Genomic DNA, 144179 nt, shown 5'->3' on the forward strand with positions numbered 1-144179 from the left:
TATACAGTGCGTTAGACTCTATAATTTAACAAAGGTGACACACATCTGGAGAAAACATCCTAAAGATTCATGTACTTTCAGTTAAAAAACCAAATGCAAAGTCAAAGAAATAGGAAGTCCCACTGACAGGGACCAGCCTGACCATGAAATCACGGTCATCCCTGCCACCTCAGAACTCTGGCCTTGGCTGCGGGGGAGCGCCCCCCTGCCAGGTGTGTTGGGTGGTGGCCGGGACCCAGGGGAGACTCACTGGCAGCAGCTGTGGGAGCCAAGCCTCCTGGAGACCTGAGTAAATGAGACGAAGGTGAAGTTCTCACAGTTTTCCAGCTTGACCTTCTTGGCTAAGTTCGGGACAATTCCCCGAAGAGACCTCAGTCCCATCCTCTGTTCCTCGTACCACACGCTGCCCATGTCTGTGGCCTCCTTCCTGGCGGTAAGGTAGAAAGGGGACTTGGCCTCCATCTGGGTGGGTGGTCGGTGGATGTACATGTACTTGTAGAGGAGGCAGTAAGGGCACTGTTTGTGTCCCCTGGAATGCTCATGGTAGATCTTCCCGTGGCACACTCGAGTGGAACCACTCCGACTCTCCCGCTTGACACTGTCTGTCCGGGCGAAATAGGGCTGGTTCTGTGGGTCTTTGAGCAGCTCGATGTCACCATACATCAGATCAGCATGCTCCTGCAGCGTCCGCATATTCAGGTATTGGCTGTTGTACTTGACCACGGTGGACAGAAGGGTGATGGGGCTGTCATCCCCCAGACACCCTGCCTGCCACATCTCCTCCTCATCAGAGAGGGAGAAGTAGACGATGTTGCGAGAACGGGCACCTGACATCCCTGCCTTACTCAGCACCCACAGCTTCTCCTTGAGCTTCTTGGTGGAGGAGCTGAAGGTGCTGCTGGTGATGGAGAAGCCCACGCCCGCATTCTTCAGGATGCGGTCCAGGCCTCGGCGGATGGCGTGCAGCGACGTGGCCAGGAAGTCTGAGCCGTCGCTCTTCTTAACGGTGACATAAAAGTTCTCGAGCAGCTCGTTCAGCTTCACTGCAGGGATCTCAAATGAGACAAACACTGAGGTTACAAATTTGCGGACACCCAAGTAGCCAGACCCCTCCTTCCTTCTCCTGATCCTCACCAGGGGCTGTATTTTGCAGAGCCCTCTAGAGGGCTGCCTTCTTAGCATGATATAGTGGAAAAAACAGTGAATTTCACGCTGGAAGATCTAGGTTCCACACTGGGCTCCACTTAGTCCCTTTAAACCTCAGTGTTCTAAGCAAACAGGATGGGAGATAATAATCATACCTTCTCAAAGAATTATTGTAATGCTTAAATAAAGTAGTGGACGTGAAAGGGTTTGTAAATAGTAATGAACACACATACACACAACATATATATATATATATATGTAATTATTTTTATTTTTATTATTGGCCTTGTAACTTTCACTGTTCCTCTCTGGAAAGCCCTTTCGTCTCTTTTCTAGGATATCATTTCCTTCCCTCCCCTTCAATAAAATTCAGTCATCCTCTTTGAAGAATTCCTGAACTAAACTTAACGAACTCTGAATCATTCCGACATTACTTTCCCTGATCTCTGCATGTACTTGGTGCTGAAGGGAAAGATGACTCACATGTCCATTTTGCACAGCAAGTTAATGCCCCTTGATTCTTCACTTGAATTTATCTGAATAAGTCTGGAAATATTTCTGACTTAATGATCGATAGGGCTTCAATGTCAATATTTGTTCAAAAGATATGAAAGACTTAATGATTATACTGACAATTAGAGAGTGCTCCTTATTTAGGCATGGCAGGAGGAGGAAGGTTGGTGGGTAAGAAAGCTTTACTTTCAAGAGGGAGCCATAAAGATAAAACCAGACCTTGCTCATAGTCAGTTTAGGTTGAATACACATTCTAGGACAAAAGATAGTCCCAATAAGAGATGTTTTAAAAGTAGAAACTGTACAGGTAACACTCATTCTTCTAATAGCCCTTGGGTCAAAGAGGAAAATAAAAACTGAATTATAGATTAAAAATGAGGCAAACTGAAAACATTACATATCAAAATGTATAAGGTGTTGCCAAATATACTCCAATAACACCACAGTCTTAAACTCCTTTGTTAGAAACTTTATTAAAAATAAGCGAACACTATTCAACACAAAAGACTAGAACAAGTAAATCAAATTCAAAAATAGAGTGAATCAATAAAAATAAAACAAATTAATGAACTGGAAAAGATATAAATTGGTATAGATAAAAAATGAAAACATGTAATCTTTGAAAAGACGTATAAAGTTGACAAACTTCTAGCAAATATGATAGAAAGAAAGAGAGAGAAAGAAGAGGAAAGGAAATATAATATAAACAATATTAGGAATGAGAAAGACCATAACTACAGAAAATGAATAAAGAATATGAAAGAATATCATAAACTTTATGCATATTAATTTGAAAATATAAATAACCTGAACAATTTTCTAGCAAAATATAAATTACCAAAGTTGGTTCAATAAGAGGTAAGAGATCTGAAGAGCCCCAAACAAAAGAAGAGAATGAAATGACTGTCAAAGATGTATGTCACTCATAAAGAGATGGCGTTATGGAGTTGATTCAGCTTTTCTTTTGTATGTAAACAGTTTTGGAGCACAGGAAAAATAAACGTTCTTCATTTTTTTTCTAATCCAAATATAGTAGATATTATACCAAAGACGCAAGAGGGAGGAGATATGGGAACATATGTATATGTATAACTGATTCACTTTGTTATAAAGCAGAAACTAACACACCATTGTAAAGCAATTATACTCCAATAAAGATGATAAAAAAACCCCAACAAAGTATATGAATATAAATGTAAACTGCCCTAAGTAAAGTACTAGTGATTTCCACTTTGCCCAGCACCAATGTAAAACAAAATGTACACACGTTAGAACCATGCGAGCAAGGGCATGGCTCTGATATGCACAAGTAGCAGTTAACATGGTACCAGCAAAATGAGGGCTGCCTATATTATCAAATTCAGGACTGCAGGAAAGCAATCTACATCGAGACCAGTAGGGATTATCAGAGTATAAGGATGATTCAATAGTAATAAATACTTCAATATAATTGACTCATTTATATATTAAGGAGAAAAAATATGAAGCTGAAAATTACTGAAAAATTATTTGAAAGAATATGCTATCCACTTCAAATTTTCAAAATGCAAATTAAATTTAGATTGGAAGAAAAAATATCCTCTTACTATAACAAAGAGTATTTAACAGACATGAACTATAAAAATTACACTCAAGATGAATCAAAACTACAATGAGGTATCACCTCACACCAGTCAGAATGACCATCATCAAAAAATCTACAAACAATAAATGCTGGAGAGGGTGTGGAGAAAGGGGAACCCTCTTGTACTGTTGGTGGGAATGTAAATTGATACAGCCACTATGGAGAACAGTATGGAGGTTCCTTAAAGAACTAAATATAGAACTACTATATGACCCAGCAATCCCACTACTGGGCATATACCCTGAGAAAACCATAATTCAAAAAGAGTCATGTACCACAGTGTTCACTGCAGCTCTATTTACAATAGCCAGGACATGGAAGCAACCTAAGTGTCCATTGACAGATGAATGGATAAAGAAGATGTGGCACATATATACAATGGAATATTACTCAGCCATAAAAAGGAACGAAACTGAGTTATTTATAGTGAGGCGGATGGACCTAGGGTCTGTCATATACAGTGAAGTAAGTCAGAAAGAGAAAAACAAATACCATATGCTAACACATATATATGGAATCTAAAAAAAAAATGGTTCTGAAGAACCTAGGGTCAGGACGGGAATAAAGATGCAGATGTAGAGAATGGACTTGAGGACATGGGGAGGGGGAAGTGTAAGCTGGGACAAAGTGAGAGAGTGGCATGGACATATATACACTACTACCAAATATAAAATAGATAGCTAGTGGGAAGCAGCCGCATAGCACAGGGAGATCATCTCGGTGCTTTGTGTCCACCTAGAGGGGTGGGATAGGGAGGGTGGGACGGAAACACAAGCGGGAGGAGATATGGGGATATACGTATATGTATAGCTGATTCACTTTGTTATAAAGCAGAAACTAACACACCATTGTAAAGCAATTATACTCCAATAAAGATGTTAAAAAAAATTACACCAAGATGAAAACATTAGAATCTTTTTTATGAAGTCAGGAATAGGATGAGAATGATGAATATCATTGCTATTATACAACAATGCTCTGAAGATTCTGGCCAACCAAGTAAGACAAGAAAAAGAAATTACACACACACACACACACACACACACACGTATGTATGTATATATGCATATAGGAAAGGAAAAAGACAAAACATAATTGTTTTCTGATAATCTAATTGTTGGTCTAGGAAACTCCAAGAGATTCAGTCGAAAAGCCATCAGAAAGAATAAATAGGGTAGCTGCATACAAAATATAAAAAGCAATAGTTTTCTTACATACCAGTAAAAACCAGTTAACATAACTTCCCAATAATCATGACACCCAAAACTCATCTGGTTTCAGATTTTTATGCTGTCACTTGCAACTCCCTACTTGCAGGTGTTAACTTCTCTTTGTATTAGCTGGGACTTGTGTGGTTGCAAGAGAGAGACCAAACTTGAAAAAGCCTTGGCAAAGAGGGATATCAGAAATAGTGGATTTCAAGGCCATCAGGGCTCCACCTCTCACCTCTGCTTCTCTGTACAGAGCTGCTTTCTTTATGTAGCCACTTAGCACTCCCCAAGGGTTATATCTTACAGCTTCAGGTACTGGCAAGAGTCCAACTCTCACTTTCAGTAGAAAAAATGTCTAAAGGAAGGATTCTGACTGGCCCAAACAACCAACCAAAAGGTGGGCCACTGTACTAACATATGGCTTCTGCAATAACCATGGGGATTGTAGGAGAAGAATGGTTCCTTAAATAAGGGGTGCTGAGCAGAAAATCGTACTACCTTAGTGTTTAAAAACAAAACAAAACAAAACAACTAACCTCTGATAGCTTCCTTTTGCCCTTCAGATAAGTTCCAAACTGTTTACCTTGTATGCAGGCCTTTACAATCTGCTTCCACCCTATGGTAGATTGTTTGCAAAGACAGCCACAACCATCTCTCCCCTCCCTGTTCTTAACACCCCTTTGCAAGGTGACTCTGCTGCTCCTCCCATCAGGAAGTAGAATCTATTTTCCCACCCTTGGAATCGAGGCTGGCCATGAATTAATTTGGCCAATAGAATGTGGTAGAAATAACAATGTGTGAATTCCAAACCTAGGCTTCAAGGGGTTCTGTTTTCATCTTACAGGTTCTTACAGGTTTGCCTCCATTGTCGTAGTACACGATGTTGCCATGTAAGGAAGCCCAGTTAGACCTCAGGAACGTGTGACTCAGAGACAAGCTGCCTCCCATCTAATATACAGATGACTGTACCCACGTGAGTATCCCAAGTGAGACCAGTAGAAGAACCACTTCTAGCTGAGAAAGCCCCGTATCATCATGAGCAAATAAAATGAATGTTCTGTTAAGCCACTAAGTTTTGGGGTGGTTTGTTATGCAGCCACAGATAACTGATACACACCCTATTTCTCTAGCTTAATCTTTTGTTCTCTTTATACTCTGTTTTCCAGCTTCACTGAACTTCGTGACATTCGTAGGAACCACAGGGCTCTTTCATGCTTCCAAGTCTTTGCATATGCTATTTCCTCTGCCTAGAATGTTTTTTCTTCTAACCTTCTCTATTTGGAAAACCTCTATTCCTTGTTTCAGATCTAGCTCAAATTCTGCTGCCTATATAAAAGGCTTCTCCAGCTTCCCTAAGCAAAGTTACTCTCTCACCTGGGATCCCAAGGCACTTAACTTAAATTTTATTATGGCCCTCTCCATATTGCACAGCCTTTTATCTATTTATATGTCTGTCTCTCAAAGTGGACTGAAAGCTTCCTGAATGCAAGAATGACATCTCATACATGACTGGTTCTTCATGCTGAAGACCCTACCAGAAGGCCTGAAATGTATTATAGATACCCAATGAACTGATAAACATGGGTTAAAGCAATGAATTAACCCCGGAGTCAGGAGAACCAAAGCTGACTTAGGGTGCAGAACCCTAAGAATCAAGGAGAACACTTGACTATACCACAAGTTTCAAAGAAAAATCACAGCAAAAGCAATTCCTGAAGAAATGTCAAGTCACAAAATGTATATTCTTTGTACACAAGAAACCGTTCATTCTGGCCCATGTTGCCTGCCTCCTTAGCTTTCTCAGACTGAGTTTTGGTTGATAATTATTCCTCGAGGTCTTAAATTGTTATGAAGACATTGCAGGAAAGTATTTTCCTTCATGAGCCACTCTGAACATCAAATTCACCATGGATTAAAAATTGGGCTTTTTTTTTTTTTAATTGGCTGCACCAGGTCTTAGTTGTAGCACACAGGATATTTAGTTGCAGCATGCACGTGGGATCTAGTTCCCTGACCAGGGATCGAAGCTGGGCCCCCTGCATTGGGAGCGCAGAGTCTTAACCGCTGGAGCACCAGGGAAGTCCCCAAACTGGGCTTTCTTGATGTGAAAATGACCAAAGAGAAGTAAGAGGTTGTCATGGGGCAGATGACTCCAGGTGGCAAAGAGCAGTATAAGAAGACTGACTTGCTTGGCAAATCCCAAAGTTCTGGAACTATGTAGCAATCCTTGGCAACTGAAAGGATTAGACAAGTAAAACCAAGAATTACTTTGGGAATGCCTCAAACTCCCCTTTGTGATAATCTTGACTAGGGGATGAAGAAAGTGGAGAAAATGCTTGTGAACTACAAGTACTCTAATAGGAAAAAAAAATGAATCTTGAAGTAACCATTGCTGACAACAAAAATGACTTCATTTTTGCAGTTACTAAATTTCACTTTATTGAGAAAGACAGGTATTGAACTTCAAGATGCTGTATTTTCTGAGTGAGGCTAAGGAATATGTAGATCAATGAGACAGCAACTTTGAGGGAGATGTATCAGTGAGGATTAGGTCACACTTATGAAGAAAAAAATACCATGTGGAACACACATAGTACATCACAGAGTGATGAGAGTGTGAGACTGGCAGGGTACACTCTGCTAACTTAGATGACATTTTGAAGTCTGATTTGACTCTTTGCTTTCCTCCTTGAAAAAATAACTAAATTTGAGGTTTACCAACTGCCAAATAATGATAAACAGCTGTAACCTAGCTTGTTTGCTGCTAGCTATATCTATCTTTAAAGACACACTTAGACTAAAAATACCTTGCACTGAGACCAAAAAATGAGATTAAGACTATGGTCCCTGATGCCACAATTCCTTCTTTTAACAAAAATACTGGCTAATGCTCTAAGAGACTGGCCTCTTTCTTAAGAATTTAATCATTAAAAATATTTAAGTGGCCCATGTGAGACAGAGGATTGAAATATATCTTCTTCCTCATCCATCATTCCTCCAAACAACACAGGTGAAACTAGAAGTGATGATAAGGCACACCCAACTGGACAATCGAGACATTTTCACCACCTGAGATGTATATGTTACCTATGCCATGAAGGTTATGGGGAAATGGGGCTCTTTTCATGGATTCCTGCAGGGAAATGTAAAGTTTCCCAGTAACGGACAACTGTCTTCATAGTGACTTCACAAAGTCTGGAAGACAAGATCCTCTGACCTAGAAAAGGTTAAGGTTAGGGGCTGAAGACATGGTGATGAGGGTCTATGAGAATAGATGAATTTTAAAATTATTATTAATAAAGGTGAAATTGTTACATTTTAATAGATTTATTTGCTTTTTTATTGTGGTAAAATATACATAATATAAAATTTACCATCTTAACCATTTATAAGTGTACCATCCATTGTCATTAAGTATATTCACAATGTTGTGCAACCATCATCACTACTCATTTCCAGAACTTTTTCATCATTCCAAACAGAAACTGTACTCAGTATACCATAACTACATTTCTTCCCCCGTCAGCCCCTGGTAACCTCTATTATACTTTCTGTCTTGACGAACTTGCCTATTCTAGGTACCCTACATAAATGGAATCATACATATTTGCTCTTTTGTGTCTGACTTATTTTACTTAGTATAACACTTTCAAGGTTCAGCCATGCTGTAAGCATGTATCAGTACTTTGTTTCTTTTCATTGACAAATAATATTCCATTGTATGGATATGCCACATTTTGTTCATCCAAATGATGGACATTTGGGTTGTTTGTACATTTTGGCTATGGTGAATAATGCTACAACAAATATTTGTGTACAGGTTTTTGTATAGATATATGTCTTAAATTTTCTTGAGTATATGCCTATGAATGGAATTGCTGGGTGAGAGTAACCCTATGTTTAACTTTTGGGGAACTTCCAGACTTTCCAAAGCAGTTGCATCATTTTGCATTCCCACCAGAAATGTATGAGGGTTCCAATTTCTCCACATCCTCATCAACGCTTGTTATTATCTGTTTTTCTTTTTTTTATCCTAGTCTTCCTACTGAATGTGAAGTAGAATCTCATGTGATTTTGTCTTGCATTTCCCTGGGGTCTAATGAGCATCTTTTCACGTGTTTATTTTCGTCATAATAATGGTTTAATGTCCTTGTCTGCTAATTCTAAAATCTGTGTCAGTTCTGGGTTGGTTTTGATTGATTCATTCTTTAAGTGATATATTGATATTTTCTTGCTCCTTTGCATGTCTGGAAATTTTTGTTTAGTTGCCAGAGATTGTGAATTTTATTTCTTGGGTTCTGGATATTCTTATATTCCTATAAATATTCTTAAGGTTTGTTCTGGGACGTAGTTAAGTTACTTGAAAACTGTTTGACTCTTTTGGGTCTTGCTTTTTCCTAATTAAAAAAAAATTGAGATATAATTACCATATGACACTATATCAGTTTCAGGTGTATAACATAATATTTTGATATTTGTATATATTGCAAAATGATTACCACAATAAATCTAGTCAACACCCATCACCACACATAGTTAAAAATTTTTTTTCTTGTAACGAGAGCTTTTAAGATCTACTCTCTTAGCAACTTTCAAATATACAGCACCATGTTATTAACTATACTCACCATGCTGCACATTACATCCCCAGGCCTTTTGACCACCTTCACCCATTTCAACACTGCTCATTCCCAGCCTCTAGTGACCACCAATCTGTTCTTTGTAGCTAGGAGGATTTTTGTTCTTTGTTTTTAGATTCCACATATAAGTGAGATCATATGGTAATTGTCTTTCTCTGTCTGACTTATTTCATTTAGTATAATGCCCTCAAGGTCCATCCATGTTGTTGCAAACAGCAAGATTTTCTTCCTTTTTATGGCGAATCTGTATCTATACACCACATATTCTTTATCCATTCATCCATCTCTGGATACTTAGGTTGCTTCTATGTCTTGGCTATTGTAAATAATGCTGCAATGAACACAGGGGTGTACATATCCTTTTGAATTAGTGTTTTCGTTTCCTTTAGATAAAGGATCGCATGATAGTTCTATTTTTAATTTTTTGAGGAACCTCCATACTCTTTTTCTATAGTGGCTGCACCACTTTACATTTGCTCCAGTAGTGCACAACAGTTCCCTCTTCTCCACATCCTTACCAACACTAGTTAACTCTTGTCTTTTGATAACAGTCATCCTAACAGATGTGAGGTGATAGCTCCCTGCGGGTTTGATTTGCATTTCCCTGATGATTAGTGATATATAGCACCTTTCCGTGTAGCTGGGTCTTGCTTTTAAGATTTGTTGGGTAGGGTTAGAGCAAAGCTCAGTCTGTGGCTAATTATTCTCCACATTTGATGCAACACCTTTCTAAAGTCTCTACCCCACGAATCCTGAGGTTTTTCCAGTCTGACTGGTGGGAAGAGGTACTGTTTCCAGTTCTGTGTGAGCTCCAGGTACTATTACCTCTGATTCTTTCAGGCATCTTTTTTTTTTTTTTTTTTTTGGCCAGCCTCAGGTAGTTTCCTCACATGCAGATGTTGATCAGTACTCAGCTGAATATTTGAGACCGAATAGCTTCAGTTCTTTCACGTTCTCTTTCTGTGTAGCTCTCTACTTTCGAATATTCTGTTATGACAATTCTAGCCACCTGGGTCTCTCTGGACTCAGTTCCGTTTCCTCAACTCAGCAAATCTGCTGGGCTCTCCTGCATGCTCCCTCCCTGCACCACAGCCCTGTAGACTCTTTCAAGGCAGCAAGCTGGCGCACATGTAAGGCTCACCTTGTTTCCCATCTCAGAGATCACTGCCCTTCTTTGTGTATTATATAATACCTTGAAAAACATTAGTTGTATCATTTGTCTGTTTTTTGGTTGTTTCCGGCAGGAGAGTAAATCTCCTCCAAATTGGTTGGAAGTGAAAGAATTAACTGATTTTTCTCCTGGGCATGGGTTATATGTTCCCACTTCTTCCTATGTATAGTAACTGTTGATTGTATGCTAGAAATTGTGAATTTTACATTATTAAATTCTGGATTTGTCTTATCTTTTCAATGTATGCTATAACTTCTTTCTAGTTGTTCTCAAGTCCTCAGCCACCCTGAGCTCTGATTTCTGTCTCCCTTCAACTCAGCAAGATTGCCAGGCTCAGTTTGGGTTCCCCTCCCTTTAATGCAGTTTAAAAATTGTCTCCAGGCAGAAAGCCTGAGAGGTGGTCAAGCAGCCATCTTAGGGATCAAGTCCTGTGCTGCCTGTTCTGTAGGAAGAGTTATTTCATTATATATTATGCCCAGCTTTCTAGTTGTTACAGCAGGAGAGCAATTCTGGACCCTTCTATTCCCTTATGGCCACAAGTGGAAATTTCAATTTATTTTCTAATCTGTTGGATCATTTTGATTAGTATGTTGTTGCTTTTTCATTTTTATAATTCTTTTCATTCTTTCAACAAACATTTCATATATCCTTAACCTATAATCTACTATCTAAAGTCGCTGGTGTCTAAATCTGTTCTTTGTTGTTTCTATTCATTCTCATTCATGGTGATTTATTTCCTTAAGTGGATAGTGATTTTTTTTTTCTTAATGAGCACACATTTAGTTGGTCTTAATCTGTGAAAAATCTGAACACCTACATTTTGGATGTTTCCCTCCAAAGATTATTAGCATATGACTCTGCAAGGAGCCAGGGTACTGACCAAGAACTTCTTTAGACACTTTCAGGGTCTGCTCCTCAATCAAGGATTCTTCAGTTTAGCTCCCTGCCCCTTCCCTTCTTAATGATGTTATCAACATAAGCCCTGAGGAAGAGCCCTGCCTTTCATACGTGCTTACTGCTCACACTGCTCCTGTTTTGATCCTGTGGATGGCTCCCTTTCTTTCTGCAAGTACAGCAGAAAGGCCCCTCACAGTATCTAGGGCACCATGCTGCCAGAAGTAGAAACCTGGATTTCCTATTTCATCTCCTGTTGGTGCCCTAAACACATCACCCAAACCTGGAGATGTCACCTGCCCTTGCGCTTCAGTTATGACTTCTATTTGCAATATCTTTGAATCTATACTTCCAGCTTTAACATTTCCCCCATGTTTTAAGTCCCACCTTCCCAAATGCTTATTCGACATAACCATCTGGTAGACATCTCTATTATCTAAACTCAACATTTCCAAATCAAAATACATCTTTCTGTTCTGACTCTACAAGTCCAAGAAATTTCCCTTCTATTCACAACCCTCAAACATTTCAAGTTGGAAGAGATTCTAAGGGTTCATTTTACAACTGGGGAAATTGAGGACCAAGAATACTAAATACATTTTTGCTCATCACCTCCAATTAATTGCTCTATAATATTATGTTTCTTATGTTCCTTCCTGTTCAAAAAGACTCAGTGTTTCCCTTTCACCTAACCCTTAAGACATTTGCAGATCTTATGGTCAGAGTGTTTTTATTATAACGGTCCCTTCTCTGCTGCCCGCCCCCCCAATAATCCTTCAAATAAAATCTCTCCTTACAAACAAACACAAAAACAAAACAAAACAAAACTTCAATGGTTTCCCAACGTTCACAAGATTTCAGCTTGCCATTTAAGGGTTGTCAAAATCCAGTTTTATAGTCCACTACTCCCATATATGAAACCTCTGGTGCAGGCAAGTGGGTCTATCCCTCTAAATTTTACTCTTCCTTATGTGACTCAGCCTAGAAGACCGTTGTCTTCAATTCTGTTGAAACCCTACCTCTCCCTCAAAATACAGTTTAAATATCAATTCCTTTGCTAGTCTCAACAAACTGAAATTAATTTCTCCATCTGAATATTTTTGGCATTTCTGATCTATAAATTCCGAAAACACGTATTAAATTCTGTTTTGTACTGTGGACATATTTCTTTCTGTTTTATGGTCTTTCAAAGTTTCCTCAGGCAGAAAGTACCTGTTCCGTGTTCCCCACAATACTTAGCACAGTGCCTGGCACATGGAAGCTCAGTGAAGTTGACCAAAAGGAGAAGTAAACTTAAGGGTTTCTTACCTTGGTGATGTCTGTGTGATCTTTGAGCCCATTGGTCATACACCAATATCGCCACACATTCAGGGCATACCGTGTTGCTTTGGTCGTATTTGGGCTTACTGCACTGGTACACAGATCATTCAAGTCATCATTCATATTAAATACAGGAAATTTGTTGAGCTTAGTAGAATAGGCTAGAAACAAAAACAATAAAAGGCATTAAAATAATTTGCCATTCCCTCCTTCACAGAATTGTATCTTTGGATCATGTTAAATAGGAGAAAACTCCTAAGAGATATAACACGTTAAAAAATGAAATTTCTATCAAGTATACATAAATTAGAATAAATACAATAGGGAACAATGTTTATAGCATGAAATCGATATAGTAACCATGCATTTAATCCCAACAATTTTGCCATATGTATTAACTGATATACTAATGCAGGCATTACAATAATAGAAGGGAAAAAATGAATGCAGAAAAACAAAGAATGTTCTATCTAAAATTTTCACTGTAAAAAAATAGCATTTATGTTAACAACAACGACAAAAGGATAGAAAGAAAGGAAGACAAGTTATACATCCTTTCTCTTTTCCTTAGCACATGAAGAGCTGTTACTTCTCTGCAACATATAGTCTCAAATATCTTATTTGTCATCCTGGACAGTGCTGAATTAAATGGTATTAGCATATTTCTTTATTTCTTTTCACAAATTGATAAAGAGAGAGAGATTTCAACCCTGACTCCACAACCCATCAGCTAGCTTAGAGTCAGAATGGAAGGTCAAGTAGAATATCAGGGAAAGAGTGGGATACTCCAGAGAGGCTCACATTGTCTCAGAGGAGAGCAAACATTTTAAATTGCAATTGTCGCTGCAGCCTGTGGATCAAAAACCACATTCACAGAAAGACAGACAAGATGAAAAGGCAGAGGGCTATGTACCAGATGAAGGAACAAGATAAAACCCCAGAAAAACAACTAAATGAAGTGGAGATAGGCAACCTTCCAGAAAAAGAAATCAGAATAATGATAGTGAAGATGATCCAGGACCTCGGAAAAAGAATGGAGGCAAAGATGGAGAAGATGCAAGAAATGTTTAACAAAGACCTAGAAGGATTAAAGAACAAACAAACAGAGATGAACAATACAATAACTGAAATGAAAACTACACTAGAAGGAGTCAATAGCAGAATAACTGAGGCAGAAGAAAGGATAAGTGACCTGGAAGACAGAATGGTGGAATTCACTGCTGCGGAACAGAATAAAGAAAAAAGAATGAAAATAAATGAATACAGCCTAAGAGACCTCTGGGACAACCTTAAATGCAACAATATTCGCATTATAGGGGTCCCAGAAGGAGAAGAGAGAGAGAAAGGACCCGAGAAAATACTTGAAGAGATTATAGTCGAAAACTTCCCTAACATGGGAAAGAAAATAGCCACCCAAGTCCAGGAAGCACAGCGAGTCCCATACAGGATAAAAGGATAAACCCAAGGAGAAACATGCCAAGACACATAGTAATCAAACTGGCAAAAGTTACAGAGAAAGAAAAATTATTGAAAGCAGCAAGGGAAAAATGACAAATAACATACAAGGGAACTCCCATAAGGTTAACAGCTGATTTCTCAGCAGAAACTCTACAAGCCAGAAGGGAGTGGCATGATATACTTAAAGTGATGAAAGGAAAGAACCTACAACCAAGAATACTCTACCCAGCAAGGATCTCATTCAGATTCGATGGAGAAATCAAAAGCTTTACAGACAAGCAAAAGCTATGAGAGTTCAGCACCACTAAACCAGCTCTACAACAAATGCTAAAGGAACTTCTCTAAGTGGGAAACACAAGAGAAGAAAAGGACCTACAAAAACAAACCCAAAACAATTAAGAAAATGGTCATAGGAACATACATATCGATAGTTAACCTTAAATGTGAATGGATTAAATGCTCCAACCAAAAGACACAGGCTTGCTGAATGGATACAAAAACAAGACCCATATATATGCTGTTTAAAAGAGACCCACTTCAGACCTAGGGACACATACAGACTAAAAGTGAGGGGATGGAAAAAGATATTCCATGCCAATGGAAATCAAAAGAAAGCTAGAGTAGCAATACTCATATCAGATAAAATAGGCTTTAAAATAAAGAATGTTACAAGAGACAAGGAAGGACACTACATAATGATCAAGGGATCAATCCAAGAAGAAGATATAACAATTAGAAATATATATGCACCCAACATAGGAGCACCTCAATACATAAGGCAACTGCTAACAGCTCTAAAAGAGGAAATTGACAGTAACACAATAATAGTGGGGGACTTTAACACCTCACTTACACCAATGGACAGATAATCCAAAATGAAAATAAATAAGGAAATGGAAGCTTTAAATGACACAATAGACCAGATAGATTTAATTGATATTTATAGGACATTCCATCCAGAAACAGCAGATCACACTTTCTTCTCAAGTGCACATGGAACATTCTCCAGGATAGATCACATCTTGGGTCACAAATCAAGCCACAGTAAATTTAAGAAAATTGAAATCATATCAAGCATCTATTCTGACCACAATGCTATGAGATTAGAAATGAATTACAGGGAAGAAAATGTAAAAAACACAAACACATGGAGGTTAAACAATACATTACTAAATAGCCAAGAGATCACCAAAGAAATCAAAGAGGAAATCAAAAAATACCTAGAGACAAATGACAATGAAAACGCGATGATCCAAAACCTATGGGATGCAGCAAAAGCAGTTCTGAGAGGGAAGTTTATAGCTATACAAGCCTACCTCAAGAAACAAGAAAAATCTCAAATAAACAATCTAATCTTACACCTAAAGGAAATAGAGAAAGAAGAACAAACAAAACCCAAAGTCAGCAGAAGGAAAGAAATCATAAAGATCAGAGCAGAAATAAATGAAATAGAAACAAAGAAAACAATAGCAAGGATCAATAAAACTAAAAGCTGGTTCTTTGAGAAGATAAACAAAATTGATAAACCTTTTAGCCAGACTCTTCAAGAAAAAGAGGGAGAGGACTCAAATCAATAAAATTAGAAATGAAAAAGGAGAAGTTACAACAGACACCGCAGAAATACAAAGCATCCTAAGAGACTACTACAAGCAACTGTATGCCAATAAAATGGACAACCTGGAAGAAATGGACAAATTCTTAGAAAGGTATAGCTTTCCAAGACTGAACCAGGAAGAAATAGAAAATATGAACAGACCAATTACAAGTAATGAAATTGAAACTGTGATTAAAAATCTTCCAACAAACAAAAGTCCAGGACCAGATGGCTTCACAGGTGAATTCTATCAAACATTTAGAGAAGAGCTAACACCCATCCATCTCAAACTCTTCTAAAAAATTGTAGAGGAAGGAACACTCCCAAACTCATTCTACGAGGCAACCATCACCCTGATACCAAAACCAGACAAAGATACTCCAAAAAAAGAAAATTACAGACCAATATCACTGATGCATATAGATGCAAAAATCCTCAACAAAATACTAGCAAACAGAATCCAACAACACATTAAAAGGATCATACACCATGATCAAGTGGGATTTATCCCAGGGATGCAAGGATTCTTCAATATACATAAATCAATCAATGTGAAAAACCATATTAACATATTGAAGAATAAAAACCATATGATCATCTCAATAGATGTAGAAAAAGCTTTTGACAAAATTCAACACCCATTTATGATAAAAACTCTCCAGAAAGTGGGCATAGAGGGAACCTACCTCAACATAATAAAGGCCATATACGACAAACCCACAGCAAATATATCATTCTCAATGGTGAAAAACTGAAAGCATTTTCTCTAAGATCAGGAACAAGACAGGGATTTCCACTCTCACCACTATTATTCAACATAGTTTTGGAAGTCCTAGCCACGGCAATCAGAGAAGAAAAAGAAATAAAAGGAATCCAAATTGGAAAAGAGGAAGTAAAACTGTCACTGTTTGCAGATGACATGATACTATACATAGAGAATCCTAAAGATGCCACCAGAAAACTACTAGAGCTAAGCAATGAATTTGGTAGAGTAGCAGGATACAAAATTAATGCATAGAAATCTCTTGCATTCCTATACACTAAAGATGAGAAATCTGCAAGAGAAATTAAGGAAACACTCCCATTTACCACTGCAACAAAAAGAATAAAATACCTAGGAATAAACCTACCTAGGGAGACAAAAGACCTGTATGCAGAAAACTCTAAGACACTGATGAAAGAAATTAAAGATGATACCTACCAACAGATGGAGAGATATACCATGTTCTTGGACTGGAAGAATCAATATTGTGAAAATGACTATACTACCAAAAGCAATCTACAGATTCAATGCAATCCCTATCAAATTACCACTGGCATTTTTTACAGAACTAGAACAAAAAATCTTAAAATTTGTTTGGAGACACAAAAGACCCCAAGTAGACAAAGCAGTCTTGAGGGAAAAAAACGGAGCTGGAGGAATCAGACTCCTGGACTTCAGACTATACTACAAAGCTACAGTAATCAAGACAATATGGTACTGGCACAAAAACAGAAACATAGATCAATGGAACAAGATAGCCCAGAGATAAACCCACACACCTATGGTCAACTCACCTATGACAAAGGAGGTAAGGATATGCAATGGAGAAAAGACGGTCTCTTCAATAAGTGGTGCTGGGAAAACTGGACAGCTACCAGTTTTCATTTTAAAAGAATGAAATTAGAACACTCCCTAACACCATACACAAAAATAAACTCAAAATAGATTAGAGACCTAAATGTAAGACTGGATACTATAAAACTCTTAGAGGAAAACATAGGAAGAACACTCTTTGACATAAATCACAGCAAGATCTTTTTTGACCCAACTCCTAGAGTAATGGAAATAAAAACAAAAACAAGTGGGACCTAATGAAACTTAAAAGCTTTTGCACAGCAAAGGAAACTATAAACAAGATGAAAAGACAACCCTCAGAGTGGGAGAAAATATTTGCAAATGAATCAATGGACAAAGGATTTATCTCCAAAATATATAAACAGCTCATACTACTCAGTATCAAAAAAAAAAAAAATGCAATTCAAAAATGGAGGGAAGACCTAAATAGACATTTCTCCAAAGAAGACATACAGATGGCCAAGAGGCATGTGAAAAGCTGCTCAACACCACTAATTATTAGAGAAATGCAAATCAAAACCACAGTGAGGTGTCACCTCACACTGGTTAGAATGGGCATCATCAGAAAATCTACAAACAGTGAATGCTGGAGAGGGTGTGGAGAAAAGGGAACCCTCTTGCACTGTTGGTGGGAATGTAAATTGATACAGCCACTATGGAGAACGGTATGGAGGTTCCTTAAAAAACTAAATCTTGAATTACCATATGATCCAGCAATCCCATTACTGGGCATATACCCAGAGAAAACCATAATTCAAAAAGACACATGCACCCCAATGTTCACTGCAGCACTATTTACAATAGCCAGGTCATGGAAGCAACCTAAATGCCCATCGACAGATGAATGGATAAAGAAGATGTGGTACATATATACAATGGAATATTACTCAGCGATAAAAAGGAACGAAATTGGGTCATTTGTAGAGATGTGGATGGATCTAGAGTCTGTCATACAGAGTGAAGTAAGTCAGAAAGAGAAAAACAAATATTGTATGTTAACATACATATATGTGGATATATGTGCATATATGTGGAACCTAGAAAAACGGTACAGATGAACTGGTTTGCAGGGCAGAAATTGAGACACAGATGTAGAGAACAAACGTATGGACACCAAAGTGGGAAAGCGGTGCAGGGTGTGGGGTGTGTGTGATGAATTGGGAGATTGGGATTGACATGTATACACTGATGTGTATAAAATTGATGACTAATAAGGACCTGCTGTATAAAAAACAGATAAAATAAAATTCAAAAATTAAAAAAAAAAGGGTCTCTCCCTCCTAGGAGTAGGGTTCATGCCATGCTCCCTTGCAACCCTCCCTCCTCCCCCCTCCACCTCCTTGGTATTGATGAGGTCTGGGCTACAAAAAGAAAAAAAAATGCAATTGTCAAATTACTTCAGATGAAGACTGGTGTTCCTCAATGTGTCCACTTTAAATACTAGTCATCAGAGTAAATCCACAACCATTAGCTGGCCATGTTTCATACTCTGTAATCCACTAACACTGGGCTTAAACTGTTGAAATTGTTGTCTTTGGATAGAAAAAAAAATCAAGGTAAACCATCTCACAGTGAAAACAATGCCAACTTGTACTTTTTCTAATGGTTCTGACCCTCTCTGGAATGTTTCTGTATTCAAACCAGGCACAGAAAGGCTGAGAAATAGCAAAATGAGTTAAGGCATTACCAAGGTGATATACAAAGTGGTTTCATCTAACTCACCTCATCTTTCTCTGCTCCCACTCAGGAACTCCAAACCACCAGCCTCTTGTTGTTCTCTAGCCTCTGCCTGTGCCCAGGACACCCACATCACACCTTCCCTACCCTTAGCCTGAGAAATCCCTCCATGGTCTTTGTACCAATCAAACAGTTATCTTTTTTCAATTCCAATTCCAATTGCAAACTCACATCTATGTGATCTTTCCCCATACAAACCCAACTCCCTTATTCTCTCCTTCAGTATGAGCCCCAGATTTGCTTTATTATTCCTTGGAGCTAATAATCTAATTGTGCCCAGAAGATCTCTTCAACTGGTTTATATGCTCCTTAAGACTGTGTCTTCACCCTTTAAGTCTGCTTTGAACTGCTGAACACACAATCTGCTTTAATAAATGCTTATAGCAAGAGAGCAGTAAACAGTGCTAGAAATGCTTTCCAAAGCAACTGAGTCATGCAGGCATATTGCTCTTACCACCCTCCTAAGCTGACATAACTCACATTATTGCTGGGACTTGCTTGATATTAATGAAAGGATTCTAGTATAAAATTTACTATCATTGCCTCTAGCACTAACTGAATGCTTACTACATGCCAAGAGTTATGTAAATTATCTGTAGTCTCTAAGCAACTTTATACCTATTTTACAGGTAAGGAAACTGAACCTCACACATTTAGTAACTTCATACATCACTCATCCAATATTTACTGAGGTACTCTCTCTGTACCAGGCACTGTGCTGTCCCAAGTCATGGAGTTGGCAAGTAATAAAGCCACAGTTTGCACCTGGGTCCTGCTGACTCTATGCCCTGGTCACTACAGCAAAGGAATCAGGTACTATAGGGATAAAATGCTTAGTAAGGAATACAGTTTAGATATTAGCCACTTGTGCTTCTGAAAAATATCCTTGCCTCCCAAATTTACTCAGATTAACCTTCATAAGTCTGATTTAGTTAAACAACCACTATAGCTTTTAAAAACAACAACAACAAAATGATTTATTTGCAACACAGCCTAGTCCCCATCATTTTATTTTTTTGGCTGCTGCGGGGCTTGTGGCATCTTAGTTCCCTGAGCAGGGATGGAACCTGGGCCCTCGGAAGGGAAAGCAGGAGTCCTAACCACTGAACCACCAGGGAATTCCCCCCATTACTTTAATATGCAGAGGAATAGAAAAGAGTCACACTGCAAGATAGGATGACTAAGTTTAATTATTACATTAAATAATTAAACGACCTTAACTAATATATTTTTTTATCACAGGACAGAGACGGTACACTGAAAATGGAAACCAATGTCCTAGTATATAGAGAAACAGGGAAAGAATGCTTGTACAGTTACATAATGGGAAAGAAATTTGTGAAAATGAAATGACATATACGATTCCTTCATGATTGTATTTAAGGATTATGTTTATTTAACTGCTTTTTAAAATTTTTGAGTAAAAGTTCTAGTGTTACAGTGCTGAGGACATTTTTAGGAGAGTATATTGATGGAGAAACAAACAAAAGTAAGAACTTATAACTGAATACAGGGAAAAGAAGGGACTACTAAAGGAGGATTTGAATTTTTTTCCTCACTAGAAAACAGGCAAACTCTGAGCTGAAAGTTAGGAAGAGCAGGCCGTGGGAGTGGGAGGGGACTATGGGATCATGGCAGTGTAACCTAAGGACAGCCAGATCTGAATGATTATCCTGCTTTCTATACGTAGCTGCCACTTACATCATTTACAGGACAGTGTGTAAAGTGAGGGAATCTGCTGTGGAAGGCTACCCTCAAGGTCAGAGAGAAAAGGGGCATTGCCTCAGGTAACTCTGGGCAGCCCCATTGGACAGAGAGGGAAAAAAGGAAAGCAGCTACAAAAAGCAAGAAATCCCCAAATGTACACCATCTCTCAGGTAGCACCTTCCCTGTATCTAATCTGAGAGAGTTCCTGGCTTCCCAGCCTGTTTTCCTTTCATATACCCTGCAGGGAAGCTTATTCATGGGCTCTTCTTTGTCCACTCATTCAGCTAGGTGAAGTCCACCTGCAGAACCCTGTGCTTAACTATTACCTGCAAAAGTGAGCTCTGCCCAGGTTCAAACAGGAACCTTGAATAATGTCTAAGGAAATCCCTATAAGCTATCAATAATGATAAATCTAGACTTTCATTTTAAAATGTGAACATACAAACAAGCATCACTTGACAACTGGGGAAAACTAAAAGCATGGAAGTTACCACATTACACAAGCAGAGCAACTAATTTCACATCCCCTATCCTCCCCCTGAAAACAGACTTAATTCAGAAAACCAAAGAAAAAATTTAAAAGATAGATACATATATTTGAGAGGATAATGCATCCTTAAAACAAGAACAGCTTTCATTGTAGAAGAAGGAAGATCCTGGAAACTTTAAATGATTGAAAAAACATATTTTAAAAATTCTGAGAAGAGCTGAGTATGAGAATGAACACGGCTAAAGGACAAATTAGTGATTAGGAAGGAATTTTCCCTGAAGGGCAGGCAAAGTAATAAAAAAACTGATAATTATGTGAGTGAAGTTAAGAAGCATGGAAGACAGACTATGGAGAAACAAAATCCATCTTATAAGAATTCAAGAGAAAAGGTTATAAGAGGATAGGATAAAATAATCAAAGATATAATATATGAAAAGTTCTGTTAATCAAAGAAAGATTTTAATCTTTAGGGTGTTAAGGTTCATGAACTGTCAAAGAGACACACTGAAAAGACACATATATAAACATATCTTGGTGAAATTTCCAAAATCTAAGAACGAAAAGAAAATTCTATAATCTTTCTGGTAGGGGGGAAAAAGCCATCAGCAGAATAACAAGAATTAGATTTTTCATCTGTGATACTAAAAAACAATGACTCAGTCTCCTCAGAGCTGTGAGGGAAAAGGACCGTAAGTGAAGAATTCTAATACCTAGCTAAAGTATCATTCAAGGCAAAAGAAAGATATTTTCAGTCATGAAAGAAGTAGCATCCAAGCACCCTTTCTTAAAAAAAAAAGTTAGTCGTGGATATTTGCAAACAAAATGAAAAATGAATCAAAGAAAGGGAAAGATACTGGGTACAAGGTATAGTAAGAAGCAAAAAATTACTTCTAACACTGAGTAATGTAGCAAGTGAGCTCAACACAATTGTTAAGAAAAGACTGTGAAAAGAGATGGGGTGTGATAGAACAAAATCTTGAACTAAAATTCCCCATAATTTCAATAAAATAAGGGAAAAGGGGAGAGGAAAGATAGAAAAAATATGATTCAGATCTCCTCCTCTTTGGAAAGGATATAAAGCAAAGAGGAAAAAAGAAGGGAGAGATTACCAATGTTAATTAATTTTTATATTAAAAATATGTGTTTAAATCTGTTAAAAACAAAAGAAACAACTATTAGAATGGATATAGGATTTTCAAGTAAGAGTAAATAAAGGAGTATCAGCAGAAAAAGAGTTAGAAACAAAAATCCAACATCTGCAATCTATCAAGCAAAACTTGGGACAAGTTAACAAACAAAATAAAGAACCAAGAAAGAAAGCATGATGTAAAGAAGACGTACATATGGGCAACAGGCACATGAAAAGACTCTCAGTAACACTAATCGTCAGGGAAATGCAAATCAAAACCACAATGAGATATCACCTCACACCTGTCAGAATGGCTCTTATCAAAAAGACAAGAAATAACAAGTGTTGGTGAGGATGTGGAGAAAAGGGAACCATTGTGCACTGCTGGTGGGAATGAAAATTGGTGCAGCTACTGTGGAAAAGAATATGAAGTTTCCTCAAAAAATTAAAAATAGATCTACAGTATGATCTAGCAATTCTACTGTTAGTAGAAATTCAATCTAGTCGAAGAAAACAAAAACACTTATTTGAAAAAATATATACAACCCTATGTTCATTGCAGCACTATTTACAATAACCAAGATATGGAAATAACCTAAGTGTCCACTGATGGATGAATGGATAAAGAAGGTTTCTCTGTGTGTGTGTGTTTAATACTACTCAGCCATAAAAAAAAAAGGTAATGTTGCCATTTATGACAACATAGATGGACCTTGAGGGTATTATGCTAAGTGAAAAAAGCCTGTGAAAAACAAATACTGTATGATCTCACTTATATGTGGAACCTAAAAAGCAAAACAAACAAACAAGACAAAAACCAAAACCCAGACTCATAGATACACAGAACAGACTGGTGGTTGCCAGAGGGGAGGGAGGTAGGGGGGTTGTGAAATGGGTGAAGGGGATCAAGAAGTACAAACTTCTGGGGGACTTCCCTGGTGGCACAGTGGTTAAGAATCCGCCTGCCAATGCAGGGGACACGGGTTCGAGCCCTGGTCAGGGAAGATCCCACATGTTGCAGAGCAACTAAGTCCTTGCACTACCACTACTGAGCCTGTGCTCTAGAGCCCGTGAGCCACAACTACTGAGCCCGCGTGCCACAACTACTGAAGCCTGTGTGCCTAGAGCCTGGGCTCTGCAACAAGAGAAGCCACCGCACTGAGAAGCCTGTGCACTGCAATGAAGAGTAGCCCCCACTCGCCACAACTAGAGAAAGCCCATGTGCAGCAACGAAGACCTAACGCAGCCAAAAGTACATAAATAAATGAATAAATTCATATTAAAAAAATAAAGTACAGCATGGGGAATATAGTCAATAATATTGTATTAACTTTGTATGATGACAGATGACTGTGGTGATCATTTTGCAATGTATACAAATGTTGAATTACTATCTTGTACACCTCAAGTTAATACAAGTCAGTCTACATAAGAAACAAAACTCAGCTATATATGTTCTTTACACATAGGAATTAATAGGGTATAAAAGTTGAAAGCAAAAGAATAAAAAAAAAAAGGGTATACCATGTGAACAATAAAGAAAGGAACGCTGGTATAGCTATACAGTATCAGACAAAACAGACTTTAAGGCAAGAAGCATTCATTACCAGAAATAAAAAGAGATGTTTTAAAATTCAACAGAGAGATACAACAATCCTAAATTTGTATGGACTTAACAATACAGCCTCAAAATATAAAAAGCAAAACTTGAAAGAATTTAAAAAAGAAATAGGCAAAACTACAACTAAGGTTTTAATACATCATTTTACATACCTGACAGAACAAGCAGACAAAAAATTGTACAGATATAGAAGATATGAATGATGCAAGCAACAAACTGGATGTAATTGATATACAAAGAACAACATAACAATGGCAGAATAGACATTCTTTTCAAAGGTACATGATACTTTTTTTAAAAATTGAAATATAGTTGATGTATAATATTATGTTAGCGTCAAGTGTACTACATAGTGATTTGACAACTGCATACATTATAAAATGATCACAAAGTTATTACCACATTACTGACTATATTCTTTATGCTGTATATTACACCCCTGTGGCTTCTTTGTTTTATAACTGGGGTTTGTACCTCTTAACCTCCTTCACCTATTTCACTGCAGCCTCTATCCTCCTCCTCTCTGGAAGCTACCCATTTGCTTTCTGTATCTATGAGTGTTTTTGTTTTTTGTTTGCTTGTTTGTTTTGTTTTTAGATTCCACATGTGAGATCACACGGTATTTGTCCTTTTCTGACTTATTTCACTTAGCATAATACCCTCTAGATCCATCTATGTTGTAGCAAATGTCAAGAATTCACATAACCCTTTTACAAAAATAGAAGTGCTAGGACATAAAGCTAGTCCTCAACATTTCAAAAGATTAAGTCATTCAGAATATCAGTAGAATTTTTAAAAATCAGAGGGAATTAGGAAATACTTCAAAATGAATGATAATGACAATATAATGTGTCAAAGTTGTGGGATGTGGTTATTACAGTGCCTACAGAGAAAATGATAGCATTAAATTCAGAAGAAAGATTGAATATCAACTATACCAGGAAATTATAAAAAGAGAAACAAATACAACCCCAAAAATAAAAAGAAGGAAGCAGTACACATAAGAACAGAAATCAATGAAATAGGAAATAAACTTACAATAAAAAAAGTAACACTGGCTTCCCTGGTGGCACAGTGGTTAGGAGTCCACCTGCTAATGCAGGGGACACGGGTTCATGCCCTGGTCGGGAAGATCCCACATGCCACAAAGCAACTAAGCCCACGCGCCACAACTACTGAGCCTGTGCTCTAGAGCCCGCAAGCCACAACTACTGAGCCCGCGTGCCACAACTACTGAAGCCCGCGCGCCTAGAGCCCGTGCTCCACAACAGAAGCCACCGCAGTGAGAGGCCCGCACACTGCAACGGGGAGTGGCCCCGCTCGCCGCAGCTGGGGAGGGCCTGCGTGCAGCAATGAAGACCCAACACAGACAAAAATAAGTAAATAAATAAACTTATTTAAAAAAAAAGTAACACCAAGAGATGGATTTGAAAGACTAACAAAATTAACAAACTATTAAGAAAAAAAGAAGAGTCTGTGCAGTTCAAACCTGTGTTGTTCAAGGATCAACTATAATGCCAAACCTAAAACTTCTGCTAGAGAATAGAAAAAGAGGGAACACTATCCAATGTCTTCTATAGGGCAGCATAACTTTTCTATAAACATACGACAAGAGTAACACAATAAAATTACAAGCCAGCACAGCTCATAAACACAGACCCAAAATCCGTAACACAAAATGAGCAAATTGAATGCCTACCTCACACCTAAACAAAAAAAGCAATTCCAAACTTATTACCTAAATGTGAATGGTAAAACAATAAAGCTTCTAGAAGGAAACACAGGAGGCCATTTTTTTATTACCTTGGGGTAGGTATATACTTTTAAACAGAACATCAATACTATTACCTCAAAAGTGAAAATTTGATAAATTGGATTTCATTAAGATTAAAAAGACATTTATCAAAATGTACCATAAGGAGAGTAAACAGGCAAGTCATATATATAGTGGGAGAAAATTTTTGAAGTGCATATAATTGACAAATCAAATAGAAGGCAGATAGTCCAATTAAAAATGGACAAACTTGAATGGGCACGGCATAAAATAAGAAATATCATTTATATTTCAGGAAATATAAATTAAAATATACTCATCAATATGTCTAAAATAAAAAACAAAATATGCAAATATCTAGTGTTGATGAGGGTGTGGAACAACAGGAACACTATTACTCAGCTGGTAGGACTGTCGATTTGGACACTTTGGAAACCAACCGGCAGCAACTACTCAAGTTGAACAAACACACATTCTATGATCCAGCAATCCTACACCTAAGTATATACCACACAGAAATGTGTACGTGTGTACTAAATGGCCTGTATATATGAGTGTTCACAAAAGCATAATTAATAATAAATAGGGACTTCCCTGGTGGTGCAGTGGTTAAGACTCCATGCTCCCAACGCAGGGGGCCCAGGTTCGATCCCTGGTCAGGGAACTAGATTCCACAGGCATGCCGCAACCAAGAGTTCGCATGCCACAACTAAGGAGCCGGTGAGCTGCAACTAAGGAGCCCGTGAGCTGCAACCAAGGAGTCCGCCTGCCGCAACTAAGGAGCCCACATGTCACAACTAAGGAACCCACGTGCCACAACTAAGGAGCTGGAAAGCCACAACTAAGGAGCTGTCAAGCCTCAACTAAGACCTGGTGCAACCAAATAAATAAATATTAAATAAATAGCCCCAAACTGGAAATAACCCTATGTCCATAAATAGCAGAATGCATATGAAACTGTAAAATATTTATACAATGAGTTATTACATAATAAAGGAGGAATGGGCTACTGGAACAAATCATATGTACAAACATGGATGAATCCCACAAACACAATGTTAAGGAAAAGAAGCCAGACACAATAGAGTACATTGAAATGGTCCATTTATATAATTCAAGAACAGATGAAAATGACTCTATGGTGAAGTAATATAGTGGATACCTTAGGGAGATAACAAAGGGAGGAGGCCACACGAGGGAAACTTCTGGGGTTCTGTCTTCCTCTGGGTGGTTACAGCAATGTTTGCTTCATAAAAATTTATCAAGTTGTACACTAATGATCTGTGCACTTTTCTGTTTTAAAATTCAATAAGAAAACTTTACCCCAAATCCTTAAAATTAAAAATGTACAGGCACATCTCATATTGCAGGTTGTTTCCACAATAAAGCGAATATCGCAATAAAGGTACACAATTTGTTTGGTTTCCCAAAGTGAATATAAAAGTTATGTTTACACTACACTGTAGTCTATTAAGTGTGCAATAGCATTATGTCTAAAAGGACACATATACAAACCTTAATTTAAATGTACTTTGTTGCTAAAAAATGTCAACCAAAGTCTGAGCCTTCAGCGAGCTGTAACCTTTTGGCAATAGTGACATCAAAGATCACTGATCACAGATACCATAACAAATATAATGAAGAAAATATGTGAAATACTGCCAGAATTACCAAAAACATGACACAAAGACATGAAGAGAGCAAATGCTGTTGGAGAAATGGTGCTGATACACTTGCTTGATATCGGGTTGTCACAAACTTTCAATTTGTAAAAAAATGCAGTATCTGCAAAGCTCAATAAAGTGGACTGCAATAAAACGAGGTGTACCTGTATATACAAACTTAATAAATGAAAAGTTATACCATGTACCTGTATGGGAAGGCTCAATAATATAAAGATTTTTAACTTCTTCAAGTAATCTTTAATTCAATGTAATTCTAATTAAAATCTCCCTCTTTGTTGTTACTTGTCAGGTTGATTCTAAAATTTATCTAGAGAGTAAATGCATAAAAAAAGGAAGGCAATTTTGAAAATAATAACTGGCAGGCCCTGCCCTGAAAGATAAAAACATGTACTATAACACTGCAATAATTTAAAGTGTTAAGTTCTGGTAAACAAATGGACAAATAGATTAATGCTACTGAATAGTCCAGAAAAGGTCTGTGTAAATATGCAAACTGAATATACAGTCACCCAGGACCTGCCCCACCCTGACCCCCACAGATACCAAAATCCAAGGATGCTCAAGCCCCATATAAAATGGCCTAGTATTTGCATATAACCTATGCATACACTCCTGTATACTTTAAATCATCTCTAGGTTACTTATAATATCCAATACAATGTAAGTGCTATGTAAGTAGTTGCCTGGCAGAAAATTCAAGTTGGAACTTTCTGGGATTTTTTTTTTTTTTGATCCGAGGTTGGCTGAACCTGCAAATGTGAAACCCACAGGTACAGAAGGCCAACTGTATAATAAAGGCTCCAATTAAAATTGCTGGGGAAAACATGGACTCTTCAGTAAATGCTTTAAGAGAATAAGCTATTGAGTTGGAAAAACAAAAACAAAGCAAATAATGTAAAATAGATAGCTAGTGGGAAGCAGCCTTATAGCATAGGGAGATCAGCTCGGTGCTTTGTGTCCACCCAGAAGGGTGGGGTAGGGAGGGAGGGTGGGAGGGAGACACAAGCAGGAGGAGATATGGGGATGTATGTATACGTATAGCTGGTTCACTTCGTTATAAAACAGAAACTAACACATCATTGTAAAGCAATTATACTCCAATAAAGATGTTAAAAAATACAAAAAACAAAGCAAATTTAGATTCTTATTTCATACGACAAGCAAATAACACATTTCCAAATGGATCTATTTTCAAAAAGCTGTTTCCATAAAGAAGACAATTTTCATGATTTTGGGAATAAGGAAAGCCTTTCTCAGTCTGACACAACCTAGAGGTGTAAAAATAGATTAACAAATCAGACATAAACATTCAAAAGTTCTGCACTGAATAAATTTTAAGACAATAAATAGTCCTGGAGAAAATACCTATAACAAAGTGACAAAGTCCATATGAAAAGGTTCTCCAAATCAACTGGAAAAGACAGGCCCAGAATATGACACGCAATTATTCAAAGAAATACAAATAACAAAAAGCAATAGTAATCAGACATTATAATCAAAATAGGATGTAATTCATTTGTTAGATTGGCAAAAATACAAAAAGGTCCATATCTAAAGACTGCCCTAAGATATGGGGGAACTTGCACTAGTATAGAAAAAAATTTGCAAAAATACACATCACACTGGTTAATAATGACTTCTCTGGGATTTTTAAGTTTTACAATATTAATGTATTATTCTTGCAAATTTTAAAAATCACTAGGACTTTAGAAATGTGTATGTAGGAAAAATAAATTAAATGTTCTTTTTATTTGACCCAGGAATTCCTCTTTTAGAAATTTATCCTAAGGATTTAACCAGAGATATGTACAAAAATGTATGCTCAAGGGTGTTCTTTAAGGCAAATTTATAAAAGTGAAAAACTTGAAACAAACCCAAACCAACAAAAGAATTGTAAAATAGATTTTGGTACAACTGTGCAGTGAAAAACCATGTAACCATATAATTATCACATTTTCAAAGGCTAAATACCTTTTAAAATGTAAAAAACAGTAAAAACAATTTGACTACAATTTTTGAAGTACATTTATGCATAAAAAATTCCAAAATAAAACAGGAAAACATTAAAAGTTGTTATTTATGTGTAGTAAGATTCCTGTGATTTTTATTTCCTATTATTAGTTTTTGCCAAATTATTCACAATGAATATTTATTTATTGCCTTAACGTTTTTAAAACATTATAAATTTTAATAAAGAAAATGCTTTTTGAAAAAACAATAGTTCTGGGACTTCCCTGGTGGCACTGTGGTTAAGAATCCACCTGCCAATGTAGGGGACACGGGTTTGATCTCTGGTCTGGGAAGATCCCACATGCTGTGGAGCAACTAAGCCTGTGTGCCACAACTACTGAGCCCGCGTGCCACAACTACTGAGCCCGCGTGCCACAACTACTGAAGCCCGCGTGCCTAAAGCCTGTGCTCTGCAACAAGAGAAGCCACCACAATGAGAAGCCCGCGCACCTCAATGAAGAGTAGCCCCCACTCGCCACAACTTGAGAAAGTCCACGCACAGCAACAAAGACCCAATGCAGCCAAAAATAAACAAATAAAATAAATTAAAAATCCTTATTAAAAAAAAAGGGAGCATTATTCAATACAAAAGACTGGAGAAAGTAAATCAAATTCAAAAATAGTAGAGTGAATCAATAAAAATAAAACAAATTAATGAACTGGAAAAGATATAAATTGGGATAGATAAAAAATGAAAATATGTAATCTTTGAAAAGACCTATAAATTTGACAAACTTCTAGCAAATATGACAGAAAGAAAGAGAGAAAGAAGAGGAAAGGAATCCCACGCTCCTAGAGCCCGTGCTCCACAAGAGAAGCCACCGCAATGACAAGCCCGCGCACCGCAAGGAAGAGTAGCTCCCCACTCGCTGCAACTAGAGAAAGCCCGTGCACAGCAATGAAGACCCAACACAGCCAAAAATAAATAAATAAATAAATTTATAAAAAAAAGAAAAATAGCTCAGTCTGAAAATGTCTGCTACCAAATTCAATGTTTTTTTTTTAACACATCTTTTCGATGATATATCGCCAACGTTAAGTATTTAATACATATTAGTCATTTTTAGTCACTTAAAGTTTTCTTGGAAAAGATTATCGTTAATAAATAAAAAATAAATAAAACTTTTAAAAAAAGAAAACATTTTCTGACTTGTAGGGTGAATATTCCTCAACTTGAATTCTAATATTTTTCCCCAACTGGAAAAATAAAATTTGTTACATTTTAAATGTATAATTTGTAAACACATTTGAAGATGAGGTCCTTGTTTCTAAAGTACTAAAAATACAAACTAAGCTATAACCATTTATAAAGTAGTTTTAATACAATTTAAAGTATTATAATACAAAAATACAGTAATTATTTCTATTTGGAATATTCAGCTTTCTATGGATAAATACTTTGGGAGACTATTCACAAACATGAAAGAAATTTATTTGCATTTCTGCAAAATAATTGTGAGAGAGAACGTTATATTTTCTGGGGTTTTAATTTACTTTTCTTTATTAAATAACTTTAATGACACAACAAGGATGTCTGAAGTTAATAATTATAATCATTTTGAACAACCATTCTTATTCTGCTCAAAGAGCACTGTCAAATGTGTTAAATGCAACAAATATCACATGGAGAATTTATCTGACCGAAAAGATTTTCCTAAAAATGAGGAAGTCTGGAACCTGACATCTACTTAGCTTGGTATGACTTTACACAAATGGCTAACAGAGCTCCACAGATGGACAGAAAGACAGAGTTTGCAGTGGAGTCTTCTGCTCCACTAACAGGATTTTTAGGCCTGGGGCTCCAGGAAGCATATGATTAATTAGCTATAAATGCCTTCCGAAAGTGTCTTCCCTACCTATATGCTGTGTCTGAGCACTCACATGTAGAAATGCTTCTCATTCCATGATTTCCCCCTCCTCCGTGGTTAGGAGAAAACACCTGACATGGGATGCTTTACTCAGTATGCACTGACTATATCCTGAGGCTAATGCACTGTGACCAGGACAATTTTTTTTAAAACATGGTTTAACTTGTCTTTTAAACTGTTTGTTGCAGCTACAAAAATCAGCCAGCTTTGCAGTACCATTTATTGAATGAATGAAGACTGGTCATACCCAAATACAGACAAAATACTGTGATTAAAGCATGCTCTCATTATAGAGACATCACTGATACTCATTAGCTGATTTTATTGGATTGTTTTTCTTGTAAGTTTTAGGCTGTACCAACAAATACTGGAAACAATAGAAAAATCACACTACATTAGAGGCAAACATTATCATACAACAGAATAAGCCACTGGGACATAAAACTAGAATTTTATTTAGAGCACAGGTACACAGACAAATATGAAGCAAAAACAGTGAGCTGATAAAGATGAAAACATCTTGGTGTAAAAGATCAGTGAGCAGCAAAATAAAAACGAAACCTATAGTATATTCTTAATAACAAAAAAGTTCTATCGTATTATTACAAATATCAACTGGCAGAAGATTAATTAACCAAGAGTATCACAGTCACACATTTTAAATATTAACAGAAATTTCCCTCCATTTCAATACACCTTTCTCTTCTTTCTTTCACACATTATAATTGTAGCAGCTTAAAAAGAGAATTTTAAAAGTGAGCAAGCACACATATGCTTTTTTCATGTAAATCAGTTAAAAGCTACGTGGCCAGAAAATATATCAAATTGACTATCAAAAAGGGGGAAAGTAAATCCATCTTCAAAGAACAGTATCATATTTTTTCATAAAATTTTTCTAAGTATCGATTGTGGTGGTTATATTTCTAAACAGATGCCTAGTGTTAAATTATACTGACCAAATTGGTAAATCGACCTTTTTATTCCCAATTAACTTCCAAGTGGTAGAATAAAAGGAATTTTAAAATCATTATTATAAGAAAGATGGAAGGGAAGAACTTATTTAAGTTGTATACAGCATTCATTCTATGAAATCACCAAAGTTCCTTAACAGATCAATGAGTCTCTAAATGTGATTGTGTTGAATCCAAAATGCTTCTAGTCATTATCTACCAGTTTTCAGGCCTATGGGGTTACAAGTTATGTTTTCGGATTACAACGAAAATGTACAAACTATGAGGCTAATCTGGCAAATCTATGTCTAATTTCAGCAGTGAAAAAAAGGTTAAAGTCATGGTGGAAACAAACTCTAGAAACTAGAAACCTAATAAATATATATGTATTATTTGATTAAAAAATTGCCCTAGGCATAAAGGCCTCAGGACATACAAAAAGTACAAAAGACCCAAACAGGGTAAATAAACCCAAGAGCAGGATTCAAATAAATGTGTCCATTACTATCTAATAGAAACTGTTAATCATCATATCAGGACATATCACGCCATAATCTTTGGTGTTCAAAATATAAAAAGAATTGTAAGTACAAAGATCTTGCCTGAAAACTTCCAATGCAGGAACAAAGAAATATTTTAGTGTCACTCTGGAAGCCACTGGACAAGGGCGGAACTTCTTTAGAACATACATAATTGTATTTCCTTTTATTGCTTTGTCACCTCCATTGAGGGGCAAATGTTTAAAGCATATTCTGGAGAAAATGCTCACAGTTAAAATATGCCTTTCTTTTCCTGTAAGCAAAGATGTGGCAGGGGCCTTGAATTCATTTTAATATTCTTAGAATTAAATCAGCAATTTCAGAAGCAATGTTTCCAAATACAGCATTGGCTGCCACCATATATCTGACAGTCACACAGAAAGCCTCTATGTAACTAAGGAGACTGTCCCTTTATTAAAAGAATCTTATAATTATAAACTCACTGAACAGTCAGAATGAAACCCTGCATTACGTGAGTTTTGGAATGCTGGAAGGAAGAGCCTGCTTTTCTTAACATTTTATGATATTTCCCTTCCATTCTGAGTATACATGTATAAATAAAGTATAATGATATTTTCCCCATTTAACAAAGTATAGTAGAATTAATCCATTGAAATAATGTTCTCTCTAATGTCAGAGTTTGCTTGGAATTGCTGAGGCAAGCTGGAAACACCAGGAAGCAAACTAAAGACAGGTAGGCATGAAAAAATTCTGATGGTCATAAGGCAACCAAATATGTTAAGTAAGTCTACGCAAATGCTGAATATAAAAGTTAATATTTGGGAACTCTGAGGTTTCCATGGTCTCATAAATAAAATGGAAATACTAAATATTCTTATTAAATGCGATTTAAACAATACGCCATGATAACCAACAAAGATAATGTATGTGCCTCATAGTCTTCTGTTATTACATTGTTCAACCTAAAATATCTGGATCAAGGGAAATTATGCTGCTACATTGTCATTCTATTGAATTTCTCAAGTATCAGGGGAAAAAAAAGATTTAAGGGGGGAATATTAGGAAAGTTCAGAATTCTTGCTTTCTCTTTTTGCATATGTTTCCCTTTCAAAGAGTTGGGGAAAGTGCAGAAGGAAAGCTGACCTGGAATCATACATATGAAGCAAGATTTTGAAGTTGGCATCACTTGACAACTATAACATTTCCTTCTGTAGAGGCCACTAAGTGCTGGTTCAAAATATTAAACAGCTAAGTACATACTTTCACAAGTCACACAAATGTTGACCGGCACAGCCTCTTAGCACAGTTTTTCAGTTTAACTACAATAAGTGATAGCAGCAATGGTTAACAATTCCACATAAATACCACAAACACACATATGAAAGAGCACCTAAAACATGCAAAATCTCAACAGCGACATCACTGAATATACACAATGCATAGAAATTGTAATGGTTTTTGGCAAGATGGTGTTTTTTTTTTGTAACAAATACTTTATAAAACAAGTTCTTTTGTTATAAACGCTATTTAAAAAGTTGTAATATAATGAACTGTAGATATAAAAGTTCACTTAATCTGAGTGGATTAATACTAAGATGAACCTGCTACTTTATCCAGTATAAATAATCAATTATAAATTAATTTCTAGTGGAAGTATGTTAAGGTATTTGATTTATAAAATTTAAGAATTACAGAAAGTAAACAGGCATAAAAATCACTTAAATACAGTATGCACAATTACTGTTAGGATTCTATATTGCTGATTCTTCCTAATTCTACTTACCACAAATAAATAAACTATGCCAAAGCATTTTCAAAGCTCTTTGAAATGAGTGTATGATGGTAAAAATTTCTAATTCCAGTGTAATACAAAGAACATTAGAAGTCTAGTGAAATTCAACACTGAATTCAAGACATATAATTCCACTGTACCTTTTTAACATCCTAGAATTTCATCTTTTTTCTTCAACTATGATCTGGTAAACATAATTTATAAAATAAAAATTTGTTAGATTTAAAAAATACTTGTTTGAATTGCTTTTTAGAAGAGTAAGCTGGGTAATATAAGAATTTACAAATAGTTTGTATTTCTATGTCTTCCTGCTGTAGGTTTCTTTCTTTAGTTCTCATTTTCTTTCCCCTTCCTATCTCTAAGTAAATTCACTTCAGAAACATCCTAATTACATTGACAGAAATTTAATCCTTTTGATTGAAAATGTTCCAAACCTTCAAGATGATTTTTTATACTTTCCATAGACTAAAAAAGGGTATAGTACACTGTATTCAAAACCAATAATATAGATGCTATGTAGCTGGGTATTCAAAAGAATACCACTTTAAATAAAAAGTTACTTTTCAGTTCATAATCTATAACTGGAATTCATATACTTGAAAACTGTAGTTTGTTTCCCCTCCAGAAATGAAAACAATATAAATGGAGAAGGCTGAGACCTGTTCCTTAAAATAAAAGGTGATTACAGTTAGAGATTATCCCATCAAATCTCAAAAAGAAGTTGCTAAAAATTAAGGTGTAACATTACACAATGAAAAAAAGTTCACGTGCAAAATAGCCTATTTGGAAACTGGCAGCTTGAATCTAGTCCTTAATAGAAACTTGTTTGAGAGCTTAAAACACTATTAAAATTTTCAAAACAAGGATACCCCTTCTTACTCAGTGGGAAGGTAGGGTTGTTTTTCCTCCCTAAACCCTACCTATGGACTGGAAGTCAAGGTGCCTGGATCCTAGTTCTGGCTCTGATTCTAACAAAGTGTGTGCACCTGGGCATCCATCTAATCTCTCTGGGACTGATTCTCTCTTCTATAAAAGAAAAGGGATGGATTAGATTAGATGTTTTGAATCTTATTTTCCAGCCTGGCACACATGAAGGATGTGATAGAGGTAGTAGGTCATTCAGTCTAGTGAGTCTCAAAGTAGGAAGGTAGGGGTATAGGGAACATGAGAATTCCCGGGGGATCTGTGTTTCAGGATGTGTTCCCTTTGCGATCTCCATCCATCTCTGCCCTCCTTGCCTCCTCCCCCCAAGAAGACATGGTGACTCCTATTCTTCACAGCACTGAAAAAATCACTGGGCTAGATGATCTCTTAGGTCTTTTCCAGGTCCAGCCTCTATGATTATAATTCACTCAACAAAGATGATGGTTACTTTAATACTCTGACCTATTTTTTTTTTTTGCGGTACGCGGGCCTCTCACTGTTGTGGCCTCTCCCGTTGCGGAGCACAGGCTCCGGACGCGCAGACTCAGCTGCCATGGCTCACAGGCCTAGCCGCTCCATGGCATGTGGGATCTTCCCGGACCGGGGCACGAACCCGTGTCCCCTAAATCGGCAGGCAGACTCTCAACCACTGTGCCACCAGGGAAACCCTAATTAATATTCTGATCAAATTAGTACTCTGACCTAATTAAAACTGAGTCTAATTCAACAAAGGCATGGTTTACATAAAAACTCAATTTAAATGTATTAAAATGCTTTCTTTTAAAAAAATAATGCAATCTTCAGTACCAAATTAGGTCTTTTCTTCAGCTTTGGCAGGCCCAATTAGTCAATTTATAAACAGGATGGAGTATGAGAAATTTTGTTTATCTTTCTTTTCTCTGCTTAAAAAAGTAAAATCAGAGTTGTTGGCAGTTTACCAATATCATCCTCTCTTTTCTGTTTTTATATCAGTAGAAATACACCAACCACCACAGGATGATATATGCAGTACATTTCTTTACCCCAGTTATGTTCTATGGCAAGGATCTCTTAAAATCACTCTATCTTCATCACTTTGCCTTATGAAAACCTATGTATTCATATCATCTCGGCCGGATCCAATGGGGAGGAGAAGCAATTATTCGAATACCATGCATTAAGGGAAAAACAACAAAAAAACAATTGAGGATGCCCTTGCCAATGATGTATTTCTTAATAAGTAACTATCTACATCATATCATATGGTAGATTTGTGGAGATATATCTTGTATAAAGGAGTTCTGTTTGAGAAAAATCTTTTAAACTGATTGATACAGAACTTAATTCCTTAGATTTATAACTAGTTTTTCAAGAAGGAACCTTTTAAAAAATACCTTAATGTAATAAATTATCATACACTCCCCTTGATTTTTTCCCCTAGGCTTAGCAATTTATTTCCTTTATTACATGGTAGAGACTATTTATTTATAGATGTTAAGTATTAAAGCTTTGTTTTGGCTAGAGGAATAAAGATCAAAGTGCTCTTTTCCTGTAGATAAAGAAAACCAAACAGAAGAAGGCTGATTGAAATCAGAACTGTTTGTCTTTTAATATCTAAAACTGTAGAGATAGTCAAACTAGAAAAAATCTGAATGGCTTTAGTTGATCTCTAATACTGAGAATCATAAAGATACTATTTCCCCCCAAAAGCTTTCTGTTAAAAACAATCTTGACTGATTAAAAAACAAAATAATAACAAAATCCTCTATTAAATAATTTGCTGCCACCAATTTGCAGAGAAGACCAAACTCCCTGGCAGATCGGCAATCAATATTCATACCTGGTGGATGACTATATCAGCTTCTAGGCTTAAGAGAGGTATTTAGCTGCCCAGAACCTCCCTCTTCTCTGTCTGAATTATAAGGAACTCTTTTGAAATAGGATTTTTGGTTTATATGGGGTAAAAACAAAGGACAATCATTTGTTAAAAAAAATATAATTAGGGACTTCCCTGCTGGTCCAGTGCTTAAGTGGTTAAGATTTCATGCTTCCAATGCAGGGAGTGCAGGTTCGATCTCTGGCTGGGTAACTAAGATCCCACATGCCGTGCAGCACAGCCAAAAAAAAAAAAAAAAAACAAACCATATATATATATATATATATAATTATTTGTCCATATACACATTCACCTCCATGACAAAATTAAGAGTTCTTTAAAGAATGACACAAACTTCTGCTCTCTACTCATGGCGAAGGGGAAACAAACTTTGCTGAATGTTCCATCTCAAAATAACCACAGTTAGGGGGCCTATATAATTTTATGCTGACAAACGTGCCAGGGGATGGCACTGCTCTCAGTCAATTCAGAGTTGAAAGAATATTGATGATTTTATTATACAAGGGATTCCACTTACAATTTATCACTTCAGAGAATCTAAAGAAGCACAGTAAATCACTTTGTGAACAGGCAGCCACAGCAGAAAAGGTTAGTGCGTAATGGTAGCTGGATATAGTTTCAGATCCTGATACCCTTATGTATTAAGTAATGTAGGCAACCTATCTGACTTCTCTGGATTTCCTCATTTATAAAAGAAATAATGATACTTACCCTCACAGGACTATTGTAAGAATTAAGTGAAACAACTTACAAAAGCACTCAGTACCATGGTACGTTGTAAGTACTTAATAAGTGACACTCATTGATGACAGTCTGCACATTCTTATGCATTGTGCATCTATGTGAACACAATGGATGGTGTAGAAATGGCTTTACCTTATTACTGACTTTAAAACAGGCTCTAAAAGATCCTCCACAAAATACTCAAAGCAGTATTACGTATTCTACAGCAAACCAACATATTCAATGGCTAAATAATGGACAAACTGTGTGAGTAAAAATTTGAGAAACTATGCAAAATAGTATTGGCAGATAGTTTTTTGCTGGGCTCTCAAAAATGAAACCAAACTTCTATTACAGTATCTTTTATAAATGTTTTGAAAGCAGGAACTATTTTGTATATCTTTGTACCCCTCTTAGTGTCTAGACACTAGGTGTTCAAATATTTGTTGATAGAACTATAAATTTTCATCTCAGTGAAGTCATCTGATTTCATGGCATCTAGAACCTAAGCCATATGACTTAATTCGATGAAAGTATCAGCTAACCATGACCTAGTTGAAAAACCAGAGACCTGATCTATACTAGAAAACTTTCAGACTATTCTTTTGTAGATCAGGAAGTGATTTAACATGGGGAAAATTTAACACAGGGAAAACTAACTATAATAAAAATATTTTAAGTACCTGATATATTATAAATCATATTCAGACCACCCCTACTAACTATGATAACAGATGGACTCTTAAGAATAAGCTCTGTTGGATAAACAACCTGACTCTCTCTAACCTTTTCAAGTATTATGTTTTTTTTTTTTTAAACTGCTACCATCTATGATTTTCAATAGCCAGGCACTCCCATGAATATAGAAGAAAAACAATTATGCAGCTTATGTCATCCAAATGCTGACAGATGGGTTTGGCATTTTTGTTGTAGACAGTGCAAAACTTCCAGAGTCATGTGAGGGGCACTGTGGAATTTCTTACATGACATTACATTGACCTTAAAGCGTAACCTGCAAATACAGTTTTATTGTTTTTGTATGAACCACAGGATTGCCTGGAAAGGCAGCATGTTCAGTTATAGTGAACACCTGCCGGACTGTTGAATTTTTGCTAAAGCACATACACGATTTTGGCATCAACCACTGCCGCAGTATGGATGTAATTTTTTAAAAAGTTAAAATAGCAAATAATACATATGGTATCTGGCAGTAGTATATCCTCAGTATTGTTTGTACAAAAACACAAAATTTAGAGGTAGTTGCCACTAATTTTTCATAATTTAATTATCCCCAAGAGTTACAATAATTCAGCTAAAATTCTACCAAGCCATTCTTCGTAAAACAGTTTTCTAAATTTAAATGTCACAACGTTCCTATTTGGTTTGAGTTATCAAAGCAAAATATAAATAAATAAAAAATAATTCACATTCTCAATCTGCGTTCTTCTAAATGAAACTGCTATAGGATTAAATAAGAGAGAGATTTTCAGTTTAGTACCTCAATATACACAAACAGGAATTCAAAATTTCCCAGTTCTGCTTTCTCAGTGCATACTGACTAACCTTCTTCCCCATGACAAACTTACTTTGCTGTCAAAAACAAGAGTTTTTATGCAGAAACAAAATGCACAATCACATTTTAAATGTTTTACAGAAATCTTTTTTTTAAAATGAGAGGTAACCTATGTTAAAAAAAAAAAAACTTATTTTTAAAACAGAGTTCTTTCACAGTAGGCTGTCATGTGCACTTCTGAGCCCATTACAGGGTAAGAAGAGGAAGGTTTTGTTAAGATAATTGGAAGAATGAGGCTCTGTGGTTCAAAATGACCAGAAGAGGGGGGACGAGGGGACACTGTGTGCCTTCATGAAAGATCACTCAGCCTTCCTTTTAATCAGACAGACTTGAGAGATGGGAAGGCACCATGTCCTCATCTCCAGCTCAAATCACTGGAAACTAATTACGGGTTGGAACTCAGAAAGGTAAATAGAAAAAACTCTGGAGTCAGATGACAGTACCATCTCCTTAGCTATAACCTGCTACATCTTGATCTCAACATAAAATGGAGATAATTAATCTTCTTTTCAAAGTTGTTGAAAGGATTAAAGACCATGTATACAGAAATAAATACGTATGTATTGAAATGTCTGAAGAAATATTTACTAAAATATTAACAGTGGTTATTTTTGGCTGGCAGATTTATGAGTACATATTTTGTTTTCTTTATGCTCATCTGGATTTTCTAATTTTCATAAATTAGTATTACTTATATAAGTGGTGCATGTAAGTCACTTAGCACACACGGTGCTGGTACACAGACTGGCTCAAAAATGGTGGCTACCATCATTATTAATACAAAAAGATAAAAGCAAAGTATCCTGCTCTTTCTTCTTGTTTCTGGATGCCTCTTTTTGGAAGGAAAGTCATGAAATGAAGTAGATTGCATAACACAAAGGCCACGGCAGACTTCCCACTCCTGAGCCAAAGGAAAGGTCACAGCTTATTAGAGTAATGGGTCTTTATGTGTTTATGACTTAGTGTTGGGAAGAGCTGCCTAGCCATGGGAAAGCTCAGCTAACATGATGATTTAGCAAAGCAAATCAAAATGAAATTTGTCCTGGTCTGGTACAATAAATTAAAACATAAAATACCACCTAGCTTCCTAGCTAATGTGAATTACGAGGATGCTCTGAAGAACAAATACTTCCCAAATGAACGCCCAGATCCAACAAAGTGATTAAGATTTGGATTTTTTTTTAATGTGTTAATGATTATACAAGATAGGAACCTAGCTCATCTAAATTATTTTATTATTGAAGTATCTCAACTAATAATTCACCATAGGCTTGAAAATAAAGACCTTAGAAAAACCACCACAGAGAGTTGTTTAACCAAAATTATAATTATTATAATTGCAGGATTATCACACATAAATGCATTTGTATTTACTGTAGAAGAAACTGCACATTTTCAAGGTTTGAATTCAGCTAAATTTGGTAACAAAATGTTGTTACCTAAAATGAGTGTCAATATTCCTTTGATCTCAACTACAGAGTCAAGTAATCCCCTAGGGAAAACAGACTGAAGTTCAATGCTTATAAATAAATAATTCAGGGGATTTGAGCTTTGAAGAGTATGAGGTTTTTGTTGTCTTGACTAGTGCTTCTAGATTTTTAGTAAGACTTTTCCATTCTCTACTTTCTCTTTATGTTTGATATACAATCTAATGCTTGGGAACATTTTCAAAGCTTTGGTAGTTTTAAATTTCTTGTAAATCTGATAATCAAACTTCATTTACATTGATTTCTTAGAAAAAAAAAAAAAAATTCTCTCCAGGTTCAAGCACAACAGTAAAAATGAGCTAGTAACAGTCTTTTTTGCCATAATATTGGACTTCGCATATTATTTTAAAATTATATAGCTTCCAAAAAGAATGGCACCTTTATTCCCTCCTTCTACCCTCCTCTGCCCCCAAAAGAAGTTAGCTAAACATCTAGATTTTCATAAATTGCAAAAAATGAGGCACAGAGACTAAAATCTAATTATGCTTAAAAAAAAAAAGACTGTAAATAATTTTTCTAGCTTATACCAACATTTTCTTATTCTGGATCTGACAGTTTTGTGTAAGCAGTAAAGTTAATGTTGTCTCCTCCTGATTAATGCAGAATTTTAAAAATTAAAAAAATAATGCCATTTATTAAGTAGACTAAAAATGAGAGGTGGGGTGGGAAGGAAAAGCAGGAGTTGAGGACACAAGTGTCTAGGCTGACTTTCAGTTTCCTTTTTGATAATTTTTTTAAAAAATGGAATTCTTTCTCTACTTTGTGTTGCCTGAGAACCACTACGGTTTTGTAAAGTCTATAACAGTAATTATATTTAATCACCACGAGTACATTTGTTTTAAGCCTATGAATACTACGTTAGTAATACTAAACTATCTCCATTGGCTTATTTGTAAAAAGAAAAATATATTATATATTTATATTCTTATAAAGTTAACACTGAGGGCCGAGGAAAGGGAACGAGAAGCAGTGTTTAATCACAGTTTCTCTGGACTCAATAACCAGACTGGGGTCTTGCTCAAGCCACCTGGTCAAGCAGTGTCTGAGGAAGAGTCATAGGAGGCAGAGACGATGAAATTGCCGCTGTTGGAGTGCCCGGCCACTGACTGGGCGGCCTGCTGGCTCAGATTGTTACAGATAAGCACCAGCTGGTTGCTCTGGGCCTCGGACAAGGTGCTGCAACTCTGATACACGCTGAAGTTGGTTTTCCTGCCAGGGATGTTCCCCTTCTCACACATGGTCTTCACCATCTTGGCCAGCTTGTTCTTGCCGAGGGCCTGGCAGTTGTACCAATGCAGAGCCGCCAAGTTCACGACCGGCTTAATGGACAGGTAGAAAGGGGCATCCTCATAGCGCATAGCAGGAGGACGCCGTTGGGCATACTCCTTATAGTCTTGTATGGGGCAGGTCTGTGGAGCATGCTGGGTGGCATACACACGGGAGTCTGTCCCCCCTCTCTTGGTTTTGGCATTTAGGTCACCAGTGTCTTGACCCATCCACTCCAAGTACTCCAGCCCCGTTTCTGTTACCCGGAGCCGAATATCACCCCACTTTAAGGTAGACCCGTGGAAGCCCGTACAGTGCCCAAAAGCTTTTGTGTTGTTGAGCCAGACGAGGTTGAGCAGACCCTCAGGGTTATAGCGGCTTAGCAGTCCCCTTTTCCGCAGAATGAGCTCATCAGCAAAGGTGAGCTTCATGGACTTGTGTGGCTTATTTCCTTTTCCTTTGCAGCGGAGTTCAATTTGCTTCTGTTTCAGGGCCTCTTGGGAGCGCTTGAATTCCTTATCCCTGGTGATACTGTAGCCATACCTGTGTTCTTTTAGGTACCGTTCAAGTCCACACTGGTAATTGGCCAAGCTGTTGGGTTCATACTCGGATCCATCCTTCTGCCTGGCATCCACAAAGAAAGAGGCCAAGTAGGCATCCAACTCCTTGCAAGGGATGACATAAATCTCTCTTGTTTCAGAAGGATACTTGGAGATGAGGAACTCCCGGAAATTGCGGAGCGCGGTCTGCGTGCTCCGGATGGTTTTCTCATTCTGCTCCCTGCTGAGCTCAGCTGCTCTTTCATCCTGGTCTGCAACAAATTGGGGAGGGGAGGGATAAAGAGGGTGTTGATGAGTTCAGACAATGCACTTTCTACTCTGAAATAAAGTTTCCTTTTATAATGAAAAAGAGAAAGAAGGAATCAATTTTACAGAGATTACTAATAAATGTTATTTACATACCTGTTGCATTATAATAGCCAACTTCAGTTTCACAAATGATGTACTAGACAAGAGACGGCCCACTACAATCAAAATGAGCTTCTCATGTCATTGGCACATAGTTTAGTGCACGAAGATTTGTGGAAAGAGTGGGATTAGAGGCAGCCTTCGTTTTAGGAAAAAAGACAGAGGTGTGCTATTTACCCTAATGTAGTGCGCGAGGGCCCCATCAGAGCAACACACGTATTTTAAATCACTTCATTTGTGAAACCAGAGGTTGTACTGGTTCCATTTTATTGAATTAAACAAAAATATTCGAATCTGTTATTTAGCATTATCTCTAGAGATCTATATTTAAAAATTACTAAATAGATCATTTACAGCAGTTAACGAGACACATTCTACAGCAATTCAGGTAAACGTGGTTTATAAATATTCTATATGTAATTGCAGGGCAGTTTATAATAAGTGATAAAAATATTTTGTGTTTTGCAAAATGAAAACAGACTCATAAATACAGAGAACAAATGGGTGGCTGCCAGACAGGAAAGAGGTGGGAAGGTGGGGCAAAATAGGTGAAGGGGATTAAGAGGTACAAACTTCCAATTATATAAATAAGTCACAGGGATATAATACACAGCTTAAGGAATATGGTCATTAATACTGTAATAACTTTGTACAGGGACAGATGGTTACTAGATTTATTGTGGTGATCATTTCATAATGTATGCAAATGTCAAATAATTATGTAATACACTTGAAACTAATATAATATTGTATATCAACTATATTTCAACACAAAAAAACTTGGTGTTTTGGGAAAGTAATGAGGATAAAACTTCACAGCTATAAAGACAGGACAATGAAATTTGAGTAAGGCTATTATAATTAAGATGTAAGGAAGGGGTATGTCTCTTGGATAGTTTAACTTTATTAATTTATTATTTATATTTTGCCACCAAAGACCGGAGGTGCCTCTTTCCATTATGGATCACCCATGATTAAGTAGTGTTGCTCTGGAGTAGTGGTTCTCACATTTTAGTGAGCTTCAGAATCACTCAGGATGTTCAATCAAAATCAGATTCCTCTATGCTCAGGATGAGGTTCAAGAGAACACACTGGGAGAAAAAAGATCTAGTGCTTACGGCTTATGAAGGAAGCCCTACTCTGTTTTACTAGATTTTTTTCTTTACAATGATTAAATTCAGTGATATCATTTAAATGATTTTCTGTCAGTAACATGTAATTTAAATTTGGGATGTTAACATTAACAATAAAATCATTTTGTCAAAAATGACCACAATTATGTCAGACATGGTCTGGGTGGAACTCAAAAGAGAAATTCTAAATATGAAATTACACAATAGAAAAAACAGGCTATCCTATTGATGTTGAGAGGCCAACACTAAGGTTAATTAAAAACAACATAAAAATGTAATTTCTGATTCTAAAGTATAATATAAAATTATTTTGTTTATCCCAATTATTTTATTTAGGAAAACTTTAGATTTTTAAGGCTGCTCAGTGGGAAGTCTTTGAAATAACCACATACAATAAGAAAAATAAAATTTCGAATAAACTGAATTTTATTCACAAACACTACTTTTTGTATTACTATACACATTTATGAATGTCCATATTATTTTAAAATGACAGTTGTAAGGTATAATTGCCAAAGTTCTCATAACTTTACAAAATGAAATGAATTAAAAAATCACTAAACTAGCTAATTAGATATTTTTATAGGCATATTTTTTGAGAGCATATTTCCAAAATTCAAATACACAACAGTATATTTTATCCTTCATTAGACTTAACTTTTGGCTATGCTATCTTCTTCCAGTTGAACAATAAAGATGTGTATCTTTCCATTAGAAAGGTGAAGCCACATGTAACCTTTTACCATGCTAGCTTCCGTGACTGTTTACATGCAAAGCCAAAGGGGTCAGCACATCTGTTTACTGTGGCTACTTGTTCAAATATCTATCACAACAGTCTTCAAACTTTAAACAAAGACTTTCTAAGAAATAAACATTCAAAGACAACTTTAGGGAAAAACATTTCCAGTTCTTCAACTTTCACATGGAATCCTTTCTAAAATTTAGTTTTCTGAGATGAAGACCGAGTTTTCCATCCCAAACCTACTGTGTTACATACTCTGGGGCATTAAAGACTTTGAGGAGCCAAACAAAATTTATAAGTTATAAATCGATGATTAAATCCAAATATTGTCCACATTCTTGTCCTTCTCTGTCTTATACACATTCTGATATAGGTGAAATTTGCCATTGCAAACAGGGTATTTGGCCTGAATTAAGGTGTACTGAATTCAGGATTTTTGAAAGGGTTTTAGGTTAGTGAAGTTGATTCTTTTAATTGGAACTGGAATATTCTGCAGGACTGCCAAAATGTTCCAAATAAAGTAGAAGCTTAAAATTTTATTTAATTTTTTCATATTTAGCATGCTTTTGTTCACAAGATGCCTAACAACTATTATCAAATCATATGAAATACTGATTCTAGTTACAGTCAATCATCATTTCATAAAATATTCAATATTTTCTACCTTTTTACAAAAATAAACTGACTGAAACAGATCCACATTATTAGCACCCTGCTAACACACTCACAGTTGACCAACACCACAGCACTACTTCAACATCCTCAGCCCAGCATTTCCAAGCCTTTTTCTACTTTCTATTTGGTCTCAATCTTGGTTAAGAATCTGTGATATGGTGATTTATAAAAAAAATATATATATATATATATATATATATATATTTGGTCTTCGTCCAGGTTCTTGGCACAGAGCTCATAAAAGCCTTAGAATTTTCTGTGATGAGGGCGATCAATGTGTCTTTTGTTAATGTTCATGAGGTAACTTTTGGAAAGCACCTACGGGTAGGGGCTGGTTGTCAGTGGAGGCAAGCAGGAGATTTCTGGGGTGGAACTTTCAGTCCTAGCCTACTTCTCCACCTTTGGGGAGGGGAGAGAGGCTGGAGATTGGGTTCAAACACCAATGATTTAATCAACTGAGTTTATGTAATGAAGGCTCCATGAAACCCCAAAAGGACAGGGTTCAGAGAGCTTCCCGGCTGGTGAACATGTGGAGAGTGGTACACATTGCCCTGAGCATCTTCCATGTGGCTATTCCTGAGTTATGTTCTTTTATAATAAATTGGTAATCTAGTAAGTAAAATGTTTCTCTGAGTTCTGTGTGCTGCACTAGCAAATTAATCCCTGCCAAGGACGGGGGCCTTTGTAATCTTCTATTTATGATGGGTCAGTCTTATAGGACTGAGCCCTTAACCTGTGGAATCTGATGCTACCTCTAGGTAGGTAGTGTCAGAAGTGAACTGGATTACAGGACACCCAGCTGGTACAGGAGAATTTCTTGGTGGTGTGAAACCCCTCTACTGCCCAACATCAGAACTGGGTATATAACTGTAGAGTCATTCCATCTGTAGGAAAATAAAAGTAGAGTGTCACATTATTATATCCTTTCCTAACAGCCTGGAATTCACCACAAGAGGAGGTTGGAAGGGTAGAGAAACCCTCATTCATTTTGCATGAATAGGGGGAAGTAAATGGCTTTAAAGTCAAGTAATAGTAATACGCTTTTTGGCTAATGACAAAAATCAAATAAAACCGGGGAAGACTGATAATAAAATATAGAACTGTTAATAATTATCTTGCATTTATCTTTAGTTTTAGAAATTCTTCTGATCCACTTCCTTTTAAAAACTTTTTGTTAGGTATAACATGCATACAGTAAAGTAGACCAGTCATTAAGTGCGTGCAATTATTTTTCACAAATTGAGTCCCATGCCTAGATCAAGAAAAAGAGTATCAGGAACTTCCCTGGTGGTCCAGTGGTTAAGACTCAGCACTCCCAATGCAGGGGGCCCGGGTTTGATCCCTGGTCAGGGAACTAGATCCCGCATGACGCAACTAAGAGCCTGCATGCCGCAACTAAACGATCCCGCACGCCGCAACGAAGGTCTCACGTGCCACAACTAAGACCTGGCGCAGCTAGCTAAAAACACAACACAACATAACATAAGGAAAAGAGTATCACTAGCACCTCCGAAACCTTCCTCACGTCCCCTTCTTCCAGTTGCTCGCTCCCACCAAGAATAACAGCTATCCTGACTTGAAATAGCATACGTTTGTCTGGCCTGTTGTTACAACTTATATGAATGAGATCTTAGAGGATGAACTCTTTTGTGTCTGGCTTCTTTTGCTCAACATTATGTTTGGAAGTTTCATCCATATTGTTATGTAGTTGTAGGTAATTTATCTTCTTTACTGTGTAACATTCCATTGTGTGAATTTATCACAATTTATTCTTCCACTCTATTGAACATTTGGGTAGTTTTCAGTTTAGGGCTATTTCCAATAAAATTGTTACGAACACTCTAGTAGGTGTCTTTTGGTGAGTCACATGGATGCATTTTTTTGGGTGTATACTTAGAATCAGAACTGCTAGGTCATAGGAAATCACATGTTATGCTTTAATAAATACTAATAACCAAGTTTCCAAAGTGGTTGTACCAACTTGCTTTCTCCATGAGTGTGAGAGCTCAGATTGCTCCATACCTTCAGCAACACTAAGTAATGTTAGTCTTTTTTATTCTAGCTATTCTGTTGGATGTGTAATGCTACTGCACTGAACTTTTAAATTTTCATTTCTCTGATGACTGATGAAGCTGAACAGCTCTTCACAGGTTTATTGTACACTCAGATATTTGCTTTTGTAAAGTGCCTGTTAAAGTTATTTTCTACTGGACTGTCTGCCTTTAATGGTTTTTAAAATTTTTATTGTATTTTATTATTTATTTTGGCTGTGCCGGGTCTTAGTTGTGGCATGTGGGCTCTTAGTTGTGGCATGTGGGATCTAGTTCCCTGAACAGAGATCAAACCCAGGCCCCCTGCACTGGGAGCACAGAGTCTTACCCACTGGGCCACCAGGGAAGTCCCTGGCCTTTACTGTTTGCAGGAGGTTTTAACATATCCTGCGTATGAGTCTTTGTCAGATAAATGTATTACAAATATCTTCTCTGAGTCTGTGGCTTGCCCTTTCACTTTCTTAATAGTGTCTTTTAAAGAACAAGAGTTCTTAATCCTAATATAGTCCAATTATCAATTTTTTCCCTTTATGATTCATGCTTTTTTGCATCCTGTTTAAGAAATTCTGCTTATTCCAAGATCATGAGATATCTATTTCTTCCAAAAGCTTTACTGTTTCAGTCTTTACCTTTTGATCTGCCATCTACTAGAACATCCATCTATATGTTCTAAGATAGAAATTAAGAGTAATTTTTTTATATGGACCTCAATCCTTTTGATTTTAATAAAATTTGAATAAGCAATACAGCATACGGTACAGTATCTAAAAGCTACAAATGGGTAGAAAGTAAAAGTAAGTCCCCCTCTCATCCCATCTCCTTGTCACCGTATTTCCCTCTACATGGGAACCAATGTTACCAATTTATTGGGTATAATTTTGGGATTTTCTATGCACACACACTTATTCTTCTCCTTTCAAAAAGGGTGGAGGAATACACTATGCATCCTATTCTGCAACTATGCATCCTATTCTGCACTTTGCTTTTTACCATTAACAATGTATTAGCAATAGCTCTATATCATTACACACACAGTTGCCTCAATCTTTCTAATAGCTGTAAATAAAGTATTTTATATGGATACACTAAATTTATCTGATTCCCTGCTGATGGATTATCTGCATTATTTCCATCCTGTTCCTATTATAAAAAATGCTGCACTGGGTATCCTTGTATACATGACATTTCCTACACATGAGCAAGTATATATACAGAATGAATTTCCAAAAGTAGAACCGCTATATTGTTGTTGCCCTGTACATCTGCTGCGCCAATTTAACTTCTGTGATAAGGTATGAGAGTGCTGGTTTAATCATATCTTCCGAGATATAAGGTATTATCAAACTTCTTAATCTTTGCTTATTTAATTTGTAAAATATACATTGTGGTTTTTAAACTTTCATTTCTTTTATGATAAATGACATTTAACATTTTTCAAATACTTATTAGCCCCCTATATTTTCTCATTTTCTATCTGTGGATTCTTTCTGTCCTTTGTCCATTTAAAAAAATATTTATTTATAGGAGCTCTAGATATATTTAGCCTTCTTTTTCTTCTTCTTCTTATACTTAGCCCTGTGTAACGTATATAAAGATGTGTATATGCGTATTTTTTTTTTGGTTGCCTTTTGTATTTGTGACTTGGTTACATTTATGGGATTGAATTTATCTGTTTTTAAAAATATTTCCTACATTTTGTGTTAGACATATTTTCCCCACTGTGAAACCATAATACAATTCTCTTTTGTTTTCTTCAAAGCATTCTTAATTTCATTTTTATTTTATTTATTTATTTTGGCCACGCCACGCAGCATGTGGGATCTTAGTTCTCCCACCAGGGATCGAACCTGTGCTCCCTGTGGTGGAAGCCTGGAGTCTTAACCACTGGACCACCAGGGAAGTCCTTTTAATATTTAAAATATTTGATCATCTGAATTAAGTTTGGTTTAAGGTAGGTACCAACTTATATTTTTTCCTAGATAGCCACCTAGCTGTTATCAATAAATAACAGTGGTGATTGTGGTTGTAGAGAAGTCAATGGTCAGCATAATCTTTCTCCCTTCGGGGTCTCTTGATTGCACTTTGGGGGTGGGAGCTGGGTAGCTAAATGATTATTTATCTGTGAATGGCTACAACTTTACTAGGCTATATTTCAGTGTTGATCACTGTGCACCCATCTTTTTTCTGGTACACAGTGTGTCCTTTCAGGTCATAAATTCAAGCATTTCTCCACTGCCTTGTTGCAGTGGCAGATGACTTCCCATAAAGATGGCAAATGTGTATGTGGTCCTCTACTCAGTCTTGCTTCGTCTGCTACTCTCTGCTGTCAAATAGGGTCCAGGGAAGCTCTGATCACCAACCCAAACTCCCCATTCCAGTTCTTCAAAAGTGATTGTTAATTTTGCCACTCAGCAGTAGAAAACTGAGGTCTCATACCTTCATCTGAGAGCTACAGTCACAGTTCTCTTGCATCATATCCAAATCCCTGTTTCATCGCTGTGATCGGCAACCTTTCTTTGTATACTGTGGTTCTAGCAGAAGACTTTTAGTTTATTTGAGAAAATGTTTCTGTTTCTCTTTCTTGTCTTGAAGTGATTTCAAAGAGAAGTCAGAAGTATGATCCAGCTGTTTGCATTTGAATGAGATCGCTGCAACTTCCAGTCCCTAACTTGATGCCATGCACTTAATAGAGATCCCATAAATGTTCACTGAATGCTTTTTGATCCATGAAATCTACTCTGAAGAAGGGTTATATATTCCTGAAGATTTGGGCATTCATCAAAAACTCAGCAGTCAAACTTGATTAAATTTTGTTTGAATGTACGTGGTAAGAAATAGAACTTGGATTCTAAATAGCAACAAAAATTGTTTTCAACACAAACAAAAATGATAAAGATCACTTTCAATTTTCTTAAGAGAAGTATGTATACGGTTCAGCAAACTGAATGAGTCACTGTCATCAATAAAGAAAATGCACTGAGATGAGCAAAATGGTTTTATTATATCAAGAAAGTTGTGATTAATAACAAATTTTAAAAGCTGAATGTGGGTAAAATCCCAAAGGTCTAGAAAACTGAACAGAGAAGACAAGGTAACAGCCCAAAATATGCAAGTACAATTTTTTTTTCCTAAGCAGATCAGGTATTTAACAATTGGAAGCAAAGTTTTAAAGATGGTGAATGAGTAGGCATTAGAATCATGTTTCCTATGGCTCTCGTGAACCTAACACACCTAACAGTCTAATCACTATATGTGTCCAGACCTAAAACGTAACTTAGCTCTGTCTCCACAAACTTGCTCTTTCACCCAGTCAGTGCCTCCATCACCTACCTAAGTGCCCAAGCTGAAACCTGAGCACCATCCTTGACACCTGCTCTATCTACCCCCTTCTACAGCTAATCCATCAAGTCCTGCTGGGCCACCTCATTTCATATGCACTTAATGAGTAACTAAAACATATTAGGAATTAAGTAAAAACTGGGTTTAAAGGATGAGTGCTTTTGTGGAATTTACCATGACAAAATGACAAATGCTATGAAGAAAAATAACAGCGTACTGTGAGAAAGAATAAGTGACCCACTTAAAGACCTGAAAATGAGAAGCCAGTCATACAAAGTATAGGAGGAAGAGTAGAGGGAACACCACATGAGAAGTTCCTACAATGGAAACTGAGTTTGAGGACCTGAAAGAATGTCAGTGTGCCCAGAGTGAAGTGATTGAAAGGAGAGTGGTACAACGAGAGGTCTGAAAACTCACAGGCCGGATCTTGCCGGGCCTTGTCTGTAAGTCATTATCAATGACTTTGTATTTTATCCTAAGAAAACTAGTTGTTCAGAAAACTACATGGTCAGATTTGCATTGCTCTGTTATGATATAAACCTACCTCCTACCATGCTAAGAAAATCTTCAATAAACTCTGCTTTATATAAGTAGGGCTGAGTTCACAACTGGATGATCGGGTGGAAAACACTCCCAGACAATGAAATGATCCATAATCTGAACCTTCTTGATGGAAGCAGAAGGTCAGAGCCAGAGGGAGCAAGAGAATATCCAAGTCAACCACCACCTCCCCTCCTCTCCTCCCCAACAACAACAACAAAAAAGGTATTAGAAAATGTATGAAGTTTTAAAGCAGACAACTTTTCTATACTCATTTAGTCTCTATGCCCCATTAATTACATTCTTTTTTCATGTATTTATCATTTGGGAATCCTGAGTACCCAGCATATGTTCCCGCACAGCAGAGCTACCAAATGAAGACTGGGTATGAAGACTGAAGTCTGAATATGTACTATTAAAAGAATTTTAAATCCATAGATCCTATATATATTTTTTTTTCTTTTTTTTTTTTTGCGGTATGTGGGCCTCTCATTATTGTGGCCTCTCCCGTTGCGGAGCACAGGCTCCGGACGCGCAGGCTCAGCGGCCATGGCTCATGGGCCTAGCCACTCTGCAGCATGTGGGATCTTCCCGGACCGGGGCACGAACCCGTGTCCCCTGCATTGGCAGGCGGACTCTCAACCACTGCGCCACCAGGGAAGCCCCTCCACATATATTTTGAATGACTGAACATCTCGGGCTGTGATCTGAGTTTGATATAAAAAGGGAGAACTTTTGGACATGCATGGCTTTCAAAAATGTATTCTAAAAAGGTCTGCCTTTCCCCAGACCTTCAGTTTGTATTACCTTCCCTCTCCCCACACCACAGCCTGCTGGGCTACTATTTTAGTGGTGCTGGCTGTCACTGTATCACTAGTATGGTTTTGGTTTTAAGTAGGGAGGTTGGATAAACTCTGTATGCAGAAGATGTGAGTGACCTTGGTTCTTAAAGTGGATACATTTCTTGCCTGTACCATCCTCGAGAGCCATATTTATTACTAAAACTTACTTGAAGTTTCTCAAAAGGGGAAGCCACCCCATAAACCTAGTGTAGTGAAACGGGTCTCTGATAAACGTAGCCAACAGACTGAAAAGTTTTAGATTACTGATTTCCAAGAGATCCGTGACCTGGAGCAGGGCCCCAGGAAGAGCCTCAGCACCAGCCCAGGGAATCTTTGGAGAGCCTGAGTAAAGCTTTTATGCAGACAGCTTTTCTGTACTTATTTACATAGTCTCCATGCCCCATTAATCCAATTATTTCCTCCCTTGTTAGGAGATGGCATGGAAAAACACATAATTAGTGCCGTATCTTGTGTTCTCATTAAACCTGAGGAGATTTATGTTAGATTTAAATTAGATCCATTTGCTTCTATTACTGTGGCACTCAATTTAACAAAAAATAAACTTAGCTATCACATCCCTTTTGTGATTTTATTAAAGCAATACATCTGAAGCAATAAGAAACATTTCCTGATGTTTAACTTCTTTTTAACTCATTTAAGAAGAGTATTTTGTCTTTTTACTTGATAGAGAAATGATGTTTAAATTCTCTTTATAAATCAATGAATAATAAGTCCATGAGCTTATTAAATAAGAATATATTTTAAATTTGAAAAGTAAAAAAAGCAAAAGAAATCTGGTGAGTAGATGTATTTATGAGGCTGCAGTTGGAATTAATATTTAATCCACATTTGTGGCACAGGCTCCAGGTTCTATAGGAATTCAGAAAGAAATAAGAGAGAGAGAGAAGTCAAAAAAAGAGTTTGAGCTGGGTTAGAGCTCTGTTTTGGGGAACAGGGACTTGGGTTAGGTATTAAAGGATGGGTACCATTTGGTTAAGTGGAACAGGAGGGTAGGGCATCCCAGGAAGAAACTGCATGAGCAAAGGGAAAGGTATGGGAAGGCTTGCGCTAATGAGGACTGTGAAACACCGATCCTCGTTTGGGGGTTAGAGTGGGAATAAAGCCAGGTCAGTGAGATAGACAAATGGAGGGTCTTATATAGTAATTATAAAGATATACACCAAGGAGAGGAGACTGAATATGCTAAATGCAAAAGACCTCTACATGCCAAACATTTGAAGAAGGTACTTTAAAAAAAAAATAAATCAACAGCCCATTTCTCCACCTCTGACATTCTTTACTCCCCTTACGCTGTTATCTTCTTCCATACTCCTATTACCATCTGACATAATACATATTTACTTGATAACTTGTTTTACCATCTCTCTCTGCCCACCCAGTGGGCTGTGAGCTCTTTAAGAGCCAGGACTTCGCTGCTTTATTCCCAGGGTCTGAAAAAGCACCTGAGAAGTAGTAGCATTCAGTAAACATTTGTTGACTGAATTAACAACAAAGCTGAAAGGAAAGTTACTGAGATAACTCTGTGTGTGTAATTACACAATCCACTTTAGACCAACTATACTGACTGCATCGAGAAAGGACTAAAAATAAAAATCAGTGACATAAAATTAAATTTTGCGTCTCACAATCAGAATCTCAAAGTCACCTTATCCTTTATTAAGGTTCTTCAGAGTTAGCTGTGGTCAGGGCAGGTGATCTGGATGTCTATAATAATGAAATCATTTATAAGGCCACTGGAAGCTTTTCCCAGGGCTAATTTCTCAGGAAATAAGGACCTATCAGCTCTCACACAAATTGCTGTAAGACAATATCTTTATCTTAACTATCAGGATAAGGAAAAAACAAGTAATACTTTAACAAAAGTCCATACCAGAATTAATATATCCATAAAATCAAGGGACAGCTCCCTCCCTCCAATGCTGACCTCCACTTTATTTTAAAAAATATTTATTTATTATTTTTGACTGCGTTGGGTCCTAGTGGCACGTGGGATCTTTCACTGTGGTGTGTGGGCTTCTCTCTAGTTGTGGTGTGAAAGCTCCAGAGCGCACAGACTCTGTAGTTGTGGCACACGGGCTCTCTAGTTGCAGCATGCGGGCTTAGTTGCCCTACAGCATGTGGGATCTTAGTTCCCTGACCAGGGATCAAACCTACATCCCCTGTGTTGGAAGGCAGATTCTCTCTCTTTTTTTTAAATTAATTAATTTATTTGGCTGCCTCGGGTCTTAGTTGTGGCACGTGGGATCTTCGCTGTGGTATGTGTGATCTCTCGTTGTGGCGTGCGGGCTTCTCTAGTTGTGGTGCACGGGCTCCAGAGCACTTGGGCTCAGTAGTTGCAGTGCGCGGCCTTAGTTGCCCCACAGCATGTGGTATCTTAGTTCCCTGACCAGGGATCAAACCCGCGTCCCCTGCATTGGAAGGCAGATTCTTAACCACTGGACCACCAGGCAAGTCCCCAGACCTCCACTTTAAAAAGAGATTATACTGACATTATGGTGTCATCTATTAGGTACTTCTTCTATACACATATTCATTTGATGTAAATTTTCTTATGACTCTATGTTCAAGGGAAATGATCTTGGTATTAAAAAAAATATGCCCTGGTTGGTAATCTTACAAATAGGCCTACTTCAATTTTATTTGTCAGGGGTTACAAAACTCATATTTGCCAACATTCATGTTTCATTTTTAAAAATAGCAAAGGTCCTAACCTCTGCAAATTTATTTCAAAAAAGAGTGAGGTATATTTACTTTAAAGGTGGAAAAAAATTGAGATTACCTTATAACTACCATAAAATGTATTAAAGGGCTTCCCTGGTGGCGCAGTGGTTGAGAGTCTGCCTGCCGATGCAGGGGACACGGGTTCGTGCCCCGGTCCGGGAAGATCCCACATGCCGCAGAGCGGCTGGGCCCGTGAGCCATGGCCGCTGAGCCTGCGCGTCCGGAGCCTGTGCTCCACAACGGCCCGCGTACCACAAAAAAAAAAAAAAAAAGTATTAAGAAGTCAGTGTCTTCTTTCTCCTTTAAATACCCACATCGTTGCACATTTCAATGCTTTTTCCTAAAACTTTAAAACACAGGCTATTTTCTAGGATTGTTAACATCACTAATTGAAGCCAGACTTGTATGCTATTATAGCTGTCTGACCAGCAAATTATTTTTATGCTCAGTTAATCTTCTCCAATAATGGAAGTAAAGCACATTTCTTACATACACATTCATGAGCATGAAAATTTAGCACAATAGTACCAGTTAGTCCGGTATGATTTTTGATAGTATTTTTCACTGAAGTAGAAATCACTTAAATAAACATTAGTCACCTGCTCATTTCTCCTGGTTGTATGTCATGTGACTCTAGAACCTCTGGAGAATTCTCTCCTTGATAAAAATCTAGAAATAAAATAGGGCACAAAAAATACCAGTATTTATTAAATAAACAAAGTGCAGGCAAAAACCTCTTCCTCACCTATATTCACTGTTGCCTGTATATATGAATTAAATCAGGCCAAGGTGCTGTGTTTGTTGGAAGGTAAGGTGAGACATCACTTGTGTAAAGACTAGGCACTATCCTTGCAGATCCTCGCCACAAGGAATTAATTTATGGCCAACAGGGTGCAGGAGTCTCCATTTTTAACAAGTTCTCGGGTAGTTCTGATATAGTTTCGGTCTAAGACCATGCTTTGAAAAGCAGAGCTTCATCTCTCCTTCCCCCTAGAAGGCCTAAAAAATGACTCTTCTTTCAAATAAGTCTCAGCCCAAGCCTCAGTTACAGCAGGTGACACAGAGCTGGGATGGCAGATTTCCGGATCTGAATGTTTTTATGTCCCAGGCAGAACAGTTGCTTCATGAATAAATAATAAATGTTTAAAAGTGGCTTCTGTTTCAGTGAAAAATACTATCAAAAATCATACTGGACTAACTAATATTGTTAGTCAACAAAATAATGAATGAGTCAAAGAATTACTTCCCTCCGAAACCCACTGGATTCAGATTTTTTCTTTCATAATGTCTCTGAATTTATTAAGTTCAACATTGTTTCCCTAATTGCCAAAGATCATTTTTAAAATCTAACCTTGCCTGGTCCCTTTCAGGGCAGTTGACGTAGGTAGTGTAGTTAATGGTTAATGGCTCCAGCTTTGCCAACAAGAATGCCTACATTAAAATCCCAGCTCTGCTGTTTCACCATCTATGTGAATCTGTATAAGTTTTTAAACTTAAGCCTCTGTTTCTTCAACTGTAAAATAAATATAATAATTGTACCCACTTCTTAAGAGTTGTATGAGAATTAAGGTAGGAAAGCAAACCACTTAGCTCAGTGTTGGACACACAAATCATCTAGTTAAACTCTTTATAAATATTGCTGCTGAGAAATGTGTTCCAACCCACTAAATCAAAGTCTTCCTACTTCACTCGAGTCCTCCTCTACTGATGCTTTAATTTGCAACAAATATTTACAAATTCTTCCAAGATAGATCTATAAAGGCCACCCATGTTGGGCATTTGTGCATAACTGAACATATCCTGCCATGGGCACATGGAAACAACTGGAGTTAATATCTATATCTAAAACAGCTCTCAGATACTCTGGTTTCTCTTCAGAACACATAAGTCTTTCGCCTTTTACTAAAACAGCTCTCAGGAGACCTTCCATTCCACATGACCTAGAATCCTTTTTTTATTTGTTATAAATTTATTTATTTAATTTATTTATTTTTGACTGCGTTGGGTCTTTGTTGCTGCACATGGGCTTTCTCTAGTTGTGGCGAGCGGGGGCTACTCTTTGTTGCGGTGCGTGGGCTTCTCACTGCGGTGGCTTCTCTTGTTGCGGAGCACGGGCTCTAGGCGCGTGGGCTTCAGTAGTTGTGGCACTCGGGCTCAGTAGTTGTGGCATGCGGGCTCTAGAGCACAGGCTCAGTAGTTGTGGGGCACGGGCTTAGTTGCTCTGTGGCATGTGGGATCTTCCCAGACCAGGGATCGAACCTGTGTCCCCTGCATTGGCAGGCGGATTCTTAACCACTGCGCCACCAGGGAAATCCATGACCTAGAATCCTGTGATTTGACACACTTAGTGTGTTACTATAAGAAGAGACATTATGTGACTGTATGAATTCAGTACAGTAATAAACAAAGGTATAATCATGGAATTCTCTCTTCTAAGAATGCTGCTCTTTTGGACTAAATGAAGGTTTCTCCTCAATTGCTCCTTCCACTCAAAAAGAGACGCAGCATCCCAGGTGTGACCTAATAAGCCTTGAGGGCAGCCCTGTTAGCTAGGGACAGCTCGAGGCTATCCACATTTGCTTACAAGGGAGTAAATTCAAACAAGCTTCACAAATAGAGGAGATGTGGCATTCAGTGACGACTAAGACACAAAAGGTAAAAGGGAGACCAGATGACAGGAGTGAATAAAAACCAGATGAAGCTTCTCAAATCTCAAACTTAATTTCAAGTCACATAAAAGAAATTAAGCAATCCAAAGGTGAAAAGAAGAGAATAAATATTGTACTGGATTAATCACAATAAGGAGACTTTCGTCTTGGCCAAAATATATTCTTAAATCAACTTTAGAATGTGGCTGCATTTTCAAGCTTAGCAGCACGAAACCAACATGACTGTAATTAATGTAATAAATCATGTTGTGGAATTTTCTACAGAATCTGACAGCACTCACTGATACATTGCTTATTAGAGACTAGAGATTTCTCATGCAGTTTTTTATTATACTGCCAGAGACACTGAATCAAGAGTACCTTCTGATGTGTCTGAAATATCTGCTGCTGGTGTGATACATAAAATATACAGTGAGCTGCTATCAGACTTTGATATACAAAACATCATACACAATTTCCAAAAAGACTTGTTTTTGAATTCTTACTTTTCTGGACTTAGGGCAGTCATAGACGATACATGGATTCATTATAGATGTGACATTTACATTTTCCACGGTTTCAATCATAAAGTCCCAGCTTTACACACATGGCTCTCCTATTCAGTTCACTCTATGATGACTCCATTAGTATATAGCGCAGAATACTGTTAAACAGGCATTATTTCATCAACCTCTACATGTTCTTTCATTGTCTTTCAAAATCTGACTCTTAAGTAAAATTTTAATGAATTTAACTTATTCTCAAAAGTAAAAATTAGTCCTTGCACAGTTCAGGAATTCAGCCATGACTGCATTTCACCTCAGTGAGTTTACATACCCTTAAATATGCTTTGCATATATAAGCATCTTCTAATTTAGAAATATCTGAACTTTAAAAAACTATGGTTTAATGGCCCTTTATTCACATGGGTAACTATTCAAATGAGGAAAATATTATTTTAAGTATACTTCCCCTAATAAAATAAAAATAATTTTATCATAAAAGTAACACATTTAATAATAAAAATCATTTTATTAATTTTATCATAAAAGCAACACACTTAATATAAAAATTTTCCCCAGAAAATAAAAATACAAAGAAGAGAGCAAAACTGCCCATAAATTCATCCTTGAAAGACAGCCACTGGATACATTTTGGTATATATCTTTCCAACTTAAAATTTTAATTAAAAATGTTACTCTTTAATAACCAAGAACTAATCCATTCTGTCTTAACTGTACACTTCTCTTGTGATTTATTTTATTTTTTTCTGGAAATATTGCTTTGTCTTATGTTTAAGAGGAAAACTGTTAACACAGTTATGCCTCGATAAGTTACTATTTTAGACATATTCCTTTTGATCATCTAAAATGATATATTTTAAGACTCGAATAAGAGTTTGGCATTGGATTTATTATCCACTGGTGACACAGGAATTCCTTTCTTAGCTACTGAGAATTCCCTATATCCACTCTTGCCCCCTTTCAAACTGTTCTCCATACAGAAGCCTAAGTGAGTTTTCCTAAAAGAAAGCAGAGGAAATGAAAGTTATCTCTTATATTCTTTCTGGAAATTTTAGTATTTGCATATTTGCTTCAACGTTCAACAAAAATATATTTGGCACCTCAACACGGCAGGCACTGTTTTAGGCACATCTGTATATGCTTCCTCAAGCATATACAGATGTGCCTAACACATCTGTACAGATGTGTTTAACACTTTAATTTTCATTCCTTCATTGTGGAGACAATTAGACAATAAAAGCAGATGGAGACTGGGACTAGAAAAGGATGAACAAAAGTAGAAGTCCTGGCAAAGTTTTGGAGACATGAAGAAAACTAAGGGAAAGTTGGTCCAGGTCCTAAAAGAGGACATTTAAGTGCTAAGAGGATGGATGCTGAAATGTGTAAGAGAAGCATCACCATGGCCAGTGAGCCTAGTGGTTAAGAGCATGAATTTGGGAACCAGACTGCCTAGGTGAGAATCCCAGCTCTCCCATCCTCTTATTGTGTCACCTTCGGCAAGTTCAACCTTTCTGTGCCTTAGTTTATTCATCTGAGAAATGGAGTGCATTATAGTCCTAACTTCATAGAGTTGTAAGAACTGAGTTACCATAAGTAATTAGTGAGAAAATAAGCATTCTGTAAGTACTGGCTATTATAATTGCTATTCTGTATACAGTAACCAGAGAGCTAACAGCATATGACCCTGCCTACTGAAAAGCATCTTGGAAGTAAAACAGTCATCACCATTTGTTAATAGTTCATCAGTATGTCAGAACTGAGTATTTGAAAAGCACTTTTCATGAGTTTGCTAAAATTCTATGGCTTCGATGAGTGAGAACAAACTTAAGCACAATACGTGAGGCAACATTTGATGAATTTAAGAGATGAAATGCTATACCACAATAGAAATAGTTACAACAAACTTTTGATTAGAAACCATTTCTTCCTTTAAATTTACATTCAATCTACAGGACTGCATATCTTAATTAGTAAGGATCAAAATGTGAAGGCATCTTTTACTGAAAATGCATAATACAGTAAAAACTACAAAGGAATTATTCATCAACTTGAAACAAAAGATGTATGGCATATAAGTAAAGGAAAACAAATAACACAAAAAATTAAAATGCACAAAACTCTAATAAATTACCTCCTTTTCTGAGTTAGGCTATTAATATTCATTAAATTCCATCCAAGAAGTAATAACCTAATGGATAGGAGGCTGCTCATTTCTCTAATTGTGTCAGTGGATAATAACAAAACATATTTTTGAAAAGCTCATTATAAAATAAAAATTAAAGTATTTTTCTATATGGATTGGCTTCCTATTACATATTATAAGTGCAGACAAAACAGGAAAATAAAGCTTTTTTCTTAACAATGAGATAGCTGTTTTCCATTACATAAAATAATAATTTAGCAGCAGTAATTATAACAGTATGAAGGTGCTGAAAAGCTAGTGACCTGTAACATAAATCTTAATATACTCTAGAGACTAAAAATATTATATAAAATATAATTTCAGGTATTATTTTTAAGGAATATGTGCTTGTATTTATTGAACCAAGCCCTAAAGTCAAATTCACAGAAATAGCACATTCTAGGATTATAAAGATTATTTTTCCTGCTGAATGGAGTTAGGGGTGAAAAATTAAGTAATACTTAAATCATTAAAAAAAAAAAATTCTCAGGGGAGTGACATCAGCAAGGTGGCCAAGTAAGACAACCCCACCCCAACCCCCCAAAATAATTTGGCATGCATCCATGTACAAAGTTCCATCACAGGAATAGGCCTGCAGGTCCAAGGATACAGCAGGAAATGCTCCTGTTCACACAACTGGAGATGCTAAAAGGGCCCTATACTCAGACAAAACTTTGCTAAGGAAATTGAACCCATCGTGTTGGGAGAGCTGAGGCCTCTAATGTGGGTGCTCGCATCTGAGACTTGTCTTTGGAGGCCTGCTAACCAGCCACCAATTCGCCACCCCCCGTCTCTATAAAGGGTCCTGCCTGGCAATACCTACTTTTCACTCAGGAAAGGGTCTAGGGGAAGCAAACTTACTTACACAACTGCAGAAGAAACCAACACCAGATTCCTGTCCTGTGTTCTTAAATGTGAACAAACAATTAGACTAGGTGTCAGAAGAAAAGTAGCAGCATTAAAGAGAAGGATGAAGAAAAAGAAACATAAGAACTGAAGGAAGAGTTAATTCAAATACAAAATATTTTTTAAAACCCCTCTAATTAAAATTCTCAAAGAGATTTGATAGATTATTATAATTATAATCCTCATAAAAGGAACAAGTACTAAAGGAGACCTTTTTTTAAAAAATTTATTTACTTTTGGCTGCACTGGGTCTTCCTTGCTGCACACGGGCTTTCTCTAGTTGCAGCAAGCAGGGGTTACTCTTCGTTGCTGTGCGCAGGCTTCTCATTGCGGTGGCCTCTCTTGTTGTGGAGCACAGGCTCTAGGTGCTCGGGTTTCAGTAGTTGTGGCACATGGGCTTAGTTGCTCTGCGGCATGTGGGATCTTCCTGGGCCAGGGTTTGAACCCGTGTCCCCTGCATTGGCAGGTGGATTCTTTTTTTTTTTTTTTTTTTAACATCTTTAATGCAGTATAACTGTTTTACAATGGTGTGTTAGTTTTTCTGCTTTATAACAAAGTGAAACAGCTATATATATATACATATATCCCCATATCTCCTCCCTCTTGCGTCTCCCTCCCACCCTCCCTATCCCACCTCTCTAGGTGGTCACAAAGCACTGAGCTGATCTCCCTGTGCTATGTGGCTGCTTCCCACTAGCTATCTATTTTACATTTGGTAGTGTATCTATGTCTATGCCACTCTCTCACTTCGTCCCAGCTTACTCCTTCCCCTCCCTGTGTCCTCAAGTCCATTCTCTATGTCTGCATCTTTATTCCTGTCCTGCCACTAGGTTCTTCGGAACTTTTTTTTTTTTAAGATTCCATATATATATGTGTTAGCATATGGTATTTGTTTTTCTCTTTCTGATTTACTTCACTCTGTACGACAGACTCTAGGTCCACCCACCTCACTACAAATAACTCAATTTTGTTTCTTTTTATGACTGAGTAATATTCCATTGTATATATGTGCCACATCTTCTTTATCCATTCATCTGTTGATAGACACTTAGGTTGCTTCCACGTCCTGGCTATTGTAAATAGAGCTGCAATGGACACTGTGGTACATGACTTTTTGAATTATGGTTTTCTCAGGGTATATGCCCAGTAGTGGGATTGCTGGGTCATATGGTAGTTCTATTTTTAGTTTTTTAAGGAACCTCCATACAGTTCCCATAGTGGCTGTATCAATTCACATTCCCACCAGCATTGCAAGAGGGTTCCCTTTTCTCCACACCCTCTCCAGCATTCACTGTTTGTAGATTTTTTGATGATGGCCATTCTGACTGGTGCAAGGTGATACCTCATTGTAGTTTTGATTTGCATTTCTCTAATGATTAGTGATGTTGAGCATCCTTTCACGTGTTTGTTGGCAATCTGTATATCTTCTTTGGAGAAATGTCTGTTTAGGTCTTCTGCCCATTTTGGGATTGGGTTTTTTTTTGTGTGTGTGGTACGCGGGCCTCTCACTGTCGTGGCCTCTCCCGTTGCGGAGCACAGGCTCCGGACGCGCAGGCTCAGCGGCCATGGCTCACGGGTCCAGCCGCTCCGCAGCATGTGGGATCCTCCCGGGGCACGAGCCTGTGTCCCCTGCATCGGCAGGCGGACTCTCAACCACTGCGCCACCAGGGAAGCCCAGGGGTTGTTTGTTTTTTTGATATTGAGCTGCATGAGCTGCTCGTCAACTTTGGAGATTAACCCTTTGTCAGTTGCTTCATTTGCAAATATTTTCTTCCATTCTGGGGGTTGTCTTTTCGTCTGGTTTATGTTTTCCGTTGCTGTGCAAAAGCTTTTAAGTTTCATTAGGTCCCATTTTTTAATTTTTGTTTTTATTTCCATTTCTCTAGGAGGTGGGTCAAAAAGGATCTTGCTGTGATTTATGTCATAGAGTGTTCTGGCAGGCGATTCTTAACCATTGTGCCACAAGAGAAGTCCCAAGGAAAACTTTAAAAAATCATGTTAGAGGAAAGGAATTTTCAGCAATTTAAAGACTCAAAGTTTGGGACTTCCCTGGTGGCGCAGTGGGTAAGACTCTGTGCTCCCAATGCAGGGGGCCCTGGTTCAATCCCTGGTCAGGGAACTAGATCCCACACATGTGCTGCAGCTAAGAGTTCGCATGCCACAACTAAGGAGCTGGTGAGCCACAACTAAGACCCGGCGCAACCGAATATATAAATAAATATTAAAGAAAAAAAAAGACTCAAAGTTTACTTCCCACCTATCTCTTCTTGGGAAATTATTTTATGAACTCCAGCAAAGAAAAGGAGAAAGTAAAGGGAAACATGAAGTCTAGGGAACAGTGGTTGCAACCCGGGGAAAACTCGAGTGGGTGGGATGGTCACCTTCGGCTTACATTAAATCAACTTGTCCAAACTGCAGTAGGAAGACTGAAAGCCCAAAATAGGAATTTTGGAGGGACTACACAGATATGATAAGAGCACACTGTTCTTTTGTCAAAGAATGCTATCAAAAATTTTAGGAAAACACACACACACAACCTCCAAACTAGAATAATACCATATTTCATTGATTGTGAGATGCACTTCTTCACATTTTAACATCTCTGAAATTTGTCTCACAATTCCTGGGAATTATAGTTTAATTAGTAGCATGCTTTTTATTTCTTTGTGGAACACAAAATAATGGTATATCTTACAATCAATGATATTTCAGATGCAATGAAATACAGTAGTAATAATAATAATGCTGGGACATACTTATTGAGAACTTACTCTCTGTACCAGGTATTGTTCTAAACCCTTTACATGGATTAAGTCATTTATCCACATAACAACCCTCAGGAACATTCTCCTTTCAGTGTCCCAGAGTTTGTGAAATTCATCAGGATGAAAAGAAATTCAATCTTAGAACACTAATAGCTATGAACAATATATACACTGTCAAAATAATATAAACCAATATATAATTGGTTTTGAACGTTTAGAGTCAACCTAAGGATAAAGCAGAAAAGACTTAGTTGTGGCCATAGAAGAGAATGAAAATATTGACAACCTTGTGAAATTAAGAAGATGGTAAGAAGGGAGGAGAGAACAGAAGAAGGTAGGATAAGGACACTAATATCTTCACCCTTAGGTTGAGAAAGCATATTTATTTCATCTTTCATTATCTTTAGTTTTTCTATTGGTAATGTGTTTTAATGGCATAACAATCAAATAATGGGAGGGTAATGAAACTGAATTAAATCGTCATTTATAACAAGGAGTCTGTAGATATTTTCTGAAGTTGATAAATCAAGAAAAAAAATCAAGAAACAGAAGTATAAAAAGTTTGTGTAAAATTTTGGAAGAACTGAAAATAGAAAGACTCAAAAGAAGTTTCCTTTGAAGAGTGGGATTATGAGGTGATGAGAGCTGAGGCGAGACTGCTATTGTTCAGCAAATTTTATGGATTGCTGTGTACATGAATAACTTTGAAAAAAATGAAGAACATTGAAAAAGGCAATAAAATTATTGCTTTTTTCTAAGAAAGCAATCCTATAGTTTTAAGGCAGTACTGAAGAATCAGCCTGGTATGTGTATGATAACTGAAGTCAATAAACCACCTAAAAAAGACATGCAAAAATATAAATAAATAAAAATAAACCACCTAAGATACATCAATCAACTCAGATTTACTGTTCTCTGATCACTGTACTGATCAGTGTTCTCACCTAAAATAAAGCTTAAATCACCTTGTAGCCACAGAAGCATAATTCATCATTTTTGCCATGTTATATAAATACTTCTTCTGGGTCTAATACACCCTTGGGAACACAAGCCATTAGTTACATAAATGAGATCTAGACTGAAAGAGAGGTATTGCTGGGCCTAAACTACAGTGGATCACCTGCATACTGCCCATCCCTGCTGTGACCCAAGATGGTCAGTCAGCTCAATCTGAGAGGAGCAGGAGGAATCTGCTGCTTCTCGGAGGAAAACAGATACAGGGATGATGTCTGAAGCTAAGACTGTGGTACTCGATGACACTGACTTGTCTGTCCAGGGGTTGTACATTATTTCATCTCTTCAGACCACAAGGAATGAATACCAAGGCTAGAAAATCAAGGTCAATGCCTCCTCAATTCTGAACTCGTGCCTAGCTTCCTAGCAGTCTTAGTCAAATCCAAATTCATTGAAGAGAATTATATTCTGAGGTTCATAGCAATTTGCTCGTCTGCTACATTTGGGTGCATTCTGCATATCAGGAGGTCTCAATTATACGTATGTGAATTTTAAGTATATAAAAACGGTTCCTTACTTCAATGGTATAGTACAAAAAATGCTTCTATTCTAAAGAAAAAGAAAGTCAACTAGGAAGATTTTCTTGTAAAATATTAAGACAAATGACACTTAGGAAGTGCAAGCACTGGAAAAAATGCTGATAAAACTAATTAACTTCTCAGAAAATTATGCATTTGTACAACAGAGAGCAATTAACTTGATTTTCTACTTTTGCCTTTCAGAAAACTAGTAAACAATTATATTTTTAATTCTTAAAGATAGATCACTAGTTGTCTGCAAAAATAAGCAATATTACAATTTTAATTTTACTAGGCTCATGTTATTTTTAGATATGTAGAAAGTGTCTTGAGTAAATTATATTGTGGAAAGGGTTGCCTGTAGCCTCTGCACTTTTAATTTCCCTCTAAGAAAGACTTGCTTTCATTTATCATAGTGGTTTAATTGTTCACTTAACCACTTTTAGCCATATATCATCCTAGTCTTTATAAATATGTTATCTAAAGGCAACCAATTTAGTATTAGAAAGCCACTCACAGTTTAACAGCATCTTCGTTCAGGAAATATTTTAAACAGCTTTTTTAAAAAGTTCGGAATGTTTTGAGAGGGCTAGAGTTAAGGTGTCTCTCCCATTCAGAGTGCAGGCTGTGTGTGAGCAAGAACCATGTTTTCTGCCTTGTTCATTGGGGTATCTGCAGTACCCAGCCTGAACTTGGCCTTGGTAGGCTTCCAATGGATATTTGTTGAATAAATGGTCACGGCATGTTTCAGAACTCCTAACGGATGTTTCATCCTATATGCAGAGAATTATGACTACATTGTAGATATACGGGTCCTGAAGACCTTTCAGCATTACCTACAACAGTGCTGTGCCTTTGGACAGAGAATACGAGGGTGGCAACAGAGATCCCAAGAGGCCAAACACTCAGAAGTCATCAAGTCGAATTTCCAAATCATCTAACTCTGTTTCCTCCATACTAAATGCCTTTATTGTTGCCTCATTCGAGCATTTATTGCCATCTCCCATCTGGATTACTGCAAGTAATGGCCTATAAAACAGTTCTCAGTCCCAGTCTCTACTTCCCCACTGCTATCAGTGTGATCTTCTAAGATAACGAACTGTGTCCCTCGGCTCCCCACGTTAAGTTTGTGACATCACATGAAAAGCCTTTCACGGGTGACTCCAGCCCATCTTTCCAGCAGCAATTCTCCTAACCGCTTTGAAATCTACGCTCACACCACACTCAAACCTTTGCTTCCCTGCATACGTTCCGGCCCTAATTTAATGTCTTTGCTCATGTTGTTCCATCTACTTGAAATCCTCTTCCCTGTGTCCCAAAAGGCTGAGTCAACTGCTCCTTATGTTCCACAGCATTTTATATACCTCTTTCTATACACTTGGAGTTGGAGTTGTTGGTTTGTCTGCTGCCTTCTCTGCACAATGATATACTGGGGTCAGGGAATTTGCCATTCATCTTTGTATTTTCACTAGTCCTGTCATATGGTTGATCTTGAAATAAATGTTTGATAAACTGAAGTGCAAGTGACTTGTCCAGATGCTTAGTAGAAAAAGAGACTTAGATACGTGCTTCCTGTTTCTGATAAAGCGAATCCTTCTATTAAACCCTAGGTCTTTTTAAAAATGATTCTCAGAAAAAAATAATCACTTTAGGATATACTCTAGCAGCCTAAACTTTGGAAAAGTTATAGGCATGACCTAAAAATAAAAGAAAGGGAAGGGGAAGCAATTAGTGGTGTAGTCTCTTCCTACACCAAGACAAGCAGAGATAGGGACCAGCATGCAAAGCACCAACCCCTCCTCTCTTAGTTAACAAGCAGGAGACCACACTTCTTCCCCTGGAACTCCAAGCAAATCATCTAGTTTCTTTGTAACTCATTTCCTGTCAGTAAAATGAAGGAAACAACCTCTTCTTCATGCAACTCAAGTAGTGCTGATCCTGGAAATGAAAGTGCTATATATCCATAGATAATAGAGGACATTTTGTTTTTGTGGTTTTTATTTATTCCAACAGAAGAACTTAAAAAAAAAATTCTCCCATGACAACATCACATCATAATCATAAGGAGGAAAGCCACAGTGAAATCTGTGAGAATAATTCTCAAATTCCTTGTGCATAAACAAGTATACTGGGAGATAATGGTAGTAAAGTTTGCTCTCTTACCAAAAAACCCTCTATATTCAGTAAAAACAATAATGTCATATGCCTTCATCTCATAAATATTCCACAATCAACTTTATTTATGCTTCATGATCTATGTTTAAAAAGTAATCACATTTAGAAACATACAGAAAAGTATGCAGAATACTAAATTATGCTTACCATGAACCAGAGGGCTCTGTATGGGTTACTTTAATCCTTATATCAACCCTAGAGAATAGATACATTATCTTCTTCATTTTACAGATGATAAAGCTAAGCCAACAGAGAGGTTAAGTGACTTGCCAAAGTCACCCAGAAAATGAGTGGCAGGGCTGGGATTTGCATCCAGGCAGCTGTGTGCCCAGATTTTCACAGTTAAGCACTGTGTTTATATTGCCTCTTGTATAACATATACTCATGTTCCTGCCAGATTTAATAAATGTTAATAATGTCATATTTGTTCCATGGTTTTAAAAGAAAATATCACATAAAGAAGATGTGGTACAGATATACAATGGAATATTACTCAGCCATAAAAAGGAACTAAATTGTGCCATTTACAGAGACATGGATGGACCTAGAGACTGTCATACAGAGTGAAGTAAGTCAGAAAAAGAAAAACAAATACCATATAATATTGCTTATATGTGGAATACAGAAAAATGGTACAGATGAACTTATTTGCAAAGTAGAAACAGAGACACAGATGTAGAGAACGAACGTATGGATACCAAGGAGGGGAGGGGTCACTGGGATGAACTGGGAGATTGGGACTGACAAATATATACTACTATGTATAAAATAGATAACTAATGAGAACCTACTGTATAGACAGGGAACTCTACTCAGTGCTCTGTGGTGACCTAAATGGGAAGGAAATCCAAAAAAAGAAGGGATATATGTATACATATAGCCGATTCACTTTGCTGTACAGCAGAAACAATACAACATTGTAAAGCAATGATACTCCAATAAAAAATTTTTTAAAAATTAAAAAAATAAAATATCACAGATATTCAAGTTTCCTGTGCACCCATTCTCATCCCCCCTCTTTCCCAAAGGCAACCACTATCATGTACTGATGCATCATGGGTCCTTCCAGCCCATGTTTCATAATTGATTACTGTGGTATGTGAGAATGTAACATACAGTACATAGTAATGCCTGTTTGTTTTTTAGGTATTGTACTCTAAATATTATTCAGCAACTCCGTTTTCAAGATTTATCTACATTAATTAATGCAGATCTGCCTGATGCATATATTCCATTGAAAAATACATCACAATTTATCTACTGACAGACACTGAGGTTGTTAACTGATTTTTTTCCTTGTTATCACAAAGAAAGTTGCAATGTATACCCCTCCACATTTCTCCTTTTATAATATGAGGAAATTTCTCTAGGATAGATCCTAGAAACTTAATGCCAAGGTTATATGATATGCACATCTTTAACTTTATTAGATACTATAAATTGCTCTCCAAAGTGGTTGTACCAATTTATATTCCCACCAGCATGTTCCCCATACTTTCAACAACGTCTGGAGTAAAAATTGATAATTTTTGCCTTTCTGATGGTATCGTATTGTTGTTTTAACTTACATTCCCCTGATAACCAGTGAGGTTGAACATTTTTCATATGTTTATTAACTGTATGGGTTTCCTCTTATTAGAAGCACCTCTTCATTTCCTTTGCTCATTTCTCTACTGGATTATTTGACCTTTTCCCTACTGACTTGTGGCAGTTCTTTACATATTCTGTATATGAATATTTTTCTTTATGCACATTAAAATCATCTCATAGATTATTGCTTGTCTTTTAACTTTATGATATCCCTGTCCCAGCTAAGATTTTAAAGGCTGTCAGCATTTTCAATCTTTTCCTTTATGGTTTGTGCTTTTTTGTGTGTCTCATTTAAATAACTGTTCCCAACACCAAGGCTGTTTTGCAAGATTTCCTTCAAGCAGTTTTAAGTTTTATATTTCCATATTTAGATCTTTAAATGAGTTTTATTTTCATGTCTGATGTGACGTAAGGATCTAATTTTATTTTGTTCTACACGGATGACCAACTGTGCAATATCATTCATTGTCTGGTCCATCCTTCTCCCACTGATTTGTGATGGCTCTATTTCACATACAGTTCACATATATGTACAGGAGTGTTTCTGGGCTCCCTATTATGTTCCATGGCTCTATGTGTCTATCTTTGTTGCCAAACTATTCCATTTTAATTACTACAGCTTTATAATAAGTTACATATAATAATGTTATAAATTATATAAGGTATAGTGGGTTTTCATTACTGCCTTGGTAAAACGTTGGTGAAGACCTAAATACTTTGAAAAGACATGACGATATAGCCAATTATTTTTCTTTTCATAACAGAGTGACTGTACTTAATCTCATGTCTCCCTCCCATACTCCTTCCCCAGTATAGAAAACAAGCCTAAAAACTAATTAAAAACCACAACTTCGTCTTTTCTAAGAATTGCAAAACAGGAAGGAAGGAAGGAGGGAAGTGCCCCTCAGCCAGCGGCTGGAGACCACCATCTCCAGTTCCTTAAAAACATTTTGATCACGGGAGTTCTACTATACATGATAAAACCTAAGACAATCCCCCACCACCACTCTGAGAAGTGCCCTTTGATCAGCTGGGGAGAGAAGACCCTGTGACACTCAAGTAGGACAGTCAACAGCTGGTGATCTTCAAGTACAGAAACAATTGAGACGTGTGATACTCAGCAGAGGGGTGGAAGGTGCCTCCAAAAGCCTATTAGAAGGGGTGCTGATAGTAGTATCTGAAAGGGTTCACAGTGTTCAGTAACACGCTTAGGGATCTATAGCTTCATCAAGGTTTTGACCTGCTCTCTCTTCCTATGGACATGCAGTCCCATATCACAATGGGAGAGAGGGACCTGATTTCTTCCCTGTGCAATTAGGTGAGTGGAGTGTTGAGTGGAACAAAGTTATTGACTTTAGATGATGTTGCTAACATCAAGCAGTGAGTCCTGGAAACTCCTGGGAGCAGGTACCTAACTTTCCCCCTGGACACGTTCTCAACACTGACTACTTACCGACAGGATGACTGCATGTATACTACGCTCAAGGCATTGGGACTGAAGAGAAGGGTGCTTGGTAGCTCCATTAAATCCTCCCTCAGTATTACAAGAGAAGGGGTACAAGAATAAATTAGGTAAGCATCTAGTCCATTTACTTTCTTCTAAGAGGCCTAATGAAATGAAGCTCACTCCCTTTTACCAGATCTTACCAAACTTTCCACATTTTTACCACCCACTACTGATGTCAACTCAAGGGTGAAATTATGCAAAGAGAAAAAGAAATGGAGGGTAAAAAGGAAGGAAAGAAATAAAATATATGAGACAATATGAAATGTCAATGTGCAATTTCCTAATATCCTCCATATTTGGGCTACCTCCTGGTGATTTTGAAGGTCAATCAATCTCTCTGTCTCAGGGGATCAAACTGAGAAATAGTAAAGAAATAAAATAGATCATTTCAGGAAATAGTAGCACCATGTGAAATGACATGAGAGAAAATACACCTAAGAGAAAACTAATCATTCAAAATTAACTTTTAAGAAATACTCAACACTGTGTTAAGAAGCTCCAACTGTGTTTTCTCTCATTTTTCCAAAACTGCTCTTAAAGCCCATAGCTGAATACAAAGGTACTAAGTACCTCCTTCTCATTCCCAGTTCAGTGGAACTCCCCACAATGGACATATTTCAGCAAAAACCCCCACTGGGAAGAGAGAGAAGGTTTAGGGCAAGGAGAAGCTATCTCTACCCCTCAGCATCTTAAGAGTTGCTTACAGTTTGTATAGCAAGATAGCACACGCTACAGGGCATGTTGTATTAGTGGTTACTTACCAACGGGATATTTATTTTAGCTAAAAATATAAACCTAGTGATAAAAAGAAAATTATTTTATTTTTCATGCCACATCTAGGAGAGGTGAACACCTTTCCTGGGTTCAGAGGTTATATTCCTCCAGCTTCTTTGTTTAAAACAATGAAAGCCCAGTCTAGCTAGTTTAGGCAAGAAAAGAATTTAATAAAGGCCACACAATTTCCCACAACACCAGGAAACCAGGTTTAGAGGTGACCACGCCACAGATTTGCACTGTTGGAGACAAATCAGCCACCAAACTCCAGCTTGGGCTTCTAACAGTGGAACACTGGTCCTGCTGCCTCTAGAAATTGGACTGTATTTACCAAAAACAGATCCTTCTAGGTACTTCTTCCTTTTTTTTTTTTCGGCTGCATCGCACAGCATGTGAGATCTTTTTTTTCCTTTTTTTAAAATTTATTTTTGGCTACGCGTGGGCTTTCTCTAGTTGCGCTGAGCAGGGGCTAATCTTTGTTGTGGTGCGCAGGCTTCTCATTGCAGTGGTTTCTCTTGTGGAGCACGGGCTCCAGGCGCACAGGCTTCAGGAGTTGTGGCACGCAGGCTCTAGAGCGCAGGCTCAGTAGTTGTGGCACACGGGCTTAGTTGCTCTGCAGCATGTGGGATCTTCCCGGACCAGGGCTCGAACCCGTGTCCCCTGAATTGGCAGACAGATTCCTAACAACTGCGTCACCAGGGAAGCTCCCAGCATGTGGGATCTTAGTTCCCCCACCAGGGATCGAACTCATGCCCCCTGCATTGGAAGCATGGAGTCAACCACTGGATCTCCAGGGAAGTCCTAGGTACTTCTGATTAGAGTCTAGAGTGAGTGCATTTGACTGGCAAAGTTTCAGGTCACTAGATTGTGCCCTCACTGAAATATAAACTTGGAAAAGTGAGTTTCTGGCCTCTCCAATGGGAAAGTGCAGATATACAAAGGAGGGAATTCTCTCAAAGGGGAAGAGTATTCAAAGTCACAGTGAAGCCAGAGGGAATAACAATGTGCCCTCTAATGTGGAAACTGCATTTCCTAAATCCCTGCTTCTCAAGCTTCAGTGTGCAAACAGATCACCTGGAGATCCTGTTAAAATGCAAATTCTGATTCTGTGGGTCTGGGGTGGGACCTGAGAATCTGCATTCCTAATAAGTTCCCAGGTGAGACCGGTCCACAGACCATTTTAGTAGATGAATAGATGTTACTGCATAAAATCAGAATCTATTATACTTGACTATTCAAGAGTATTGAGCACAGTCTAATAATGGCAGCAATGATGATAACAATGAAAATATTAATAATGGTGGAAACTATTATTTACTGAATGTTTATCACATGTCATGTACTCTCTTTACTGCTTCACCTATACTTTGCATTTGGTCTCACATGTCTGTGAGACAGACATGTTATTACTTTTCAAATGAGGAAACTGAGTCTCAGAGAAATAAAATGACTTAGCTAAGGTCACAAGGCCAGTAGGAGGTAGGGCTGGGAATCAACCTAGGCATGTCTGATCCCAGACTCTGAGTGGCCAAGCTCTACTATCTCAGTGCCCAGCACTGCCTGCCATATCAATCCTCAGATGAGCACCCCTTTATGAAAACGAGGGAAATGATGGTATTAACTGAGCCTGAATTTTAATTTTGCCTCTCTTACCTTTCAGAATTTATGTTGCAGGTCTTCCTGCAGGAAGGTACAGGAAAGGATGTAGCTAAGAAAGCAAATTTAGTCTTGTTCCACCTTGTAAGAAGAGGCATATATTTCTTGTAGGATAAGGAAATATATAAAATAATGTATGCATGTATATGTATGTATACATATGCATATATATACAGACATAAAAGCATATGCTTACTTATACGTATTTCTATCCCTTATATTAGAATACTGTTCTAGTATACCTAGTCTTTGAATGACACATATAAACAACTCCTCTATCTGCCCACACAAAGAAAACTAAATGCTCAAATAAACAAACAACAGCAACAAAAACCCACCCCACACAAATTGTAGTAGGTGTCTCTGGTGTGCTACCTCTTTCAAGATTAGAATCCAGAATGTCCCTGGAAGAACACTCCCACCTGACCCCAACACTCAGCTGTGGGGTCTACTTAGGAATGGTCTCAATACAGTTCCCAGGGTATGAGCTTGATGCTTCAAGGACTAATTCGGGGGTTAGTGGGGAGGCGGTGGCACAGGCTCTGTCCACTGCTAGGCATGAATCCCAGCAGCACTTGGCAACCGCCTCGGAGACCAAGCAGGGATCAAGTATCTATAGGTGGAGCTAATACAGAGGAAGCGGAGATGAGACATGGTAAGAGAGAAACTATAGACATTGTTTGAACCCTGGATAAAAGCTCATTTGAAGATGTGTCCTTCGACTATAACGCAGTTAATTGTCTTTATACATTTATTTTAACTCAGATCTTCTGTTTCTGACAAGAGAAACCATTGTTTATTTGTGTCAACACAGACCAAATAACTAGAAGTAATACGCAACTTAATTTTTAAAACCTCACTGAACTCAATTTTACATGAGTAGGTTTCAAAAAGTATTCTATTAAATGCTTTAGACTACATCCATTTTTCTCTGAATGCATTGTTTTATAGAAAATATAATCAATTAGTAAAAATTAGAAAAAAAAGATAAAGAGATTAAAAAAAACCCAAAACTGAAAATCTAGAAATAGACCCAGTTATAAACAAAAATGAGATACATAAATAAATTCAGTGTACAATGGGAATTATTCAATAAGTGATGTTGGAACATTTGACTACCTATAAAAATAATGAAGTGAGGTTCCACCCTAAAATATATTCTGATTGTAGAGTTAAAGGTAAAAAAAGAAAGGAGACAGAAGGGGAGGAGAGGAAAAGAAAAACAAAATACAAAACAGAAGACAATATAGGAAAATATATATTTGATTCAAGACAGGAATTCCTAAGCAAAATGCCAAAGGCAGAAGAGATGATAGCTAAGTAGACAGATAGATAGATAGGTAGGTAGAGGTTGAAAAAACAGCCTTCATAAAAATTAAGAAAATCCATACCTCAAAAAATCCCATCAACAAAATTATATAGAAATTAATGGTGGACTCCCCTGGTGGCACTGTGGTTAAGAATCCACCTGCCAATGCAGGGGACACAGGTTCGAGCCCTGGTCCGGGAAGATTCCATATGCTGCAGAGCAACTAGGCTCGTGCACCACAACTACTGAGCCTGAGCTCTAGAGTCCATGCTCTGCAACAAGAGAAGCCACCGAAATGAGAAGCCCACACACTGCAACAAACAGTAGCCCCTGCTCACTGCAACTAGAGAAAAAGCCCGTGTGCAGCAATAAAGATCCAATGCAGCCAAAAAAATTAATTAATTAATAAAAAAATTAATGGTAAAGTGGGAAAATGTATTTCCAATATACATGGATATGTATTTCCAATATATATGATAGACTATGAGTTAATATTTCTAATATATAAAGAACACATATGAATCTATTAGAAAAAGATAAAGATGTAGATTCTCAAAAGAAAACACATATATTACAAATGTGAAAAGCAAAAGTTGATTGCTTGCTACAATAAAACTTCTGGGAAAAAAAGCTGACTAATAAAAGGGGTTCTCCTACACTGTTGGTGGGAATGTAAGTTGGTACAGCCACTATGGAAAACAGTATGGAGGTTCCTCAGAAAACTAAAAATAGAATGACCATATGATCCAGCAATCCCACTTCTGGTAATATATCCAGACAAAACTATAATTCAAAAAGATACATGCACCCCTACATGCACAGCAGCACTATTCACAACAGCCAAAACATGGAAACAACCTAAATGTCCATCGACAGATGAATGGATAAAGAAGATGTGGTACATAAATACAATGGAATACTACTCAGCCATAAAAAAGAACGAAATAATGCCATTCACAGCAACTAGAGATTATCATACTAAGTGAAGTAAGTCAGAAAGACAAATACCATACGATATCACTTACATGTAGAACCTAAAATATGGCACAAATGAACCTATCTACAAAACAGAAACAGACTCATAGACATAGAGAACAGATTTGTGGTTACTAAGGGGGAGGGGGGAGGAAAAGGGATGGACTGGGAGTTTGGGGTTGGTAGATGCAAACTATTACATTCAGAATGGATAAACAACAAGGTCCTAATGGATAGCACAGGGAACTATATTCAATATCCTGTGATAAAACATGATGGAAAACAATATAAAAAAAGAATGTATACATGTGTATAACTGAGTCACTTTGCTGTATAGCAGAGATTAGCACAACATTGTAAATCAACTATACTTCAAATAAACATGGGGGGTTCTTGCACAAAATCATAAAAGAAGCTGTGTGTATATTTAAGAAATATACACATAGAAACCCAACTCATGATGCAATAAAAATTTAAATTTATGACAAATGCTCCAAATTTACATAAAAATCTCAAAAATTAATGGAATTGAAACCACTGCGAGATAGTCAATAATTCTTCTAATAATGTATGTCCTCTTTACTCATGACTGTTTGCTAAGATTTGAGTTGAGCATTGTAATAGGGCTGACATGAAAATTAATAATTTTATCCACACATTGTTAACATTTGTTAACTTTGTGAGTTTAGTTCTAAACAGAAATAAGAACGGTTTTCCAATAGGGAAACAGATTTTTTTTGGCCGCACTGCGCATCTTGTGGGATCTTAGGTCCCTGACCAGGGATTGAACCTGGGGCCACAGCAGTGAAAGTACCAAGTCCTAACCACTGAACCGCCAGGGAACTGCCAGGAAATAGAATTTAAATGACATCAGTAAAACTAAACAAAGTGGAACAATTTCTCTTTGTTTCTGTCTGACTAGTCATTTGTCAAATTATTTATTTTAAAAATATTATTCAAAGGTATGCAGTATTTCTACAATGATTTGATAAAGACTTAAGGTTGCACAACATCCATTTTAAAAGTACCCGATGTTGCTTTTAGCTAGTTCTTTCAGAACCTTTCTTCTTTGCTTAGTCCTAAGTATGCTTTACATATTAAGTACTTAAGGTCCATTTGTACATATTCATTCACATACATTTGGATGTGCTGGATTCTAAATTTTTTTTAAAAAACCTATGTTTAAAATAAATTTATTCTAATATAAATAAATATGCAAATAAATAAATAAAACTTTTAGAGCACAGAGCCTAGTTTGGGCTCTACAGAACAAAGGTAAATTATAAGTTAACTTTATATATCTCTCATAAAAGAAAAGTATCAATCAGATTTTTATTTGTCCATTGATGTTTCCAGTCCAAATAGTATTTCTCTAAAGCTAATAATATCTTAGCAATATAATATCCTTCCACAGAACAATGGATCAAAACATCAGGATCATTCTTTAGGAAATTCCTATTACAGTCAGTTTGAGCCTCAATGTCTCATTTACTATACACATACTAGTGGACTAATATCCACAAGGCAGATGCAAGGAAATCTTTCAACTTACTTTTGCAGGGGTAAATTATTAGAAGGATATGCAATACAAACAATAGTTTTACTAAGCTGTTTTGCTATACTGGACCACTTTATAAAATACATTTCTGAATTCTACCCTCAAATATAAATTAAGTGAGAATGTAGAAACTCTGTCAGGCTGTCTCCTATTTTACAAAAAAAAGGGAGGAAGGGGACAAATAAATAAACCAAATTCAAAACTATTTAAGTGAAAAGGTACTACTTATACCCTATATGTATCAAGAGTTAGAGTCTTAATACAAAGACTTTCACAAGCCTAATAAAGATAATATTGTGTCTAATGATGTGAATATTGGCCAAAGACCATGTTGTGATTAAGTGATTGAATTAAAACTAGAAAGGAAGGAAGGAAGAAGGAGAGACAGCCCAGGGAATGGGACAGAATATTTACAAATCGTATTTAATAGAAGACTTACAACCAGAATCTATAAAGAACTCTTATAACTCACCAATAAAACGACAACATAACTAGAAAATGGGCAAAGGATCTGAATCGGTTTTTCTCAAAAGAAAGATATACAAATGGCCAATAAGCACATTAAAAAATATATAGTCATAAGGGTAATACAAATCAAAACTACAACAAGTTACTACTTCACACACCCAGCAGGATAATTTTTTCAATGGAAAATAACAAGTGTTGGTGAGCATACGGTGAAATAGGAATCTTTTAAAATTGTTGGTGAGATTGTAAAACAGTGAAGCTGCATTGGAACACCGTTTGGCAGCTCCTCAAACATAGAGTTACCATATGACCCAGTGATTCCACCTCTAGGTAGCTGCCCAAGTGAAATGAAAATATATGTCCACACAAAAACTTGTATATAAATGATATTAGCAGCATTATTTACCACAGCCAAAAAATGGAAACAACCTAAGTATCCATCAGCTGATAAAGGAAAAACAAAATGTGGTCTATTCATACAATGAAATAGAAAGGAAAATAACACTGATAGACGCTACCACACAGATTAACCTTAAAAAAATTATGCTAAGTACAAGAAGGCCATCACAAAAGGCCACAAAATAAGAGTCTATTTATATGAAATGTGCACAACAGGCAGATCCATAGAGACAGAAAGTAGATTAGTGGTTGACTGGGGCTGGGAGGAGAGAAAGAATTACTGCTAATGGGTATGGGGTTTCTTTCTGGGGTGATGAAAATATTTTGAAATTAGATACTAGTGATGGTTAATAATAGCCCAGATTAAATAAATACTGAATGTTAGAATTACAGAACATTTAGAATGTTAGAATTACAGATAGGGGCCTCATATAATTATTTCTTTCTCCTCTCAATCCATTCCAGTTAGGTCCATGTATTCCAGAAATGCAAGTTATCTGATTATTATAAATTTTGAGAGAAAAAATAAAATACTTCTTTGAGATATATTTGTTGCTTTTTAAAAAAACTTGTTTTAAACTGCCACACCAACTAAAATGAATAAAGTGCTAAATTGGTTCAAATAAATAATACTGAAAAAAACATCAGGTCCATTTTCAAAGTATGCCTAAACCAACATCATTTTGGCTTCAAAACAGTAACCAAGAGCATTAAAAAAAACTTTCAAAAATAACTTTACTTATAAAAATTCAGCTTAAGATCAGATACAAACCTTAAATACAGCCATGCAATATCAACAGCACAATCCTACAGCTGTCCTCTCAGCCCTGAGGTACATCGACTGGATAGATGGCCTTATTTCAGATGAATTTCCTTTACTGTATCACCTGGATGTATAGTATTTCATTATTTCTATCTTTCTGAGAATAATAAAGGCCCAAATTCTAGCAAATTGAGCCAGTGGTTTTAGGAGTGCTGACGGCGCAGAATTCTCTGATGTACGTGGATGAGGGACTCTGTCACCTCACGTGCCATACCTGGTATGCACTGTGCCGTGGCCTCAGTGGTTATGGTCGGAGCAACTGGGGGCTGCTGCTGACTGGAGCTCACTTCTGGCTCTGTGTTAACTGAGGGAGAAAGGGCCACCTCACAGGAGGAGACCTGGCTGGGCAGATGGGACAGGAACTCTTCAGAAGCAACTTGCTCATCCTGTCCAGGCAGCTGCAGGGCAGACAAAGGGATGCTGATCTGTTTGTTAGGATGGGATGTGCTCACCGGCATCTGTATGGCCACCTGCTGGCTGGTGCCATGGGCACTAGTGGGTCCTCTGTTTGGTGAAGCCAAAGATACCCTACCAGTCTTCTGGACGACTGGTCTAGACATCACAGAGGGGGATGCAGACATACCATGTGGGTCTAGCTCTGTGCTGATGGCAGATGTTACATGGGGAATCAGCTTAGCAGACCCTATACAGGAGGGACCAGCATGAGTCTGAGGCTTAGGTTTTGCCATCTGCGTCAATGAGAGGGCTGGTCCATCTACCCCTCCGGTCAGCTCTGCATTCGCCACAATATAATAATCTTCAGGAATCTCCTGTTTGATTTTCTTAATGATCACATCACTGCTGCATTCATCAATCATCTGAGCTTGGGAGCTTGAATGGAGAGAAGATGGGACTATTCCAGGCCTTTTTCGAGCAATGCTTTGAGGCCTTTGGGTTTGGGGTTCAAAGTCACTATCCTCATCTGTAACAGAAGATTCACAAACCATGTCAAACAGAGTGTTTTCATCTTCATACTCTTCAACAGCTTCATCCAGTTCAGAGGGCTCACTGCAATAAGAGAAGTCACAAGAGTCTCTGGTCCGATTACAGTCTAGCTTTGCTTTCACTGGTCTCCCAGGGTACCTTTCAACGGGGCTAGTTTGTGTCTCAGAGGGCACTCCAATTATACTGGGACTATCAGAGTTAAAACTTCTGTTATCCTGGAAACAGACCCTTTCTTGGGAGCCAGCTCTGCAAGTAGCTGTCAGTGGCCAGTGATAAGCATGGCCCGCACTACAGCCCCACATTGCTGTCAGATTCCCATGGGAACCTTCCGAAAGCAAATGTTTCAGGTTTGGAATGAGGCTGCAAATGGTCCCATGGCTGTGGGCCCAGCTGACCAATTTGGATAGATTCTCAGATGAGGTATGAAGGCAATCCTCCATGTTACAGGATCAGCAGTGTCTTTCCTAAAGGAAAATAATCAGAATAAGAAGCTATTATTACCCAAGATATTCCCATATCTCAATCACTTCAATTTCCTTAAACTATGATCATATGGCATTAAAAAAATGTACTTCAAAACTGTATCCAGTTAATATCACTGCATATGGGCAGAGACTGGAAGAGAATACAGGAAAAAAAGTAAAAACAATCGATGGTTTATGGCTATGGGACTTGAGAAACTTTTTGTTAATTTCCTTTATTGTTATAATGTCTACATAAGAAAAAAAAGTAAAAGAAAAAAAAAAAGAAACAAGCAATAAAAAAGAGGTGAGCTTTTTCATAGTACATTTTACTTCCAAAGTCACACAGACAGAGGTTCAGTCAGCCCTGTAATAATAAAATGTGTGTATTATTTGTATTAACCAGGAGGATGAACTTCTAACTTCACCTTCTGCTACCATAAACTTCATTACTAGAGGCAGGGCCACCAAAGGCTTAGATCCATTCTAGGATGGATGTCACAGAAGGGAAATCTGCTGGGCACCAGAAAACAAATGACACTACTGGGAGTCCAAGAAGAGAATGAGGGGCTGTATCTGGGAAGTGGGGAAGAAAAGTTTTTAACAGAGATGGGAAAACAGTCTGGGAGGGGAGCCACTAGAGGCCCCTGCTGGGGTCAGGGGCACAGGCAGGCTGTAGACCAGAAGCAAGGATGGGTAGGCCGGGTGCCAGCACCCTAACCAAATCTTAGGAGCAGGCTCCCCACCTCCTTGCTGTCTGAAATTTCTGAGACATTGCCTTTATCTCACAATTTAGAGGTAAAAACATGCGTCTGGTGTATTTCACCATCTGAGGTTCCTAAACACCCAAGTTGGTATATAATCAACTACCACAGAGGAATGAAGCATTCCTTATTGGGAAGAGGTCAAAAAGAATACTTGTTATGGGTCCTTGACTGGGTAAGAGTGAGGACAACATGATGAGCAAAAAGAGTAAAGAGGCACGTGGAGTCCACATGTGATTAGAAAGATTTAATAAGGCTCTGTCAAAAGGGACATCCTGGGAAGAACTAGGGAGGAAGGAACAAGGATCTTTTTTTTTTTGAATTTTTGAATTTTATTATTTTTTTATACACCAGGTTGTTATTAATTATCCATTTTATACATATTAGTGTATACATGTCAATCCCAATCTCCCAGTTCATCACACCACCACCACTACCACCCCCCGCCACTTTCCCCCCTTGGTGTCCATACATTTGTTCTCTATATTTGTATCTCTATTTCTGCCCTGCAAACCAGTTCATCTGTACCATTCTTGTAGAGGAACAAAGATCTTGATGTGTGTTCCCTGGTCATCTGCAGCTGTGGGTGACAAAAGGTACCTCGCTGGAAGTGGGTTCTGCACTAAGGTGCCAAGGTCCAACTGCAATGCCATGTGACCATGCAAAAGGGCGCATAAGAGCCTCCATTCTCTGCCCTGCCTCCATGGTACATCAACAGTAGTGTCTGGTCAATTCAAACCCTTTAACATGTTTTGTAACATGTGTGATATGGCCTCTGTGATACGGCCACGGCTATAGTCAACATCCCGACCCTCATTTTCTGCTACTACTATGGCCTTTTCCCATATTTCCTGTCTCCTCTCTAAACAGTTTCTCACCCCCACTGGGCCTCTAAAAACTCATTCTTTGGCTTGATATGTAGCCTTCCTCTTTCTTCACCTGGAAAACCCCTTCAAGACTGACCACCTCCTGTTGATGTCTTTCTAGATACTCTTTCAGTCTCAGAGATTTTAGATTTTCTTCCTGTACTTCCATTATCTCAAGAAACTTGGCCTTTGCTGTACTGTTATCAATGGACATTCTTACCCATTTCCCAGACTTGACTGAGGATTACCTGAGGACTGGGACTATGATATAATTTTTCATTCATCAATGAGGACCTACTTAGGGATACAGAAGTTAATAAGATATGGTCCTGCTCTTGAGACCATATAATCTATTGCTGGTGCTGAATAAATGAATGAAGAGTGAATGAATGAATTTATAAATGCTGGCAGCACCATCAACACTAACAAAGTAAACATATAAGACCCTCAAATAAGAAACAAGAAATTTCCTCCTAAGACTTTTATTGTAATCATTCAAGGGATTAGAGGCTTTTCTCCCCAGTGATGTAACCAAAACACGGCTGTCTTGTGTATGTAGCAGAGTAATACATGAACAACCAGATTTTATGAAGCAGCACAACAAATCAGAAGGACAGGGACTAGTGTGGGAGTCAAGAACTTTAAATTTTCATCCTGGAGCTCCTGTCTGTGGCCTCAGACAAGCCACTAATTATCTCTAAGCTTAAAATGACAGGACTATAATCTTTATGTTTCCTTCGTACTCTAGCAATTTAGGAACTTACTTCATTTATATTCCTTTCATATAACTTTAAAGTAGAAATGCAGAAAAACAGAAAGACTGGGTGGGGGGTGTTGATGTTTGTTTGTGTGTGTGTTGTCTGCGCCGCACGGCTTGCGGGATCTTAGTTCCCCAACCAGCGACCGAACCTGAGCCCTCGGCAGTGAAAGCACAGAGTCCTAACCACTGGTCCACCAAGGAATTCCCTGATGTTTGTTTTTTGAGCTTTCTTAACATATCTGTTTAGTTGGTATGGCAGAGACTGCTGTTTGCCTACCCAGTATCCACTGTCTCTTATTCATTACAGAGTCCCAATCTATTGGGGCAGCAATATGCTCACCTAAAACATATTTCCCAGCTTCCTTTGAAATGGGAAATCTTATGACACCATTCTGGCCAATAATATGTAAACGGAAGTCACTGGGTGGGGCTTCTGCAAAAGCTCTTTGAAGCACAGACTTGTCCCAGTTTTCGCCTTTTTCCCTTTGTCCTTCCCTTTCTTCCTGCCTGGAATAAGGATATGATGGCTGGGCCTGCAGAGGCCATCTTAGGAGCATGAAATAAGGACTTAAGGATGGGAGAGAATAGCCAGAGGAGCTTGCTGACATCATGGAGCCACTGCATCAGCTCTGAACTGCCTAAGATTCCTTGTTACTTAAGGGAAAGATAATCCCATGATCTTGCTTAAGCCACTGTTGTTGAACTATTTGATTACACACAGCTGAACTCAACTACTAACTGATACACAAAAAATAATACATTCACCTCTGGTTTTTGAAACCTCAGAGCAGAATCCTTCATCTTCTTTGCACTATACTCTAGGTTTCTCAGACTGGATTCCACAAATAAATCTTGGGAGGTCTATAATTTTATGGCATAATGTTTATAATTGTTTTCATTTTTATCATAATAAAAATACAGTTAATATAAGCATATTATGAATTATCTAAATCTTATATCTAAGTATCACCTTGTAATTTTAGTTTCCCTTTGCCTTTGTATCTATACTCATATTAGTGTCCACAATCAACTAAAGTAACATCACTCAACTTCCAATTTGTTGGGAAACTTTTTCATGTTGTACTCTTCCTAGCAGATATAAATACAAAACTACTCTTCGGCATTAATAATTTTCAAATGAAAAGTATTATGATTTGACATCATGAAAATGGCATATGTAATGTGAAGCAAAATACCTCTTTAAATGTCGTAGGCTAACGAGAAAAGAAATAAATGATATATGCTCACAGAAAAAATCATATACATTATGGCACAATATTTGAATGAAGTCATTGTAACAGTTCAAACTGTAAAAAATGTGGCAGAATCAAAACACAAAATTGTATAAGCCTGAGGAAGTCAAAAGTACTTATTGTCCAGGTAAAAGCTACTATACAGTAGTAAAATAGTAACTTTGCTGAAGACCCGCAGCCAGAAAAAATTATAATTAAAATAAAAGACAAAGTGGATAAAACTTTAAATTTTGTTAAAAGCTTATCCACTTAATTCTATAATAATCACCAACCTCTAAGAATCAACAGGTAGTAATCATAAGTCACTTTTATTACATTATGGAACTTACTAGCAATCTCATGAAGAGGCTCTTAAACTTTTCTTGAGTACCATAAAATGAAAATATTTTTCCAGTATTACTATTAATATAATTCAACCAGGCAACCAATGTTAACTGGTAGCTTTGAGAGCATAATTAGCTAATATTTAAGGTACTTAAATGGATTGAGACTAAGCTGACAAGGAATAGCTATCAATATACTGCAATATATTCAAAGTTTAATACAAAACAGAACCAACCATAAGACAATCAAGGTACTTTCAAACTGCTGAGAATAAGTACAGCTAACCCTTGAACAATATGGGTTTGAACTGCGCAGATGTACTTAAACAGTGATATTTTTCAATAGTAAATAGTACACTACTACACAGTCAGTGGTTGGTTGAACCCTGGATACAGAGGGCCTACTATAAATTATACACAGATTAACTTGGAGTTGTTCAAGGATCAACTGTAGTTTCTAGGATCTACTAATTTCCTTCAGCAGTCTGATGATAAGCTCTATGCTGAAAAATAATGTTTCTTCTACATTTTCAAGAATAGAAAAATGACTTCAGATAGGATTTTCCCATATTTTCTATGAGCAATGATTGGATTAGACACTAAGCTTTACAGAATTATCATGGGATATGTCATTAAAAATTGGCCAAGGAGGCCTGCCTAGTAGGTTAAGTATGAGATTTGATTATCCTAAATCAGCAAACAAAGCTATAAAGTTATCATCACCACACTGTTAACTTAGGCAAGCAGATATTCTATCATTAGTATTTATATTGTTAAAGTCAAAATCAGAAACATTAGAATCAGACTTTCTACCATTAAACCTAACATTAGGTTTCAGAACAACATAAAACTATTATTATATCTAACATTCACTGAACAATTACTGATTGCCAGGTACTACTCTAGGACTTGACATATCAATAATCCTAATTATATCAACAATCCTAATAAATTAGATAACTTATTATCCTCATTTTACTTGGACAAAGTAATGGTAGAGCCAAAATTTGAACTTCAGTCTTAACTCCAGAGTCCACACTGTTAATTAACATACTATACTGCCTCCAGCATTATAATAGTAGAAAGATACTGTCTCAAGTCTGGTTCTCTTATCATATTAATGTTGTTAATCTGAACTTATGGTGTTGTAATTTTACTTTAGTTGAATTTGTACGTCTGTTTTTTTTCTTTTTGCGGTATGCGAGCCTCTCACTGTTGTGGCCTCTCCTGTTGCGGAGCACAGGAGCCGGACACGCAGGCTCAGCAGCCATAGCTCACGGGCCCAGCTGCTCCGTGGCACGTGGGATCTTCCCAGACCGGGGCACACACCCGTGTCCCATGCATCGGCAGGCGGACTCTCAACCACTGCGCCACCAGGGAAGCCCAGTTTTGATTTACAGGTTTATTAGAAGTATAAGCATATATTTTACGTATAAACATATTTAAATAACATTGTGATGAAAATGACTTAAGCCAGCACTAGGTATAAAGAAGGTTCATGAAAATATTTTTCTTTCAAAAATTTGAGAAAAACTTTTTTTTTAGAAAAAAAAAGGTATAAAAATATTATGTCGCTTTTCCAAAGCCTGACAATGAGCTACCAGTCAAACACCATGAATATCTTGTTGGCTTTCACCTGACTTTAGTTACAACAATTTGCCCCACAGTTCATATAGTCTCTCTCTTTATGAGGTTCTGAACCTTTTAAAGGACTTGGTGTTGCTGTTGTTTTAATACCACAAAATCTCAATTACTGAGGCATAACAAAATGACACAAGAAGAAACAGAAAATCTGAGTAGCCATTTATCTATAAAATAAATTGAATTAAAAAAAATCTTGGGCTTCCCTGGTGTTGAGAATCCGCCTGCCAATGCAGGGGACACGGGCTCGAGCCCTGGTCCGGGAAAATCCCACATGCCACGGAGCAACTAGGCCTGTGAGCCACAACTACTGAGCCTGTGCATCTGGAGCCTGTGCTCCGCAACAAGAGAGGCCACGATAGTGAGAGGCCCGCGCCCCACAAGGAAGAGTGGCCCCCGCTCACCACAACTAGAGTAAGCCCTCGCACAGAAATGAAGACCCAACACAGCCAAAAATAAATATAAATAAATAATAATAAAAACAATCTTTTCCAAAAAAAAGATTTCACTGGTAAATTCTATCACTCATCAAGAAAGAAATAATACCAAAATTATGTAAATATTTTCAAAAACTAGGAGGAAGAACTACCCAACTTGTTTGAGGCTAGCATAACCCTTAATACCAAAACCAGACAAAGATATTACAATAAAGAATATTATAGATCAATATTCCTAATTTGATGCAAAATGCTTTAAAAACTTTAGCAAGCAGAATCCAACAATATATAAAATGGGTAATACATCATGACCAATCCCAAGAATGCAGACTTATCCCAGGAACGCAAGGTTGGCTGTTTATTCAAAAACTAATCATACTCCAATAAAAATTAATAAAAACAAAAACCAAAACCTAATCAATATAATTCAACATATTAACCATCCACTGGGGGGCATATGATCAATTTCAATAGATGCACACAAAGTATTTGACAAAATTTTAAATCTATTTATGATAAAAACTCTTAGCAAACTAATAATAGTAGGAACTTCCTCAAACTGATAAAGTACATCTACAAAAAGTCTACAGCCAACATCATACTTAATATAAAAGACTGAATTGTTTCCTCCCAAGATCAGGAATAAGGCAAGAATGTGCTCACTTGCATCATTTTTATTCAACATTGTACTAGATGACACAGCTACTGAAATAATACAATAAATGAAAAGGAAGAAAAATTAGAACAGAAGAAGTAAAACTTGTCTATTTGTAGATGATAGGGTTGTTTATGTAGAAAATTCCAGAGAATTCACAAAACAACAGCTAGAACTCATAAATAAATTTAGCAAAGTAATAGGATACAAGATTAATATTTTAAAAATCATATACCAGCCTCAAAATACTAGAAAATTAAAGTTTAAAAAATTATATTCATAGTAGTGCCAAATGTATTAAATACTTAGGAACAAATCCAAGACTTCTATACTGAAAACTACAAAACACTGCTGAGAGAAATTAAACATGACCTAAATAAACAGAGATATATACCTTATTTGTAGACTGGGAAGATTCAATATTGTTAGGTTGGTATTATTCCCAAATTGATCTACATATTCAATGCAATTCCAATCAAAATTCTAGCAGGCTTTTTTAGTAGAAATTGACAAGTCGATTCTAAAGTTTATATAGAAATATAAAGAACTTATAGAATAACTAAAGCAAAATTCTAAAGTATGAATAAAGTAGGAGGACTCACTCTACCTGATTTTAAGACTTACAATAATTTCCAGCTACAGTAATCAAGATCGTGGGGTACTGACAAAAGAATAGACACATATATCAATGGAACAGAGGAAGTAGCCAAAAACAGACCCACACATATTTGGTCAATTGATTTTTGACAAAAGTGTAAAGGTAATTCAACAGGAAAGGAAAATCTTTCCGACAAACGGTGTTGGATCAATAGGATATCCATTAAAAAATATATATATATCAACCTTTAGTTATACTACGCGTAAAAATTAACTCAAAATGGATCACAGACCTAAATCTGAAACTAGAAAACTCTGAGAAGAAATCATAGGAGAATATCTTTGTAACCCTGGGGTAGGCAAATGTCCCTTAGGATGCAAAAAGCACGAGCCATAAAAAATTCTGATAAATTTTACCATATCAATTGCTAATGGAATATAACTAGCTTTAGCAGGGATGGACAAGGGATCCATTAAACTTAAACACACTCAACATTGCTACCTTCTTTCAGGAGTTCCCTGAGTAACTTTCAATGCAAAGGAAACTTGGGTATGCTCTAAAAAGCACTGATGATGTCTCAACTAACAGACCAGTGATTTAAAAACCTAGAAACAACAACAACAACAAAAATAAAACAGAACATGGGAAGCAACAGTTCTTTTAAAAAAACAGAAATAAGGTTACTCTGTTTTTTCTTATCGAGAATGACGTAAACTTCCTATTTTATTTTCCCACCAATTAGAACTCTCAGAATCTAAGAAGTATATCATATAAACTTAATTTCTCCATATTCCCATTAAAGGATACAATTTATTATGTATGTTAAATATGGAAAACTACTTAAACAATGGAGATTTTATCAAAAACAAAGAAGTCTGAAGAAAAAAGTTCCAACATTAATGTGTAGAAAGGAGATACTACTTAAAAAAAAACACAGTAAAGGATATGGAAAGGGTATTTATTGCTATTGAGGCCTAAAATGTGCTTTCTAAAATTTAAAATACATCTATTGTTTCAAACAAAATTTATATGTAAATTATATAAATTAGTAGACATTAAAAATGGGCTTATAAATAAAGAATTCAGAGAATATTTGCTTTTACTTTAAGGTAGTGTATTTATTAATTTTCAAATGTCACAACTACCACGTAACTATTATGTAATTTTTTTTGGAAACAGACAAATTCTAAAGATACTTTGTCCATAGTATTGATAATTTTAAAAATCACACTAAAAAATATTTAAATTCCATACCATGAATATATAACATATATTTCATTTATATTTCAATTCAGTAAAATCTACTGAATACCTGCTATATGCTAAACACTGTGTTATGGAGTAAATTGTATCTCTCCAAAAAGATATATTTTAGTCCTAAGTCCCACCACCTCAGAATTACCTTATTTAGAAATAGGGTCATTGCAGATGTAGTCAGTTAAGTTTGGATGAGGTCATACAGAGGTAGGGTAGGCCCCTAACCCAACACGACTGGTGTCCTTAAAAGATGACAGATACACAGGGAGAAAGCCATGTGACAATGAAGGCAGAGACTGGAATTATGCAGCTGCAAGCCAAGGAACACCAAAGATTGCCAGCAAACCACCAGAAAGAAGCTAGTAAGAGGAAGGAAGGATTCCCTGCAGGTTTCAAAAGTAACATAGTCCTGCCAACATCTTCATTTAGGACTTCTTGCCTCCAGAATTGTGGGACAATAAATTTCTGTTGTTTTAAGCCACCCAGTTTGTGGTACTTTGCTAGGCAGCCCTAGGAAACTAATACACACTGTGTGAAGCATTCCGGAAAAAAAAGAGAAATAAAACTGGCATTCTTGACTTCAAGAAGTTTAAAGTTTAATAGTACACTATGTAAGTCAATTAATTAATAAACTATAATACAATATAAGTAAATGTTCCAGATATGGGGATAATGATTAATTCTACTTTTGGGGTGAGGAATGCAAAGGAAGTAGGATCTACTTCCCGAAAGAGGTGAAGGCATTCTGCACAAAGCCACAGTGACTTGAAACAGTATGGTGATTTTAGCCAACTATAAGGATTCAGTTATTACTGGCTGTGACCTTTAAGATGGGAACTATGGAAGAAAGATTAAACTGAAGAATAATGCAGGGGCAAAAGCACAATGGTCTTTGTGTACCATACAAAGAGCTTGGGAGTTTACTTTGTGAAGGGCCTAAATCAGAAAACAGACATGGGCCAAACTCGTATTTTATAAAGATCATTTTTCAGATAGATTAAAAGGTGGCAAGGGGCAAAGGAGTCTAGACCAGAGTCTAGACCAGAGGCCTAAGGAATTAAAAAAGAGAGGAAGAGAGGGCAGATCTGTTAGAAGATAACAGGCAGAAATTGGTGATGAATTGCTTTTGAGGAATCAGGGTGAAAAGAGAGGCTAGAATAATTCCCAGCTTTCTATCTTGAAAGCCAGGATAGATTTGTTCTCAATCAAGATAAATATCATAAGAGAAAGAGCAAACATATAGATTAGGAGTGATGATTTGTTCAATTTCCTTTAAAAAGCAATGGACTCAGGAATCACTGATTTTAACGGCATAACATGAACAGTCTATGCAACTTACACATAAAAACCTCCCAACCTATAGACAAGTATGCCTTTCTATAAAGCCTTATATGACTTTGCAAAACTATTTAAGGTAATTTGAAAAGTGGAAACCATTTCAGTAGACTTTCAAAGTCATTTTAATCAGGTTTCCTGGGTGAGAGTATAAAATATGTGCCTTCAGAGAGATTCACTGGTTCATGTAACTTAGTTCCCTGAGTCAAATGTAAAGTGTCACCTGTCATCCATACTTTCAACAAACATGTATTAAACAGTGTGAAGCGCTGGCTGAATCCTGGAAAGAGAAGGGTGACAAAGGCAGATTGTGTCATCACAGAGTTTACAGTCTAGGAGGACAGAGAAACAATAAAACAAATAATTTCAATCAAACATAGTAAGTGCTACAACAGAGAAAGAACATGGTGTTACAGGAACACAAGGCAGGGGCATCTCACCTAGACTGAGATGAGTCAGGGAAAGTTGGCTGCCTCTCACCCCACTAGCTTCTATGTAAGCTGAGAACCAAGGGACACATAGAAGTTAGTGAGAGGCAGGAAAAGTGTCCCGTTTGAAGGCCCAGAAAATAGAGACATGCTATGTTTGATAAAATGGAAGTTGTTCAGTATGGCTGAATGGAAGAACATAAGGAGGGGCCCATAAGGAGTGAAGAATGCACAAGATGTGTCGGAAAAGGCAGGCAAGGGCCAGATCATGAAGATCTTGTAGATCGTGTAAAAAATTTTGGGCTTTATTATAGAGATAATAAGAAAGTATTCTATGGTTATAAGTAAGAAAGCAAAGTAAAGTAAAAGTAAAAAATAAAGTAACTTAAGTAAAAAATCATCATTTTGATAATAGTTTGAAGAGATCTAAGTCAGAAGTAAGAATCCAGTTAGGAGACAGAATGTAATAATTGAGCTAAGATATATTATTGGTAACCTGCCTTGGATAGTGCAGGGATGTTAAAAGGACAATAGATTTGAAAACCAAGTTAAGAGGCAGAAGATGAAAGATTAGATATGGGAAGTGGGAGGAAGGAATAGTTTAGAGATTCTGACTTGGCCACTGAGAAAGGGTTTGGTTTATGCCATGTTACTTTGAGGTGCCTTTAAAACATCCAAAAGGACTTCCCTGGTGGCACAGTGGTTAAGAATCCGCCTGCCAATGCAGGGGACATGGGTTCGAGCCCTGGTCTGGGAAGATCCCACATGCCACAAAGCAACTAAGGCCATGCGCCACACTGCTGAGCCTGCGCTCTAGAGCCCACGAGCCACAAGTACTGAGCCGACATGCCACAACTACTGAAGCCCACGCGCCTAGAGCCTGTGCTCCGCAACAAGAGAAGCCGCCACAATGAGAAGCCCGCGCACCACAACGAAGAGTAGCTCCCGCTCGCCACAACTAGAGAAAGCCCACACACAGCAACGAACACCCAATACAGCCAAAAATAAATAAATAAATAAATTTATTTAAAAAACCCCACAAACATCCAAAAGGAGGTATCAAATAAACAGCTGGACAGACACATAGATCAGTATCAAAAGACTGATAAAAGGAATGATGCAAAACATCTATGAACATTTTTGCACAATCATAATATATAGGATAAAAACTGGACACACAAAACGACATTAATGATAGCCTGATCTAAAAAAAAAAAGAAAAGTGGTTATGAAGAACCTAGGAGTAGGACAGGAATAAAGACGCAGACATAGAGAATGGACTTGAGGACACGGGGAGTGGGAAGGGTAAGCTGGGACAAAGTGAGAGAGTGGCATGGACATATATACACTACCAAATATAAAACAGATAGCTAGTGGGAAGCAGCCGCATAGCACAGGGAGATCAGCTCGGTGCTTTGTGACCACCTAGAGGGGTGGGACAGGGAGGGTGGGAGGGAGGGAGACGCAAGAGGGAGGAGATATGGAAACATATGTATATGTATAACTGATTTACTTTGTTATAAAGCAGAAACTAACACACCATTGTAAATTGTAAAGCAATTATACGCCAATAAAGATGTTAAAAAAATGCATTAGATAGAAAAGGATAAGCTGAGAATATTTTATTCCATCAAAAAATAAAAATAAAAAGGCATAAACGTGGGAAAAAAATTAATTACAATTACAATGGCATTCCATTCATTCAAAATATTCCCTATGTGTTGACTAGCAGTATTATTCAATCACATTTTAAAAGTGGTTTTCCTGTCAATGAACATGATTTGACATGATGATTCATGCTTTACAGCCCATTCAAAGAAGTGGAAAAACTGAAAATTCTATCTCAAAGTGAGTGATGTTAACATTTTTAGCTGTCTTTAAATTCCCACAGCCTCATTCTCCTGATGGAATTTTCCAGAACTTAAGGAGTAGCAGGGCCTAATAATGAAGAATCTGTCCCAGATGCTGAAAATACAGCCCCACCTTGCTAAGTGAGCTAAAGGCAGGCTGATACCACATTTCAGAGAACCATGCGAAAACATATGCTACTCCACTGTCCACTGGAACTGCTCTGACCAAGGTCACCAATAACCTCCATGTCAACAACCTCATCTGACACTCCTCGGTTCTCTTCTTTTGGCTTCTCAGTGGCTTGGCAGAGCTGTTCTCTGCCTTACTCGAAACTCTATATCTTCCTTGGATTCCATGACACTGCCCTGATATTTTCTCTTTGCTGGGGTTCATCATCTTTTTTTCGATTTTTTAAAACTATAATTTATCAGTGGTCCTAGAATTCTTCTCATATTACTGTCTTACCAGGTGATGCTCTCATCTGCCCCTACAGATCGGTTATCAGGTACATACCCTGACAATTAATATCCAAATTAATATTTCAATAAATGGCATTACCATTTCCTCACCTGCTGAAGTCCATATCCTACAAGTCACTTTTGACTCCAATATGTTCTTCACATCTCTATGTAGAGGAACCTGCAGGCCTAGTTCAATTCTAAGACCTCACCTCTGGCCACTGGTTTCCCAAATACTAGATTTTATAAAGCTTCTGGTTTATACTACTGCTACACTTCTAAAGCTTGTAATAAAAGATGAAACATTCAGACAAAGATGCATATTCTTTATACATAGTGGATAAGCTTTAAATAAACATTTTTAATATAGTAATAAGTTAATAAGTGTGGCTATAATTACATGATATACATGGATACAGCTACATAATACATAAATTAATTCTTATATCTTTGCTGGTTCTCAGGAAGGGAGGACAGGTCTTTTTTATTATTGTGAAATATTTGCTCCTGGGAATGAGATTTCGAAGCTACTGTATGTATCATATTAATAGCCCCTCCATTCTGACTTCCATTTTTAGGAATGAAGATGGTGAGTACTGAAAGTGGTAATAATTGTTCCAGATAAGATGGTGAATCAGTGACAGGAATTGAGAATGTGAGTAATCTATTTTTGTTCATAAAGCTAAATATTTTAGAAACTCTGAAAAGGGCTTAACAGATATCAAGACCGCTTGAATTTCAGGGCATTGGTAATAGGACTAAACCCTTCAATTTGAGGTCATAGCATTGAGAAAATACTCAAAGAAGGAAAGAGACCATTTCCCTGAGAAATGCAAAGGAATTTAAAAACTGATATGGTTTTGGTTGAGTATTATGGTCCCTTTGCAAAAGCACAAAAATTTCCTTACTTTTTCATATATTTCTATAGTTCATATTCTGATTCACTGCATATTTATCTATTTTACAATTAATACTGCATCATTTAAAATTCCAGTAGCTAATATGTTTTTATATTTGGGAAGGTAAATCCCTCCTCGTTATCCTTATTTTTCAAAACTGTTTTCTGATTCCTAATTTTTATGGCAAAGCTTCCAATGTTTAACGAATTAAGTATGATATTAGCTATTTGTTCCTAATAAATTTTCTTAACTATGTTAAAAATGTTTTCTGGGCTTCCCTGGTGGTGCAGTGGTTAGGAGTCTGCCTGCCAGTGCAGGGGACATGGGTTCGATCCCTGGTCCAGGAGGATGCCACATGCCGCGGAGCAACTAAGCCCGTGCACCACAACGACTGAGCCTGTGCTCTAGAGCCCGCGAGCCACAACTACTGAGCCCGCGTGCCTACAGCCCGTGCTCCGCAACAAGAGAAGCCACCACAATGAGAAGCCTGTGCACAGCAACAAAGACCCAGTGCAGCCAAAAATAAATTCATTTTTAAAAAAATTTTTCTATGTTTCTTAATTAAAGAATGTTGGATTTTATCAAGTATTTACTCAACTATACATTTGATCTTCTTTTTCCTTTTTTACATCATAAGTTACATTTACAGATTTCTCACTGTTGACCCACCTTACATTCCTACTGCTACTTCTCAATTTCTGTCACTAGCCCCTCACCTTCTCTTTCACCTTTAAAACTAAGTTCATCAGTGGTTCTGGCACTCTTCTCATGGTGCTGTTTTACTAGATTATGTTTTCATCTACCTCTGTCAATCTGGTTAGCAGATATATATTCCCCAATATTTTCCTAATTAATACCTCAATAAATGGCATCACCATTTTCCCAGCTGCTGAAGCCCAAATTCCAGATTTAGATTTCTAAATATTTTTTAGGATTTGAGGATCTTTACACAAATACACTGCCCGGGGGCTCGACAGCTGTGAGCCAGGCATCTTCTTGCTCTGTAATCCTTTCCTAAGCACTGAATGCAGACTATTGGAGAGTAGAAACCTTGACCAGCACTGTGTCTTCAACACCTTTAACAAGCATGACACACAGAAGGCATTTGATAAATATTGCACAAATAACGAATGATTACCTACTGAATGAACAAACTCAACTGAGTTCTCATGAATTCTTTAATTTGAAATATGCTACTCACCTGTTCTACCTGTCACCTAAACTTTAGCACTGTGTCTCCTCTGCCCCACTACCTCCTGCCCAACCTGACAAGAGCAGTTGCTACTCCTACCCATTCGCGAACAGGATTTCATGAAGCATAGAAGCAGTTCAGAGAAGGAGGGTGGGCTGTCAACAACCCATGTGGAATATTCACTGGCTACACCTCCTTCAACAAGTACGCATCATCTTTAATTGTAATCATACACTACTGAAAACTGACCCAGAAAGCCTGCTACAATCTTTTGCCTAGCTCACTACAGAAGTCTTAAGTGAAGAAGGCTGAATAATATCCAATTTACAATAAAATCAAAGAGTAAAACTACAGGCCTGTGAATGAAGTAAAGAGTATATGCATATGTCAGTGTGAGTATTAGGTGGTAAACTTTGTAAAACCGTGCCCTGCTCCACTCCAAGAAACTCAGCCGGGGGCTACTGGCTTTGAAAGCAGTAGACGTTGCTCTGGGTACAAAAAAATGGTAGGGAAAAACTAACAGCTACGTCTCTCTTGGAAGTATAGGGGCAGGAACCGACAGGCAGTTTAGGTTACCAAGGGAGATATGAGAGGTCATGGCGTACTCTACTTCACTAGGCTCCCAAGAGGTACCTAGTGAAGTCGGAGAGTGAACATCATGACCACCAATTATGTGTGCTGCAATGCCTGAGGCCTGTTTGTTCCTTAACTCTCTCACTTGCCTGGCCTCTGCTCCTGGGATCTCAGGAACATCCATGGTGACTAAAACTATGAGCTCACTCACTGTCAATATCCCTTCAAAATGCTGCCTGGAGGTAAGCTCTAAGGTAGATGCTCTGTGCCCAGGAGACAGTACCAGCAACCCCGACTCCCACCTCCAAACCAGGCCTTGCTGCTCCAATTTTTGGAAGAATCTTCTCTTCTTTTGGGGGAAATTCATCTACTAATTTTTGCAGGGGGTAGGGGCAGGGAGAAGATTTTTCCTTGGCTTGTGCACGGCGGTCAGCAGTAATTAGCTTTTTGAATAGTCAGTCTGATCCCGTCTTCTTCCCTTCTTCCAGATTTTTGTGTTTTTGGTTGTTCTACCGAAGTCCTCTTTTCTTGTTTTCCAGGGTTCCCACAGATTTTAATACATGGCATTTCACTTGGCTTTAAGAGATGAGTAGAACCTTTAGCTCAGTTGACTGCGAGTCAATGCACAACTGGAGAAACACTGCAACAGTGATTCTCAAATCAAGCCGTACACTGAAATCACCTAAGGTTCTTGTTCGAAAAAACAGGGCTTGTTTCTTAGCCTAACTCTGAAGATTCTGATTCTGATTCACTGACCAAGAGCTTGGGCTTAGGCATCCAGTGTTGAGTGACTATCATGTAGGAATCTTCATTTGAGAACCACGGTTCTACACATGACTTTTTAATGATGGATAAAGTATAATTAACCAAGCCTTTACTTTTAGACATTTTGCTTACTCTGATTCCATGCAATGTAAGTGCTACAATAAACATCTTTCTATATCAACCTTTTTATGCCTCTATGTCATTCTGATAAACGCCTAGACATAGAGCCAAAAGCAGAGACTTAATTCTTTTGGTCAAATTACCTTCAAGATAGGGTCTACCACAGATGGCTCCCAACTGTAGTACATGATAGCATCTATTTCCTTACCTCTCTGCCTCTGTATGATAGTATTGTTTTTTAAAATAATTGCTAACTTTAGAGGTAAAATGACATATTTAAAAAAATAAATTTATTTATTTGTTTTTATTTTTGGCTGTGTTGGGTCTTCGTTGCCGCGTGTGGGCTTTCTCTAGTTGTGGCGAGCGGGGGCTATTCTTCGTTGTGGTGCGTGGGCTTCTCTTTGTCATGGCTTCTCTTGTTGCCGAGCACAGGCTGTAGATGCACGGGCCTCAGTAGTTGGGGCATGCGGGCTCAGTACTGTGGCTCTCTGGCTCTAGAGCACAGGCTCAGTAGTTGTGGTTCACAGGCTTAGTTGCTCCACGGCATGTGGGATCTTCCCGGGCCAGGAAGTGAACCCGTGTCCCCTGCATTGGCAGGCGGATTCTTAACCACTGCGCCACCAGGGAAGCCCAATGACATCTTTTTGATCTTACGTAAATGACATCTTTTTGAGTTATTCTATAATTGTAAAAATACTTATTCATTCAATAAGTATTTCTTGAACACTTATCAGGCCTTGCGAGCAAAAACAAACGTGGTTCTTACTCTAGCTTATGTAGAAAGTATCATTAATACAATAATCAAACAAATAAACCTAGTAAATGGTACTTATTATTATCACTGTGATAAATGATGCCATTAAATCTTATAAAGCAGAAACTTAACCTATTTAGAAATGTCAGAGAAAGCTCCCCTGAGAATTGAAGTTAACAATAAAGATAACAACACACACTGACATAGCACTCATTATGTGCCAGGTTTCATTCTAAGTACATCAGATATACTAATGCATTGACCTTTATGAAGAGGTACTAAAATTATCTCCATTGTACAAATGAGAAAACTGAAGTCAGATAGTTTAAGAAACTTGTCCAATGTCTCAAACCTAGTAAATAAAGGAGTCAGGACTCAAACCAAGGTAGCCTGCCCAAGTCAGTGCTACTAACCACTACATTATACTATCTCTCAGGTGATGTTCCTGAACCCAGTATCCACACTCAGTGTGCTCCCCAGCCCCTTGCCCCATCAGAAAGGGATGATGTGCTGCAGTGCTCCAAAAGAATGGGACTCAAGCTCTATGCTGACTCGAGCTTCCGAGTTATTTAGGAATATTAAGGATGATAGCTCCTCCTTTTCACTTCACAGCTGCATCCATTTCTCCATAACCCCTAGGTGCTGGAGAAGGAAGGGGGAGGACTTTCCTTGTTTTAAAATCAGTAATCCCCAATTAACCCATGTTGATGTTTTCCTGGTAATCATCTCCACATTATAACATATTTGAACATTAAGCACCACTGTTTCATGAGGACGTGGGGGAAAAAAATCCATTGATTTCTGATGTACAGACTTCTCAAGCTAAGAGTAATTGCTTCTTGTGATGACCCTGCCTGACACAGACCTGGTGCCCATAGGCTGGCAATTTATTCTTTTTTTTTCTTTTTTTTTTAATTGGCAATCTATTTTTATACTTTCATGTACGTTGGGCCTGTAAACACTAAGGATGGATTACTTTGAACACAATGTAAGCAGACAAGGCATTAGAAACACGGGAACTGTAAAGGCTTAAAACTCAAAACCCAAAAGCCTCTGTCAGTCTGCTAAACTTTTGAAAGTTCAAAGTAGGACAGCTTAAAAAAACACACTCCAGGGATTTCTGTGAGGAGCACTCACTCACTTTGGGCCCTGAATGGGTTCGTGAGCTAAACTGTCAAGCAAATTATTGAGCAAACAGTCACTACTCCCACAAAGTACAGGAGTCCTCTTTATCCAGACACATTAACTATGACCCTATAATCATGACACTGTGAAGAGAAGCAAAAGCTGTCATACACAAAAATATTCACTAATGAGCTGCCCAGTCCCCATTCAAACTCCCCCTCTAAATACTAGAGTCTACTTCTGGGAACCTGTTTATGTCACTCTCTCATTTTTGGATGCTGCAAATACCTGACCATATATAAGCAGGATGAATGTAAACTGAAACTACAAACTTTTCCAAAAACGCAGGATTTGAACAAGTTGCTGAAAAAATGCTGGAGATCTGATTTAATCATATGCAAAGCCACTTTTACAAATTAATGTCTGGCATACTTAGACCAGATAGCAAATGTGGGGAATTCTCAAAGATGATACAACAGATATTTCAAAAAAGAATGAATTAAAATTTTCTCTTTGGAAAACTGAAGAAACCAAGGGATATTTCCACAACAGCATTGCTTTTCCTGACCTGGCTTAGTGAGATGAAATTGGTGAAGGACACTGTATTCTGCTTATATAATTTTGTCAGAAAAGCTATACCCCCCAAATGAACATTCAAGCCACTTCTTGTTCATTCTAAAGATTAGCACAGAGCTTCGATTATATAGATCTTGTTAAATACAAGATTTTTAAAAAACTATTAATAATTTTTTTTTAGTTGAAGCCTATACAGTATCAGTGTTAAAAAAGGAATGAAATTCTAATACATGCTACAACATGGATGAACCTTGAAGACTTTATGCTAAGTGAAATAAGCCAACCACAGAAGGACAAATACTGTATAATTCCACTTATAAGAGTTACCTCGGGGACTTCCCTGGTGGTCCAGTGGGTAAGACTCTGTGCTCCCAATGCAAGGGGCCCAGGTTTGATCCTGGTCAGTGAACTAGATCCCACATGCATGCCGCAACTAAGAAGTCCGCACACTGTAACTAAAGATCCTGCACGCCGCAACTAAAGATCCCACATGCTGCAACTAACACCTGGCACAACTAAAATAAATAAATAAATAAAATATTTTAAAAAAAGAGTTACCTGCAAGAGTCAAATTCAAAGAGACAAAGTTGAATAGTGATAACCTGGGGCTGGGAGAGACTGGAATGGAGAGTAACTGTTTAACAGGTACATTAAATTTTTAATTTCAGATGATGAAAGTTCTAGAGATGCATTGCACAACAATGTGCAATGTGAATATACTCAGTAACACTGAACCATACACTTAAAAATGGTTAAAATGGTAAATTTTATGTTATGTATATTTTACCACAATTAAAAAAACCTTGTAATAAAGCAGGAAGAAATATAATTTCCTTAACCTTAAAAAAAAAAAAAACTGATGCAGTAAAAGGTTAATTCAGCAGGCTAGGGTTGCTCAAACCCTGAATATTCAATGAAAGGAGAATTAATCCTTGACAAGCTCCTGGGAGATGACCCCTAAGTTCATGGAATATTTTGCCTGATGAGACTGTTTTGTATGCCTGAGACTTAGGGCCACACTGTACCAGCCTGATCTATGGGGGCTGGAGACTAAGTAGCTAAGGTCAGTCACATGAGCATTGCATGCTTATGTGACTGACTCTCAACAAAAACCCTGGACACCAAGGTTCAGGGAGCTTCCCTGGTTGACAAATATGTGCCATGTTTTGCTGGGAGAACTAAGTGTGTCTTCATGTGACTCCACTGGGAAGGCACACCTAGAATCTTATGCATGGTTTCTCCTGGACTTCACTCATCTGCTTTTTCCCTTAGCTGGTTTTAATCTATATTCTTCCACTGTAATAAACTGTAACTGTGAGTATAATAGCTTTCTAAGTACTGTGAGTCCTTCTAGGAAGTCATCAACCCTGGGAGTGGTATTGAGGACCCCCAATACAAAGCCCCAGTCAAGTCCCCTCACTAGCTACTATAAAATTTTCATCCCTACTTTAAGTGGGTTCACTTTAAATGTCCTTTCAGTGCCAGTTATCCTCAGCTAACAAGGACCTCCATAACATAGCTTCATCAACGATCCTTAGTAGATGGGTAACCAAGAGTTCTGACTTGCTAGAATGGATGTTCTCAGCCACAGTGCTTTACCATGGGTATCTACTGATAAACTGAGACTTGTTACTAGTTATAAAACACCAGAGTACATAAACTGTTTACCTGTTAGTGGATTGACATTAGTGTGTATTTAGGGTTTGCCTACAGTAAAATCACTCTCTGTTAGAGGCTCCAAAGAGCCAAAGAGAAGACACTGCAATTTTCTCAACATGGCGTTTTGTGGCCTCTGGATCTGGACTCTACCAGTGAGGCTGACTGCTCAAGATTAATTCCTTCCCATTCAAAACCTGAGCTCCAACCATATTAATTCATTCTAGTTCTCCAATCTATGGTATCTTAACTCCAGATCTTTACAAATACTGTCTTTTTTTGGGGGGTGGTGGTGGTGGTAGCTAAACATCATCGTACTCAATCTCTGCAACTTGATTTAGAACAAGGTTTTTCACCCCTCAGCAACACTGACATTTGGGCAGGATAATTCTTTGTGTGGGGACTGTTCTGTGCATAGGATATTTTACAGCATCCTTGGCCTCTACCCACTAGAAGCCAGTAACTGCCCCCCCCCAACTCAAGTTGTGACAACCAAAAATGTCTCCAGATATTGTCAAATGCTTTCTTCTACACCACTTCCATTTGAGAACCACTGATTTAGAGTCATTTCTTCAACCCCTCCCCATCAAAGGCTCTGTAGTTGCCACTTCATTTGTCCCCCTGGGACTTGATGTTACTATGCTTAAATGTCCACCTCTATTAGAGTGTTAATAGAGGAGGTTTCATTAATCCACCTTGAGCATGGTTTTATTAATCATTACACTCAGCTCTGAGCCCCATGCCAGGCACATAATGAAGCCTCAACAAATACTTGTGGACTAACTAAATGGATAGGATTAGGATATGCAGAACGTGGGAATTACAGGGAGGAAACAATGTTGAGTAAATGCAAGAAGGTGGGAAATTCAGGGTGTACAAAGAACAGCAAACATCTTCATTTGCTTGAGAATGTAGTAGATTAAGGAAAGTAGCAGGACAAGTTAAGAAAAATAAATTGAAATGACATGAAGAGTTACAAAGGCCAAAAAAGAGCCTGAACCTTACTGGGAAGGAGAAATCAGAGGACTGAAACAGATGATATTTACTACACTCCCTCCCACATAAACCATTCATGAGTTTATATATTATGAAGCATGTGTTTATATATCATCCTAGCAAAAATGAGGCAGCACATCCTCTAGTGTTTCTTTGATCAACTACTGTTCCTTACAGCAGTCCTCTGCATGTTGAAAGCCAAAGTGTAGAAATGTGTAAGTTGTAGATTTTGGCACAGACTTAAGGAAATCTATCATTTCCACAAACCTCGACTCCCTGGAGTGATAGAGTAGATTACAAACATCCAACTTTTAGTGTGCTGAACTGGGATTCAACACCTGTGGGCTGCATGTCCCTTCACCAATCTTGATTCATTTATTTATTTATTCAACACCAATAACTCAATGTCTATTCTCTTCCAAGCACTGTGCTCTGTGCCAGAGATGCAGCATTAAATAAGACAGCTGTTATCCCTACTCCCACTGAGTTTAAAGTCTAGCAAGAAATGCCTACAATTAAACAAGCAATTACAAAACAGTATGTCCATTATAGTGAGGAAGTAGAACTTAGGGTTCTTCATCAGTAAAATAAAGGGGCTGAATAGTGGTCTCTCAGGATCCTCTCTCGGATCTGACATTTACTTCAAGCCTAACAATATGTAAAAATTTAAAAATTTTTCAAGTGGCTAGACATTTTCCTCCATTTTATAGTAAAGAAGACTCCAGACATGAAAAGGGCTAAGAAACAAATCTAATATACTGTGAAACTGTGAGAAGCAGAATTTTAGTGCACAAAGATTGGGTACACAGAAGAAAAGAGGACATCTTCATTAAGACAACAGAGACAAGGGTGCACATCTACCTCCTTTACCTAATTAATGGCAAGACAGCAAAACAAACATCATAGAGAATGTAAATACTGTAGGAAAATCTATGTTCCAATGACTTGATAGTTCAGCTAAAATCTCTTATAAATATTATAAGTATTTCCATGACAGATACTTCATATATTTATTCCTTAAAAATATAAAGATTAAGCATCTTCTATGTACAATAAATTTTGCTAGATGCTATTATACCACAGTAAGCATAAATCAGACATGAATACGGCCCTTAAGAAGCTTGCTGTTTAGCAGTAAAGTTAATGAAGGAGTTAAGCATTTTACAGAATTCTTTATACAAACCTCTGAAACTTAGTATCACATTCAGAACATCAATATAAACAAGGTGATCACAAGATCTGGCCCACTCAGCATCTATTTACATTTAATGGTTAATTTTTTGCTCGGATATGTACGTGAAGTAGATGGTTATTTCTGAGTACCCATTGAATGTAAAGGGATTTAAATAATATCTGGGCTTTTTTCCCCCAAAAGATGTGCCTATAATGTGTGTTTTTTATAAATGGGTTGAAAATTTTGGGTTGTTACTAACAGGACGCGTCTGGATGAGCAATGTTCAAGCTGTCCAGAGCTTCAATCTGCTTAAGGTGGACAAAAGCCATGAAGAATGCTTGATTGATAAAATCTCAGGCAAACTGTGTGAAGCCTCAGAATTCCTTTCTGAACTACCAAATTACAAAGATGAAGTAAGAAACTACAAAGCAAGCCATGCGATTTCCCAGTTTCCCTCCACTTTGAGTTAAGCTCTATTGCTTTACAGACGGTAACTGGATCAAACTCTCCAGCCCCAAAATATGACCAAATCATCAAAAGAAAATAGTAAACTTTAGAGCATCATCAGCTCCAAGTTTGAAAAGATGTTAAATTATCCTATAGCAAAAGAAAGAGATGTGTCTCCCAGATACACCCTAGATGTATTTGCAATCTAATATAAGTGGCACCCACTTGTTGATGTTGCTGTGAATGTCAAATGAGAAGGTATGGTAAGCACCTATTATTTAGTTATCTGGCACTTGACTAAGAAGAAAAGATCCAGATCCCTTAGTGGTCTTGAAAGCCCATTCTAAACTGACCCCATTCCAACTTTTCCATTCCATATCTAAACTAAAATCCAGTAATAAATATTAGATGACAGCCCTTTTAGTTGTATTCATATTTATTTTGTATTTTGTTGCTAAAGCTTCCTTTTAACCAGTATATTTGTCTCAAAACACAGATGTGTTGCTTAATATCTATTAGTATTTAATATACAATAACTAATACTCCTTTCATCAAAAAAGACTTTGAGCATGAGTTATGTGTCCACAAAAAGCACAAGAATATTAATGGTAGTATTTGTGCATCTTACTATATATAAATTATACCTTAATTTTTTTTTTTTTTTGAAGTATGCGGGGCTCTCACTGGTGTGGCCTCTTCCATTGCGGAGCACAGGTTCCGGACGCGCAGGCTCAGCAGCCTTGGCTCACGGGCCTAGCCGCTCCGCGGCATGTGGGATCTTCCCGGACCGGGGCACAAACCCGTGTCCCCTGCATCGGCAGGCGGACTCTCAACCACTGCGCCACCAGGGAAGCCCTACCTTAATTTTTAAAAAGGACTCAAGGTGCAGGGGCAGTGAACGGAGTTTGGTTTCAAACGTAGGAAGTCTAACCCTATACCACCCTTTATTACTAAACTACACAGTCTCATGAATGTGAGCCCAAGGAGAATGAAGAGAACTTGAAACAACAGTGTCTGGCTACTGCCTGGCATAGCAGTCATACTTACTTCTAACAGGTGCCATCATTTCTTTAGTATCGTTAATCAGTCTACTCTGAGTACTCAGATAGCCTAAGCTGTTTTCAGTATCCTCTCTTTCTTGTCTTGGTTTCCCCAGAGTACATTTTGTAATAAATAATGATTCAACTCATGTTGAGAGAGAGGGCTCTAAATTAATTTGTCAAAAACTATTCAATAGAAGCCTATTCATAAACAGACCAATTCACTAAATGTAACAAGTTTATACTTTCCTTCTTTGAAGATTCCAGTAAAATTTTATTTGCTTCATAGCAGTATTTTAAGAACTATTTAATTTGTAAAAAGCAAAGGGCTATAGAGTGGTTTAATTTTCCTATAAATATATTCTTCACAAATATATTCAGTAAATGTGAATATATTCTTTATAATGATTATATTCATGAATATACCCTCCTCATGAATATATTCATGAATATATTCTTCTTTGCCCTATTGGGAAAATGTTTTAATGCAGGTTAAAATTAATGAATACCAATATATTCATGAACATTTTCATAAGTTTATATTCATATTCATGAGCTATGTTCTTGACCATATTGGGGCATTTTTGAACCTGGCTTAAAATTTAATGAATATCAATATACTCATTAAGACTATATTCATATTTTTTAAAATAAATTTATTTATTTTATTTATTTTTATTTTTGGCTGTGCTGGGTCTTCGTTGCTGCGTGCAGGCTTTCTCTAGTTGTGGCGAGCGGGGACTGCTCTTTGCTGTGGTGCTCAGGCTTCTCATTGCGGTGGCTTTTCTTGTTGCAGAGCACAGGCTCTAGGCGTGCGGGCTTCAGTAGTTGGGGCATGTGGGCTCAGTAGTTGTGGCTTGCAGGCTCTAGAGTGCAGGCTCAGTAGTTGTGGCACATGGGCTTAGTTGCTCTGCAGCATGTGGGATCTTCCCGGACCAGGGCTCGAACCCGTGCCCCTTGCATTGGCAGGTGGATTCTCAACCACTGTGCCACCAGGGAAGCCCCAAGACTATATTCATATTTTCATCAGTATATATTCATATTAATGGCCTGTACTCTTTACCATAATGTGAAATTTTGAGCTCAGTTTAAAATTTAATGAATATCAATAGATTTGTTAAGAATATATTCATAAGAATATAATTATATTCATTGTATATATTCAAGAAGAGTATATTCAAGAGGCATATATTCAAGAGTATATATTCAAGAGGCAACTAATCTATCCAATAATTTTAACCTTTGACAAAATGAACATCCCTTAAAACAGTGCTAAGAATGTATTTGTTTTTATTGGTGAACTGGCATGCTTTCTTCTAGAAGGGCTTTTATCTCTAAGCATACATTGGCCCTAGGATTTACCCAGTGAAACCTATTTGGTCATGTACCAGTGTTGTCCCAGTATTTCTCAGATCTCTCTGCTTTTCTTTTATTCTAACACATTGATTTGGAACATATTCAGGACATTTTGCCTGAATATAAGAACTTCTAGCAGACCCATCAGCTGATTATTACTCTCTGTCTTCAGTAATCATTTCTGTTCTACTTTTTAGAATTGTTTTTCATCAGATTTATTTTTCATTTAATTCTCTGATTTGATTGCTCTGTTTTACCTATTTTAATGTTAGAAGAAAACTTCCTTAACCTAATAAATAGTATTTATCAAAAAACATAAAACCTTAAAACTGGAACAAGAGATGAGCCTGCCATCAAAAATTACAAATAAGCAGTCTATTCATGATTATTATTCAAACTGTTCTAAATGTGCTACCTAGCTCTGTCATACAAGGACACAATGAGAAGATGCCTACGAATGAGGAAGAGCGATCTCATCAGACTTCGAATCTGCCAGTACCTTGACCATGGACTTCAGAGCCTCCAGAACTAGCACCCAAAACTTAATGCTTTTTTATGATTAAAAATATTCTGGAGAGCAGCCAAGATGGCGGAGCTGAAGGACCCTAAGCTCACCTCCTCTCATGAGCACAATCTGTAGAACCATCATTAAAAAAGACTGAAAACGGGACTTCCCTGGTGGTCCAGTGGTTAAGACTCTGGGCTCCCACTGCAGGGGGCACGGGTTCAATCCCTGGTCAGGGAACTAAGATCCCACAAGTCGCGTGGCACAGCCAAAAAAAAAGAGACTGAAACCTACCAGAAAAGATCCTCTACAACTAAAGACATAAAGACGAAACCACTGGTAGGAGGGGCGGACTCATGATAAAATCAAATCTCATACCCCCTTGGTGGGCGACCCAGAAACTGGAGAATAATTATATTACAGAGGTTTTCCCGCAAGAGTGAGAGTTCTGAGTCCCACTGTCAGGCCTCCCAACCCCAGGGGGTCCAGCACCCAGGAAGAGGAGGCCCCAGAGCATTTGGCTCTGAAGGCCAGTGGGGCTTGACTGCAGGAGCTCCACAGGATTGGGGGAACTAGAGACTTCATTCTTAAAGGGCACACACAAAATCTCACATGCACAGGGACCAAGGGCAAAAGCAGTAATCTGATAGGAGCCTAGGCCAGACCTACCTGCTGGTCTTAGAGGGTCTCCTAGGGGGTCATCTGTGGCCCACCCTGGGGACTTCGACACTGGCAGCAGATATACTGGGGAGCATTCATCTGTGTGAGCTCCCCTGGAGGCCGACATTTTGGCACCAAGACTGGCCCCACCCAACAGTCTGTAGGCTCCAGTGTTGGAACGCCTCAGGCCAAACAACAAACTTGGTGGGGACACAGCCCCATCCATCAGTAGACAGGCTGCCTAAAGACTTCCTGAGCCCACAGCTGCCTCTAGACATGCCCCTAGACATGGCCTTGCTCACCAGAGGACCAAGACCCAGCTCCACCCACCAGGGGCCAGATACCAGAAGCAAAAACTACATTCCCACAGCGAGCAGACCGAGCCTGCAAATGCAGGCCAGACACTACCCTAGGACCAGCTGGCCCCTGGTCCTCGGGTGATGAGAAGGGAGCGTGCATTGCTGGGATGCACAGTATGTCTCCTACAGAGGGCCACTTCTCCAAGGTTGAGAAACATAACCAACCTACCACATACATAAAATATAAATAGCTGTTCAGACAAAATGAGGTGACAGAGGAGTATGTTTCAGACAAAGGAACAAGATAAAACCCCAGAAGAAGAACTAAGTGACATGGAGATAGACAATCTACCCAAGAAAGAGTTCAGAGTAATGATCGTAAAGATGATCAAAAAACTTGGGAGAAGAGGGGCTTCCCTGGTGGGCCAGTGGCTAAGACTCTGCCCTCCCAATGCAGGGGACCCGGATTCGTTCCCTCGTCAGGGAACTAGATCCCACATGCCAAAACTAAGAGTTCGCATGCCTCAACTAAAGATGCTTCATGCCGCAACTAAAGATCCCACATGCCCAAAAGATCCCACATGCCGCAAGGAAGATCTCGCATGTGGCAATGAAGGTTCCACATGCTGCAACTAAGACCCAGTGCAGCCAAATAAATATTAAAAAGAGAAGAATGGATACACAGAGCAAGAAATTAGTTGTTTTTAAAAAATGTGCTACCCTATGCAATGAGGCAAGATAATAGACAAAAATACGAAGAATAAAAAAACCATCATTATTTCCAAATAAAATGTCTGTCTACCTAGAAAATGAATTTTTAAAATGGATTAGTAAACAGAGAATTTCAAATTCCAAATAGCTTAAAATTTTAATTTAAACAAAACCAAAAGGACTAGAAAAAATAATTTTATAATTTTGGAATGCTTAACGCATTTACACTTTAATTAAATTTAAATTATTTAACTGTGGTTTTAAATTTTAATATGTAAATATTTCAATAATGTTATCATAGAAAACATTCTAATAGCACTTTTCTTAAATTTTTATTATTATCAAATATAGATAAAAGTTGGGACTTCCCTGGTGGGCCAGTGGTTAAGACTCCGTGCTTCCACTGTGGGGGGGACACGGGTTCAACCCCTGGTTGGGGAACTAGGATGCCACATGCTGCGTGGCGTGGCAAAACAAAAACAAATAAAACTAAAACTAAAAAACCCCAACACTTGAGAACCCGGGTTTCATTCTGTGTAAATTATACCTTAATTAAAAAATTCAGGGGCTTCCCTGGTGGCGCAGTGGTTGGGAGTCCGCCTGCCGATGCAGGGGACACAGGTTTGTGCCCCGGTCCAGGAAGATCCCACATGCCACGAAGCGGCTGGACCCATGAGCCATGGCCACTGAGCCTGCGCGTCCGGAGCCTGTGCTCTGCAACGGGAGAGGCCACAGCAGTGAGATGCCCGCGTATCGCAAAAAAAAAAAAAAAAAGAATTCAGGCACTCAAAAATAATTTTTAAAAAATAGGTAAAAGTTGATAGACTAGTAAAATGATCACTCGTATAACCCTCACATAGAATCAACTATTGTTAATATAATAAAACATTATAATGTAAATTTTAAGTATTTTGGTTTTTTTCTAATACCTGATCATAGTAAAATATTCAGATAGTATACAGCAAAAGCTAAAACATGGACAGACCTTGAAAACAGTATCTTAAGTGAAATAAATCATATAAAAAGGACTACAGTCCGGGAAGATGGCGGAAGAGTAAGACGCAGAGATCACCTTCCTCACCACAGATACACCAGAAAAACATCCACACGTGGAACAACTACAGAACACCTACTGAACGCTGGCAGAAGACCTCAGACCTCCTAAAAGGCAAGAAACCTCCCACATACCTGGGTAGGGCAAAAGAAAAAACAAAAAACAGAGACAAAAGAATAGGGACGGGACCTGCACCAGTGGGAGGGAGATGTAAAGGAGGAAAGGTTTCCACACACTAGGAAGCCCCTTCACGGGCAGAGACTGAGGGTGGCGGAGAGGGAAAGCTTCGGCGCCGTGGAGGAGAGCGCAGCAACAGGGTTGCGGAAGGCAAAGCGGAGAGATTACCGCACAGAGGATCAGGGCCGATCAGCACTCACCAGCCCGAGAGGCTTGTCTGCTCATTTGCCAGGGTGGGCGGGGCTGGGAGTTGAGGCTCCGGCTTCGGTCAGGGCACCGGGAGAAGACTGGGGTTGGCGGCATAAACACAGCCTGCAGGGGGTTAGTGCGTCACGGCTAGCCGAGAGGGAGTCCCGTGAAAAGTCTGGACCTGCTGAAGAGGCAAGAGACTTTTTCTTCCCTCTTTGATTCCTGGTGCGCGAGGAGAGGGGATTAAGAGCGCTGCTTAAAGGAGCTGCAGAGATGGACCTGAGCCGTGGCTAAAAGCGCGGACCCCAGAGACCGCCATGAGACGCTAAGGCTGCTGCTGCCGCCACCAAGAAGCCTGTGTTCGAGCACAGGTCACTATCCACACCCCCCTCCAGGGAGCCTGTAAAGCCCGCCACTGCCAGGGTCCCGGGATCCAGGGACAACTCCCCCGGGAGAACGCACGGTGTGCCTCAGGCTGGTGCAACCGTCACGCTGGCCTCTGCTGCCGCAGACTCACCCCACACTCTGTACCCCTCCCTCCCCCCCGGCCTGAGTGAGCCAGAGCCCCCGAATAAGCAGCTCCTTTAACCCCATCCTGTCTGAGCAAAGAACAGAGGCCCTCCAGCGACCTACACGCGGAGGCGACGCCAAATCCAAAGCTGAGCCCCCGGGAGCTGTGCGAACAAAGAAGAGAAAGGGAAATCTCTCCCAGCAGCCTCAGAAGCAGCGGATTAAAGCTCCACAATCAACTTGATGTACCCTGCATCTGTGGAATACCTGAATAGACAACGAATCATCCCAAATTAAGGAGGTAGACTTTGAGAGCAAGATTTATGATTTTTTTCCCCTTTTCCTCTTTTTGTGTGTGTGTATATGCGTACGCTGCTGTGTGAGATTTTGTCTGTATAGCTTTGCTTCCACCATTTGTCCTAGGGTTCTATCCGTCCAGTTTTTTAAAATTTTTTTTCTTTTTTCTCTCTTAATAATTATTTTTTTATTTTAATAACTTTATATTTTATCTTACTTTATTTTAATCTTCTTTCCCTCCCTCCCTCCCTCCCTCCATCCATCCCTCCCAATTTTTCTTTCTACATTTTCTCCCTTTTATTCTGAGCTGTGCGGACGAAAGGCTCTTGGTGCTGCAGCCAGGAGTCAGTGCTGTGCCTCTGAGGTGGGAGAGCCAACTTCAGGACACTGGTCCACAAGACACCTCCCACCTCCACATAATATCAAACGGTGAAAATCTCCCAGAGATCTCCATCACAACACCAGCACCCAGCTTCACTCAACGACCAGCAAGCTACAGTGCTGGACACCCTATGCCAAACAACTAGCAAGACAGGAACACAACCCCACCCATTAGCAGAGAGGCTGCCTAAAATCATAGTAAGTCCACAGACACCCCAAAACACACCACCAGACGTGGACCTGCCCACCAGAAAGACAAGATCCAACCTCATCTACCAGAACACAGGCACTAGTCCCCTCCAACAGGAAGCCTACACAACCCACTGAACCAACCTTAGCCACTGGGGACAGACACCTAAAACAACGGGAACTATGAACATGCAGCCTGCAAAAAGGAGACCCCAAACACAGTAAGATAAGCAAAATGAGAAGACAGAGAAACACACAGCAGATGAAGGAGCAAGATAAAAACCCACCAGACCTAACAAATGCAGAGGAAATAGGCAGTCTACCTGAAAAAGAATTCAGAATAATGATAGTAAAGATGATCCAAAATCTTGCAAATAGAATAGACAAAATACAAGAAACATTTAACAAGGACCTAGAAGAACTAAACATGAAACAAGCAACAATGAACAACACAATAAATGAAATTAAAAATACTCTAGATGGGATCAATAGCAGAATAACTGAGGCAGAAGAACGGATAAGTGACCTGGAAGATAAAATAGTGGAAATAACTACTGCAGAGCAGAATAAAGAAAAAGAATGAAAAGAACTGAGGACAGTCTCAGAGACCTCTGGGACAACAATAAACGCACCAACATTTGAATTATAGGGGTTCCAGAAGAAGAAGAGAAAAAGAAAGGGACTGAGAAAATATTTGAAGAGATTATAGTTGAAAACTTCCCTAATATGGGAAAGGAAACAGTTAATCAAGTCCAGGAAGCACAGAGAGTCCCATACAGGATAAATCCAAGGAGAAATACGCCAAGACACATATTAATCAAACTGTCAAAAATTAAATACAAAGAAAACATATTAAAAGCAGCAAGGGGAAAACAACAAATAACACACAAGGGAATCCCCATAAGGTGAACAGCTGATCTTTCAGCAGAAACTCTGCAAGCCAGAAGGGACTGGCAGGACATATTTAAAGTGATGAAAGAGAGAAACCTGCAACCAAGATTACTCTACCCAGCAAGGATCTCATTCAGATTTGATGGAGAAATTAAAACTGTTACAGACAAGCAAAAGCTGAGAGTTCAGCACCACCAAACCAGCTTTGCAACAACTGCTAAAGGAACTTCTCTAGGCAAGAAACACAAGAGAAGGTAAAGACCTACAATAGCGAACCCAAAACAATTAAGAAAATGGAAATAGGAACATACATATTGATAATTACCTTAAATATAAATGGACTAAATACTCCCACCAAGAGACACAGATTGGCTGAATGGATTCAAAAACAAGGCCCATATATTTGCTGTCTACAAGAGACCCACTTCAGACCTAGAGACACATACAGACTAAAGTGAGGGGATGGAAAAAGATATTTCATGCAAATGGAAACCTAAAGAAAGCTGGAGTAGCAATTCTCATATCAGACAAAATAGACTTTAAAATAAAGACTATTAGAAGAGACAAAGAAGGACGTTACATAATGATCAAGGGATCGATCCAAGAAGAAGATATAACAATTGTAAATATTTATGTACCCAACATAGGAGCAGCTCAATGCAGAAGGCAAATACTAACAGCCATAAAAGTGGAAATGGACAGTAATACATTCATAGTAGGGGACTTTAACACCCCACTTTCACCAATGGACAGTTCATCCAAAATGAAAATAAATAAGGAAACACAAGCTTTAAATGATACATTAAACAAGATAGACTTAACTGATACTTATAGGACATTCCATCCAAAAACAACAGAATACACATCTTTCTCAATTGCTCATGGAACATTCTCCAGGATAGATCATATCTTGGGTCACAAATCAAGCCTTGGTAAATTTAAGAAAATTGAAATTGTATCAAGTATCTTTTCCGACCACAACACTATGAGACTAGATATCAATTACAGGAAAAGATCTGTAAAAAATACAAACACATGGAGGCTAAACAATACACTACTTAATAACGAAGTGATCACTGAAGAAATCAAAGAGGAAATCAAAAAATACCTAGAAACAAATGACAATGGAGACATGACAACCCAAAATCTATGGGATGCAGCAAAAACAGTTCTAAGAGGGAAGTTTATAGCAATACAATCCTACCTCAAGAAACAGGAAACATCTCGAATAAACAACCTAACCTTGCACCTAAAGCGATTAGAGAAAGAAGAACAAAAAAACCGCAAAGTTAGCAAAAGGAAAGAAATCATAAAGATCAGATTGTAAATAAATGAAAAAGAAATGAAAGGAACGATAGCAAAGATCAATAAAACTAAAAGCTGGTTCTTTGAGAAGATAAATAAAATTGATAAACCATTAGCCACACTCATCAAGAAAAAACGGGAGAAGACTCAAATCAATAGAATCAGAAATGAAAAAGGAGAAGTAACAACTGACACTGCAGAAATACAAAAGATCATGAGAGATTACTACAAGCAACTCTATGCCAATTAAATGGACAACCTGGAAGAAATGGACAAATTCTTAGATGCACAACCTGCCAAGACTGAATCAGGAAGAAACAGAAAATATGAACAGACCAACCACAGGCACTGAAATTGAGACTGGGATTAAAAATCTTCCAACAAACAAAAGCTCAGGACCAGATGGCTTCACAGGTGAATTCTATCAAACATTTAGAGAAGAGCTAACACTTATCCTTCTCAAACTCTTTCAAAATATAGCAGAGGGAGGAACACTCCCAAACTCATTCTACGAAGCCACCATCACCCTGATACCAAAACCAGATAAGGATGCCACAAAGAAAGAAAACTACAAGCCAATATCACTGATGAACATAGATGCAAAAATCCTCAGCAGAATACTAGCAAACAGAATCCAACAGCACATTAAAAGGATCATACACCATGATCAAGTGGGGTTTATTCCAGGAATGCAAGGATTCTTCAATATACGCAAATCAATCAACGTGATACACCGTATTAACAAATTGAAGGAGAAAAACCATATGATCATCTCAATAGATGCAGAAAAAGCTTTCGACAAAATGCAACACCCATTTATGATAAAAACCCTGCAGAAAGCAGTCAGAGAGGGAACTTTCCTCAACATAATAAAGGCCATATATGACAAAACCACAGCCAACATCATCCTCAATGGTGAAAAAATGAAAGCATTTCCACTAAGACCAGGAACAAGACAAGGTTGCCCACTCTCACCACTCTATTCAACATAGTTTTGGAAGTTTTAGCCACAGCCATCACAGAAGAAAAGGAAATAAAAGGAATCCAAATCGGAAAAGAAGAAGTAAAGCTGTCACTGTTTGCAGATGATGTGATACTATACATAAAGAATCCTAAAAATGCTACCAGAAAACTACTAGAGCTAATCAATGAATTTGGTAAAGTAGCAGAATACAAAATTAATGCACAGAAATCTCTGGCATTCCTATACACTAATGATGAAAAATCCGAAAGCGAAATCAAGAGAACACTCCCATTTACCATTGCAACAAAAAGAATAAAATATCTAGGAATAAACCTACCTAAGGAGACAAAAGACCTGTATGCAGAAAATTATAAGACACTGATGAAAGAAATTAAAGATGATACAAATAGATGGAGAGATATACCATGTTCTTGGATTGGAAGAATCAACATTGTGAAAATGACTCTACTACCCAAAGCAATCTACAGATTCAATGCAATCCCTATCAAACTACCACTGGCATTTTTCACAGAACTAGAACAAAAGATTTCACAATTTGTATAGAAACACAAAAGACCCCGAATAGCCAAAGCAATCTTGAGAAAGAAAAACGGAGCTGGAGGAATCAGGCTCCTGGACTTCAGACTATACTACAAAGCTAGAGTAATCAAGACAGTATGGTACTGGCACAAAAACAGAAAGATAGATCAATGGAACAGGATAGAAAGCCCAGAGATAAACCGACGCACATATGGTCACCTTATCTTTGATGAAGTAGGTAGGAATGTACAGTGGAGAAAGGACAGCCTCTTCAATAAGTGGTGCTGGGAAAACTGGACAGGTACATGTAAAAGTATGAGATTAGATCATCCCTAACACCATACACAAAAATAAGCTCAAGATGGATTAAAGACCTAAATGTAAGGCCAGAAACTATCAAACTCTTAGAGGAAAACATAGGCAGAACACTCTATGACATAAATCACAGCAAGATCCTTTTTGACCCACCTCCTAGAGAAATGGAAATAAAAACAAAAATAAACAAATGGGAGCTAATGAAACTGCAAAGCTTTTGCACAGCAAAGGAAACCATAAACAAGACCAAAAGACAACCCTCAGAATGGGAGAAAATATTTGCAGATGAAGCAACTGACAAAGGATTAATCTCCAAAATTTATAAGCAGCTCATGCAGCTCAATAACAAAAAACAAGCAACCCAATCCAAAAATGGGCAGAAGACCTAAATAGACATTTCTCCAAAGAAGATATACAGACTGCCAACAAACACATGAAAGAATGCTCAACATCATTAATCATTAGATTAATCAATATCATTAATCATTAGATTAATCATTAATCAAAACTACAATGAGATCTCATCTCACAACAGTCAGAATGGCCATCATCAAAAAATGTAGAAACAATAAATGCTGGACAGGGTGTGGAGAAAAGGGAACCCTCTTGCACTGTTGGTGGGAATGTAAATTGATACAGTCTTTGTGGAGAACAGTACGGAGGTTGCTTACAAAACTAAAAATAGAACTACCATATGACCCAGCAATCCCACTACTGGGCGTATACCCTGAGAAAACCATAATTCAAAAAGAGTCATGTTCCAAAATGTTCATTGCAGCTCTATTTACAATAGCCAGGAGGTGGAAACAACCTAAGTGCCCATCATCGGATGAATGGATAAAGAAGATATGGCACATATATACAATGGAATATTACTCAGCCATAAAAAGAAACGAAATTGAGCTATTTGTAATGAGATGGATGGACCTAGAGTCTGTCATACAGGGAGGGGTAAGTCAGAAAGAGAAAGACAAATACCGCATGCTAACACATATATATGGAATTTAAGAAGAAAAAAATGTCATGAAGAACCTAGGGGTGGGCTTCCCTGGTGGCGCAGTGGTTGAAAGTCCGCCTGCCGATGCAGGGTACGTGGGTTCATGCCCCGGTTTGGAAAGGTCCCACATGCCGCGGAGCGGCTGGGCCCGTGAGCCATGGCCGCTGAGCCTGCGCGTCCGGAGCCTGTGCTCCGCAACGGGAGAGGCCACAACAGTGAGAGGCCCACGTACCGCAAAAAAAAAAAAAAAAAGAAAGAACCTAGGGGTAAGACAGGAATAAAGACACAGACCTACTAGAGAATGGACTTGAGGATATGGGGAGGGGGAAGGGTAAGCTGTGACAAAGCGAGAGAGAGGCATGGACATATATACACTACGAAACGTAAGGTAGATAGCTAGTGGGAAGCAGCCGCATAGCACAGGGAGAACAGCTCGGGGCTTTGTGACCGCCTGGAGGGGTGGGGCAGGGAAGGTGGGAGGGAGGGAGACGCAAGAGGTAAGAGATATGGGAACATATGTGTATGTGTAACTGATACACTTTGTTATAAAGCAGAAACTAACACACCATTGTAAAGCAATTATACTCCAATAAAGATGTAAAAAAAAAGGACTACATATCCCATTTATGTAATGGATAGAATAGGCAAATCTATAGAGACAGAATGTAGATTAATGTTTGCTTACAACCAGGAGAGAGTTTGGGGGGAAACTGGGAGTAAATGTTACTGGATACCATGTTTCTTTTTAGGGTGACAAAAATGCTCTCAAATTGATTGTGGGTGATCAGGTTCAAAATTCTATAAATATATTAAAAACCATTGAATTATACAGTTTAAATAGGTATATTTATAGTATGTGAAATATATCTGAAAGTTATTAAAAACAAGAAATTAATTACAGTGGTATCAGTTGACTTCTTTTTTTAAAGGCATTCCCCAAAGTACACTTGAGTAAGGAAAGCAAGATGCAGAAAAATGTGCGTATGATTTCATTTCTGTAAAACAATGACAAAACTGCATATATAAATATGTGTACTTGTAATTACATAAGCATGGAATAAATATGGGAGGATATATACTGGGTTGTCAATATGGGTTACCCAGATAGGGGGTGTCAATGTAGGGAGAGGGTGACAAGAGTGGAAGGGAGTAGTAGCTATACAATATAAGGACTGTTTAGACAAGCTGCACTTAAAAAGAAACCCATAGGGCTTCCCTGGTGGCACAATGGTTAAGAATCCGCCTGCCAATGCAGGGGACACGGGTTCGAGCCCTGGTCTGGGAAGATCCCACATGCCACGGAGCAGCTAAGCCCGTGTGCTACAACTACTGAGCCTGCACTCTAGAGCCCATGAACTACAACTACTGAGCCTGAGTGCCCCAACTACTGAAGCCCGCATGCCTAAAGCCCATGCTCCGCAACAAGAGAAGACACCGCAATGAGAAGCCCGCGCACCGCAACGAAGAGTAGCCCCTGCTCACTGCAACTAGACAAAGCTCGTGCACGGCAACGGAGACCCAGTACAGCCAAAAATAAACAAATAAAAATAAATAAATAAATTTATTTAAAAAAAAAAAGAAACCCATCATGTGTCATGTCTGCAACTTACTTTCAAATGGTTCAGTAAGAAAGTATGTATATGCATACACAGTTTCATACATACATATATGTATATACACATAAAGACGGATAAAGCAAATATAACCAAATATTAACCATAGTTTTTAAAATTATATGATATATAGTTATTTCTTAATTTTGAAATAATTTTGTGAACAGCTAAGTTTTGTTGCAATGATTTTGAAGGGCTACTTTGAGGGTCATTATTAAGAAAAGGCATTACGGTTTTGCAGTTCTTAATTATCGTTTTAGTGTATCATTTTAGTGTACTGTACACTCTCCTATCAATACACAAGGCAAGCTGATACCACACAGTGGCACACTAGCCAACTGGAGGAACTAATCCCACTAACAGCATGAAATGAGACTACTACCAGAATGCAGACCCTGTTTTTGATGTTGCAATCCTAACTCCAGAGCTAGGCTACCAGATACTATTGGGAATGCCACCACTATTTTATATACACATCAGAATCTTCTACTGAAACAGACTACCCCACAGGAGGCAACCATGGAAATGATCACTCCAGTCCCCATTCTCTTGCATGTCAAGATATTTCCCAGTGACAGACAAGGGTCACATTAGAAAAAAAAGAAATTTTCCTCTGGCTTAAGGCCAAAATAATGCTCCTTTGAATGTATCTCTATACATTAAGTTAGAAAGAAAAGTATATTTTTTAAGGCTTTACAAAAAGAAAAGATTTTAAATGCATCTGCCTTTTATTGTGGCACTCTTGCAAATTTTTTGAAGACTAGAATGTATCATTTGTAAATCACAATCTCCTATCTATGACCCATCCTGAGGACACCCAGAGACATCAGCCTGCAAAAGCTACTCTGCAACTTCCAAGCCTCAGTTCACCTCCCCTTCACCACCAGAAGCTAAAAAAAATCAAAAGCAAATAGATAACGTAGGTATTTTTAATCCAAAGAGGCTCCCCAAGGTATCTACTGAGGCTATCAGTCTCCTATGAGAGGAATGTGAGGCTGTCCCTCAAAATGTGGTCTGTCTGCTAGCAGCTGTGGCAGCGGCGGCAGCAGCAGCAAAAAGCCCAGGCTCTGCGGCCTTTGGGTCCTTGGGTCACCAGCTTTCCTCCACCTGAGCAGACATTACTGAAGTCATGGTTTCAATACATAAACACCGATTGTTCACCTTTATACTCTGATCAATTTGTGTGTATAAATGAAGTAAAAATCCATCAAATAAAGATTTTTAAAAATGAAATAGAATATATTCTAAATTTGTAAACTGTAAAGTATTATTATTATAAAAATAAGAACTGGTTCACCAGATCATCAGTGGAGGAAACTGACCTGAGTTATGGAATATTTTTTTAAAGGCCTTTTAACTTTCCATATCTAGAATGGTGCAAACAAATTATCACCCAATAGAAATCCTTGTAAAATGTGTTTTTTCCTAAATTTTGAAAGTGCCTTCATTTCCTCATTAAACAAGTAACACATGCCAATTTTTTAAAATTGGAAAATAACAGAAAAGCTGTGTCACACTACCTAACAGGCATTCACTAACATTAACATTTAGGTATTTTCCTTCTAGTCTTTCATTTGTATTTGGGGTCAGTCAGATTCCTTTTAAACAAAGTTGTAATGAAACTAAATATTACTATTTACATCCTGTTATCTTAAGCATTTCTCATGTTGTTGTACAATCACGTCATTCGTTATTCCATCAGCTGTAACTCAAGAATACGCTGAACATATAATACATAATGGAATTACTGACAGTTTCATAACAGTCTCTGAAATATTTAGTTAGAGATAAACATATGAAGAATTCCAGGCTTCTAAAAGCTAAACTTAATTTCTGGCAACGATGACTGGTAATTATAACCAAAAGCCAAATATTATGGAGTCCTTTTTTTAGACTAAGCAAGCTTACCACTCAGCATATATAATCACTGAAACACTTCCAGCATAATGATATCTGCTCAGCTACTGGCAACCATAAACATTCCTGAAGCCCAGAGAAATGTAAAAATTCTCTAATATGATGTGCAAAGCAAAAAATTATATCTGAACAAATTGAAAGCATAAAACTGATCATAAACATAATATATTCTGAGAAAACTCATACTCATATATATTTTCATCTTTGAGAAGTAGCTATATAAATCATCACAAAAAATAAAACCAATATTGAAAAATGTTTTATCTACTTAATAATAGTCTCAAATTCATAAGCACATCAAATTATTTTCAAACTCTGTATGAAATCATTGAGGGGAAATTATTTAAAATTTCAAAAAAAAGATACTTGAGTATCCTTATAGTACCAGAAAATAAGGAAGTGCTCAAAAAACAAACGTATGGGAGTATGCCAAAGGAACACAGAAGAGCTCCAAATGGCCAAAAGTAGAAAAATTTGAGCAACAAAATAAATAAAGTAGTATTGGATTATAAACCAAAATATAAAATAAATATCCATGAGTCCATATTGATATAAATAAATGATTGCCTAGAAAAATAAATGGGAGAGTAGAAACACATCTACTGTATAGAAGAATTCAGAATAATTTATGTAAATACTGCCTCCTCAAGAAGGTGGAGCATTACTCCCCACCCCTTAAATGTGGGATCCACACAAAGACTTCCTTCCAAAAAATAAAGTACGGTGGTAGGGGTAGGGGGGAGTACTTTAGCCTGTAAAAACCTGACAAACACTACCTCAGCCAAGTGATCAAGGCCTCAACAGTGATAATGCATGTTGACAGCATGTACCATTAATATGAAGTGATAAAAATGGCACTTTACCACTGTAGTCTTCTCCCCAAGAACCCATAATCCCCATCTAATCATGAGAAAAATATTGGACAAACCCAAATTGAGGGGCATTCTCCACTCTACATTACTCCTGAAAACTGTCAAGGTCATCAAAAACAAAGAGTCTGAAAAACGGCCACAGCTCAGAGGAGCCTAAAAGGGCATGATTCCTAAATGTAATGAGGTCATGAATGCGATCCTGGACAGAAAAAGGACATTAGGAAAAAACTAAGTATTCTGAATAAAGAATAGACTTTAGTTAATAGTAATTTATCAGTATTGGTTTATTAATTGTAACAAATGTACTCTACTAATGTAAGATGTTAATAATAAGGGAAACTGGATATGGGGCATATAAGAACTCCTTGTACTATCTTCACTGCTTTTCTGTAAATTGAAAACTATTCAGAATTAAAAGTGCATATATAGATACACGTGCATATATACATATATACACACACACACACCACTGACCCTTGAACAATATGGTAGCTAATCCACATATAATTTATAGTTAGCCCTCCATATCCATGGTTCCTCCATGTCCACAGATCCAACCAACTGTAGGCCCAAAGGCCATGTAGTACTATAGTGTTTACTATTGGAAAATATATGAGTATAAGTGGACCTGTGCAGTTCAAACACGTGTTGTTCAAGGGTCAACGGTGTGTGTGTGTGTGGAGAGAGACAGAGACAGAGAGAGAGAGAGAGGTGTCAAAATGGACATACAGGTATAGATAGGTCAAACACACATCTAAGTTCCAAGACAGCAGGGACTTTGTTTTGGTCACTACTCTATACTCCATTGTTAGAACACCTCCAGGGACTCGATAAACATTTTTGGAATGAATAAATGAACATTTATATTGTGTGACACTGGTTTTATTTCTATAAAAAGAATATGGTATAAAGGTAAAGTATCACCTAATACTGGCCAAGAAATTATAAAACATTAACATTAATGGGTCCATTCAACAAACATTTATTATATCTTTACTATAATCTAAGAACTGTGATGGATGTTGGGGATTCAAAAATAAATAAAATATATGAAATTCGCAGTCTAACTCTGAGGAAGAAAGTTAAGGACCTGGATGATACATAGATGATAATGACAGAAAATGATTAAGTATAAGGTTCTTGCTTTGGGTACCACAGGAGCGCATACCAAGGGCTTCTAACCCTGCATGAGATGGTAGGTGAAGGATTCATAAGCAAAGGAAGTCAAGCAGGCCCAAAACAACTGATGTGTGGGGAGACAGAGAAAAATTCTGTCTATAGGTACAAAGCATACTGTTGGATGGTGCTTGAAAGGCAAAGAGGCACCAGACTGTCAAGAGGTCTAGGGAGTCACTGGAGGGTTTTAAGGAGGTCAGTGGCATGGTAAGATGGGTGGCTTCAATACATGGCATCTCTCTGGATACACAGTAGACAGGGTTTAGGCAGAGTGTGATCAGTTACAAAGCTGTGGGAGCAGATCAGGCAAAGACGATGAAGTGCAACAGTGGGGAGGGGATAGAGCTGAGAACTATTTAGGAGGTAAAAAAGGCAGATTTGGCAATTACTGAATATGGATGGTGATGCCTCTTAACTCATTTCTCCATTTCACCCCTTGCCCTCTTTAATCCATTCCCCCCACAGCAGACATAATTATCTTTTTAAAACATAAAGCATATCATCTCGCTCCCCCAATTAAAACCTTCCAATGCCTTCACAGTACATATTCCAAAACCAAACTCCTTAGTGTGGTCTCCAAAAGGCAATATAATCGAGTCCCTGCTTTTTTCTCCAACTTCATCTTGTGCTACCCTCTTCCAGCTATAATGCTTTTCTTTTAATTCCTTAAATATATCAGGCTCCTTCCTATTTTAGAGCCATTATTTACGGCTGATATGTTCTTTGTCCTATGTGTTCCATGGATCTCCACTTAAATGTTACCTCCGAAGAGGCCCAAACTAAAAAGAAGGTCTCTGTCCTATCACTACCAATTACTCTCCATCACAGCAACCTGTTTCCTTCTTTGCACTTAAGATAATTTGCAAGTACAGTTGATTCTTATTATCTGCAGTAGTTATGTTCTGTAAAGTCACTCTGAACACTGAATTAGTGAATACTGAACTCCTAGAGGAAATATAGGGTTAGGTTCCTGTGAGCCTCTGGTCAAAAAATTTTCACCAACTAATCAACACATAATCTTGTTTTATCTGTGTTTCTGTTTAAAGATACCTATTCACTACACTGTATAGTGTTGATTCATGAACACTGAACTCATGGCCAACCGTGCTATAACTCATGCCTGAACAAAGCTTATCTAACAAGTATTTTCTCTGTAAGACACATCACAGCCTCTTGTGCTCAAGAACACGAGACAGCACTCTGGCACTACGCTTTGGGGCCGTAAACAGTGAAAGGACCAAAAAAAGCACAAACATGCAAAAAACGTGGCACCAAATAGACCATGAAAAGGAGACTTGTTTATAGTATGAGAGCTGAAATAAGAAGGCCAAACGTTGCCTTGTTCAACCTCAGCTGGGAATGTGTGCATCAATTCTAATTTTTCACTACTCTGTGCATGTCTGTGAATGACTACAAAAGTGCTGCAAGTACTAATTTCAGAGTTACAAATTAATGTTAGCAAGTAGGTGGCTTCACAAATATGGCAGAGGCCAGAACTGTCTGTCATTTAGCATCTGGCACTCAGCAGACATTCAATAAATATTCAGGAATAAATAAATGCATGAATGTCCAACAGGTACGTGGATACAGAAACCTGAAGGTCAATCAGAGAAGAAGCTTAAGATAAAATAATGGCATGCTAAATAATCACAGATGTGGTAAATGCTGGAAAAGAACTTAACAACGTGTTATATGATAGGGAATTATATGGGAGACTAAATTAGGACGGTCCAGGAAGGTCTTTCTGAAAAACTGACTCTTAAGCTGAGAACTGAGAAATAGGAAGGAGCAAGTCGTGAAGCTGAGTGAGGGGAAAATTCCAGGCAAAGAGAACACTAAGTGTAAAGATACTGAAGCAGGAGAGTGTCTTAATGCCTAGAAAATACGGTCTCTTTAAAAGTTAAGATGAAAATGTGGGGTATGTAAATGTGTTAGTGCCTGAATGACTTTATCACAAACACCTCCCAAGCTTTTAGAAGCAGTAACTTCAACCTGTTCAGCACCTCCCAGAGATGTACAAAGGGGATTCCTTTTGTTAAACTCTGTAGAGAAACTTAGATAAATATGGACACCAAGACCCCTGACAGTCAAAGATTAGGATGGCACTGGGAGAATTCATCCATGGGGATATGCCAAATAAAAAACATAAAGGGAGGGCTTCCCTGGTGGTGCAGTGGTTAAGAATCTGCCTGCCAATGCAGGGGACAAGGGTTCAAGCCCTGGTCTGGGAAGATCCCACATGCTGTGGAGCAACTAAGCCCGTGCGCCACAACTACTGAGCCTGTGCTCTAGGGCCCGTGTGCCACAACTACTGAGCCCGCGTGCCACAGCTACTGAAGCCCGTGTGCCTACAGACCGTGCTCCGCAACAAGAGAAGCCACCACGATGAGAAGCCCACGCACTGCAGCAAAGAGTAGCCCCCACTCGCCGCAACTAGAGAAAGCCCGCGCACAGCAACAAAGACCCAACAAGCCAAAATAAATAGATAAATAAATAAAATAAATTTATTAAAAACAAAAAAACATAAAGGGAACTTTCCAACTTCTCCTACTTCCAAGGCCCTTAATTACAGCCCCTGAATTCCTTCTCTTCTGTAGTCATCCAGGTTGAGTAAGTTGAGGGTCTATTTGTTCCTATTTTGACTATGTAATGAAATAAGTCTGCAAAACAGCAACAATAATCAAGGACACAATGTGGCTTCTCTCACTCAGAGGAAGCAAAATTGTGGAAACCTATGAGGACTAGAAAACTACATAAAAAAGAAGTACATAATCAATTCCCCTTCATATTATAGGTACTCGGCAAAATTACTTTTATATATGAATAACTATACCAATAAACACCAATAAAGGAAGAGTAATGGCATCATTAAGAACAGCCAAATAATTCAGGCCATGAACAGACCACCAGTGGTCCCCAGAATCAGTCTACTTCACCATTACAGGGGACACACCATTATGAATAAATGAAAACCACAGGAAATGCTCATTTTCTCAAGATTTCTTTGTTTACAGGGAGGTCAACTGCTGTGAATTCCAGGAGAGAATATACTTCTAGAGTTTATGGTCCTGAGAGAATGGGCAATGGGTGAATGATGGGAAATCAGAGTAAAGGAGAAAAGGAAATGTGTCAAATGTCAATTCAGAGCCAGCACAGTAAAATGTTCTCTGTTTATTCAGTATGTAGAACACCTGACCAAATACCTTCATTGATGAAATCATCTCTGACACACCAGTTAAAGAGTCAACATGTATTAAATAAGTCTTACATACTTATTTGTGTTATAACCCTTTGTGGAGGGAATCTGGGGAAATAAAACACATGAAAGTCTCTTCAAGAAGACTGAGGTCCAAACATGGTAAATCAATTGGTAAAGAATACAATTAAGTGGGGGGACCTTCAAGATGGCAGAGGAGTAAGATGTGAAGATCACCTGCCTCCCCACAAATACATCAAAAATACATCTGCATGTGGAACAACTCCTACAGAACACCTACTGAACGCTGGCAGAAGACCTCAGACCTCCCAAAAGGCAGGAAAATCCCCACATACCTGGGTTGGGCAAAAGAAAAAAAAAACAACAGAGACAAAAGAATAGGGAAGAGACCTGCACCAGTGGGAGGGAGCTGTGAAGGAGGAAAGGTTTCCACACACTAGGAAGGCCCTTCACTGGCGGAGACCGGGGTGGGGGTGGGGGGAGCTTCGGAGCCACAGAGGAGAGCACAGCCACAGGGGTGCGGAGGGCAAAGCGGAGAGATTCCTGCACAGAAGATCGGTGCCAACCAGCACTCACCAGCCTGAGAGGCTTGTCTGCTCACCCGCCGGGGAGGGCGGGGGCTGGGAGCTGAGGCTCGGGCTTCGGAGTTCAGACCCCAGGGAGAGGACAGGTTGGCAGTGTGAACACAGCCTGAAGGGGGCTAGTGCGCCACAGCTAGCCAGGAGGCAGTCCGGGAAAAAGTATGGAACTGCCTAAGAGGCAAGAGACCATTGTTTTGGGGTGCGCGAGGAGAGGGAATTCCTTCCCCATGTGCCCACAGAAGGCAGAGCACCGCCTAAGCGAGCTCCAGAGATGGGCGCAAGCCACGGCTATCAGCTCGGACTTCAGAGACAGGCATGAAACACTGACACTGCTGCCACTGCCACCAAGAATCCTGTGTACAAGCACAGGTCACTACCCACCCACCTGCCCCCCTCCCCCCCGGGAGCCTGTGCAGCCCCACTGCCAGTGTCTGGAGATCCAGGGACAACTTCCCCAGGAGAACACACGGCGTGCCTCAGGCTGTTGCAATGTCATCTGGTCTCTGCCGCTGCAGGCTCACTCAGCATTCCAATTACGACTACCATACCCTTCCCTCTCCCGGGCCTAAGAGAGCAAGAAAGCCCTAATCAGCCACTACTTTAACCCCCTCCTGTCTGGGCTGGGAACAGACACCTGAGGGCAACCTACATGCAGAGGCGGGATCAAAACCAAAGCTGAACACCAGGAGCTGTGAGAACAAAGAAGAGGAAGGGAAATCTCTCCCAGCAGCCTCAGGAGCAGCGGATTAAATCCCCACAATCAACTTGATGAACACTGCATCTGTGGAATACGTGAACAGACAAAGAATATTCCCAAAATTAAGGTGGTAGATTTTGGAAGCAACTGTAGACTTGGGGTTTGATATCTGTGACTGATTTGTTTCTGATTTTTATGTTTACCTTAGTTTAGTTTTTGGTGCTTGTTATCATTGGTGAATTTATTGGTTTGGTTGCTCTCTTTTTTAGATTTATTTACTTTTTTCTTATTTTTAAAAAACTTTTTTTTCTTCCTTTTCTTCTGAGCTGAGGGACTGACAGGGTCTTGGTGTGCCGGCCTGGTGTCAGGCCTGAGCCTCCGAGTTGGGAGAGCCGAATCCTGGTCACTGGACCACCAGAGACCTCCTGGCCCCACATAATATCAATTGGCGAGAGGTTTCCCAGAGATCTCAGTCTCAACACTAAGACCCAGCTCCACCCAATGACCAGCAAGCTCCAGTGCTGGATGCCCCATACCAAACAACTAGCAAGACAGGAACACAACCCCATCCATTAACACAGAGGCCGCCTAAAATGATACTGAGTTCACAGACACCCCAAAACACACCACTGGAAGCGGCCCTGCACACCAGAAAGACAAGATCCAGCCCCACCAACCAGAAAACAGGAACCAGTCTCCTCCACCAAGGAAGCCTACGCAAACCACTGAAACAAACTCACCCACTGAGGGCAGACACAAAAAACAACGGAAACTACGAACCTATAGCCTGCAAAAAGGAGAGACCCCAAACACAGTAAGTTAAACAAAATGAGAAGACAGAGAAATATGCAACAGATGAAGGAGCAAGGTAAAAACCCACCAGACCAAAAAAATGAAGAGGAAATAGGAAATTTACCTGAAAACGAATTCAGAAAAATGACAGTAAAGATGATCCAAAAATCTTGGAAATATGATGGAGAAAATACAAGAAACGTTTAACAAGGACCTAAAAGAACTAAAGAGCAAACAAACGATGATGAACAACACAATAAATAAAATTAATAATTCTCTACAACAGGCTTCCCTGATGGCGCAGTGGTTGAGAGTCTGCCTGCCGATGCAGGGGACACGGGTTCGTGCCCTGGTCCAGGAAGATCCCACATGCCGTGGAGCGGCTGGGCCCGTGAGCCATGGCCGCTGAGCCTGCGCGTCCAGAGCCTGTGCTCTGCAGCAGGAGAGGCCACAGTGGTGAGAGGCCCGCGTATCCGCAAAAAAAAAGAAAAAAAAATTATCTACAAGGAATCAATAGCAGAATAATTGAGGCAGAAGAACGGGTAAGTGACCTGGAAGAAAAAACCGTGGAAATAACTGCCTCAGAGCAGAATAAAGAAAAAAGAATGAAGAAATGAGGACAGTCTCAGAGACGTCTGGGACCACATTAAATGCACCAATATTCGAATTATAGGGGTCCCAGAAGAAGAAGAGAAAATGAAACGGTCTGGGAAAATATTTGAAGAGATTATAGTTGAAAACTTCCCTAACATGGGAAAGAAAGTAGTCAAGTCTAGGAAGCGCAGAGAGTCCCATACAGGATAAATCCAAGGATAAACACAACAAGACACATATTAATCAAACTATTAAAAATTAAATACAAAGAAAAAATATTAAAAGCAGCAAGGGAGGGCTTCCCTGGTGGCGCAGTGGTTGAGAGTCCACCTGCCGATGCAGGGGACACGGGTTCATGCCCCAGTCCAGGAGGATCCCACAGGCCGCAGAATGGCTAGGCCAGTGAGCCATGGCCGCTGAGCCTGTGCTCTGCAATGGGAGAGGCCACAACAGTGAGAGGCCCGCGTACCGCAAAAAAAAAAAGAAAAAGAAAAAAAAGAAACATCTCAAATAAACAACCTAACCTTACACCTAAACCAAATAGAGAAAGAAGAACAAAAAAACTCCAAAGTTAGCAGACAGAAAGAAATCGTAAAGATCAGATCAGAAATAAATGAAAAAGGAATGAAGGAAACAATAGCAAAGATCAATAAAACTAAAAGCTGGTTCTTTGAGAAGATAAACAAAATTGATAAACCATTAGCCAGACTCATCAAGAAAAAAACGGGAGAAGACTCAAATAAACAGAATTAGAAATGAAAAAGGAGAAGTAACAACAGACACTGCAGAAATGCAAAGGATCATGAGAGATTACTACAAGCAACTATATGTCAATTAAATGGACAACCTGGAAGAAATGGACAAATTCTTAGAAAATATAGCACAACCTTCCGAAACTGAACCTGGAAGAAGTAGAAAATATGAACAGACCAATCACAAACAGTAAAATTGAAACTGTGATTAAAAATTTTCCAGCAAACAAAAGCCCAGGACCAGATGGCTTCACAGGTGAATTCTACCAAACATTTAGAGAAGAGCTAACACCTATCCTTCTCAAACTCTTCCAAAATATAGCAGAGGGAGGAACACTCCCAAACTCATTCTATGAGGCCACCAACACCCTGAAACTAAAACCAGACAAAGATGTCACAAAAAAAGAAAACTACAGTCCAATATCACAGATGAACATAGATGCAAAAATCCTCAGTAAAATACTAGCAAACAGAATCCAAAAGCACATTAAAAGGATCATATACCATGATCAAGTGGGGTTTATCCCAGGAATGCAAGGATTCTTCAATATACACAAATCAATCAATGTGATACATATTAACAAACCGTGATGTGATACATATTAACAAATACCATATTAACAAATTGAAGGATAAAAACCATGTGATAATCTCAATAGATGCAGAAAAAGCTTTCGACAAAATTCAACACCCATTTATGATAAAAACTCTCCAGAAACTAGGCATAGAGGGAACCTACCTCAACATAATAAAGGCCATATATGACAAACCCACAGTCAGCATTGTTCTCAGTGGTGAAAAACTGAAACCATTTCCTCTAAAATCAGGAACAAGACAAGGTTGCCCACTCGCACCACTGTAATTCAACATAGTTTTGGAAGTTTTAGCCATGGCAATCAGAGAAGAAAAAGAAATAAAAGGATTCCAAATCAGAAAAGAAGAAGTAAAGCTGTCACTCTTTGCAGATGACACAGAGAATCCTAAAGATGCTACCAGAAAACTACTAGAGCTAATCAATGAATTTGGCAGAGTAGCAGGATACAAAATTAATGCATAGAAATCTCTGGCATTCCTATACACTAATGAGGAAAAATCTGAAAGAGAAATTAAGGAAACACTCCCATTTATCACTGCAGCAAAAAGAATAAAATACCTAGAGATTAAACCTACCTAAGGAGACAAAAGTCCTGTATGCAGAAAACTAAGACACTGATGCAAGAAATTAAAGATGATACAAACAGATGGAAAGATATACCATGTTCTCAGATTGGAAGAATCAACACTGTGAAAATGACTATACTACCCAAAGCAATCTACAGAGTCAGTGCAATCCCTATCAAACTACCAATGGCATTTTTCACAGAACTAGAACAAAAAATTTTACAATTTGTATGGAAACAAAAAGGACCCTGAATAGCCAAAGCAATCTTGAGAAAGAAAAATGGAGCTGGAGGAATCAGGTTCCCTGACTTCAGACTATACTACAAAGCTACAGTAATCAAGACAGTATGGTACTGGCACAAAAACAGAAATACAGATCAATGGAACAGGATAGAAAGCCCAGAGATAAACCCACGCACATATGGTTACCTTATTTTTGATAAAGGAGGCAAGAATATACAATGGAGAAAAGACAGCCTCTTCAATAAGTGGTGCTGGGAAAACTGGACAGCTACATGTAAAAGAATGAAGTTAGGACACTTCCTAACACCATACACAAAAATAAACTCAAAATTAGCTAAAGACCTAAATGTAAGGCCAGACACTGTAAAACTCTTAGAGAAAAACATAGGCAGAACACTCTATGACATAAATCACAGCAAGATCCTTTTTGACCCACCTCCTAGAGAAATGGAGATGAAAATAAACAAATGGGACCTAATGAAACTTCAAAGCTTTTGCACAGCAAAGGAAACCATAAACAAGACGAAAAGACAACCCTCAGAATGGGAGAAAATATTTGCAAACGAAGTAACTGACAAAGGATTAATCTCCAAAATAAACAAGAGCTCAGGAAGCTCAATATCCAAAAACCAACAAACAACCCAATCCAAAAATGGGCAGAAGACCTAAGTAGACATTTCTCCAAAGAAGATATACAGAATGCCAACAAACATATGAAAGGATGCTCAACATCAGTAATCATTAGAGAAATGCAAATCAAAACTACAATGAGGTTATCACCTCACATGGGTCAGATGGCCATCATCAAAAAATCTCCAAACAATAAATGCTGGAGAGGGTGTGGAGAAAAGGGAACTCTCTTTCACTGTTCATGGGAATGTAGATTGATACAGCCACTATGGAGAACAGTATGGAGGTTCCTTAAAAAACTAAAAATAGAACTACCATATGATCCAGCAATCCCACTACTGAGCATACACCCTGAGAAAACCATAATTCAAAAAGAGTCATGTATCATAATGTTCACTGCAGTATTCTTTACAACAGCCTGGATATGGAAGCACCCTAAGTGTCCACTGACAGATGAATGGATAAAGAAGATGTGACACATATACACAATGGAATATTACTCATCCATAAAAACAAACGAAATTGAGTTATTTGTAGTGAGGTGGATGGACCTGTCGAACAGAGTGAAGTAAGTCAGAAAGAGAAAAACAAATACCGTAGGCTAACACACATATACTGAATCTAAAAAAAAAAAAAAAATAGTTCTCATGAACCTAGGGGCAGGAAAGGAATAAAGAGACAGATGTATAGAATGGACTTATGGACACCGGGCAGGGTAAGGGTAAGGTGGGATGAAGTGAGAGAGTAGCATTGACATATATATAGTACTGAATGTAAAATAGATAGCTAGTGGGAAGCAGCTGCATAGCATAGGGAGATCGGCCTGGTGCTCTGCGACCACCTAGAGGGGTGGGAAAAGTAGGTAGGAGGGAGACACAGAGGGAGGGGATATGGGGATATACGTATGCATATAGCTGATTGACTTTGTTATACAGCAGACACAAAACACTGTAAAGCATTGTACTCCAATAAAGATGTTAAAAAATAAAAATCTTGGAGCCATCCTGTACTCCTCCTCTCCTCTCTCACTCCACATCCAATCCTTTCACAAATCCTGTTCATGCTACCTTCAAATATATCCAGAACCCAACCACTTCTCATCATCTCCCCAATTATCCAGGTGACCCATGCCACCATTATCTCTTGCCTAATTGTTTTAATAGCCTTCAAATAAGCTAGGTAATTTCCTACTTTTGATAACATGTTAATGTTAATAACATGTAACATGTGACATGTTAATATTAGGGGAAGTTGGCTGGGGGGGGGTGTATGGAAACCTGTACTATTTTTGCAAGTTTTCTGTGAGCACAAATAGGAAACCAACAGAGGTCTAAGGAGATAAATATATCACATTTTGGAATGAGCTACTGCTCTCAAATAAAGACTTGATTAAGGAATAATATATTTCATCAAGACTATGTCTCTAGCTCTACCTTACAGTAGACACAATATAATATTCTACAATTAGTAAATGTAGAAGGCACAGAAGAAACAGACATCAACGGGCAAACACCACAAACAATTGTTGCAAACAGAATCCACCGTGGATGCTAGAACTAGTGGTCAAAATTCAGAAGAGAAAAATGATTTACATAGTTTCAAAATATGTCTTCCAAGACATATTATAATTATTTATAAAGGGAGGGATAGTAACTTTACAATGGAGCAATTCGGCAGACACCACCTACCCAAGTGATCGAGGTTATCACCAGTAAGATGCACTAAGGACAGAACCTCATTTCTGTGGCAATTTTGTCAAAAAGGCATAACCTCACTTCTATAATGAGAAATCATTAGACAAGTCCAAACTGAGGTTCATTTTTCAAAACAACTGATCAACACTCTTCAAAAGTGTCTAAATCGTGAAAGACAAGGGAAGACTAAAAAACCATTACAGATTATAGAGGGAATGAAAGAGGAATAACAACTAAATGCAATGTGGGATCCTAGGTAAGCTGGTGGATCAGAAAAGGGACATGAGTGGAAAACTGCTGAAATTCTAAGAAGGTCTATAGTTTAGTTAATAGTATTGCGCCAATATTAATTTCCCAGTTTTGATAATTTTATTATGATTATGTAAGTTAATATTAGAGGAAGTTGGGTGACGGGGGTGTGGGAACTCTGCCCTATTTTTGCAAATTTTCTGAGTCGAAAATTAGTTCAAAATTAATAATTAAAAAAGAAAAAAAGATCAGCCTTTGAAGATTTCTGTGCAGTTTCAGCTGAAGTGTTTTAGGGAATGTTCTCTTTTTTAAAGGTAAGGATCATATGATAGTCTAGTCATCTTACAAATATTTTCTTTTTGAGTATATTTAATATATATGAATGCATTCAATGAAAACTGTATACTCTTATAAATAACAGTATGACAATGAATGTATTTTGTTATGAATATATTTGGTTATGAATATATTCTTGATATGTAATAATATATTGTTACATTGTTTCTTGACTAACTGGCTGGCTTCTCTCTGACAAACTAAAATCTTACACAAAGTATGTTTCCTGTATACTTAGCTTTTGTCTAATGATGTGTTTATACACTGATAAGGCATAAAATCTGAACTTTCTGTTAATAAAGTAATTGCCTTAGAAGTTTAGGGCTTTTCTTATTAAAGATTATTTTGGGAGTCAAAACTTATTCTATAGATTTGCCTTAATACCTTTTTTGTTGATGCCTTCCCATTCATCATTCAAATAAATATTTTATTTGTCTTTTTAAGAGCATACTGGCCTGAGAAATAAGGATATCCCTAAACATTATGTAATAAGAAACAATATTTTTGTTAAAAATGAAAGAATATAATTCAATATAATATTTTTGAGAAAGAGGTACATAGGTGAAAAGGTCAGGCAATTTGGCTATATGAAAACTTTGTTTTTAAAAAGTAAATTAAGAAGGAAGGCAACAGTCTGGAGAAAATATTTGCAATATGACAGACAAAGAACTGAGGTCTTTATGGCATTGTATTGTTGTTTCACTTTCATGATTTACAAAAAAATAATAAAACTCCAGTGAACAATAGATAAAATGAAGAACAAGAGAAATGTTCAGCCTCAGTGATAATTAAACATAAAGTTATATGTGAATCTCAATACTTTAAAAAAGTCTGTCAGGGGCTTCCCTGGTGGCGCAGTGGTTGAGAGTCCGCCTGCCGATGCAGGGGACGCGGGTTCGTGCCCCGGTCTGGAAAGATCCCACATGCCGCGAAGCGGCTGGGCCCGTGAGCCATGGCCGCTGAGCCTGCGCGTCCGGAGCCTGTGCTCCGCAACGGGAGGGGCCACAACAGTGAGAGGCCCACGTATTGCAAAAAAAAAAAAAAAAAAAAAAAAAGTCTATCAAATTAGCAAAAACATAAAATGAGATAATTCCCCATTGCTGATGAGAGGAAAGGAGGGGAGGAACTTATTCTCATATTTATTGCTGATGGGTACCTAGTGGGGGGTTTTATTTGTTTGTTTGTTTTAAACTTAGAAGCTGTAGCGGAGGAAAAACTTCCTTCTACCCTCCTAGATTCTGTGGCTGGGTCTAAGAGTTAAACTGACATAAGACAGATTAACAGGAGAAAAGCATACAAATTTGGTTAATATTTTTTATGTGCACACAGGAGTCTTCATAAGGAAAATGAAGACCCAGAGAAGCAGTCAGGATTGAGAGCTTATATATATTTTAAACAAAGAAATGATAAATTTGTAGAGAAGACACAAGACAAAGGAGTTTTAGCTTGGGGCTGTAAATTGTCAGAGAGCAACTAGGAAATAAATGGAGGAAATTAATGGACAATAAAGGTTATTTTAATAGGTTTGTTTGTTTAGATCCATATTGGCGTTGACTTCCAGTTACCAGTGATAAGAATGTTCTTCCTTTCCTGTATAAAGAGGGCACCTTTCTCATGGGAAACTATATGACCTGCTTTTACGTAGAAAGAGGGAGGTCAGAGAGCCCTTTCTGCATTTGTGATTCTCAAATGCTAATAGCTCAAAATAATCAGTATGCCAAAGTGGCATATTTTGGGGGATGGCATGTTCCGAACCCCTTTGAAGTATAATATACATACAAAAATGAATGTATCGTGTGTACAGTTGATAGATTTTTACATATTGAACACATGTGACTAGCATTCTAATCAATAAGCAGGACATTATCAGCATCCTGGAGGAACCTCTTGTGTTCCTTCTAGTATCTAACATAGCCTTTCTGAAGAAAAATATCCTGACTGACTGCTGAGTAATAGGGTATATATGTTCAGCTTTAGTAGCTATTGCTAGTTTTCCAAAGTAGTTGTATCCATTCACACCACCACCATCAGTGTGTCCCTGTTCTTTTTGTCCCCCTTCCCCATGTTTATCATTTTGAAAAGCAGTTTGATAAAATGTGTCAAGGACCATAAATATATTCATACCCGTTTATCTAGTGATTCTAATAACTGCAAAGATATAAAAAGATACATGCACAAAAGCATGCAGGGAAGCAGAGACCAGGGACCACAGGCTAAATCTGGCCTGATGCAGCCTTAATCCAGCCACAACCATTCCTTGTCTGTGGCTGCTTTTTTTGCTACAATGCCAGAGTTTAGTTGCTAGAGACCTTGCAAAGCAGAAAATGTCTACTATCTGACCCGCTCTAGAAAAAGCTTGATGACCCTTGCAATAGAGCATTATATGGAATAGTGAAAGATTGGCAATAACCAATATATCCATCAGACGGGGAATTATTAAATGAATCCTTGGTATAAGCATTTAATGGAATAGGACATAGCCACTTAAAATGACGATTAGAGAGATTATTCATCCAACAAATATTTATTAGGCATTTGCTACTTTAGGTACTTTTCTAGGTGCCTAGAAATCAGTAGAGAGAAAAATTCCTGCCCTTATAGAACTTTTAGTAGAGGAGACAGAATAAACAAGATAAATACAGAAAATAACACATAAGGGATAAGTGCTAAGATGGAAAAAAAGCAGGGAAGGGAGATATGAAATATTTCAGGGTGAGGGCTTGACACTGTAGATTTAGAAGGCCTCACTGAGAAAATGGCTTTTAGTAAGGACCTAAAATAAGTGAAAGATCTTGACACTCAGGTAGCTGGAGGAATAGCATCTGAGGCAGAGGGAACAGAAAGTACAAAGGGCCAGACTTGGAAATGTGCCTGATGTGTTCTAGGAACAGCAATAAGGTGAAGGGCTGCTGTAGACAGAAGGAGGGAGGAGTTGCAAGGGATGAGGTTGGACAGGTAACTGGGGGGTAGGGGTGATGACAGATCATGCAGAGCCTTGTGGCAACATGAAAAATCCCTACTATAAATTGTTCAAAAAAAAAGCTCTTTCTCCCTTCCATTTCCCTCCCTCTTTCTCTGCTCAATGACAGTTATGTAAAGCAATGCATAAGGAAAAGACTGGAAGAAAATACCCTAAAATGTTAACATTTTTAATGTGCTGGGGTTATGAATTATATTTTTCTTTTTGTTAAACTTTCTATAATTTGGAAGGCAGCTATGCTCCACCACTATACTACCAATACCTATAATTTGGTTATATTTTATAATAAAAAACATATTTAAAAACTTGAAGGATTTTGCATATCTTTGTCTTTGAATACTTTAGAAATCAAGTACTTTAGATCCTCCCCAGGTTGACTGTAATCTGCTAGCAGGCAGCAGTGTCTTAAATCATCTGAGGAGTAGCTGTTTTCCTTTTTTTGGCCGCGCCACGTGCAGCTTGTGGGATCTACTGAACTTGGGCCCTTGCCAGTGAAAGCGGGGAGTCCTAACCACTGGACCAGCAGGGAATTCCCAGTAGCTGCTTTTTTTAATTATTAATTTTTCAGTGTTTGAACCAGAAGGAATTGTAGGAATGATCTATTTTATAGTTTAGCCCCTTTATTTTATGCGTAAGGAAATGATCTAGAGGAGAGAAAGAACTCAGGCTTCTAGTTCTTTTTCGCAGGTGTTTGTATGCTTCATCATCATTTGATCTGAGATTTTCCAGCACTTTAGTGATTTTTGTGATTAATAATTTACCTAATCTTTAACTTAAAGAAAATCCTTGCAAATAATAATACCTAAATCTGTTTTGTCCAAATTCTCCCAGTGCCAAAACTACCGTAGCAAATATGTGCTAATAATGAATTCTTTTGGCTAGCACCCTGGTTAAGAACATGGACTTTAGACTCAGACTACCTGGGTTTAAATCTTGTTTCTGGCCCTTATTAGTGCTTAACCTCTCTGTGCTTTAGTTTCACATTTATAAACAGTATATAATAGTAAGTATATACGCCATAGGGTTGTTGTGAGCATTAAATGAATTCATGTGAGTATAGTGTGAGGCACATAGGACAAATTATTATTGAGGTTTAAATATCTACAAGGGAAGGTATTTAAACACTAGAAACCAGAGAAAATTGAGTTCAGCAAATACTTACATTATTGAAAGTCTATATATGTTTCTCTACTTTGATTTCATAGCTAACACGTAGCAGTTTATTAAGAACATTTTAAAGCTAATCATTCTAATTAGCGCAGTGGCTTCAAACAGTGTGCTGTTGTAGCACTTATACTATAAACTCTTATAGGTGGTTATCAGATTTTGGAGAAAACAATGTTTACTTTTATTTTAATAAGAGAAACGTGAGTTAGGTCTAAGTGGGTCATGTGATGAAACATGGGGCAGGATGTGTGGTAAAAGGCAAAGGACAGTGTCCAGCCAGCTCTAGGAAAGATTGCTTGTTTACTGGAGCATGCAAGAACTTTGCTTTGTGAGTATATAGGTCAGGACAGTAAAGAGTTCTATTTAAAGAAAGGGGATCAAGTAGAGAGTGATACATGAGGATGTGACTCAGTCCTTTGAGGGATACAAACAAAATTCTAGTATTTGAGTGTCCCCTAAACTCAAAGAGGCTGAAGACCATTGAACTCACATAATGGATATAGTTAAGAATTAACAATTAAAATTTTTTTTCTAGAAAATGACGATTTCTGAAATACCATATGGTAAAGCTTTTGGTAAAATTTGAAATATGAAGGAAATGAAATTTAACTTATAGAGTACTGTGACATTTTGTAAAAACAATTTTTTTTGTGAAAAAAGTTAAATGTATTTTTCTTTGTGGTATTTATTTAAGGATAATTTTATATACATAAAGTGTCCCTAATGTATTTTGTGCTTTTGCTCATTTGGGGACTGCATAAGATTCTATTGTTTTATACTTGGAAAAATCTGAAATTTTTTTGCAATATTGATATTGTTTTCTTCAGTGCTAAGTCTTCAGAAGTGTTCCTTGCTCAAGCTTTAATATGTTTAAACATATTTAGATCAATGCAGATATAGACAGCAGTGTTTCTGCCACACTAGCTTTATAAGAAAGTTTCTGCCTTCCTTGCAAAATCAGGCGTTGTTACTTAGGGTTTCTGTGGGCACATTAATTTTGAATAGAACCTGGGGATCGTGTTTATTAACAACTAGAAGTGTAGCAGTTTTGGTAGTGAGTTCCTAACAGGACATGTTCAGTAGTACATTGCTGTTGTAGCAGTTGTGGTATTTAATTGAATCTGAAGGTCCCTGGGAATCTTCCTAGTCCATTATATTAAAGTGAGTGGAAAGACCTCTGACAAAAAAATTTTTTTAATGCAATTCAGTATTTATGATTTAGTTAATAGTTAAGCTAAGGACTTTTAGGAACATCTGCGAGGTGGGGGAAGGAAACCATAATTTACAGAGACGTTTGTGAAACATGAAATTGTGCTACTGAATTAGCCTTTCTTTACCAGCCCTCTGCTGGTACACCAGGCTCTGGTCCAAGGAGTAGCATATGACTCAGATTCCCCCTTAACTCCCTTGTCAGTTACTCTTTTCAGGGTTTAGGCTGATACATCAAATGCACATAATAAATCTGGAGTGCTTAGGAAGGATGTGTGGAATCTCTCTTTAGATTTTAAGAAATGACTATGATTGAATATTTTAGTTTGATTCTTTTGAGTAGGAATTTTTGTTCTGTGTGATAAATGTGCAGCATATTAGCACCAAGGGAACTAAATTTGAATCCACTGGGATATCAGTCAAACCTTCCATACTTGTAAGATCAAAATATGCCTCTGAGATAGTGTATCTTTTAGCTTTACTTGGTAACTCTTAATCTTTTTGCCTTTTTCTGACCCCTTTGCTAGTCAGATTAAAAACTTTGCACTCTCAAGCAGCAAGGTCCTACTGTATAGTACAGGGAACTTTATTCAGTATCCTGTGATAAACCATAATGGAAAAGAATATGAAAAAAGAATGTATATATATGTATAACTGAATCTCTGATGTAAAGGAGAAATTAACACAACATTGTAAATCAACTATACTTCAAATAAAAATTTTAGAAAAAGAAAAAAGAGAAAAAACTTTGCACTCTCTTCTCAGAAAATGCACATTTGTACACAAACATATGATTTTGTATAACTTTTAGGAAATATGTGGCCCCCCAATGTATTATGCTAACAATCTCTATTTTGTGTATTTACATTTTAGCATATGACTTTTTGTCTAAGGATAGAAACTTTAAACATTTGAGATAAGGATTAGGAGAGTACGCTTATGGGCACCCAGGGAAGTTTTACTTTTTTGGAGGAGGAGAGGATAACATGGTATTTTTTTTTATCAGAAATCCATTTAAAATGTTATTTCTGATAAAGGTACTGGTAGTGTGCATCTGGTTAAATCATTCTTCTGCACTGAAGGTTTTGAAAAAATAGTGTCTACTGGTGCACTCACAAAGGCAGTCTAGCAAGGAAAAATTAAAAAGCTTAAATTCTCATTCTCATTTCTACAGGAATAAAGAAGGAGAATTCATTATGTCAAGCATTACAAATAAGCATGTATTAAAGCGGCTACATATGATGATGGCACATTGTTGGAACACCCCATGAAAGATAATTTGCGTGGAAGATGATTATTCAGTAGGGCTTTAATTTACAAGAAACATTCCACTATTTAATTGAGCCCTTTTAGACATACTGCTTCGCTTCAATAGATTGTGTTTGCTCCCTGCATATGTACAATGCTGGAAGGGTGGTTAAAGTCTGATGCAGTCTAGCTGGAAGGTAAAACAACAGCTGAAAGTCATGTCATAAAAATATATATTATTAAACATTTGAGAATTGTTTTATTTTCATTCTGTTTTTTAATATATTCTTATTTTTGCTATTGCTTTTAAAAAATTATATAGTTAATATACAATATTATCTTAGTTTCAGGTGTACTACATAGTGATTTGACATTTGCATATATCATGAAATGATCATGGTAAGTCTAATGACCATCTGTTCTCATACAAGTTATGACAATATCAGTGACAACAATCCTTATGCTGCGTATTACATTCCTGTGGCTTATTTATTTTATAACTGGAGGTTGTGCCTCTCAATCCTTTCACCCATTCTACCCCCACCCCCAACCCGCTCCCCCCTGGCATCCACCCATTTGTCCTCTATATCTGAGTCTATTTTCATTTTGTTTTGTCTTGCTTTGTTTTTTAAATTTCACATATAAGTGAGGTCATATGGTATTTGTCTTTCTCTGGCTTATTTCACAAGAATTGTTTTTGAAATTGGTTTTCTCTTGGCTAGTTTGTACTATAAAACTGATTGTCTAATTTTTTTTTCTAATAAGGTTTTTATAAGATTATTTGGTCCTGCTGGCCACTATATGGTTCAATTTGAATTCTTTTCATTTTTATAGACCACTCACCTATATTGTACTTTTGTGAAATGAGCAAACATAGACTGCATTTATAGTCATTACAGAAAGAAAATTATAGAAATTATAGAAGTTTATAGTCATTATAGAAAGAAAATTATTTGGTGATAAAGAGGACACTAAAATAAAGATTTCAACAAATAGCTGACTTGCGATTAAAATACCTGGAAAGATTATATACGATTTTTTAAAAAGGTAATGTAGAGGGGCTTCCCTGGTGGCGCAGTGGTTGAGAGTCCGCCTGCCAATGCAGGGGACACAGGTTCGTGCCCCGGTCCACATGCCGCGGAGTGGCTGGGCCCGTGAGCCATGGCCGCTGAGCCTGCGCGTCCGGAGCCTGTGCTCCGCAACGGGAGAGGCCACAACAGTTGAGAGGCCCGCGTACTGCAAAAAAAAAAAAAAGGTAACGTAGATACGTCTAATATCTTCTCTGTGTTAGCAGAATTGTGTATGGTTAAGCTTCATCATAGTGAAGAAGCTTTAGGTGAGCCTGGAACCAGCTCTTTATGGATGTTTCACCCTTGAAGCATTTAAAATAAACATTGTTGTGATAAGCCAACACCCAAGCCCAGAGTTATGGAAACACTGAAGTTTTGTCCAAATAAGGAAAAACACTGAAGGTCTGCAGGTTAAATCAGGAACAAGATAAGAATGTCTGTTATCACCATTGTTTTGGAGGTCCCAGTCAGGGTAGTAAGATAATGCAAGAAAAAGGGATACAGATGTTGGAAAGGAAGCCATACAGTTATCACCGTTTGCAGGAATAATGATGGGACAGAGGAAAGGAACATTCCTGAGAAAGATGAACGTTTGAAGTAGCGGGAAGGGAGCTTGAAACATTTTCTGTTGGGTGCCATCTATGTTTTTGGTGAGTGAAGGCTTTCTGCTGAAAGTGGAGGGGCTGAGGCTGAAATTGGAAAGAAAGGATTTGGAGTAGATGCTGTGATGAAAAACTATTTGGAATAGCTCTAAGAGTTAAACAGAAGGTGAGTTGGTATGAAGACACTGTGGAGTCAGTCAGCAGAGGTTGGTTCTTGTGAGTCAGGGTGACTTCTGGATTCTCTGAGCATAAATAATTGATTACCTGTGGGCAGCTTGATAACCGCCTGAGGTAGTAAAGAAGTGGTTCAGCCCCTTCCACAAAAGTTTGCTCCTGAGATCTGATATTTGACTGTATGAATACCTGAAGTTGGACATCCAACAGGATCAATTATAAGTAAGGTAAGGGAGAAAGGAAGGATGAAACTGGACAGGGAAGCCTGTGTGTTAACATCTCTCAGTAGAATGATTATATAGAAAAGAACTAGGTGATAATTCCTCCTTCTTAGGTTTGTTATGGAGATTAATCAGATGTGGCAAGGGGTGTGAACTATTTCCCACAGTGCCCTGCACTTAGTAGATAGCTGCTTTAAAAACAAAAGCAGAAATCTGTGCTCTGTGAGACCATTCTTTCCACATATTTAAGCAAGCCTGTCTCCTATACATACCTTCAATATTAAACTTTCTCTTTGCACTGATCTGGCCCCCGCTCCTTCAACCTGCATCCTAAGAAACCTCTGCTTGAGCCTGCTGCTTCATGTTCCTGTTTCTCCTTTCTTTCACAGTCAGATTTCTTAGATAAACAGATTACAGTGCTATCTGTTCTGTTATCACTAATTTAGTGTCATTCCAGAGAATTCAGCTGCCACTACCTCCCTCCTCCTCAAAGTCTCCTTGAAGCTAAATGTAGATGGTAGAGAAATAAATAAGTAAACGATCAGGTGGTAATAAGTGCCCTAGAGAAAAGTAATCCAGGTTAGGGGAGATAGGAAATGACAGGCACACACAGGGAGGTTTTTAGGGTGGTCTGAGAAGGCCTCTCTAATAAGAACACACTTAAGCAGACCTAAAGTAAGGAGTAGATCATGCAGCTCTCTGGGGAAAAGAGTGATCCAGGCAACCATGGCAAAATCCCTGAAGTGGGAGCAATGTTGGTGCACCTGAGGAAAAGCAAGGAGGATTTTGCAGATGGGACAAAGTGACCAAGCAGGGAACCATGTCAGAGAGGTAGATGTGACATTGGGAGCATGTGGAAATTATCTTCTGATTGCTTCTGTTTCCTCAGTGAGAGTGACTACGGAGCAGAAGGAATTGGAGATTTGAAGAGATGTTCAATTAGGACAGTGGGAGAGTGAATGGATTCGAGCCAAGTGTGACCCCTTGACCAGCAGCACCAATATCATCTGGGAATGTGTTAGAAATGCAAATTCTTGGGCCTCATCCTGAGGCAGGCGATAGATGGGCCCCAGGCTGAGCAGCTGGAATCTGTTTCCTGTGGACAGATACTCCAAGATAAAGATTATGGCAGGAGCAAGGAGGAGCTGAGTCCTGCTTGGATAAAAGATAGAGAGACCACATATTTCTCATTCTTGAGGTCAAGGAGACCTCCCAAACTACACATGCACAGAAAAGTTCCTCAGGGGTCAGAGAAGGGAGGGGGTGCCAGACCATAATATGTTCTGTTAACTTCCCAGAGACCCTTGGGTTGGAATCCAGCTTAGCTAAAAGATGCACACGCACACAGGGCAGGGTCCTGAGTCAGACCAAATATGGACCCAGAGCCAGACAAAGCAAGATGACTGGCCAGGGGACACTTGGAAGAACTGCCCCCATATAAGTGATTTAAACTACCCCAAAAGCATGTAACTCTCTCTCTGAGCCTGCGGTGTGTCTATCTGCACATAACTTTTTTCTCCTAATAAATACTTTACTTATTTCACTACTTTCTGTCTCTTTGCTGAATTCCTTCTTCAAAGCAGACAAAGAGCCAGGGCCCTGCCCCAGCTACTAGTCCCTGGTGGTCTAGCAGCTAGGATTTGGTGCTTTCACCACTGTGGCCTGGGTTCATTCAGTCCCTGGTTGGGGAACCGAGATCCTGCTTCAAGCCACTGCAGGCTGCAGCCACCCCACAGCCACCTGAGATCAATCCCAGACCCACTGAATCAGAAACTCTGAAAGTTGGCACAAATGCTCTGTTTTATCAAGCCCTCTGGTTATTCTAATGCACAAAAACATTTGAGACCACTGGAATAGGGAGATAAGTACAATCACTAGGTAGCCCTAAGGACTTACTTGAGTTTAGTGGTCATAAGTTTAAAGTGAAAACAGTCATTAGGTTATGTTGAAGAAAGAAAGGAATGAGTGAATTCAGAGTGTACAAGGGATTGTTTTCAATGATGTACTGGGCTGGCCAAAAAGTTTTGTTCAGGTTTTTCCAGAACATCTTACAAAAAACCCAAATGATCTTTTTGGCCAGCCCAGTACCATCAAATCTAAGCTGCATAAAGAAAGAAGTGAGGATGGGGTACTGGGACAGTGAAAACATGGTAGGATCAACTGAGTTTAGGTCCCAGTGAATCAAAGAATAGGTCAGTGAAAGGAATTCTCACACAGATTTGACTGATGCCAAATTCTGGGTATTTTTCCTTCAGTCAAGGGTCTCCATAACTATCATCTTGTTACCAAACATGAGTTCATGTGCCCAACGCACAACGAGACCAAACAAAAGGAACCATTGGAGTTTGGAGCACAGAAACATTTATTGCAGGGCCAAGCAAGAAGAACAGGTGGCTCATGCTCAGAAAACCCGAACTCCCTGATGATTTTCGGGAAAAGTTTTTATAGGCAAGATTTGGGGTGAGGGCTGCAGGATGTGTGACTTTCTTCTGATTGGTTAGTGGTGAGGTAACAGGGCAGTGTTCCAGGAATCTTGTGCTCAGCCTGAAGTTACCATTCTCCACCTGGATGGGGGCCTTAGTTCCTGCGGAAGAACTCCCCTTGAGGAGAAACCAGCATCCTGCTTTAGTAGCTGCATTACCTTTTTTTTGATCGCTCCTCCTTTGTTTCTGCATTCCCTTACTTTCCTGATTAGCAACTGTTTGAATCTGCTCTTTGGTATTCAGGAAGGTCTAGGGGAATGAGGCCTTCATCCTGCAAATAAGAAACTGGGGACACAGAAAGACTTTTGTATCCCAGAGGGCACCTCAGGGTCCTGCTCAGTTTCACAAAGAACCATGACTCATGGCTATGGCAAAAGTATGAATCTTGCAGAAAAGTAAGAAAAAATTATTCATGACTATTCTTGTAATTGCTTGTCCTGCCATAAAGTATTGTCTTAAAAATACATTAGACTTATGCTTCTGGCCAAGATGAAGTAACTAGGAGCAGATTTATCAACTCCCTTGTATTACTCAGGTTCTCCAGAGAAACAGAACCAATGGGGTGTGTGTGTGCGCATGTGTGTACTTATTATAAGGAATTGGGTCACATAGTTATGGAGGCTGAGTACTCCCAAGTTCTCCAAATAGCAATTTGGAGACCAAGGAGAGCCTATGATGTAGTTCCAGT

General features: G+C 38.0%; 1 protein-coding gene across 2 annotated transcripts; it reads right to left on the reverse strand.

Moving 5' to 3' along the window:
- Positions 1–246: 246 nt before the first annotated feature.
- KIAA1958 lies at positions 247–80509 on the reverse strand (the record flags this gene model as incomplete). 2 transcript variants are annotated; one of them, XM_082656682.1, is made up of 4 exons in its annotated part: positions 247–1053; positions 12508–12680; positions 43029–43112; positions 79339–80509. In XM_082656682.1, 4 exons carry the CDS (start codon positions 80507–80509, stop codon positions 247–249), a joined length of 2235 nt encoding a protein of 744 aa, XP_082512808.1. The 2 variants fall into 2 exon arrangements, with proteins under 2 accessions (XP_082512808.1, XP_082512809.1); XM_082656683.1 differs by lacking the exon at positions 43029–43112.
- Between the last annotated feature and the right edge of the window lie 63670 nt (positions 80510–144179).

This window comes from Grampus griseus (genome assembly GCF_964374135.1).
Source record: "Grampus griseus genome assembly, chromosome: 6".
Classification (NCBI taxonomy): domain Eukaryota; kingdom Metazoa; phylum Chordata; class Mammalia; order Artiodactyla; family Delphinidae; genus Grampus; species Grampus griseus.